The sequence below is a fragment of the Oryza sativa genome, chromosome 3, assembly GCF_034140825.1.
Source record: "Oryza sativa Japonica Group chromosome 3, ASM3414082v1".
Lineage (NCBI taxonomy): Eukaryota > Viridiplantae > Streptophyta > Magnoliopsida > Poales > Poaceae > Oryza > Oryza sativa.
Window position 1 is genome coordinate 12,796,360 of NC_089037.1, and position 136,690 is coordinate 12,933,049.

A 136,690-nucleotide genomic window follows, 5' to 3' on the forward strand; every position below is an offset into this window, starting at 1 on the left:
GCATTAGCCACACATGCTTTACGGTTTTTCTTGATCCGTGGTCGGTTTCTCTAAACACTTTGCTAGGCACGCATGCTGATTTGATAGATGGATCAAAGTAATGGTTGACATTTCATATTAATTTAGTTACGTACACAGTAATTATGTTGTATTTACACTATAATTATATATACTAATTACATGCGTAATTTTGATGACTTATAATATAAATACATGCTGACTATTTTTTATAAAAAATATGACGATATATATATATAGGTAGTCCCATAATTTTCACAGTTTTCTGTTCATTCAATTGTTTTACCAGATACTTCTATATCAAAAAAATGTTATCTGCAATGATACATGTACATCCAGCTAGCCTCACGGTGCGCGTGCTCCCGGTGTTGTATAGCGGCACACGCTGCTGTCCGCGTCGGATGTGTCATGTGTGCGTGCGGACAAACTCGGCCCATGAAGGGATTCATCTCCACGCAGCTGATCTCGCGGTGATCGTGTCTCCCGGTCCCGGTCGACTTGACGGCCACCGCGGGGTAAGCCAGCCTGCGCGCGGCAGCAACGGTAGATTCCAAGCTAGAGATTTTTCCGAGCTTTTGTCTGCGAAATGATGATGAATCTAGGCCGTTTAACTAAGTTTATTATAGAAAAAAATTAACAACATTTATAATACCAAACTAGTTTTATTAATTTTAAATTGAATATGTTTTGATAATATATTTGTTTTGTATGGAAAATGTTTTGTATATTTTTCTATAATCTTGACTTAAAAAAATGCCAAATAATTTGTAATATGAAGAGAAGGGGTAGCTGATTATCAAGAGGGGAAAGCCATGAATCGGCACTACTATGGCTAAGCTTAGTTAACTACATAGGGCGCATGGATTAGTTAGGGCGCGCGTGCGTTCATGTTGATGGCAACTCTCACGGCGTATACGTACGTGCTGATCCGATGGATTGAGGCCGGCCGTTGTCTCGGTTAATGTGCACGCCTAGCAGTGCCAAGAGATGGGAGAAGCCGAGAAGCTACAGTGCCTGTCTTTGTCGGATGTTGTTGTGCCTTTTCTTCCCCCCGTGACCTGTGACCATGCTGGCTTAATTGGTTTGTTCTTTCCCGGAAATGGATTTTTAGCTTTGTTTAGTTTGGGGGTCAAATTTTACCTCAACAAAATTAATTTTGGTAGCGGTACAATCTTGGTAAGTATTGGTGCCACCAAATTTGGTGGTGCAGAATTTGAACTAATGTGAGTAAAAATTAAGCGCAAACTAAATATTTAGATGATACTATTGGTGTTGTCAAACTGTTGGCAGCTAGGGTAAAAATCAACTTCAATTCCTAAGGGTGTATTTGAGGAGAAGGGGATTGAGGAGATTGGAAAGATACGCAAAACGAGGTGAGTCATTAGCACATAATTAATTGAGTATTAACTATTTTAAACTTCAAAAATGGATTAATATGATTTTTTAAAGCAACTTTTCTATAGAACTTTTTTTTGCAAAAAACACACCGTTTAGTAATTCGGAAAGCGTGCGCGCGAAAAACGAAACAATCTTTCTCTCTTTCTCCTGCACTCAACGCAGCCTAAGTGAACACATACTCCCTCCTGGGGATTTATCAAAACAAAAACATAAAACATACAAGCACCCATGTGTAGAGCAACCTAGACGAGCAGGTTCAAAACCCTAACCAACTAAGTTACGCTCATCTTACAAATAGAAAAACGTAGTATGATGTAAATCACTCCATATATATATATATATATATATATATATATATAAAATATTATTTTGATTTATAAAAGATCGACGAGCTTAATTTATTAGTTGTAAGGACTTTTTACATTAAAAATATATTAGTACCCGATGTAGGGACGTATTTTTTCCCTACATATCACTACTACACAAACTCTTTTTCTATACGAGACCTCATGATTTTACGAATGGACCATAACTTACCGCGTCTGAAAAAATCGAGCGACACTTTCGCATACGGTTTCTTAAGATGCCCGTATGGAAAAATCGATTTTTCCATGCGGGCCTCTTAAGAGGTCCGCACGAAAAAAAAAGAGCTCATTTTTGCATAAAAAAAATTAAAACTAGTTTATCTAACTCATATGAATTTCAAATTAGATAATTCTTTTTTTCTAAGTGTTTCTAAAATCATGTTCTATCATGTTATTGTGTTCTTACTCCTATTATTTTGGCCATTTTTTCTTGTGGCTTTGTTTTATCGACTAAAAATTTGAATTTCAAAACTTAAAATAATATTTTGAAGCAGTAAATAATTTCAGCTGAAAAAGTCATGAACATAATAGTTGTAGAACTCATCAAGACATAAAACTTTTATTTTGGTCATTTCTTCATCCGACAAAGTGATATTAACATTGTTCATAAAATTTACATATCTCTTTTATGGTTTATAAAACCATATGAGAGTGTCAGGGTTATGGTTACCACATATCTAACAGTAGTTGACTAAATCTCGGCAGGACCCACCACATACCATGTCTTGTACGGATACAACCTTCGGATATAGGAGGAGTTCCGCATAAGGAAGGATGAATGGAGTTCTACATGGAAACGACAAGGACTACTTAGATTGTATCCATATTGATTTCCCTAGTTCTACTTGGACAAGGGGATACCTATGAGTATAAATACAAGGCCTCCTAGGAGGAGAGGGGACACAAAACAATAGATCAAGACACAAGATCAACATACAAGCCAACATGCGCCAAGACAAGACGTCGGATATCGACTTCAGAGATAAGCATGGCTAGTCCCCTACGGTGTCTATGGATACTGTCAGGAGAGACATAGCGCTGTCTTCGATCTCGCCGGATGTGGATTCAAGGAGGAAGGCTACCCTGTTGTCGACTATGAGTCAGCACTTCAGACCGTCAAGTCGATAACAGTTAGATAGGCTGCCCCAAATATTGTACTGGTATGATTATGGTGAATAAGAGCAACGACCGACTTCGGTCAACAGGAGTAGGGTTATTACCTGATAATTCAGGGGCCCGAACCTGTATAAAAATACTATGCAAATACCGGAATCGCGACATCAAACGTCGACGGAGAGATATGTAAATTTTGTGAACAATATTACTATCACTTTGTCGGATGAATAAATGAACAAAATAAAAATTATAGATCTTGATGAGTTATACAACTTTGTTGTTGATGACTTTTTCAGTTGAAACCATTTAGTACTTGAAAATGTTGTTTGAAGTTGTCATATTTTGAAATTCAAATTCAAACTGTTGAAACAAAGTCATATAAAAAAATGACCAAAACAAAAGTTGTAGATCTTGATGTGTTATACAACTTTGTTTTAACAATTTTCCATTTAGATTCATTTACTACCCGAAAAATTACTTGAATTTATTGTATTCTAAAATTCAAATTTTATATAGTACAATCAAACTCGGATGGAGACATAGCCAAAAGAAAATTGTTAGATCTTAATAAGTTCTACAACTTTGTTTTTGACAACTTTTTCACATGAGTTCATTTAGTATCATAAAATTCAATTCGAAATTCTCATATTTCCAAATTAGTTTTTTCCCTCCTCATCCCCCTCATCCCTTCAAATTTTTTCATCTCCTCTTCTCTCTCTTCCATCTCCTGATATTTTCTCATCTCCTCAGTCTTCCTCTCTCTTTGTAAGTTTCTCTTCTCTCCTCTCCTCTCCTTACTCTCTTTCTCTCCTCTCCAGTCCTCTCCTCCGAGGGGCGACGGGCGACAGCTAAGAGCTGGAGTGGTGGGGGCGGCTCAGCCGCCTAGAGCGGCGCTGCCCCATGCGGATCCAGCGCCGAGGGCCCTCCCTCGCACGAATTCGGTGTTAGCAACGACGGCGGACGATGGATGGCGGCGCTGGCGACAACGATAGGTGGTGGGGCAACCGACGTGGGAGCGACGGATCCAACCCCGGCGATGACTGCGGACGGCAGGGACGATGGATCCGGTGCCGGCGACGACGGTGGGCGGCTGGGACGGCCGATCCGGCGCCGGCGATGACTGCGGACGGCTAGGGTGACGGATCCAGCCCCGACGATGAGTGCGGGCGGTGGGGGCGGACGATCCGACGTCGGCGACAACTACAGGCGATGGGGGTGTGGCAGATTTGACGCTCCGACGGCGTGAAGCGGGCTCGGGCAGCGGCGGCGGGCTAGGGTTTGGGGAGATTTTTTGGTTTTTATTTTTTTTGTTAGCTGAATTTGTTTTCGCATGCGGCTGGTATAAGCGACCGCATGCGAAAATCGTGATTTTTGCATACCTTTTGGCGCATGCGGTTGGCGCAACAATATGCAAAAATCCTTTTCATTAGTTTGCGAAAATGGTTTTCGTAGTAGTGTATCTAGCTACTACATATGTGTGTAATTGCTTTTTTTGAAGTATGACAAAACTAGACTAGTCATCTGCATTATAGGTGCTTTTTTCGTGTCTCTTAATTAGGATGGCCCTGTCGTGTTTTATATCATCTACATAGTAGTGATTTTTATTAGAGAAAGGTATTTTTACACGGCTTCCTCAAACAACCCAATCTAAAATTCTTTATATCATCAACATAGTTGTTATTTCTTTTTGCGAAAGGTATTTTTATCCGGCCTACTGAAATAACCCAATCTGAAATTCGTCTCTCTTAAGATGGCCTTGTCGTGTTTTATATCGTCTAAGTAGTTGCATTAGACGTGCTTTAATATGATTTCATGTTTCTTAATTAGTTCTTTTTTCTGTCTCTTAATTAGGATGGCCCTGTCTTTTATATCGTCTAAATAGTTGTGATTTTTTTTAGAGAAAGGTATTTTTTACCTGGATGGCCCTATCGTGTTTAGTTCTTTTTTCTGTCTCTTAATTAGGATGGCCCTGTCGTTTATATCGTCTAAATAGTTGTGATTTTTTTTAGAGAAAGGTATTTTTTTACCCGGATGGCCCTATTGTGTTTTATATCGTTTAAACATGATTTCATGTCTCTTAATTAGGATGGCCATGTCGTCTAAATATGATTTCATGTCTCTGAATTAGTGCTTTTTCTGTCTTTTAATTAGGATGGCCCTGTCTTTTATATCGTCTAAATAGTTGTGATTTTTTTTAGATAATGATATTTTTTATCCGACTTCCTCAAACAACCCAATCTAACCCAATCTGAAATAGTTGTGATTATTTTAGAGAAATGTATTTTTTTTACCTAGTGTCGAAACATGAATTCGGCAATAATAAAACGGGGTAGCGCACGAGACCTAAAAGTGGATGGATGCAGAGACAAAGGATTTAGACAGGTTCAGGCCCTCTCAATGAGAGGTAATACCCTACTCCTGTTTGGGGATTTGAATCCGCCGAGTGTGTATTGATCTGACGATCAGGTTGTCTCATATATGCCCCCTAGAGGGCCTCCTGCCCACCTTATATAGGATGGGGGGCAGGATTATAAGATAGAAACCTTAACCAATACGGTATCGGTTTCCTAAATCAGGACTTTAGGCCGTTCCGTAATATACAAGGAAACGTAACACCCAAGTCATGATCTGTTACATATTACATAGATATAAGTTATCCCCTATAACCAGTCGGATAACCATGCCGTGTGGGTATGGGGTACCCATAATCTCCACAGTAGCCCCTGAGACCTTCGCAGTCGAAAAGATAATCTTCTCTCGAACCAGATTACTCCAAAGCCGAGTGCTTCAATCATCTTTGTCATGGTCTCCCGAGTACTTTTACCAAATCTGAAGACTGTGGAGGGCTGGAAAATAAAGTCAGGTGCACCGACTAGATGCACCTAATAGGTGTAGCCCCCGACAATGTGGTTAATTGAACAAACCAAGCATATAGTCAAGGAATAAATAATCCAACCAACCGAGTGGTTTTGATAATCGTAATCAACCAAGTGACTTGATATCAATATATAGCATATGCGGTGTGAATCCTCCAAATAACATGATCCGAGTGATATACCAACTGCTTCGTAAAATATGATGAGTGATATAGAAAAATAGCTATAAAGAAGCTTGTATATTGTGAATAAAGAAATTTCCAAAGTATTGGGCATACGCCATGCGCACACTGCTTTAACAGATGTGCTTAAGTCCCTAGAAGACACATGGTTTCACCACACCTGGAAATATATGGCATATGTGGTGTAAAATCCGAGTGAATAAACTCATAAAGGATTTACCAACCGCCTAGAAAAATGACAACAATATATAATCAGCCTAAGCCATAATATTGGTCAATAAAAATGCACACTTACGTGGCAAAAAGCAACGATATTGTATCCAATCAATTGCTTAAAAACCCAAACAACACCATGACTATATTAAAAAGTCAGCGGGGCAGCTATATAAAGCTTTACTGTTTGACACCTTTTAAGATGCATTGTACCAACTCCTAAAAAGTTGAGTAACTGCGGTATAAAAGGATTTTAAGGTATTGGGCACTTGATCACGCGCACTTTGGCCTAAGCGAAAAGTGCCTAAGTCCCTAAAAGAACGTGACAGGCCACACCTGAAAATATGGGCTGCAGACATATTAGGCCTAGGCCAAAAAATATGCCTTCGACACCCTTTAAAGGATGACGCATGTAACATGCTCCCGAGTAATAAATCTTCCGGGTAATATAGACCAAGTGTAGCTCATATGAATAGCTTCTGATCTGAATGATTATCCCTTATGGGATACTCCAAAATAAATATAATAATTGAATCCCGACTGGCGCAAGTATTCGGTTGATAGCCCTTACGGGGAATAATAATTGGTCCAGTCTTTGAGCATAGAAAATAGACTCATGACTATGAATCCATGTGGAATGTATCCGGAACAAGTCCAAATTGGAGATATAATCCTCACGCTTGAGTTGATGAGCCCCTGAGCATATAGCTTGTCCTTCTGTCATAGTCAAAATTGTCTATTGGCAATAACTGACGCAGTCGGCATGGAGATGAAATGACCAACACGAAGACGAAATTGCTCATCAGAAGTAACGGAAGATGTCAGTGGTAGTAAAGATGCCACCAATCAAATGTAATGAAGTTGCATAACCATGGAGGCGAAGAAACCAGTCGGCAACAGTCAGGTCAGCTAGCAGTGAAGATGTAGGCGCCCAACAACAACGAAAGAACAGTCGGTGGTGACAAAAGCAAACCGACGATGAAGATGTAGACGCGCATCAACGGTGATGGCGAAATCCACCAATCATGAAGATGAAGAAAATAATCGGCGGCGACAAACGCATCCGACGGTAATGATGATTAGCGGCAACAGAGATAGCCGACTATGATGACGAAGTTTCCCATCAACGGCAGCAGAGTAGGCTATGTTGATGAGGCTTGACAAGATGTTGATGAAGATGACGATGTCGGTGATCCAGTCAATAGCGATGTAGCAGCCGATGATAACGATGAGATCCTCTATCGGCAGTTGCGTAGTAGGCCAACCGTGAAGACAAATAATTGGAGGAGAGTTGATGTTGTTGCCCAACTCGTCTAAACCGAAATATCTGAAGTTGTTGAAGTAGAATGTCTGTTCCGAAGCAAAGATGAAGATAATGACTCCTGGAGTTGACTCATTGGCTGATTAATTGATTTCTTCAGCTTGACATAAAATTTGTCAAATTTTGAGCCTTATATTTGTGTAGCCCCCGACTCTTTGGTTAGTTGGGAAACAACTGAACATAGAGTCGAGAATTATAGCTTCTTGTCGTCGAGTAGTCATTGCTTGATTGAAGATATGTGTTGAAGGTGTCCAAGTAGAAATCCTGAATATTGGAGAGTCACTTGTTGTAGTAAAATATCATGGCATTGCATGCCGAGATGTCGAGGTTCACAAAGACGTCGTGGTTGGTGAAGTAGTAAAACTTGCGAAGTAGCAGCAATAGAGTTTGCCAGTGCCGAAGATAATAAAGATGAAGTCGCTCCACCATGATGACAAAGTCGCATCGCCGTGATAAAGTGAACACGAGTCGGCGGCAACAGAAGCAAACTGGTAGCGAAGACGCGCAGTTGTGAAGATAAAAGCACTAGTCGGCGGCGGCATAACCAGTCGGCAACGGAAGACGATGATGTCCATCAGTAGTGATAGCTGTATAAACCAGACGTAGAGGTGAGGGCACTAGTCAGCAGCAGACGAGATGACCGGCGGTGAAGAAGATAAGGCCAATCAACACTGGCAGAATCATGCAGCCATGGAAGTGAAGAAACCAGTCGGCAGCCATGGCAAACGTAGGCAGCTTGTGTTGACGATACTGATGCCTATTAGTAGTGACAGCGATGTAGCCAGCCGTGAAGAAGGTAGCATCAGTTGGCGTTATAACAGGCCAGCCGTGCAGGCGGTGACACCAGTCAGCGGCGGATGCGGCGGCCGGTCGGTGAAGACGTAGACGCCCAACAACGGCAGCATAATAAGTCTGCCGTGCAGGCGGAAGCACCAATCGGTAGCGGCGAAGGCAAGCCGGTCGGTGAAGACGTAGACGCCCAACAACGGCGGCATAAAGGCTAGCCGTGCAGGCGGAAACACCAATTGGCGGCGGCGAAGGCAAGCCGGTCGGTGAAGACGTAGGCGCCCAACAGCGGCGGCATAATAGGCCAGCCGTGCAGGCGTGGACACCAGTCGGCGGCGACGAAGGCGAGCCGGTCGGTGAAGACGTAGGCGCCCAACAACGGCGGCATAATAGGCCAGCCGTGCAGGCGAGGACACCAGTCGGCGGCGGCGAAGGCAAGCCGGTCGGTGAAGACGTAGGCGCCCAACAACGGCGGCATAATAGGCCAGCCGTGCAGGCGAGGACACCAGTCGGCGGCGGCGAAGGCGAGCCGGTCGGTGAAGACGTAGGCGCCCAACAGCGGCGGCATAATAGGCCAGCCGTGCAGGCGTGGACACCAGTCGGCGGCGACGAAGGCGAGCCGGTCGGTGAAGACGTAGGCGCCCAACAACGGCGGCATAATAGGCCAGCCGTGCAGGCGAGGACACCAGTCGGCGGCGACGAAGGCGAGCCGGTCGGTGAAGACGTAGGCGCCCAACAACGGCGCCATAATAGGCCAGCCGTACAGGCGAGGACACCAGTCGGCGGCGACGAAGGCGAGCCGGTCGGTGAAGACGTAGGCGCCCAACAACGGCGGCATAATAGGCCAGCCGTGCAGGCGAGGACACCAGTCGGCGGCGGACGAGGCGGCCGGTCGGTGAAGACGTAGACGCCCAACAACGGCGGCATAAAGGCCAGCCGTGCAGGCGGAAACACCAGTCGGCAGCGGCGAAGGCAAGCCGGTCGGTGAAGACGTAGACGCCCAACAACGGCGGCATAAAGGCCAGCCGTGCAGGCGGAAACACCAGTCGGCGGCGGCGAAGGCAAGCCGGTCGGTGAAGACGTAGACGCCCAACAACGGCAGCATAATAGGCCAGCCGTGCAGGCGGAAACACCAGTCGGCGGCGGTCGAGGCGAGCCGGTGGTGATGTTCTGACTGATCCATTCCTGGAGCGTAAGAGATAAGCTTAAAGCCATGAATCCCTTTTATGCATATCTGGATCTGGATCCTGCAGAACAAACATATAGGATGAGTAGTATCTGATATAAATATAATACTCGAGAAAAGTTCAAGCAGTTTATAAATACGTATTTCTTCTCTTGTTAATTTTGATTTCCCCGAGCAGATGACTCATTACGTTTAAACACTCTGCCCGACTAGTCATAGCCACCAAGCACTGGGAGTCGGCCTAAGCACTTCCCAAACATGCATATGAGTGACATGAGTTCGTCATTAATGGAACAAAGTTTCACGGATCGGAGTTTACTACTCGGGTACTTTTGCAATTATTAAGAGCAGAAAATAAATTTATCTCATCTCTATGCTTTTGATTTATTCCGAATAATACTTAGCACCTTGCGTTACTCGGTCCATCCAACGAGCCCCCGGGTGCTAGGAATCGGCCCAAAGGCAACCATCCATTGGCAAACCAAACGGAAAGCATAGGAAGATAGAACTCCATAACTCGATAGGTACTTTTGTACTCAGATTATGTCGCAAGCAATCAAGATAAATATTATGAAAAATATGATATAACATCTGTAGCCCCCGACTCACTACTCAATGGAAGACCAATTGGTGTAGTGAGGCAGAGGAAAAGGAAAAATATCATATAAAGAATAAAATAAATGATGACTTAGCTTTGTAATATTCCCCTTGGTGATGGCAGAAGTGGCCAATGTGGGAACAAAGTCGTCCATCAATAACAATGAAGACACCAGTCGGCGGCGACGAAGGCGGTCGACGGTGAAAGCGAAGATGCCCACTAATGGCGGCATGATAGGTCAGCCGTGTAAGCGGAAACACCAGTCGACGGCAACGAAGGTGAGCCAACGGTGAGGATGTAGACATCCAACAACGGCGGCATAATAGGCCAGCCGTGTAGGCGGAGGCACCACTCGGCGGCGACGGAGGCAGGCCGGCGGTGAAGTCGTAGACGCCCAACAGCGGCGGCATAATAGGCCAGCCGTGTAGACGGAGGCACCAATCGGCGGCGACGGAGGCAGGCCGGTGGTGAAGACGTAGACGCCCAACAACGGTGGTGTGACCAACCAACCATATAGGCGAAGACACCAGTCGGCGGCGACGGAGGCAGGCCGGCGGTGAAGATGTAGACGCCCAACAACGGCGGCATAATAGGCCTGCCGTGTAGACGGAGGCACCAATCGGCGGCGACGGAGGCAGGCCGGCGGTGAAGATGTAGACGCCCAACAACGGTGGCATAATAGGCCAGCCGTGTAGGCGGAGGCACCAATCGGCGGCGACGGAGGCAGGCCGGCGGTGAAGATGTAGACGCCCAACAACGGTGGTGTGACCAACCAACCATATAGGCGAAGACACCAGTCGGCGGCGACGGAGGCAGGCCGGCGGTGAAGATGTAGACGCCCAACAACGGCGGCATAATAGGCCAGCCGTGTAGACGGAGGCACCAATCGGCGGCGACGGAGGCAGGCCGGCGGTGAAGATGTAGACGCCCAACAACGGTAGCATAATAGGCCAGCCGTGTAGGCGGAGGCACCAATCGGCGGCGACGGAGGCAGGCCGGCGGTGAAGATGTAGACGCCCAACAACGGTGGTGTGACCAACCAACCATATAGGCGAAGACACCAGTCGGCGGCGACGGAGGCAGGCCGGCGGTGAAGATGTAGACGCCCAACAACGGCGGCATAATAGGCCAGCCGTGTAGACGGAGGCACCAATCGGCGGCGACGGAGGCAGGCCGGCGGTGAAGATGTAGACGCCCAACAACGGTGGCATAATAGGCCAGCCGTGTAGGCGGAGGCACCAATCGGCGGCGACGGAGGCAGGCCGGCGGTGAAGATGTAGACGCCCAACAACGGTGGTGTGACCAACCAACCATATAGGCGAAGACACCAGTCGGCGGCGACGGAGGCAGGCCGGCGGTGAAGTCGTTGTTGTTATCAGCAGTGGCGGTGGCGAAGACAAGCCGGCAGAGTGGACTCGCGGCCGATTGACCGGAAAGCTGAGACGCCTCGAGTCCATGACCAGCATCAATCGCCTCAATAGTGCCGCGTAATTATATGCGAACAACAACAAAAAATAGCAAGAGATTAATCTGAGATTAAAAATCAATATGATAAATAATGATAAAAATCAGATTGAGTTTCCCCCTGACTGATTTGGATCAAGTCAGAGAAGAGGAGCTTGAAGAAGTGGTCGACGGAAAGGAAGTGAAAACTCCCAAAGCGAAAGCGAAGTCGGCGACTCATGAAATTGATTCCATCGCGCTCGTTGATAGGAAACTCGACGCAACCCCTACCTGGCGCGCCAACTGTCGAAACATGAATTCGGCAATAATAAAACGGGGTAGCGCACGAGACCTAAAAGTGGATGGATGCAGAGACAAAGGATTTAGACAGGTTCAGGCCCTCTCAATGAGAGGTAATACCCTACTCCTGTTTGGGGATTTGAATCCGCCGAGTGTGTATTGATCTGACGATCAGGTTGTCTCATATATGCCCCCTAGAGGGCCTCCTGCCCACCTTATATAGGATGGGGGGCAGGATTATAAGATAGAAACCTTAACCAATACGGTATCGGTTTCCTAAATCAGGACTTTAGGCCGTTCCGTAATATACAAGGAAACGTAACACCCAAGTCATGATCTGTTACATATTACATAGATATAAGTTATCCCCTATAACCAGTCGGATAACCATGCCGTGTGGGTATGGGGTACCCATAATCTCCACACCTAGTCTCATCAAACAACCCAATTTGAATTTTGCTCCTATGGATATTTGAACTCAGGACTTTGGGGTGCTACTCGGGTCACTGCAACCACTAGGCTATGCTCTTTCGCTTAATAGGCACGAGCAAAATTGAAAGTTTAAATCTAAATTTTGGAGTTAATTTTGATGTTTTCTTATCATTGTTTGTTATTTAACATTGTCTTTCAAATCGCTAAGAAATTAAACACAAAAATTTCACCTATAAATTATTTTTGTCGCTAATGTTATGACTCATAATCAGCTATAGGTAATACGATGGGTGCACACGATGCCAACGTACTAGCAATTTCGAAAGCCACTTAGTTTTGACAAACGAACAACATTAGCATAGTATTAGACAGTACATATATAGCATAATTTTAGAAGCCCACATGAACTGGTATACATAGAGAAACGACGCATGGCACGATATACAATCTAAAGCAGCAGGGTAATTAATTGACCACGCATTAGTTAGGCCGCCCCGTTGCTATATATAAACACGTATTAATTTAATTTATATGCTTAACTACATATTAATATCATCATAATCCATCGTCCATTTGACACGCCGCCGCCTGGCTGCAGGTTTGTGCGCAGGCGATCGATGATCGATCGATCTAGACGAGGGAGAATGGCAAGGGGATGATGTTGAGGATCTCGCCGAGGAGGCCACTGAGGATCTGCGTGATGAGGGTGATGAGGCCGCCGAGCCCTCCGAGGCCACCGGTGCCGCCGAGGAGCTGCACCGGCGCCGTGAGCGTCCCGGCGACGGCGGCCAGGGACGCGTCGCACGCCGCCAGCGGGGTGGTCACCACCACCTTGCACTGGTTCCCGGCCATGGCCATGAGCATCGTCGCGTTGAGCGCGCCCATGTTGATGGTGAACGCCCCCGTGCCGTCCGCCGTCGCGCCGCCCACCACCCTGCCGCCGCACACCATCTGCACGCCGGCGTCTGGGCGCCGTGGAGCGCGCAATGCAAAAGAAGTTAATTAACAAACAAGCAGCAATCATGTAACCGAAATTAAGGCAGGCATGGAGACACTGCTCTTACCGGGGAACGCGGGGACCGACGCGGCGTTGATGGAGCTCCCGGCGCTGCACGGGACTACGCCGGTGACGAGGCCCGTGACAGCCCTACCCGCCGCGGCCTCGGAGCCGTGCGGCGCGACGATGCCGACCGCGGTGGCGGCCACGACGAGGACGAGGAGAAGGTTCTTGGACGTCGGCGCTGCCATTGCTAGCTGTGATCGATCGAGATCGAACGAATGCCTATCTCTCTCTCACACACACACGCTCTAGATATCTCTTCTCTGTGAATATACTCTTATCTTGAGCTCACTGAGACTGTGTGTGCTGATGCTGCTGCATGAGCGAAAGCGCACCATTTATAGGCGCGCGCACGCGCGCAGGCTCCGATCTTATTTTTTTTCCAAAAAATAAACTCACAGTACCGCGCGTGGCGAAGCGAGCTATCACGCTAGTAGGGGACTAGCGGTGCAAGCAGGTAGACCCGTAAATTCACTTATAGGCCATGTTTAGTCTTTCTCCTATTCTTAACTTTCCATTATATTATATCACATCAAAAACTTTTTCTAAATACATACTTTTAACTTTTTTTCTAAACTCCCAACTTTCTTCGAACATCTAACTTTTTTCAGAAGCTAAACACACCCATAGTGCAAATAATCGTGTAAGCCCGCGATTATGCGATTCACGGGCCTGCACGCTTGCACCATTACGCGCTAGGCTTCGCGCGGCCGTGCCCCGTGCGCGCGCGCGTGCTCGCAGTGATCAAGCGGGACACGCCGCCGTCGTCCGCGTCGGACAATCTGGCCGGCCTTGCCATGCGAGAGCGAGAATGGTCCGGAATGCAGTAGCTAGCCCAGTACTGCATCCCCGCACGCAGCTAGCGAGAATCGCGATCAAGTTGACGGACCGACATGCAGAGCGCGGGCCTGGTAGTGGTGGCAGCTATCGTGCATCCTGTGCATCACGCAGTAGATGCCAAAGAAGAGTTTTTCGAGCGAGACGATCGAGAGATTATGATATCATCATTGCCAAATGATGATCGATGATGAACAGCAACCAAGTGATCAATTAGTGGATGGCGCCATCGATCGGGATCAAAGTGTTACGGTTTGATTTTACTTATTACTACTCTGATTCTTAACCTAAATATGATCACCTCTACTTATAACACGGAAATTATTTGTTCATTTGATTCAAACTCTATTATGTAGTACCTATCATACAAAAAAAAATCAATTATCGACCGTGAATCGATAAAAAATCAATTGTTGTTAGTTTTGCGTGTAGAGTGCTGTAGAGAGGCTAGTAGTACTTGGCTGGCTAGCTTGTGGAAGGTTGCGCGCGCGTGCGAAGAGGCGCTGGCAACTCGCGGCCGGCGTGCTCCGATCCATCGACGCCTAGCTAGCAGCGCAAGAGGATGGGAGAGAGCTACGGAGACGTGCGTCCTTGTCGAGTTATTCACCAACGCCATGCTCTCTTGTTAACCACCTTTTCAACTACGGAGATGCCGCTGAAAAAGAGGAGAGGGGACCGAAATCTCCAAAAGCGTTAGCAATGATGAGGGGAATAATGTGCATCGTCCGTTACCCCCCTTGATCACAAAACCCGCATAGAAACAGTAACTGCGTATACATGAATACAGTGTTGTCTTTTCTTTTTCAGCAAACAACATCATTAGCATGAAAATAAAGGGAACAATTGTGCAAATTCCTAACCTCTCCAACCTGCTTTCATGATTCATGTACTGGTGATTCGTGCAAATTCATTTTTCTCCATGTCCCCCGACAATGGCTCTATGAGTGGTTGAGTGTATAATTGAACTCTCCTTCTATTTATTGACGTGCAATCATTTTGAACGTTAGCAAAAAAAAAAAAAACAGTCATTAACATATGGGACCAGACTAGATCTACATGTCAAGAATAATAGGGAGATAACTAGTGAGGGAGCTTCATTACATGTGGGGCCCACATGTCATGGCCGAAGGGGAGAAGATGGGAGGAAGAAGAAAGCGGGAGAGAGGATGACATGTGGGCCCTACAATTTTTTATGTGTGTGAATGACAAACGGGACCCACATATATGTTTTTAATTGAAATGCCACCTAAGCGCCACGTCAACACCACAGACTAGGTCAACATCGCCACGTCAGTGAAACCGCCCTCCAAAATCGCTAAGGGAGTTAAATTGTACCAGTTTCAATAGTTTGGGGGTCGAGATATTCGGTTCTGTGGTTTAGGGTCATGGATTAGATTCGGGTCACTATTTAAAGGGAGTCAAAGTGAACTTATTCCGTGTCAAAAACAAGAACACTCGTGGGCCACAGTTCTGCGCACTTTCGAATGAAATTGCGTGCAAGTATGGGCTGAAACCACTCCCACTCATGGGCTGAATTTCCTCGCATGTATAGGCTGAAAGGAATAAGTTCACCAGAGGTCTCTCAACTTAACAGCGAGATTTTTTTAGTCCCTTAACCACAAAACCAGAAATGTCTACCCCTAAACTTACTCAAACCGTTCACCGGAGGTCCCTCGGCAGTATTTTTGCCCGGTTTTGCTAACGTGGCATCCTAGTCAGCAAAAAAAAATTAAAAAAGTACGTGGGGCCCACATGTCAGCTGCACATATTTTTTCTTCTCTTTTCTTCTCCCTCTCTTCTCTTTTCTCTTCTCTCCTCTCTCTTCTCCTTCAGGCTGGCGGCGGGCGCAGCCGCGATGGCCGAGCGCGGATGCGGGCGGCCGGCGAGCGCGGCAGCAGAGCGGTGGCGGGCTGTGGGCTGAGCGGACGGCGGGCGAGCCCGGCGGCGGAGCGAAGGCAGTGAAGCGCGGCGGCGGAGCGGAGGCTACGGGCGGAGCAGCTGCGCGCCGTGGCCGCCATCGTCGTCGCCATGGGCGAGGCTACACGGCGCGGCCGTTCGGCGGCATCGGCCAGGCGTCGCAGTGGCCGTGCATAGGTGGCTCGAAGTGCCGGCTGACGATGCACCCCAGTCGCTCGCGCTCCTCCTGTGCCGCGGCAGCGGCAGTGGTGGCAGCGGCAGCGTCGCCGGCCTGATCCCATGGTCCTCCCGGACGCCCAGCTTGCGCAGCTGCAGCAGGAGCGTGTCCACGCTCGGCGTGCCATCGGCGTCGTGGACGGTGGTCGGCGCAGGCGCGGTGACCCTCGTCATCTTCGCCGACGTCGCAGTAGCACTTGACGTCGTAGCTCATACGCATATACATCGGGTACAGACGGCCGCATGTACATGCGTCTTCGTACGAGCATATATATGCATGCATGGAGACGACCAGCTATCGGAAAGTCTTTTCAGCACCTAGGTGCTGCGGCACCTAGACTAGAAACCACACGATGGTTTAAAGATTTGTGCGTCAAATAGTATACATAGAAGTTAGGATTGTATTTTCTTTATTTTGGGCGCACGCTCGAAATACAGCGCTGGCCCACCTGAGGATTCGTATGTGGGTGTGGGCCTGTGGGGTGGGGGGAGGGGACCAATACGTGTGTACGACACCTCCTCTTCTCGTCCACATCCTTAGAGTCATCGGGACCGAATCGCCACCCGCCAGCCGCCGCCAGCCGGCCGCATCCCCGTTGCATCTTCCTTTGGCGGAAGCGGCACTCCATCCAGTCTCGCCGAGCCTTCGGCCGAGGACTTCCATCAGGTAGCTCTAGGAATCCCCTCTTCCCCAACCCCCCGCTGCCCCCATCCCCCGTCCCCTCCTCCATATCACCCTCCTTGAGTCATCGTACTGGACTCCGACGAGCTTCCATCGCCGCACATGGAGGCCCTGCTGCCTACGGCGGCTGCGCGAAGCCTCCCGTGGCAAGAGTTGCCTCCGCGCACAGACGCCGGCGAGCTATCGCGGGCCAGCAAACAAGTTATACCGCCCCGTTCGCCATTCTTGAGCTTCTTGAAGTGCAGTTCTTCATCCGTGCTGTGAGCGGACGCCGGCGAGACGACACGAGCTGAGCCGAGGCAACAATACGTTAAGGTCAGCAAAACAATCGATGTTTTCTTCTCCCCTGCCGCACAAGCACACATTCTTTCGTCGCCGCCGCCACGGATGAACTCCAGTGCTTTCAATTCTTCAGCAAACGGCGAACGATTTTGTCCATGGTTGTTTTTTTCCCTAAATTTTGCTGGAGGAAAGAAAGAAACCACACCAGATCTGTTTTTTTTTTTGCACATTTTTTTTAGATCAAAGGCTTCACGCCCGGCTTTACTGAGATAAAGGCTTCACATTTTTTTTTTTGCACATTCTGATCTACTGAAATGATTTTTCAATTTCTTTTGCATGTTTTATATTCTCATTACATGTTTTGGGGGGAGATTGGCAGGTCTTGAGAAGAGTGGTTTACACCAACGGATCCATGCAACAATGCTAGCAGAAGCTGAGTAGCCCATAGGCCATGGCGGCGACGAAGACTGTTTTTTTTTTTTTGTCATGGAAGAACTAACACCCCTTTTCTATTCTTTTTTATAAAAATTAATGATTATAATTAAGACCAAAAGAGCCAATTTTTGGGATGAGGAAAATTGGTTCAAACTTCAAACCAAATACCTCTTGCTTCTTTTTGTCTTTTTGGGATGTAACTTCATCTAAGATTTCCGATATTTTTCCTCTGTCGAATACTTTTAATAGCAAGAATGTATAGAAAAGCTGAATAAGATACAAAAATTTGGGGACACTATGGACACACTGCAGAAAGTTGCAAACTTTGTCATTTAACTAGCTTTTGTTCAGGTAGGAGGAACTAGGATGTACTGATGATTGAACAAGCAGCTGCAATAGCTACTCCAATGGTATGAGATGTTGCTTTGCGCCTACATCCATTAGTATGTTAAGCGCGGCCATTTGAGGTGTCAGCCTAGCATGTATTTTTGTAAAGTGTATTGGCACACTATGGCTGTTGTATAGTATGCACTTATCTGAAAAAGTAACATTTTTGGAGTACATTAGAACAACGATGTGGCTGCGCACAGTGATGTCGCTTGATACAATGCATACAATTTAAACTGTTCTTTTTTCAGTTTAGCTGTTGCGTTCCCTCCCCTATTTCTCTTCCCCTCTCGCTCTCTGATGTTTTTGTTATAGAAAAAAAGTAGAAAGCAAGAGATAGATGTGGTGATCACTGCTCACCACAAGATTTTCTGTTGGCCTGTTTTTTCCCTCTAAAAACAAGATCAGAGTACAGTCTTCTCCACGAATAAGGTGGACAAACATTCAAAATGAATTTGTTTCGTTTTGAAACAAAATCAGTGCAATGCTCCCCTTGCCTCTTTTTTCATCTTTCAATTGAATTTGTCCCCCCTCTTAGGTGAATGAAATTCATGTGTTGCAATGAAAATTTCACAAAATTGGAGTCACTATGAACACAATGCACAAAGTTGCTATTAGTTGAATTTCCTTTACAAGCATGATTGTTTTTTTATCCAAAAAGAGGGAACAAATCCAATTTTCCTCAGTGCTTCCTTCGGCTCCATGAATTCTGTTTTTAAGAAATGCAACAAAGTTCAAAGGGAGAAATCATCCTGGAGACATGGATTGTACCGAGAACATCGACACTTTTAAGTTGCAAATTGACAGTTACAAAGTTGAGCGAATTGTTTGTCCAGAAAAATCACTCGATATACAACAAAGTTCAAATCCAAGAGAAAAAAAAAATAACACTGAAATCCATGAGAATAATCTGTCTGCTCAAATTAGCAACAACGCAAGCCCAAAAACATCACCATGAAAAATCTTTGTCTTTCGTTCTCTGCGTCAGATAAACAACTGCATCTTAGGGAAAAAAACATGGATCCTTCTCTCTCCTCCATCTCTAAACTCTAAGCACAAGAAAAGAAGAAACTGTGCAGTGTGAGATCTGGCGATACAATGCATCCGAACTAGAATGAACTGTGCAGAGGGACAAATTAGAACATTGAACCGATCTGAAAGTTCTGAACACACACCCAACAGCCAACAAAGGAATACATACACACAGACAAAGAAAAAAATCAAACTTTAACACACAAGAGCACAGATTTACACAAATGCTGCAATATGCGCATGCATCTGTTGCTTGAGTGGATGAAAAAAGACAGCGCAGACAGAAGGGCGACAGGACACACAATTGCCTACCTCCCTGCAACGCCATTAAACAAGCACAACGTCGGGAAGGGAATAAACTGATGGAGAAAGCAAAGTTTTGCTGCACGAAGCTTTGTTCAGGAAACGGAGGAAACAAGAGCTCTGCTGCTGCTTCTTCTTCATTATTTTTCTTCTTCCATTTTTGTCTGTCCTCTCTCGTCTTCTTCTTGTGTCCTCTCTCTCCGTCCTCGAGCGCCTCCTCCGCCTCCTCGCCTCCCGCGGCGTCTTCTCCGAGCACACCTCCTCCCCGCGCCGCTTCTCGCTCACCACCGTCAGCCGCACCCTCGTCCCGGCCGGCGGGGGCCCCTCCGCCGCGTCCTACGCCGACTACGTGCTGCAGCACCACCAGGACGAGCTCGTCCACGCCTGGCCCCTCCTCCACGAGATCGTTCTCGACCCCGCCGGCTCCGAGCCCTTCGCCCGCGCCAACGCCGGCGCCCTCGCCTGCGAGCCGGTGGTGCCGGACACGACGGACGGCAGCACGAGGACGAGGGCGCTGCTGGAGAATGACATCTTCGTCATGGCCACCTACCGGACTCAGGGCAGGGAGCGCTCCGAGGAGGAGTTCCGGCCGTGTTCTCGAACACACCGACGAGGTGTGTGGTCGGTAACAATTGGGAGGGGCAATAATATAGGGGATGGATTCTAATAACTCGAGTGGACGTCCACCCGTTTATTGCATGTCAATTAAATGGCTACAAAAAATTTTTAAAAAATTTGGCAAGATAGATCAATATGTAATATATCACTCCACAAACATGCAAGTTAAAATTTAACTTCTACAAGTTGTAATAAAAATAACAAATTTAACTGTAAATATACATATAGTAATTTGAGTTTTGTTTGTTATTTTTGTTACAATCTATAGAAGTTGAATTTTAACTTGCATGTTTGTGGATTGATACATTACATATTGATCTATCTTATTCATATTTTTTTAATTTTTTTCATAATCATTTAGATGACATACAATAAACGGGTGAACATCCACTCGAGCTGTTAAAATAGTTTCCCAATAATATCTACTATCAAAAAGGCTGGGAGGCGGGACCATACGTTGTAAAAGTAGTTCTTCTGTACCCCCGTATAATGTCTGGTAGATACGGTCACCGCAATATACAGGGAAAACACTTTACATACAGCGCTAATCGTGGGATCCATCCGACGGCATGCAGCTCCCGGCCAGCTATAGCCTAGCTAGCTTCTTGTTGGTTTGCCGCCCGATAACATGCAGACGTATATATTAGCCAAGTATGTGTATATGGCTGAGCACACTGTGCTCACATGTATATATGCCATTACGTGCAGCGGAGGAGCGCGGATGCGGGGGTGCAGCGGAAGGCGAGCGCGGCGGAGGAGCGGCGGCGGGCGAGCGCGGCGGTGGGCAAAGCAGCGGAGGGCGAGCTAGGCGAAGCAGAAGACAGTGGATGGGACGAGGAGCTCCCCCGTGCTCGGCCGCCACCACTGCCGTGCCCCCGCGGGTGGCCGACGATGCTAGGAGAGGCACCACCGGCGGAAGAAGGGGAAGAGGCAGAGGAAGAGATTATTTCTTGGTCGCCGGCCGCCTCCCCCTCCCTCCCAAACTCGCTGGCCGCCGCGCTCGCTCGCCGCCGCTCCGCCGCCGCGCTCGCGCTCCGCTACTCTGTCCGCGGCCTGCTCGCGCTCCACTGCTCAGCCCGCTGCCGCGCTCGCGCCTTCCGCTGCTCTGTTGCCGCGCTCGCCCTCCGCTGCGCCGCCCGCATCCGTGCTCGTCACTTCGCCCGCTGCCTCCGCTCCGCCGCTGCGCTCCGCTGCCTCCGCTCCGCCGCCGGACGGCCGCGCCGCGTAGCCTTGCCCACGGCGATGACGACGGCGGCCACGGCGCGCGGCTGCTCCGCCCGCAGCCTGAAGGAGAAGAGAAGAGAGAGAAAATAAAAGAGAAGAGGAGAGAAGGAGAAAAAAAATGTGAAGCTGACATGTGGGCCCTATGTGTTTTTTAAATTTTTTTTGCTGACTAGGATGCCACGTCAGTAAAACCGGACAAAAATACTGCCGAGAGACCTCCGGTGAACGGTTTGAGTGAGTTTAGGGGTACACATTTTTGGTTTTATGGTTAAGGGACTTCAAAAAATCTCGCTGTTAAGTTGAGGGACCTCCGGTGAACTTATTCTTAGGCTGAAATTACACGCAATCAGATGGAATTTTCGCAGAATAAGTTCACTTTAGGTCCCTCAATTTGAAGATGCATATACGAATTACCATACAGTTTCCGTTCCGTTTCGTTCCAATTGATTCGTAATATTATTATTATCCATGTTATTTCCACGCACATACGTAGCTTGTGCATTTCTTGTACGTACACGTATGTATATACATGCTTGTAGGCATAATGGACTGATCGACCGGTCAGGTTAACTCGGTCAGGCCATGCGGAAGGAGCAGCCGGCGGGCGCGAGGCGGAGGGCGCCGTCGAGCAGCCCGCCGATCAGTGTGCCGCCCTGCTGCACGTCGGACACCAGCCTCCCCGCCGCCGGCAGCCTCGCGTCGCACCTGGCCAGCGGCGTGTCCACAACCAGCTCGCACGCTCCCGCCACCGCCGCCACCGCCGCCAACGCCACGTCCGCCTCCATCGCGAACGACCCGTTCTGGCTCGTCGTCGCGCGGGCCACCGCGCCGCCGCCGCACCGCAGCTCCACCTTCGCGTCTGCATGCACGCACTCCTACAAAAGTGAATTTTTTTAGAGCCCCCATAATTTTTGCAAACTGACCATAATGGTATCTGCAAAAATCGAGCGCTATTTTCATAGACGGCTGCTTAAGACGTCCGTATGGAAAAATCGATTTTCCCATACGGGCCTCTTAAAAGCTCCGCATGTTAAGCGCCCGTATGGAAAAATCGATTTTTCCATACGGGCGTCTTAAGTAACCGCTTGCGAAAATAAAATTAGAAAAATTTGAAACTAGTGTATCTCACTCTTATGAACTTCAAATTGGATGATTCTTTTCCTAAATGTTTCTAAAATCATGCTCTATCATGTTATTGTGTTTTTACTGGTATTGTTTTGGCTATTTTTTCTTTTCAAATTGTTTTATCAATTAAAAATTTGAATGTCAAAACTTCACATAATATTTTGAAGCAGTAAATAATTTCAGCTGAAAAAGTCATCAATAACAAAGTTGTATAACTCGTCAAGATCTATAACTTCTATTTTGGTCATTTCTTCATCCGACCAAGCGATTTGTAAGATGGTTCACAAAATATACATCTCTTATATTTTGTCAGATGAAGAAATGACCAAAATAGAAATTATAGATATTGATGAGTTATACAACTTTGTTATTGATGACTTTTTCAGTTCAAACATTTAGCACTTGTAAATGTTGTTTAAAATTATCATAATTTAAAATTCAAATTCAAACTGTTTAAGCAAAGTCATATAGAAAAATGACCAAAACAAAAGATAAAGATCTTGATAAGTTATACAACTTTGTTGTTGAAAACTTTTCCATTTGAAATCATTTACTACCCAAAAATTATTTGAATTTCTTATATTTTAAAATTCAAGTTTTATATAGTTTAATCAAATTCGGATGGAGAAATGACCAAAATAAAATCGGTAGATATTAATGAGTTCTACAACTTTGTTTTTGATAACTTTTTCACACGAGTTCATTTAGTATAATAAAATTCGATTCGAAGTTTTAATATTTTAAAATTAAATTTTCCCCTCCTCCTTTCAAATTTTTTCATCTCCTCTTCTCTCTCCCCTCCTATCCTGATGTTTTAGGCATAGTTCGTTTAGGGGTGATAGGGGAGATTGGCTCTCGTTTTCCGCGCGCACGCTTTTCAAACTACTAAACGGTGCGTTTTTTGCAAAAAAAATTCTATATGAAAGTTGCTTTAAAAAATCATATTAATCCATTTTTAAAATTTAAAATAGTTAATACTCAATTAATCATGAGCTAATGGCTCACCTCGTTTTGCGTATCTTCCCAATCTCCTCAATCCCTTTCTCCTCAAACACTCCCTTAGTTTTCCCCATCCATATCCTATTCCTATCTCTCCTCTCAGCCTCTCACTCTTTCCTCCTCTCCTCTTTCTCTCTCTCACCGACGGCGAGGCACGGAGCGGGAGCGGCGGCTGCTGCGCGGCGCGGCGGGCGGGAGCAGCACGGCAGTGGCGGGCTCGGCACAGGCGGTGGCGGCCTTCCTCGACCTTCCATCCGGCGTGGCAGCGGCAGGTCTCGGCAATGGCGCTAGCCTCCCTTCACCAACCTCCCATGCGGGCACGGCGACGACGACAGCGGCGGGCGGCGGCGGCAACGGGCACGGTGACGACGACGACAGCGTCTGGATGGCGGGCGCGCAGCGGGCTCGGCACCGGCGGCGGCGGCGGCCTCCCTTCCCCAACCTCCCATCCGGTGCGGCAACAGCGGGGTCGGCAATGGCGGCGGCATCCCTTCCTCGACGGCGGCAGGCACGGTGACGACGACGGCGGATCTGGACGGCGGGCGCCCAGCGATCACGAAGACGGCGGCGGATCTGGACGGCAGCGGTGCCTCCCCCCCCCCTCCTCAACACCGCGGCGGCGTGGGTGGCTCGGCTGCCTCGGGCGGCGCTGCCCTGGGCTGATTCGGTGCCGCCGCCGACGGCGTGCGGTGGGGGCGACGGATCCGGTGACGGCGTGCGGGGGGGGGGGGGGGGGGTGGTGGCGATGGATCTGGCGGCAGGGGTTTTTTTGAATTTTATTATTTTTGTTTGCCAAATTTATTTTTTGCATGCGGCCAGTATAAGGGACGATTTTCGCAAGCGGTTGCACCGGCCGTCATGCAAAAAGAGCGATTTTTGCAGACCTTCTCCGCCATGCCATTTTTGCAAAAAGAGCGCAAGATCAGTATGATCGATCCTATACTGTACTTGGGAATGGCGGCGAGGTGGCGACGTCGATCAGGGTGCCGGTGTTGCACGGCACGACGCCAGCGACGACGAGCCTGCCGAGCTTCCCCTGCGCCGAGGCGGCCTTAAACGCCATTGGTCGTCGTGGTGTTGTCACGTCGACCTGAAGCTCTCTGAACGTAGAAGAGCGAAGCGAATGCGATGCGGTGCGCGAGCTAGCTTCAGCTCCAGCTCCAGCTCGCTCGTTCGTTGGACTCGCTGTCGCTGGCAGTCTGAGACGGGAAGAGGCGCCACGGCCGGCTATTTATAGGCTCCGTTTCAGTTGAGCTTCGGTTATAGTGCTCCACTGTTTTTTCTTTGCTGTAGTAGTGCTCTACTGTGAGTCTGTGATGTACTGATACTAATTGCCAGGTGTGATTTTGTGATGGTGAATTCGCCCTGCCTTTTGGAATTGGAATCGGTCAAGCTAGCTCTGCGCCACACGTATATTTGTCCCTATATAAAATTTTTGAACGAAATTGCACGAGATTGTGCCTGTTTCATTACAAGCTCTGCACCACACATGATCAGGAACTGGTGCGCTTTTAGTTCGGTACATTGTGAGTGAGCATGGAAGGAATTGGAATTGATGTCGGCTAGTGTATGTTCCACCGAGACAACGGCCATTGCTGCCGCCCCGTTATTTCTCTTTCCAGCGCCACTTCTGCACTGGAGCACCTCAACATAATGATTGCATATTTGCATTGCTGGCCTTGAAAAAAAAAGCAACTTCTAGCTAGTAATATGGACATAGCATTCATAGCCAGAAGTTAGTTTAGATTCTTTATCTCAGACAAAGGGAGTAATTCACAGCTACGCATACATAGTTCTACTTCACCGAAGGATGGTTTGCTCGGTTCCGAAGATGCAAACTCTGCACGTTTGAATGAGTTATGTATGATCTCTTTGTTTTGACAGGGTGGGAACAGATAGGTTACTTGGCTCTTGCAATCACTAAGTCACAGTAAGATTCCAACTGGCGATCTAATAGCTTGCATTTGCCTTGCGATCTGGTTTAGTGTTAACACTTTTCAGACCTCTTACGAATCCCAATTATCAAAGCATCCAGACCAGACAGCGAACATGCACAAAAGACAGGCCAGTTAGCTTATTGGAACATTCCAAATATACAGGGTTCAAGCAAAACATCTTCTAGCCAAGAAGCCTCGAGCATTGCAAATATACAAGGTTCAAGCAAAGCATCTACTACTTGAGAATTCAGATAATACATCAAGCAAAATCACACACCAGCCATCAGTGCTTCCATCTTTAGCATCACAGCCTGAAAGCTCATTCCACCATCCTCCACATGCCCATCCATTTGACATAGTTGCAGAGGGCTTAAAAGGACGCGAAAACACGACGCAGCGATGAACTGCGGGCTTGGCTGCAGACTGCAGCAAGCTCCATCGCAGCCCAGAGCAAACATATGTACATATATGACACAGCAGACGACAACCTTACTACACAAACCATACACGACTCAACATAGTAGACGGCGAGCAGCAGCAGGCGTACTTAATTACTAGTAGCATCTACGTTATATCACAGTAGTAGAGGTAAGATAGGTAGACAACACTCGACTTCCATCCGCTTCGGTCTCTGATATGTCTCTCCTCCTCCTCTGCCTTGTGTGTGCAGTAGACGCTGGCCTAGGAGCAAAAACGAGCGTGAGCACGCTGGGGGCTCACACTTCAAAGGGAGGAGGGTGACTGGTTGTCCCAGGTGTTGCCCTCTCATATGCGTCGGACGATGATTTCCTTCTGAAGCGACCACCTGGAGAATTCAGTTTCTCAAGATTAAGCAAGGTACCAGTAGTATCTGGAAAAAGAAGATAAATAGGAGCTGGAACACTTGGAACCAATGAGCAATTAATAGAGTGCTGGATGTTTGCCTTATGTACTTACGAAATCAACAATATTAATCTAACAAGTGATACATACGAACTCTGCCACTCACCCTGGTCCCAAAGAGTGAATGGAAATTCATCATGTACCGAAGAGATCAAAGAAACAAGAAACTATGTATCACTTGTTTCAGTTATGGACTTGGAAACTGAAACATTTATATACTTGGATTTAGAAGCAGTATCTCTTGAACTTTTAATTAAAACATCTTGATAAATTATGATAAAAGTACTATAATACTACAGAAGATGACTCTATTTTCTAAATCCATACAGTTATTCCTACCTCTTTGGACACATAAATGAAAAGAAAGCATACTATATGCATGCAAGTTGGCATAAAACGGATTCATTTTGGCTATCAGGTTTTAATTATAGTACGTTTCTTAAAGCACGAGCTCTTTTCAGTAACTGGGTAGTCTGGTGGACGACTTGGTATTGTTATTATCATGTCTATCTATGGATCTTGATTTGTCAAGCATCCCCATCCAAATTATCTACACACAGAGGTTACAATTAGGCCAACTGGCCAATAATAACCAAAGACTTCTTCTCAGACATACAACGAATTAACACGCCTGCACTATATATAAAATATTAGAATACTAGAAAAGGCAGGTCAATACCTATCTTCCGTTTATCCATTTTAATTCTTAAATTAAGAAAAAAATGCGTCATCATTTTCCACTTGAAGGCTACCGCTTACCGCAAAGCCACCATCCAGAGGTGAAGCATGATAGCTACGTTTATCCGATTGTTGCTGCATTTCAAGTCACGCATGATAACTTGTATCCAATAATAAATCAGTAGTAGGGTTAATATCCAGCCATGAATCCATGATGGAGACCAGAGAGCTAGAGCACCCACTCACCGAGGATGCAGAAATGTCCAAAATGCCCATGAGCTCATCTAGACGCTTCCTAACTCCCGGACAAAACCCCGCGCAGCTGACAGCTGCCTACCCATCACGGCATTCCCCATCACGCAAGGGGCGGGTGAAATTACCAAACTACCCCCTACCGTTACCGTACCGAAAAGTTGGGAGAGAGAGAGAGCGTGTGGAATCCCGGGAACTCACCGGCGCCGGCGAACGGCGAGATGGGAGGGGTGGATCCGGCGGGGGAGGCCGGCGGCGTGCTGGCCGCGCTCCTCGGCGACGCCGGGTACCCCGCGGGGCGCTTGATCATGATGCTGCGCGTCACCTTCACCGGCGCCTCCTCCGCCCCGGCCGGCGTCGTCGGCGGGACGGCCACCATCGCCGCGTCCCCTGTCGGGTCTGCACCGAAAAAAACACAACGGAGGAGTCAGATCGAAGGTAAATTCCAAAGGCGGCGGCGGCGTCGGTGGGTGGTGGTGGTGTGTTCACCGTTGATCTTGACGGCGGCGGGGCGGGCGGCGGCGTGCTTGCGGAGGCGGCCGAGGCCGGTGTCGGGGCGGGGCCCCGCGACGGTGTCGTCCCACAGCTTGTCGAGGAGACCCATCACGTCGTCGTCGTCGTCGTCCTCCTCCTCCTCTCCGCCAAAATTACCGAACTGCCACGGTGACCCGAATGGATAGATCCAAAAGAGGCTTCTCGCTTCGGATCTGGGGAGAAGAAGAAGTGAAGTGGCGGGGGAGCCTATTTATAGGAGCGGGCCACGGCCACGGGGAGCGAGGCCCACGTGAGCCCGGTCCATGGACCGCCGTGTGGATGCCAGTGGGGCCCACGGGAGAGGCGAGGTAGGCCAGGTGGCCGCGGGGTGGTGCACCGTGGGTGTCGCGTTGCGGGGCGCGGAAGCGACGCGGCGTGGGGCGAGGTGGGCCAGGGTATGGATAAGATCGGTGGGCGAGGCTGCGCACGTGGGGTGGCCCACCTCACGCGCCTCTCGCAGCGCGCCAGCTGGCGGTCTCGCCGGGTCGGGGCCGTACCGGGCTTCACGTGACACGGCCGGATACACAGCATCGATAATAATACTCACTCCGTATAAAAAAACAAACCCTCATTTCCATGTACAACGTTTGATCGTATTATTTAAAAAAATTATGAAAAAAATTAAAAAAATAAGTTATGTATAAAGTATTAATCATGTTTTATCATCTAACAGCAATGAAAATACTAATTATAAAAAAATTTCATATAAGACAGACGGTCAAACGTTGGCACGGAAATCCAGAGTTTTTCTTTTTTTTTTTGGACGGAGGGAGTAGCTTAGACTACTCCCTCAGTTGGAAAATATAACAATCTAGGTTGGAGGGAAAATATAACAATCTAGGTTGAGATAAGATCATCCTAGAATATCACACTCCTAGAATGAATCTCATATGCAAGAACTAAAAATATGTTGGTTTTACACGAGAGTTAGCTTTACACGTGCTTCAAAACAAATACTAACATATAAATTAAATTCGAGAAGAAGAAAACTTATAGGTAATTTTATATAACAAGTATTTATTGTGCGTCGATAATAGAGGAAGTAGTGAGGGTGTGTTTAGTTCCACGCTAAAATTAAAAGTTTGAAGAAAAATGTTGAAAGTTTACGTGTGTAGAAAAGTTTTGATGTGATGAAAAATTGAAAGTTTGAAGAAAAAGTTAGAAACTAAGGCCCTGTTTCTTTCAGCTTAGGATTATTATAATCCAGATTATTGGGAGTAAGCTGAAAGAAACATACAACTTATTAAAGTAGCTTATTATAATCTGGAGCCTAGCTTATTATAATCTGATAAGCTCATTTAGGTAAGCTTTTTTCCAGATTATTGTGTGAAAAATTACCCACCATGCCACCCTACTCCCTCTTTAGACTTGCAAACCCAATAATTTAAGCTCTAATAATCTAGAAAAGAAACAACTAACCGCTTATTCTATTACATATTATAACAATCTAGCTTAACAACTAACCGCTTATTCTATTACATATTATAACAATCTAGCTTATAGTAATCTTGACTCTTAATCTAGATTATAATAATTCTAAGATGAAAGAAATAGGGCCTAAGCCGATCCTAAACTTGCTCTTAAGCAACCGGCGGTGGCGTACGCGAGCGGCAACGACGGGCAAGGCTGCCATGTGGGTTCCCAGATTATTGGGGCCCGAGGCTTCAGTGTGGCTGCCTGTAGCTTTGCGGTATAAAAACTTGTCTCCGTTCTCTTGGCTGCTCTGCGGATGACGACGACGACGTGGACTGTTGGCACTGGGAGGGCTAAGGGGGTGTTTGGGAAACATAAGTATCTAGTTTAGCCCCTCTCTCCCAAACACCCTCTAAAATAACTTTGCCATACAAATCTTGAACGGTAGTACTCCATCCATTCCATCCATTTCATAATATAGGACACAACCAATTTTTTAATATTTTATAATATAAGGCATGCATATATGTAGGCAATTAACTATGACCCCTTCTTCGTTAAATTATTACTTTTTTAAATCCTCCACTCACATGTTCTCTAATTCTATTGAATGTATGTATTGTATTTATTAGAATGATCCAAACTACAAGACGATAATAATTATTTTCTTTGTATTTGGGTTAGGGGTGGTTATGCCTTATATTTTGGAATGGAGAGAGTAATAAAAATCTTGAACTGGGAGTGTATAGCTACATTTTTCACTGTGTGGATGTGGAATAGTACACGATACCGATAAAAGATTATTTATTATATAATTTAAAATCTATTTTAATTTAAAACTACAATGTGTCCAACTAAATTACTGTAACTTTAAATATTATTTTGGCTGGTGTTATGTTTGCTACTAAATTGTGCCAGCAACATATATATATATATATATATATATATATATATATATATATATATATATATATATATATATATATATAAGTAGTAAAAGAATTGGTGTGGTCAAAGCTTAACATTTTGGTATTGATGATATTTTAACTAGGTGATTCACTGTGCTTTACTGCGAAAATACTAAGTATTTTTTAATATGTTTTTTCAATAATCGAGCAAAGAGTAAAAATCATATTAGTTGTTAACGACAAATGAAATTGATTTATGAAACTATGTTCAAAGAGAAATAAATTTAGTAGACTTTACGGGAGATTATGGATGAAATATGATATCCCACTCTTTGATTATATGGAACAAATAAATTATGTTAAGTATTATAAAAATCATTCGTATTTATGTTGAAAATATTATGAAAATAATATGAAGGGTGATTATTTGATATGTTTACATATTGATTTGTAAAATTCAATGAATTGCATATGATGTTGCATGCATGAGCTTTGTTTGTAATTTTTGTTGGAGGATGATGAGGTGACATATTTGCATGTTGAGTTTTTTTTCAAGACTTAGTGGGTTACAACTATATACAAAGTATTTTATGTTGAAAATATTGTAAAAATAATATAAATGGTGATTATTTGATATGCTAACATATTGATTTGTAGAACTCAATTAATTGTAGATGATGCTGCATGCATGAGTTTTGTGTAATTAGTGCTAGTGGATGATGAAGTGACATGCTTGTATGTTGAGTTTTAGACTTGGTGGATTACAACTATATAGAAAGTATATTTATGTTGAAAATATTGTGAAAATAATATGAAGGGTGATTATTTTATATTCTTCCGTGTTGATTTATATAATTCAATGAATTGTAGATGATGTTCTATGCATGAGCTTTGTTTATAATTATTGTTAGTGGATGATAAAGTGACATGTTTGCATGTTGAGCTTTCGACTTACTGGGTTACAACTTTATGTAGAAAGTACTATATGATACCCCCACGCTTTGCAGCGGAATTGATGGATGGATATATTTGAAATTATTGTACAAATGATGAATGTTAAAAATGTTATGAAAATAATATGGGAGAAGATAATGAGTCATACTTGTATGACACTTAAGATGCTAATTAGTAGTGGGTGATGAAATGACATACTTGTATGTTGAGTTTTAGTTTCTAATAGGTGTTAGTGGGTGCCAACTACTCCCATCCGTTTCTAAATATTTGACGCCGTTGAATTTTTTAAATATGTTTGACCATTTGTCTTATTCAAAAAATTTAAATAATTATTAATTCTTTTCCTATCATATGATTTATTGCTAAATATACTTCTACGTATACATATAGTTTTACATATTTCACAAAAGTTTTTAATAAGACGAACGGTCAAACATGTGTTAAAAAGTTAACACGGTGTCAAATATTTAGAAATGGAGGGAGTATATATAAAGAATAGAAGATTGGGTATTAAAGTAAATAAACTTTAAACTTTGTCACATCCTAAATTTTAAGTATTTCAGAGAAATGTAAATAGAGAGCGATAGTTATGGAAATTTCTAACCTAAAACAAACTGCGTCACGTGGGAAATTGTGGTTGCGAATCAAACAAATATTCAATGCCATGTTGGAATAGTGACTAGCAGCGGTACTAGATTTTTCTTCGTCGGGAGTAATCCAAATGATTGATACAGGCAAGAGGATGTGTGTCCTTTCATGTTTCCGAGAGAAAAAAGAAAAGGAAAAACTCCTTTTCTTCAAGCACAAGGATTTTAGAATTTCGAAACCACCGAAGGAACCAAAACCACCTTAGGAAACCAGGAATGCTTTATGTCACAAAGAGACAAAACAGGCCTCAGCCAGAGCACCATTATACCCTACTTCCTCCATATTAAGTCCCTGTTTATCCAACTCAAAACATTACTATCTCCGTACCAAAATAAGTGCAGCCATAGATATCCGTGTTTAGCGTTTTGACCGTTCGTCTTATTTGAAAAATTTATGAAAAAATTAAAAAAAATAGTCACACATAAAGTACTACCCATGTTTTATCATGTAATAACAATAAAAATACTAATTATACATTTTTTTTAAATAAGATGAACGGTCAAACAGACATAAACAGTGCTAAAACTGCACTTATTTTGGGACGGAGGGAGTACATCCTATCACATCGAATGTTTTACATCCTGTCACATTGAATATTTGAATACATGTATGAAGTATTAAATACAGGTTAAAAAATAACTAATTGCACATATTACGACTAATTTGCAAGACAAATCTTTTAGTAAGCCTAATTACTTCATGATTTGACAATATGTGCTACAGTAAACATTTGCTAATGATAGATTATTAGGCTTAATAAATTTGTCTCGTGGTTTACTGACGGATTATGTAATTAGTTTTTTATTAGTGCCCGAATACTCCATGTGACACCCTATATAATAACCGATGTGACACACCAAAATTTTACACCCATGGATCTAAACACCCCCTAAAAATATAAATCTAAAACTGAATGTACACATCCTAGTACAACGAATCTGAACAGAGACATGTCCAGATTCATTATGTTGAAAATATAGTCATATATCAGCATATTTTAATCCAAATTATTAAGACAATAATTATGGCATAAACAATGTGAGGTGATCTAGTGATAAAATTAAACATAACCAGGAGCATACTTAAGATAGAATAAGCATCATCATCATGTAGAGAACGCAATAGTATTGCGACTAACAGAAGTAACAAAAACAAAGATAGCGGTAGAAAGTTATACCCTGTGAAAGTCCCTCCGCTGGATTGTAAGGCAGAACTGCCTCCGTTGGTGTTGTCGATCGGTGCGCCAGCTTCAGCTCCCGGTGCGCCATCTCCAGCTCCGGGTGCGCCATCTCCAGCTCCGGGTGCTGTAGCTCCAGACATGGTGATGCAGATGAACGAACGACGAACAAGAGAAGAAGAGTAGTCGTGAGGAAGCACTCCCCCAAAACCTGATCACCCACCTACCCGATGCAGATCTCAGGCGAAGGTGTGGTTCTGAAGGCTCTGCTCGTTCCGATCTCTAGTGCGCGCAAGCGATCAGAACAGGGGAAACAGAAATAGCACATGCATAAGGAGGAAGAACCCGCGATTGGAAACTAAGCGTGGAGATCTGATCGGGGTCTCTGTTTCCTAATAGCGCATGAGAGGAATCCGCCCGTTGCCGCAGTAACGACACGATCAATGCGTATTGAATTGCTTGCCCGTCAGAGAGGCAATCTCGTCTCTAGTGCGTGCAAGCGATCAGAACCGGGAAAACAGAAACAGCACAGGTGCAAGGAGGAAGAACCAGCGATTGAAATAGAAACAACACAAGCGCAAGGAGGAAGAACCAGCGATTGGAAACTAAGCGTAGAGATCTGATCGGGGTCTCTGTTTCCTAATAGCGCATGAGAGGAATCCGCCCGTTGCCACAGTAACGACACGATCAATGCGTATTGAATCGCCTGCCCGTTAGAGAGGCAATCTCGCGGGGTTGGATTCCGGTCCGTTGCAAAAGGATCTCGAGAGAGACGCACGCCACGGCTCGCCCACGCCCTCGGCCCGGCCGGCTCAGCTCGCGCGTGTGGCTTTCCGATTCCCACCTCAACCGGTCAACAGGGAGCCTCCAATAACTCCCTATTTAAGTTGAGATACTCCACTTTTAATTCCTAGGGTGGTATTATTATCCTTAACATTTATTATGGGCCCTTGAGATTTTAATAGAAAAATCGGGCCTAGCCCATTTATTCTAACACATTATATTAGATGTGTTACATCCAATACATATTTTTTCATGGGATGGATGGAGTACTTCTGTAGGCCTCATTTTCTATTTCATACTTCCTCCGTCCCAAATAATTCAACTTAGGTAGGGATACGATACTAGCTAGGTATAATATAGTACCTGCAGCCAAGCAAGCAAATCATCAGAAAAATGCTGATTAAAATCATCTGAACTAGATGAATCAACATGATATTAAAAGATATTCATAGACTTTAACTCTCAAAAATGGATGCATACCTAGCAGGTAGACATTTTTTTTCTCATTCTCAATACACATATACCCTTAAGGGTTAATTTGATCCATGCCATTGCAAATTTGGCTATTCAGAAAAATGCCATTATAATTCGTCTATTCGTAACTATACCACTAGAAATTTACAAAATTAGAACCGTGCCACTGCCGTCAGGTTTTCATCCATCTCCATTCCTTCTCCGTCTTTCTTCCTTCTCTCTTCCATCTTCCTTCCAGCTTGGCCTGACCAGGGGCGGTCTGACCGGCGTGCCCTGGCCGGTCTGACCGGCCTCACAACGGCGGTCTGACCGGCCCATAAGGCCGGTCTGACCAGCAGCACATGCGCGGTCAGACCGGCCCCCTGGAGGTCGGGATGGTGCTACTCAGGGTGGCCGATACAAAGCCAACGGAGCCGTATTCGGTCAGACCGAGCCGAGGCCGGTTTGACCGACCGGGCCGATGGGGCCCTCTGACAGCACTACAACGGCTAGTTTTCTAGCCGTTGCAGAGTAGCACGGTCTGACCGGCCACATACCTCCGGTCAGACCGGCAGAGCACAATGATTGGGGGATTTCGACCCCAACGGCTAGTTTTGGTGGGTGGGAGTATAAATACTCCCCCACCAGCATCAAGGGGACTCTATTGGCACCCAATTCAATTGCATACACCCCTTGCACCTCTCTCACACCCACTTGAGCTTTGTGTTCATCCATCTAGTGTGTTAGAGGGTTAATTAGCCAAGAGTCAAGTGCAAAACATAACTTAGTTGCTTAGTTAGAGTTCACCCTCACCAAGCCTAGCAACTTAGGTTAGTTTTGATTAGGTGTCATTTAGTTTTAATTCGCCTATTCACCCCCCCTCTAGTCGACATCTCGATCCTACAAGTGGTATCAGAGCTTGGTCTCTCTTGATTAGGCTTCACCGCCTAGAGAGAAGATGTCGAACGAGGTGAACCATGTAGGGAAGGCTCCCATGTTTTATGGCACAAACTACTCCACTTGGAAAATTAAAATGTCTACTCACCTCAAAGCTATGAGCTTCCATATTTGGATTATTGTGGATGTAGGCTTTGCTATCACCGGCACGCCCTTGACGGAGATTGATCACCGCAACCTCCAACTCAATGCCCAAGCTATGAATGCTTTGTTCAACTCTTTGAGCCAAGAGGAGTTCGATAGAGTGAGCAACCTTGAGACCGCATATGAGATTTGGAACAAGTTGGCGGAGATCAATGAGGGCGCAAGCGAGTACAAGGATGCCAAGCTTCATTTCCTCAAGATCCAATATGAGACATTCTCCATGTTGCCTCATGAGAGTGTGAATGACATATATGGGAGGCTCAATGTCATTGTGAATGATCTCAAGGGGCTTGGGGCAAACTACACCGATCTTGAGGTTGCCCAAAAGATGCTTATGGCTCTACCGGAGAAGTATGAGACCCTTGTCACCATGCTCGTCAACTCCGACATGTCAAGGATGACACCCGCAAGCCTCTTGGGGAAGATCAACACCAATGACATGTACAAGTTGAAGAAGAAGGAGATGGAGGAAGCCTCACCTTCCAAGAAGTGCATTGCTCTCCTAGCCGAAGTTGAAGATAAGGGCAAGGGCAAGGTGAATGAAGTCAATGAGGACTTGGAGGAAGTGATTGCCCTTCTTGCTAGAAGGTTCAATGATCTCTTGGGAAGGAGAAAGGAGAGATGAATGGGCTCCAACTCAAACAGGAGAAGAAATAGAAGACCCAACAAGACTCTCTCCAACTTGAGGTGCTTTGAGTGTGGTGAGAAGGGACACTTTGCTTCCAAGTGCCCTTCCAAGGATGATGATGGAGACAAGTCATCCAAGAAGAAGAGTGGAGGCTAAAGGCTCATGAAGAAGCTCAAGAAGGAAGGCAAGAAGATTGAGGCATTCATCGGGGAATGGGACTCAAATGAGGAGAGCTCCGCCTCATCCGGGTCTGAGGAAGAAGGTGGTGAAGATGCAAGCTCCAAGAAGAAGAAGATGGCCGTTGTTGCCATGAAGGATGCTCCATCACTCTTCGCTCCACTTTGTCTCATGGCAAAGGGCTCCTCTAAGGTAACATCTCTTAGTGATAGTGACAGTGATGATGATTGTGATGATGTTTCCTATGATGAGCTTGTGAGTATGTTTGAGGAGCTCCATGCTTATAATAAGAAGGAGATTGTCAAGTTTAAGGCCCTAAAGAAGGATCATCCTTCTTTGGAGGTCTTGTATGAGGAGCTAAAGACCTCTCATGAGAGACTTACCATTTCTCATGAGAAGCTTAAGGAAGCTCATGACAACCTCCTTTCCACTACTCAACATGGAGCTCTCATTGATGTTGGCATATCTTGTGATTTGCTTGATAATAGTGCTACTTGCCATATTGCTCATGTTGCATCATCTAGCATTTCTACCTCTTGTGATGATTTTGTGGATATGCTTAGCTCTAGCTCTAGCTCTTGTATTTCCATTTGTGATGCCTCACTTGTTGTTGAGAACAATGAGCTTAAGGAGCAAGTGGCCAAGCTCAACAAGAGTTTGGAGAGGTGCTTCAAGGGTAAGAACACTCTTGACAAGATTTTGAGTGAGCAACGGTGCATCCTTAACAAGGAGGGACTTGGATTCATTCCAAAGAAGGGTAAGAAACCTTCTCACCGTGCCACTCATTTTGTCAAGAACAATGGTAAGTATTGCTCCAAGTGCCGTAAGGTTGGACATTTGGTGAATGATTGCCCCGGTGGTAAGCCTCCTAAGACATGTATGTTTGATTCTCATTATATGCTTAGGAAGGCTCATGATGGTAGCATTGTTGCTAGATATGTGGGTTCCCCTATACTCGGTGGTAAAAAGAATGCCATTTGGGTGCCCAAAGCTTTGGTCTCTAACCTCGAAGGACCCAAACAAGTTTGGATACCTAAAAGAGCTTGATCTTCTTTTGTAGGTGAACTACCGCACCGGTGTGAGCCATTGGGTGCTTGATAGTGGATGCACTCAACACATGACCGGTGATAGGGCTATGTTCACCACATTTGAAGTAGGAGGGAAAGAACAAGAGAAAGTGACATTTGGAGACAATAGCAAAGGAAAGGTAATTGGGTTAGGTAAAATTGCTGTCTCCAATGATTTGTCAATTGATAATGTCTCTCTTGTTAAATCTCTAAATTTCAATTTGCTTTCGGTTGCTCAAATTTGTGATCTTCGCTTGTCATGTGCTTTCTTCCCGCAAGAAGTTATTGTTTCTAGCCTTCTTGACAAGTCTTGTGTGTTCAAAGGTTTTAGATATGGAAATCTTTATTTGGTTGATTTCAATTCTAGTGAAGCAAATTTGAAAACTTGTTTAGTTGCAAAACTTCATTGGGTTGGCTTTGGCATAGGAGGCTAGCCCATGTTGGCATGAATCAATTGAGCAAACTTTCAAAACGTGATCTAGTTGTGGGCTTGAAAGATGTGGAGTTTTAGAAAGATAAGCTTTGTAGTGCTTTTCAAGCCGGCAAGCAAGTTGCATGTTCTCATCCTACTAAGAGTATCATGTCCACATCTAGACCATTGGAGCTCTTGCATATGGATTTGTTTGGCCCAACAACCTATAAGGGCATTGGTGGTAATAGTCATTGTCTTGTGATTGTTGATGATTATTCTCGCTATACTTGGGTGTTCTTTTTGCATGATAAGTCTATTGTTGCCGAGCTTTTCAAAAAGTTTGCAAAAAGGGCCCAAAATGAATTTAATTGCACTCTTGTGAAAATTAGAAGTGACAATGGTTCCGAGTTTAAGAATACCAATATCGAGGACTATTGTGATGATCTTGGTATCAAACATGAACTTTCCGCTACCTACTCACCTCAACAAAATGGTGTAGTGGAGAGGAAAAATCGTACATTGATTGAGATGGCAAGGACTATGCTTGATGAATATGGTGTTTCCGATTCCTTTTGGGCGGAAGCCATAAACACCGCTTGCCATGCAACCAATAGGCTTTATTTGCATCGTCTCTTGAAAAAGACTTCCTATGAGCTAATTGTTGGGAGGAAGCCAAATGTTGCATATTTTCGTGTTTTTGGTTGCAAGTGTTATATTTATCGAAAGGGTGTTAGACTAACCAAATTTGAAAGTCGGTGTGATGAAGGGTTTCTTCTAGGTTATGCCTCAAATAGCAAGGCATACCGGGTCTACAACAAGAACAAAGGTATTGTGGAAGAAACCGCCGATGTTCAATTTGATGAGACTAATGGCTCCCAAGAGGGGCGCGAGAATTTGGATGATGTAGGTGATGAAGGCTTGATGAGATCTATGAAGAACATGTCAATTGGAGATGTCAAGCCTATTGAAGTGGAAGACATGTCATCCACCTCCACTCAAGATGAGCCATCTACTTCCGCTATGCCAAGTCAAGCTCAAGTTGAAGTGGAGGAGGAGAAGGCACAAGATCCACCTATGCCACCAAGGATACACACCGCTGTTTCCAAGGATCACCCAATTGACCAAGTGTTGGGTGACATTAGTAAGATTGTTCAAACTCGATCTCGTATCGCTTCGATTTGTGAACATTACTCGTTTGTTTCTTGTCTTGAGCCAAAACATGTAGATGAAGCTCTTTGTGATCTGGATTGGATAAATGCTATGCATGAAGAGCTCAACAACTTTGCAAGAAACAAGGTGTGGACTTTGGTTGAAAGATCATAGGGACAAAGTGGGTCTTTAGGAACAAGATGAGAACAGGTTGGTGGTGAGAAACAAGGCAAGGTTGGTGGTGAGAAGGTTTCACACAAGTTGAAGGTTTGGACTTTTGTGAAACTTTTGCCCCCGTGGCAAGACTTGAGGCTATTCGCATCCTTCTTGCATTTGCATCATGCTTTGATATAAAACTATTTCAAATGGATGTGAAAAGTGCTTTTCTAAATGGTGAAATTGCCGAACTTGTCTTTGTTGAACAACCTCCCGGTTTTGAAGATCCTAAAAATCCTAACCATGTTTATAAACTCTCAAAAGCTCTTTATGGTTTAAAACAAGCTCCTAGGGCTTGGTATGAAAGATTGAGAGATTTTCTTTTGTCAAAGGATTTCAAAATTGGAAAAGTTGACACCACCCTTTTCACAAAAATCATTGGTGATGATTTCTTTGTGTGTCAAATTTATGTTGATGACATCATATTCGGTTCTACTAGTGAGGTATTTTGCAAGGAATTTGGTGATATGATGTATAGGGAATTTGAGATGCCCATGATTGGAGAGTTGAGCTTCTTCCCTAGACTTCAAATCAAGCAACTCAAGGATGGGACGTTCATGAGCCAAACCAAGTACATCAACGATCTACTCAAGAGGTTTGGCTTGGAGGATGCGAAGCCCATCAAGACACCTATGGCAACCAACGGGCATCTCGACCTTGATGAGGGAGGTAAACCGGTAGATTTAAAGCTTTATCGTTCTATGATTGGTAGCTTGCTTTACCTTACCACATCTAGGCCGGATATCATGTTTAGTGTTTGCATGTGTGCACGGTTTCAAGCCGCTCCAAAGGAGTGTCACTTAGTGGCCATGAAAAGGATTCTAAGATATTTAAAGCATTCCTCTACTATTGGCTTGTGGTACCCAAAAGGTGCTAAGTTTAAGCTTGTTGGCTATTCCGATTCGGATTATGCCGGTTGCAAAGTGGATAGAAAGAGCACATCCGGTAGTTGCCAAATGCTTGGTAGATCCCTTGTGTCATGGTCATCCAAGAAACAAAACTCCGTAGCTCTCTCTACTGCTGAGGCGGAATATGTTTTGGCAGGTAGTTGTTGTGCCCAATTGCTTTGGATGAAACAAACATTGTTGGACAATGGCATGTCCTTCACCAAAACCCCACTCCTATATGACAATGATAGTGCCATAAAGATAGCCAATAACCCGATCCAACATTCTAGAACCAAGCATATTGACATACGGCATCACTTCCTAAGAGACCATGTTGTCAAGTGTGACATAGTCATTAGCCACATAAGAACCGACGATCAACTAGCCGACATTTTTACCAAGCCTCTTGATGAAACCCACTTTTGCAAGTTGATGATGAGTGAACTGTCATAGACTTCTCTAATGTGGCTTGAGATGGTGCATCATGGTTGCTTCTTTTTGCATTATGTATATTTGCTCTCATTTGCTCTTATGCTTTGGATTTATGCCATTTGGTTCTTCATTGCGAAAATGGAGCATGTCACATTAAGGGGGAGTTTTGCACTCTTGCATGTGCTCTACTTCCCTTTATATGTGAGCAAATCAACTAGTGGTGCTAGTAGTATTTTCAAAATGCCCAAGTCAACATAAGTCAAAACTTTTGCAAAATCAATGTAATTTGAAAACTATCTCTTGGAAAATGTTTCAAAAGGTTTCCTATATGTTTTCCAAGCCTCACATTGCAAGAAAAATGATTTTTGAATAAAAATGCCATTTTGGCCCTCTTTTGAAGAAATTAGATTCTTAGTTTTGGCCAAAATAAGATTGAGAAGGAATTTGAGAGAAGTTTCAAAACAAAGTTGGTAGAGAAGAAGATTTGAAATGTTTTTGGTATTCAAACCTATTTCAAAAACCAAATCATTCAAAAGTTATTTGAAAATCAAATTCACCCAAAAACCCCTATAGACCATAAAAGGTCACCTCCTAACACTTAAGTGAGTTTTGTTGCAAATCATCATAATCTTCAAATATTATGGGTGGTTAGCAATATTTAAACTCACACATTTCAAAAATTGCTCCAAAAATCATTTTTTTTATTGAATTTTATTGTGTGGGGGTTGCTGGCTTGTGCAAGGGCTGTGCACAGCTGGCAGGGGGCCTGGCGGTCTGACTAGCGCTATACGCGTGGTCTGACCGGACAGGTGCGGCGGTCTGACCGGCCACATAGGGCCGGTCTGACCGGTCGGCAGGTGGGCCCAGGTCTTTTGTCTTTTTTCTTCTCCCCTCTTCCCCTACCCGACCCAATCTCCTCCCATTCAGCCATCTTCTTCCCCAACTCGAAAAAAACTCCTCCTCTCTCCTCTCCCAAACCCTAGCCACCTCCCTCCATCAAATCCATTCGGTTTGACCGCGGATTTCTCTCCGGTTACACCGTAAGTGATTCTCCTCCGCTTCCTCTCTCTATTCCATGGATTAGTTTGTGTTTTTGTTGAGTTTTTTATCCATGGCATGGAATCCTAGGTGAAGCACGAGGTGTTCTTCGATTTGCACCAATAGAGACTAGTTTCTTGGTGTGATTCAACTCCTCCAATCGGTAAATCACTCTCCCTCTTATGCATTCTCTCCAATCGATCTATTTCACCCTAGGGCTATGGGTAGTTGTTCCAATCTTGATGAAATAGGTCCAACCCTTTGATGTTCTAGTTCCACTCTTGTGCAATATTGTTCTAGCAATTTTTAGACTCAAATGAGTAGATGTGAAAATTTTTGGATGCTTGAACTTGTGGGAGGAGGTCTGCTCGGAGCCACAGGCGGTCTGACCGTGGGTCAGCCGCCGGTCCGACCGGCGTGTGCGCCCAGTCTAACTGGCCGGCAGCCGTCGGTCTGACCGGCCACCGGCGGGCGGTCTGACCGGCCACCACGTGCGGTCTGACCGGCCTGATGCCGTCGGTCTGACCGCCCTACTGACTGTGGTCTGACCACCCCTCCACAGGATATAGACAATTTTTCACCTCTCCAAATTGTTTCTAGAATTATTGCTAATATCTATCATCCTTTGCTCTTTGACAGTGATGCCTCCCCGCACTCGCCATGGTCGTCGTGCACCCACTCCGGATCCCGTGAGTGAGCCTGAGGAATTGAGCGGAGATGAGTACACTCAAAGTGATGAAGAGGTTGAGGCCAATGTTGAAGGGGCTAGTGAGGAGGCAAGTGGAGATGATGTTAGTGGAAGTGGAGAGGATGAGGACGAAGGAAGTGATGATATGCACATTGATCCCTCCATCCAGTTTGTTGTGAACATGAGGAATCCATCGCAGTATACCATCTTGAGGCACCATGGTCAGTTTTTGAGGCCTCGGGACACCCCGGATCCCCGCTTTCACACCGCTTTCCAGAAGTATGTGTATGAGCAAGTTTATGCAGGGAAAGCTTTTGCAAAGCATAAGTGGATTTTTTGGAGAGACATCAATGAGACTCTAGAGTTTGAGGGCCTGCAGGATCTCTTCAAGACTGTTGGCGTTGACCGGATTCTAACTCTCAAGCAAGACTACAATGAATATTTGATCCGGCGGTTTTATGCTACTGTGTGGGTGGCTGGAGACTATAGTGAGATGAAGTGGATGTCCGAGACTCTTCAGTGTTCTATCTCTAGGAGGCAATTCCGGCGGCTCCTCAATATTCGCTTGGACTTTGGAGATGACTTGCATGAGGAGCACACTCACAATCCGCTCTCCATAGACTACCTCTCTCAGTTTTATGAAGATGGAGTGCGGTACACACATGGGAAGGTTGCCGGCTTGAGGACCATCCCTAGTGTGGTTAATAGGATTGTGAGAGCTACCATCCTCCCTCGCCTTGGCAACAATGATGACATTAGCGGGGTGGCTTGGCACGTCATCGATGAAATCATTCAGGGCCGTCAGTTCGACATTGTGTCTCTTATGATGCAAGAGACTGCCATCTCCAAGGGGACCTTCACTCAGGGAATCTATTATGCCCCTTACGTCATGAGGTTGATTCAAGACAAGCTTGGGGCTGCTGGGCAAAATTTGAAGAAGCTCAAGCAGTACAAGCCCCGCCTTCAGCTTGGAGCTCCCCGTGCTCCTAGGGCGGCACCCTCCTCTCATCCTGGAGCTAGCTCAAGCTCAGCACCTCCTCCTCCTCCTGGGTATGATCCAAATGCTTTCTTCCATCCACAGTATGCTTATTTTGGAATGCAACCCAACGAATAGTTCAACCCGGTACTTGGGGCTATTAACACCCTAAGTGAAAGCATTCAACGCTTGTCTACCGGGCATGAAGCATTACATGAGGATTTTCGTGGCTTGCGCACTGATGTTGGAGACTTGAATGCTTCCGTGGGGAGATTGCACACTAGAGTGGGTACATTGGATTCTCGAGTCCAAATGTTGGAGAGCTCCCAAGCATTTGCGTATCATCGTCGTCGTGATGCTTCTCATCCTTCCACTTCGGTGCGTCTTCCTTCTCCTCCACAAGAGTGAAGACCTTTTTGGTGCTTGATGCCAAAAGGGGGAGAAAAGTGTGCTCTATCTTTTGTGGGTTGGGACTAGTAGTAGTGAGGATAGTGCCCTCATATCTAATAGGTTAAGGTGGTTTGGGCTATATTTTGTATGGGTATGGGCTATTACTCTATATTGTGTGTTCTTTGTCGTTTTGTTAAACTCTATGTCATTTGGACCCCTCGTGGTCTTGTAATAGCCTATGTTTATTTGTGAGCCCTTTTAGGATGATTTGTGACTTATGTGTTTTGGATGGTTAAGATGTGAACTTGTGCGATGATGGATGGTGTATGTGATATTGATATATGTGACCATCTTATGCCTATGGATTGAAGTTCACATTGATATATTGCTAATGTGTTTTGTGCTTGTTGGAATGTGATATTGAAATGTGCATTGGCTCCATATTTATTGTCTATGATTGATATGCACATGTTTAGGGGGAGCTTTTGATTGCCATTGCAATATATGTCCATGTGTTCTATGTTTGATTATATATATATTTGTGGTGTTTGTCATCAATTACCAAAAAAGGAGAGATTGAAGCATCTAGGCCCCCGTTGTTAATTTTGGTAATTAATAACAAGCGCTAATTGTGGACTAACCGTTGCTATTAAGATAATATTTTAAGTTAGGTCCACGTCATGTGTGCGCATGGATGACTATCGATGGATTAAAATTGACGGCACAAAGCAAAGAGAAAGAAGACGGTAAAACTAATGCTTTAATTTAGAATTGATCGAGGTGTAGGGCGATCAAATTTGCTAGTTTATTTTCTAGTTTTGTCGTACTATTAAAAGGGGTAATGACCTAGCAAAGAGATGATTAAATTGCCACATTAGGTCATTGCATTTTCACTTGTGCTCACATTTTCATCACACACACACACTCACCTTTGTTTTCACTGAGCTCGGCCTGACCAGGGGCGGTCTGACCGGCGTGCCCTGGCCGGTCTAACCGGCCTCACAACGGTGGTCTGACCGGCCCATAAGGCCGGTCTGACAAGCAGCACATGCGCGGTCAGACCGGCCCCCTGGAGGCCGGGATGGTGCTACTCGGGGTGGCCGATACAGAGCCGACGAAGCCGTATTCGGTCAGACCGAGCCGAGGCCAGTCTGACCGCCCACTCAACGCCGGTCTGTCCGGCCGGGCCGATGGGGCCCTCTGACAGCACTACAACGGCTAGTTTTCTAGCCGTTGCAGAGTAGCACGGTCTGACCGGCCACATACCTCCGGTCAGACCAGCAGAGCACAATGATTGGGGGATTTTGCCCCCAACGGCTAGTTTTGGTGGGTGGGATTATAAATACTCCCCCACCAGCAGCAAGGGGACTCTCTTGGCACCCAATTCAATTGCATACACCCCTTGCACCTCTCTCACACCTGCTTGAGCTTTGTGTTCATCCGTCTAGTGTGTTAGAGGGTTAATTAGCCAAGAGTCAAGTGCATTGCTTCCATTTGTAGAGCTAGTGTGGCACTTGATTGATCATCTCCACGCCGGGTCATTGCTTGTTACTCTTGTAGGTTGCTGCCTTCTAGACGGCTTGTGGAGGAGTTGCCCGGTGACCTCTCCAAGAAGATTGTGGAGGAGGCCCGGCGCCGGTTTGTGAGTGGTTTGGAGTTCACCACCTTCGGAGTGAAGGAAGAACTACCCTAGTGATCGAGGCTTGGGTAGTCCTCTCCGTGGGCCGGCTCCCGCCTTGCCCACCCCTTGACGAAGGGGGCGTGCGGTGGCTTCGTAGTTGAGCGGTGGAGTTGGGCTCGCCTCAACGGGGAGTAGGAAACCGACGAGTTTCCGAACTTCGGTGAAAAATCTCTTGTCTCCTTGTCTCATTTGATTGTTGCATTTACATTTGTGCAATTTACATTTCTAGAGACATACTTGAGATCATATCACCCTAGGATTGCTAAACATTGATATAGGAGTGCGATTTACTTTCCTAGAGATATAATTGAGCCACTATCACCCTAGGTTTGCAAAATATAACTTAGTTGCTTAGTTAGAGTTCACCCTCACCAAGCCTAGCAACTTAGGTTAGTTTTGATTAGGTGTCATTTAGTTTTAAATCGCCTATACACCCCCCTCTAGTCGACATCTCGATCCTACAGGGTTTGGCCATGGCTGCTGTGGTGGCGGCGTGGGTCGAAGCGGTTTCACGTGCAGGATCGGCAGGTCGATTTGGCGTGGGACCTCATGCGCGCGCGGTTCGCATGCGCCAGCTCGCCGGAGCCGTCGTCGGGGTACTTCGTCGCGGTCGTGGTCGACGGTGAGATGGTGCTCAATGCGAACAACATGGCGGAGGAGGCGTACAGGAAGACGAAGCGCGCGGCGCGGCCCCAGCCTCGATACTGTCCTTATCTCCTGGCCCCGATGTCGGTCACCGTCGACGGCAAGCGCGTGCTCCACATCCGTCGCCTGCGTTGGAAGTTCCGCGGTACTGAGAAGATCGACCTCGGCGGTGGCGACGGCGTCTAGGTCTCCTAGGTCCTCCACCTCGTCCTCTCGCTGATCGCCGGCGCCGGCGCTAGCTTGCCTTCTCCCTGCGCGTGCGCGTAACAGACTGACGATAATAGTGATGACGTGAGGAAGGAGGACCGAACAGTGACGGGAGTGGCATGTTTCCAATTTTAAAAATTTTCAGTGGCATCCAACCAATAACGTGAATTATAATGACATTTTTCTAATATGCCATATTTGCAATGGCATGAATCAAATTAACCCTATCCTTAAACATTGCATGGTCCTATGATGTTTTAGAGAGAATTTGTATGCTCTGTTATCCTCTAATATGCTGATTCAGTGTGTTTGCACGTTACTCAACATATCTTTAGCATCCTGCAAGCTAACGAATATGTTATTCAAAGGTACGCGATTGTGGGTTTTGTTTTTTTGCTAATGGCAGGCATGATGGTTTCTTATTTTCCCGCAGCTGACAGAAAATATCAACAAATATATTGGTGGTCCAAAAATTAAAGTGCTATAGTCGAGACAGATAGGCCTTGAAAGACACATAATATCCAAAGCCAATACCGTTTTTCACAGTGCAAAAGTAGTTGGAAATAAGTCTATTTCTCATCCCTCATATTCTAAAGTTTGATCTAATCGTCTCCCTCTACCATAAAACCAGGTATAACACATCCTCTATTTTTGAAAAAGGTGCAAATCGACTACTTCGGTAGTTTGGGAAGCGTTTTTGCAGGTGGGCCCACATGTCAGTGAGATATGGCCAAACATATGCGGCGGGTACCACGTGACAATTCCTTTTATCGTTCCCCCAATTAACATTATTTCTTCAGATAGGTGCAGCGTAGCTCAAAGGTCACTATTACTTGCAAAACCTAAAACCAGCGTGCAAAATCACATCCGACCAAACACTACTCTCTTGCATCAATTCGAACAGCTCGAAGGCCCTCATCCAACTCCTCAACGTTGGCATATGCGCTGATGAGAGCAGTCCACGCCACTACATCGCGTTTGGGGATGGATGTGAACGCCATACGTACGATAGAAATGGCGATGACATGGCTAACCCTAACCCGACCCTTCCATGGCTGCCTATGCCTCATCCGCCGCTCCCAACTTCCCTGAAGCAGCAACAACAAGCAACGACGTGGGAGGAGAGGAGGTTGCAGCGGCGTCTTCGAAGCAGTAGCAACAACAACAATTGCATCGACAAGGGAGAGGCTGCGGCGGATGTCCCGAAGCAGCAGCAGCAGGCGACGACAAGGGAAAGGAGGCCGCAGAGACGACTGCGGTGGCTGAAAGGTGAGATGGGGGGAAGAAGGGAGAGAGGAAAGATTGGGAGGAGAGTGGTAGATAAGATGATGAGATGAGGTGGAAGTCACTAATATATGGGTCCTACTTAGTACTTACCTCGTTAGTAGAAAACCGCTTCCCAAACCAGCGAAGTAGGTGATTTACATCGGTATTCAAATATGAGGGAGACGCTATATCTAGTTTTGTGGTTGTGGTTGAGGGAGGCGATTCAATCAGGAGCTAAGAGAATGAGGTAGGTTAAATAGACTTATTTCCGAAACATTTCGAAATCACAAATGGGCCGTACCCAGGGTTCCGGGCCCTTCCGTCCTTAGCCTGAAGCCCAGCCCAATTAATCTCGCTTAACCTGAACCCGGCGTCGACGCTGCGGCTGAGCGACTTCCCACCCCCAAAACCCTCTTCGCGCCGCCGCCGCCGACGTGCTCGACCGATCCACCGCCGAGGGAGAGAGAGAGCAGCTTCGCCGTCGCCATGGCTGGGACGAAGCCCAGAGGGAAGCCGAAATCCAGGGCTCTGGTTGCCGGGGCAGCTCACGGGGGGAAGGAGAAGAAGGGCGTGACGGGCGGGGCGGGGAAGCGCGGGGACAGGCGCGGCGGCCGCCATGGCCCGCGCCTCCCCACGGCGCTGCGCCGGCAGCTCGACGCGCTGGGGCCCGGCACCTCGAGGGGTTCCGACGAGGACGAGGAGGCCGGGTCCGACGACGAGGGGGCACACGACGTGTACGAGTACGAGGAAGGGGTCCCCGAGGAGGAGGCCGGGAAGAACGGCCGCTACGACGCCGTCGAGAAGTACGAGTACGAGTTCGACAGCGACGCCTCCAATGCGGTAACGCGCCACTCCCTCTCCTCTCCTCTCCTCTCCTCTCGGCATGGCGGTTTCGATGTAGGATGCGGCATAAACCGCGAGCTTCGAGAGTAATTTGGTTTGAGAGAAGCTTGTTGCGAGTCGATTGATGGGAGAGGTATTCTTGGGTTGAAGGTGGCGTGAAATTACATCCACACTAGGAATCATGGCGCTGCCAAGCTGCAAGTCTTTGCAGTAACTTGTTTTGTTTGCATTTTTAGGATGAAGACGTGCCATCAGATGAAGGTGAGGATATGGAGGAAGATGATGCCGGCGAGGATGAAGATGAGGAGAAGCAGATAAGAATACTTCAGGAGACGACTGGCATGCCTAGGGAAGCGTTTGATGGTAACATTTCTTTTTGTCTTTGGCGCCTATCAAACAGTTGGATGTGAGATTTTTTAAACTCATAGCAGAAAAGTTCAGTCTTTGGTAAGGAATGTTGAATTGCCTAACAAGGTTGCTTCTGTGTATAATTAATAGTTCAACATCCTGAACATTGATTGCCTAGTCCTGGTTGGTCTTTTGAAAATAAACTGCGAGAAATGCCGATTATTTGTAAATGTCAGAAATTTAAAAGTTAACAACAAATCCAGTTGACCCGTGTCATTCTTAGTTCAAATACCTCTTTTCTAAATTCTTGTAGGGGGTAAGAGGAAGAAACAGCCATTGGAGCTGCCGTTTCAGCCTGGAGTTGGAGATGGTCCAGTCACAATTCATGATCTCTTGAATAATATTCAGGGTAAGCCTGGGTATAGCAAGCTCCGAAAGAGGCTGCAACAGCAGGAGAAAAAGCCAATAGTCGTGCAGGCCCCACTTGCAAAAGTGGAGAGAGAGAAGCTCGAGCGTGGTGTGGTATACCAGCAATCCAAGAAGGAGGTCACCAAGTGGGAGCCATTAGTTAAGAGGAACCGTGAGGCACCCACACTCTACTTTGAAAATGATCTCAACTTAGGGGTTAACACAGTTGGGGCAATAGCTAGTGAATTTAAACCAAGAAATGAATTTGAGAAGCAGATGGCTGAGATTATGCGTAGCACAGAAATGATGGAAGCACACAAGAACGATGGTGTTAAAATACTGGAACTTAACAAGGTGACTTTCTTATATTCTTTCGATCCGTTAGTTCAATTGAATTTAGCATGCAGTTTTAGTTGGTTTCGCTGACCGTGCATGTTGACTGATTGTAGTGTGTAATTCAAGCTTGAGGGCATTGCTCTTGCTAAGCAAGTGATTATATTGTAATTTTCAGACTTCTGTGAACGATTTGCTTAATAGGTTCATAATCTCATGTAGATTGACATGGAAGATGTGAGAGAACGTCAAAATCGACTTGCTAAAATGCGCAGCCTTCTGTTCCGTCATGAGATGAAAGCAAAACGGATAAAGAAGATCAAGTCCAGGACTTATCACCGGATGTTGAAAAAGGATAAACTGAAGGCAGCATCAGCAGACTTTGAGGCAGATCCGGAAGCTGCCAAAGAGCATGCTATGAAACAGGAATTTAAACGTGCAGAGGTTAGTTATTTTCTAGTTTATTTCTCATTTTTCAAGCTTGTTTCATATGTGTTCCTATTAGACTGACCAACTTATTTGCAGGAACGAATGAGATTAAAGCACAAGAATACTTCCAAATGGGCTAAGCGAATCTTGAAGCGTGGATTGGATGTTCAAGATGAAGGCACTCGTGCTGCTATTGCAGCACAACTCCAACAAAATGCTCTTCTTACTAGAAAAATGAATTCCACAAAAGACGATTCTAGTAGTAGTGAGGAAAGTTCTGATGATGAGGAAGATGACGATGAATCAGAAGCAAACATTCTGAACAAAGGAAAAGAAAAGATTCTTAAAATTCTTGGGGATGATAATGAGATACCAACATCTGGAGTCTTTTCGTTGCCTTTCATGGTGCGCTTTTGTTGCCATTCTCTTCGTGCATTTGTTTAGTAAAATTATTTGCTAACATTGCTGAAATCACTGCATTTTTAATTGATACTGACATTAGCTGCTTGTCTACAGGAGCGCGCTATGAAGAAGCATGAGGAAGCAACTTATGAGGAAGCACGGCTAGCTCTAGAAGAGTGTGATGAATCATTGAGGAAATTGGAGGATGGTAACACTGAAGAGAATGGAGATTCAGTGAAGGTTACTGGTAAAAGAACTTTTGGACCTGCCGAAGATACAAACAAAGTGACAAATAAGAAGCAAAAATTAGATGACGGCGACAAGAACAGTGATAGCGAATATGAGTCTGACTCTGCTCAACATCTGGATGACAATGAAGTACATAAGATAGATGATGTGCAAATTGGGACTGCACTCCTGGATGATGATGAACCACAGGATGATCTGTTCAAAGTAAGAATTCTAAGCAACTTGTTATTGTATCATATAATTTTTGCAGAACCTGAATGCGATCTACTTTCTGTAGAGCTTCGATGATATTATAAAAAATCCTGGCCGCAAAACAACTGTTGAAGTTGGAATGTTAGCTGATAATTCATGGAAGAAGGTAACTCGTGCTGGCAGTTCTTTGATTAGTTGCTATATTTTATTTTTCATCTGTTTAATCTCTCGTTCTCCATCAGTTCAAGAGTAGCAAAGGAAATGATGGGAGCAATACCAATGGTGATATAGATAAATCCACAGTGAAGGTTTCTTATATGGCAGACCAAAAGCTTAAGGTCTGCTCTAACTGGTTTGTATTCTTATTTGTACATTCAGTCTATAAATCTTACTCATTTATCTTTTTTTTCTGTTTTTCTTCTTGTAGCAATTGGATCACAATTCTGATTCAGATTCGGAGGATGAGATGGTTGAGGGTTTATTGACCATCTCCGATGCAAAGGAAAATTATAAAATTCCGTCGCAAGCTGATCTTATACGCCAGGCTTTTGCTGGTGATGATGTTGAGGCTGAATTTGAGAAGGACAAACTGGATGTTTTAAATGAAGAGAATCCTGAACCTGAAAAACCTGCTCTTGTTCCTGGTTGGGGACAGTGGACTGACATTCAACAGAAAAAAGGACTTCCTTCTTGGATGGTGAAAGAACATGAAAATGCGAAAAGGAAGAGGGAAGAAGCCTTGAAGAGGAGGAAGGATGCTAAGCTCAAGCATGTTATCATTTCTGAACATGTTGACAAGAAGGTAAAGTGTTTGAATTATTATAGAGCTGCAGTAAACAACACCGTTTTCCTGTTCAATTCTGTAGCAATTTAGCAAACTTCTCTCTGGTGTGATGTTCCATTGTGCTGCACGCCTGTTTTACTGATGTCACTTGCACTATTAATGTGAGCAGTAAATCTGACCACCCCCTCTCTTTGCAGGCTGAAAAGCTTTTAGTGAGGAATCTGCCTTTTCCTTACACTTCAAAGGATGTATATGAGCAGAGTATCCGTATGCCTATTGGACCTGATTTCAATCCAGCGATATCAGTTGCTGCTCTCAATCGACCTGCGGTGAGTACCGTATAACTAGCTGATGCATTGAACTTGTAGTTGAAATCAAATTGGTGATTCATCAAAAAAAAAACCTAGATTTGAAGTTATTATTCTTGCTTTGCGACTTTGCGTTGGCCAGTTGGACCATTCTATAAATTTGACAGCGAGTACAGTGAGATTCCATTTTATGTATGTCATACTGCAGCTCATTTAGGTGTTTTTTTACTTGTCAGACACTTGAACATTATGAATAGCAATGATAAATGCTGGTAAAACTTTTACTTCGGGATCTTAAACATTATATCTTACAAAAAAAACCTGCTGGACATCTCCTGCCCTCCAGGCCTGATTATTTAGTCAAACGGTGGCTTTAGTCGTCGTAAACCTATACAATGCCCCTCGATCTATATATATACTTCTTCTTACTGCTATATATTACATCTTTCAGATTGTTAAGAAGCCTGGAGTTGTTATCAAGCCAATACAATATGAAGAGGTTGATCCCCATGAGAAGCCTGATGAACCGAAAAGGGTCATCCAGAGAGCTGTTCCAAACCCCAAAGCAAAGAGAACCTCTGCGAAGCAAGCAAAGGCGATAGCTTCAAATAAGAGGAAGTGATGGGACCTGGCAATACTTCCAACGTATAATCGTTCATTAGTTTGATGATGTAAAAGGTGAGAACATAGCACCTAAAAGAAGAGGGAGGAGACACAAACATAACCGAGCTGATTTTCGTCGCGGCGAGTTTGAAACAAACACCTGGAAGTGTATAGGTATTCTCATCAAAATGAGAGGTTTGTATGGCTCATGGAAAGTATGCGATTTGTGGCGCGTGGAAAGTATGTATGTTGCTGTAGTGCAGCAGTGAAATTTTGCTACACGGAGAGTCACTCTAACTCTAATTTGTTCTGTTTTGGCGCAGATATGAAGTAGAGTACTCTGTACTCATAAATTTTGTAACTCCCGGCAAGTGTTGTCCGGGCTGCATTTTTCTGCTCCTAGGAAAGCAACTATCGCGTCTCTGAATTGAAATGATGGCATGATGTCCGACCAAGTGCTAATTAGGGATGAACCTTACATGAAAAAAAATGTTTCCAGTTTTCTTTTAGTAAGAGAAATGTTTCCAAATTGTATTGGAAGATTTGGCACGAGTGTTGAATTGGAAACGAAGCATTTTACTCGGTATTAATAGGAAAAATAAAAATGAAAGAAGACGACGCTCGGAAACAACAAAAAAAAAATGAAAGAAGACGACGCTCGGAAACAACAAAAAAAAAATGAAAGAAAACGACGCTCAGAAACCACCGTGAATAAAGGAGAAATAGTATCATTTGGACAATGATTCATTGTAAATAAGAATGATTAAGTATGTCCATGATATGATGATACATCACCGTTTATTACCTCGGAGTAGGGGACAAAATCTCTGCGCAGGGACGCAGGGTAGTGAAAGGAAATGGTTGATTATATATGTCATTGAGATTTTTTCATATTGCTGAATTTGCAGTGATGCGCTTTTAATTCCGCTTAAATTATGCTTCCATTTTACAATCCTTCTGTCCATAAAAGCAATATACTTAAAATGATAACTAAATTACACTCTGTGATGTAGAGTATAAGCATAAGGAACTTGGTTGCATTCATGTTCTGAAAAGAACATGATAATTCACAGTAGCATGTCAGATTGAAGTTTCAACCAATGAAACAAAAATATTCATGTCATGACGTCATCTGCCATCTCCCTCCTCTTCCCAAAAATATTTTTTTTAAAAAAAAACACTGGATTCAAAATCCTACTACCACAAAACCACAAAATCAAGGGCCACCATCGTTTGGCCAAATACAAATAATATGTCATATGACGTATTAGCAAAATAATAATAATTTATAGGTAAAACATATATGTATATATGTTTCTAGCAACTTAAACGTCAATGCTAAACAAAACTTCAAAATCAAGATTTAAAATTTAAATTTTCGCATTGTTTGATAATGAAGAGGAAACGATAGGGCTCCAGGTGATTTTTGTGAAGTACAATACTATTTGGAGAAAAAATATATATATATTTTACAAACCACAAATCACCAAAATGGTTGGTGACAATTGACAAAAACAGGAGAAATCTCTACTGAATGGTAGGTGGTCCAAAAATTTTCCAATTTTCCACCACCTTCCCCTCTCTCTCCACCCCACCCACTCCCCTCCCCCTCTCACACTCCTCATCCCCAACCAAATCTCATCACCATCACTCCCACCAACCGCCACCCATGGCCGCCGCCGCCTCCGACTCCGACTCCCCCGCCGCCGCCGCCGCTCGCCACCACGACGACCCCACCCTCCCCGCATTCGCCTCCTTCTCGCTCTCCCTCTCCCTCCGCACCCCCGCCTCCCCCTCCCCGGCGGCGCTCGCCTCCGTCCCTTCCACCATCCACCTCCCCACCCAAATCTCCACGCTCGCCGTCTGCCTCCACCCCTCCGCCTCCGCCTCCGCGTCACCCTCCTCCCGCCGCCGCCTCAACGCCGCCGCCGCCGCGTCGTCGCTCCTCGCCCCGCTCCCGGCCTCCACGCCGGGCCTCTCCCGCTCCTTCCCTTCGGGCGCGCCCGCGGCGGCCGGGCGGCGCCGCACGCTCGTGTGGTTCCGCGCCGACCTCCGCCTCCACGACCACGAGCCCCTCCACGCCGCCGTCGGGGCGTCGTCGTCGCTGCTCCCGGTCTTCGTCTTCGACCCGCGCGACTTCGGCAAGTCCCCCTCGGGCTTCGACCGCACGGGGCCCTACCGCGCAGGCTTCCTGCTGGACTCCGTCGCCGACCTGCGCCGGGGCCTCCGCGCGCGCGGCGGCGACCTGGTGGTGCGCGTGGGGAGGCCCGAGGTGGTGATCCCCGAGCTCGCGCGCGCCGCCGGTGCGGAGGCCGTGTTCGCGCACGGCGAGGTGTCGCGCGACGAGTGCCGCGCCGAGGAGAAGGTGAGCAAGGCCGTTGAGAAGGAGGGAATCGAGGTCAAGTACTTCTGGGGCAGCACGCTGTACCACCTGGATGACCTGCCCTTCCGCCTCGAGGACATGCCGTCCAACTACGGTGGATTCAGGGAGGCTGTGAAGGGGTTGGATGTCAGGAAGGTTCTCGACGCGCCGGAGGAGGTCAAGTGTGTTCCCATGAAGAATGTGCTTGAGCCCGGTGAGATCCCCACGCTTGCCGAGCTCGGCCTCACCGCGCCACCGGCCATGGCACATGTGAGTCTCTCAAGGGATATAATTTTTCTACTCGTTCTAGTGTTTAATATTTCAGTGATTAGCCAAATTTAGCAAGCTGTTAGTACTCCATGACATTTAACTCAGCACTTACTCTTTCAGCAAATTTTACAAGTTGAAGCAAATGAGAGTAGCCAAATATAGATAGTCCATTGTTTTGATGGATACCATTCTTAACCCCGTTTGGTTTATGCTAGGTTGTGAATTCTCGTGAATATAGGTGTTAATTTGGTTTAACTTCACGCTAGGTAGGTATTATACCTCTATTCGTGAATATAGAGTGTGATTACAGCAGTGCTTGTGCTGATTGGCTTACCTACACACTCACTTCTTTGTGCATTTGTGAAATGATATGATATGAGCAGTAGGGTACAAAACGGATATGGAAACCTTTAATTCGTAGTAGCGTAATAGTTAAAAATAAACCGCCCGATTGTACTAAACGACAATATGTAGTCAGCAAATATGTAGTGTCGACTTGTTCTGCAATCCGAATGTCCGATTGGTTATTATTATCAATATGCGCTAGATGGTTTTGTCTCACCTTCTTGGCATGTCTAAACATTTTGGAACATTTGAAACTAGTCACATAATCCAATTACTTACGCCTTGTCCATGTGATGTCAAACTGAGTTATGGACATCTTAAACCTGTAACTTAGCCCCTTGTGAGTTGTTTGCATGGGATCTTGACAGTGACATGTGGCTGATTTTTTAAAAAAGTTTTGTAGATGTGGACTACTATATCAAATGATTGGATCATTTAATTTGAATAATCAGATGCTTTAAGTTGATTTTCTAATTTCTACATATTAGACCTTTGTATGGTGTATTCTTAATCAGCAGGATTATATTTTTTGGGCCTTGTTTTAGCATATCACTTTTACAAAAGTCTACAAACCTTAAAGAAGAGTGGGGGTTGGAATGCAGAAAAGTCTGTATTAGTATTAAAAATAGATGATCATATACTTGAAAATTATATGGGAGAGAATCTTTTGTTTCATTTACTATTTTTTAGGCTAGTCAATATCTGCATCTACCTAATACGAACTACTTTGATCTAAGATTCATGACCTGTCAAAGAAAATCATCAAGACACATTATTTTTCTCATTTTCATTAATGGCATGTGGATTGATTTCGTAACTTTCTATTCCCTTTTGATACAGCATTGTGTTCCATTATACACTATCTAATGTATTATGCATGCTAACTTAGAAAAGCAATCTGTTAATTTAGGGCTCAAAAGCTGCTGTTGGTTCTACTCTCATTGGTGGTGAAGCTGAAGCTCTGGAGAGGTTGAAGAAGTTTGCTTCAGAATGTTGTATGCAGCCAAACAAAGGGGACAAGGACAGCACTCGAGATAGCATATATGGTGCTAATTTCTCCTGCAAAATTTCACCATGGCTTGCTACAGGTTGCCTCTCACCGCGCTTCATGTATGAGGAGTTGAAGAAGCATGCTTCAAGGTACAGGATATTTCTGAACAGCATAGGGAGGGAAGACAATATACTACAATACATGACTGCGTTACTCTTTCCGCTTTTGTACGTAATTGGCAATTTCTCCCTCATTACAGAGCAATTCCATCGGGATCAACACCCAAGAATGGTGATGGCACATCTGATGCTGGTACAAATTGGTTAATGTTCGAATTGCTATGGAGAGATTTCTTCAGGTATGTATTGCTTATGAGATTCCCATAGTCCCATGTAATCCAATGAATTGTGTCTTGTATAATATGAAGTTCTGTTCCTTTTACCAAGTAGAAAAATCTGAAATACAGTACACAATTCATAGAATTTATGTTTGCCCTGTAAAATTTTACTGAATGGACTATCAAGATTCTAGGCATTATAACCACTGCATTATATGAAGGAAATAATAACTGCTGAATTCTAACTAACGAATGTAAATATCTTTAGGTTCATCACAAAGAAGTACAGTTCTGCACAGAAGACCTCTGAAGTTGCTCCTGCCACTGGTTGCACCCCTACCCCAGCGCTTGCATAAACTAGATAGTCAATCTGAGAGGCGTCTGCCATTTTCCCCCCACCTTCTGTTTTGGCCAAATTATGCAGATATCTGATGGTGTGTTTTTTCCGCAATAAATGTAACTAGTGAAGATGTCCTGAGTAAGCTGTTCCTGCATTTTGGACTAATTTGATCTCAGAAGAGATCCTTTTGTATCTGTCGACATTCCTGCAAAGACAATTCAAGGGCACTGTGACCCAATCAAGTGCTTGGTTCAGTTTTGTTCATGAGTGTCGATATTCTCTGCCATCATTTTAGTTGTAACATTGCATTGAGGAGACGAGGCACTGATGTTACCACAATTCAATCAGCTTTCTGTTGAGCTGAGTAACTGTCACGTCTAGCTTCATTGATGAACGGCTGTCGTGCGTTCAAATTATTGACAAGCTTCCATCACTCGCGTACCCGCATGAACCCTATCGAAGGCATGCTAATGGCAATGCCCCCGTTTTTGGCTATTTTTAAATGCTGTTTTTTCACAATTCTTTATACGTCGTATTAATGCACATACTGAGTAGTTTAAATAATAAATATGATCAATTACCAGCCGATCGAGCATCGTTTCCAAAGAGATACTATGCAACAAGGCTAATGTCCGACTCAACATAACACAATAATGAATCGGATTTATTCCGAGTGATATTGGCCATAGTAAAAGCTGATGTGCTCGATTCAGTATCAGCTGATGAACCAACAGCACTAACAGCTCCATCAGGTTCCAGTTAAAACTTTAAAAATGCACACTGCTCAACTGCAAAGGTGAGAACCAATAATTCTTCAACTTGCTTACCTAAGCATAGGTTTTAAGCACACAGGGAAACATTGATAAATGAAACATCAAAATTCTTCTCTTCAGTGACTACAGCATAGTGTTCCAGCAAGTTCAAAAGTTCACAAGACATAGAAAAAGGCAGTGCATCTAATCCTCCTCCTCGCCCTCGTTCTCGGCGATGTTGAAGTACCGGAGCTCGTACACGTTGCGGTCCTTGTTGGATGCAATCACCCGTAGCCAGTCACGCACATTGTGCTTCTTCAGGTACTTCTTGGTCAAGTACTTCAGGTACCTGAGGAAACAATAAACGATATATGGGTCAAACAAAATAATCAAATAAATATTTTGATTCAAGTATAGAAGCATTTCACAGGGGATAGAGCATCAGATCCTCAAGTATAAGTAGAACATTGCGAAACACTCTAGTCTAGTGTTCAATACAAACAGAGGTAGTTAAGCAGACATGACAAGAATTGAACAAGGCATAGCAAAATGAGCAAACAAAAATGTCGGCCAAAATGATATGGTAAGTACACAATATACATCAGAAAACATTTTAGTGGCACACAATCTGCATTGCAGGATTATCCTGTACAGAAAAGGTAACAAATGCACAGGAGACGAAGGTACCATTAGTTTTATGGTAGTTAAGTAGCCTAATTCCATTAGGCATAAACTATAGAGAAGTAGAAAACAACCAATATGGCACAAAGATCTTTTATATGCTCTAGCAGTGTGTATCATTCAGACACTACACTACTCTGCAACACAAACCAGTATTCATTTCAGCATATCCACTAAATGATTTGCTCACTGCAGCCTACAGAGAACTCGATGCTTATATAAGACTAAGTGGGACAAAATGCCTAATTGCACAGCCAAAAACATTACCAGTTGACATCGAATCTCGCTAAAATTCGTATCAAACGCAACGGACCAATATGCTTTCATCTGCTCTAGACACGTCAATGATATAACAGATTAACTACAAACTACATGAAGCAACAAGCATAGATCTGGGCATCGGGGGGGGGGGGGGGGGCAAGGAGGAGTTTGGGGAGGTGGTTATACCTCTTGGAGAAGGGCCCGTCGGAGGTGACGGTGACCTTGGTCTTGTCGCGGGAGACGGTGACGGACTCGCCGAGGTTGCCGGCCTTGCCTCCGGCGACCTTGATGCGCTCCTGCAGGAACTTCTCGAGCGACGCGATCTCCATGATCTTGTCGTCGACGGGCTTGGCGCAGTCGATGACGAAGGTGACGGAGCCCTTCTTCTTCCCGGCGCCGCCCTTGCCCCCCGCCGCCGCCGCCACGCCGCGCGCCATCTCCCCTCGAGCTTCGCTTGCTTCGCTTCCCTCTTCCGCTGCGGCTGCTGCGTCCGGGTTGAGGCGGTGGAGGCGATAGGGTTTTGAGGGAGGCGAAGGCGAGGTGGGTATAAATATTATTAGGGTTGGGTTGATCCGACGGTCGAGACTGCTCGATGGCTGTAGATTTGCATTTGTTTTTTTTTGCTCTCGTTGGGCCGTGGACATGTGATGCATCTCTGGTTTTGTACTGTAATGGGCCGAGTTATTGGGCCTCCTGTGTGGACTTGGGTCCTCTCTCTTTTTTTCCTTTTCCCGATAAAAGATGGAGATTTTAGCTATAGCTCGGTTTCTGTTAGAACGCTTTTCGAAACATTTCGTGTCAAGACATTCTTATATAGAATTGCTTTAAAATATGTGATGTTTTTTTAGTTTGAAATATTTAAAACTTAATTAACCACGCGCTCGTACTTAATGTTCATCTTACTCAAACGGCGCATAATACACTAAAATTTTATCAGATCTCCAAAAAATTTTCATTCAGTCCACGTGGACAGTTCTCATGATACTGCAGCCACGTTTGGGGAGATTTTACTAATATCTCTCCAAACAAGTTTTACTTTTTCGAGGGAAAAACGCTCTAGATACTCGCAGTTTTAATACACATGATTCAGAAAATGAAACAATAGTCACCCTGGCTTCTACAAATTCTTGAGATTAAGGCAAGCTTAGTGTTTGTGTTAATTACCGACGCTAGTTAGGTGACAGGGTGCTGACTAACTTCTAGCTCACCGGGGTGGTAAGATTGAAGGAGACGAGGAGGGAAAAGGGATGAGTTGAGATTGGAAGTTTATAATAGATAGAAGAGAGAGAACCGTGGAAAAATGTCAAGAGGGGGAGGAAGTACTCGTTCAGAAGCGGAAACTGAGTCATCAGTCATCACCAGTTGTTTGTTTTCAATTGCGCGCACATCTCTTAGAGCAAGTTTAATAGTATAACCAACTACTAGCTCCAATTCATCTATAGATATTCTAATAGCTCATTCATACAATAGTTACATACTACACAATTAATATCTGGTCCCATCTGTCATACACACACTGCGTTTTGGAGTCTGTGCTACAGCTAGCTATAAATTTGTAGCCCGCTGCTATTCTCTCTCCTTATTTATCTCCTTAAAATATATTTGCAGCTTGCTTATAGCCTGTTACTGTACCTGCCCTAAACCTATTATACCCTCTTTATGCTTGAGAATGACGACAAGGCCCATGATTGGGGTTCTAGTAAAACTCCAATCCTAGCATCTCCCTTGATAGGCTGTCTATATTTTACTGTGCCCCTTGTTTTTACAACTATTGGATCTCCTAGGTTTAACTTCCATCACTGCCATGTAAGGATGATCTGGTTAAAAGCAGCAGCGGCACAGCGAGGCCTAAGGCCATTCACAGTGGGTTTATGTGGCATTCAACCTCAACCTAAAAAACCGAATATTCCTTGCCACATCATCCAACCGGGCGGCTTCCTCAGCTCCACATAGCTAACTTTGGCTACGCGTTCTTTGTCTTAGCGGGACCCACACTCATGCTAGAGGAGAGAGGAGAGAGGGGCGAAGCAGCCGACGGGGAGAGAGGAGCGGCGGCGTCGACTCGGGGATCGCCGTTGCTTCGAGGAAGGAGCTCGACGGCACTAGGCCACCCGCTCCCCTGCTCCTGCGCCACCGACGCCAGCGCTGGTTCAGGAGAGGAGAGGAGGGGTCGACGACGGGGAGAGGAGGGCGCCACCGCGGAGCTCGTTGCAGCCCCTGCCTGTGTGACGGCCTCCGCTTGATGCCGGCCGCGCCGCCAGAGCTCGCCGGCCACGCCGCCCCCCGATCCGTGACGACCTCCACTCGCTGCCAGCTGCGCCACCGCCGAAAGAGGAGGAGGGGAGGGGAGGGCCGACGGGGAGAGAGGAGCAGCTGCGCCGCCCCCCGATCTACGCCGGTCGGGCCTCGTCGGCCGCGCCGCCCCTTAATCTGCTCGTCGGAGAGGGGGGAGATGAGGTTGAGGCCGGCGAGAGGGGAGAGGCGGTGATGGTTGTGAGGTCGCTAGCCGCTGCTCAACCTGGTGCCGGTCGCCGCTGCTCAGCCCGTTGCTGCTGCCGCTCGGCCCGGTCACCGCTCCCTGCAGCGTTTGCTTTGCGATGGCCCGGTGGGGAAAGGAGTAGAAGAGAGAGAGAGTGGGTGGGGAGATGAAAAGTGAAAAGTTAGTATCGGTGGGACCCACACTACAAGTAACTGCACTGTGGAGCATATAGTTTATACCGTTCTTGTCTACATGGTATGCGAAGAACGCTAAAATTTAGTGACGCACTCTGAATGGCCTCACACGAACAAAGACCAAGCTCATATAAACAGCAACGAACATGGGCCAGAATCTGGCCCGAAACGTTGAATCCTTCAGCGACTGAGCCCGTAAGCCAGCCCATTAATCACCATCCCCAAAACCCTAACCCTCCAACCAGAATTCTCCAGAGCTTCGCTCAGCTCCTCTCCCCTTCTCCCTCTCCCTCTCCAGGCGCTGCTGCTCCGCGAACCCTAGCCATGGCGCGAGTCCACCACGTGAGCGCTCCTCCCCTCTCGATCCCATCCCCCAAATCTCCGTGCATCGTTTGCTTGAATCGTTGTTCGGTTTCACTCACCCGTGTTCTTTTTTCCTCGCGCGGGAGCAGAAGAACGGTCGCGGCGGCGGCGGTGGCGGCGGCGGTGGCAAGGGCAAGGGCAAAGGCAAGTGGAAGATGCCGGCGTCGGTGGCGCGGAAGCAGCAGGCAGCGATGGCGAACGTGGACCAGGTCACTGGCGACAAGATCCCCAAGAGCTTCGTCTTCTCCCGCGGCAAGCTGCCCTCCACGCTCCGCCATCTCCAGCAGGATCTCCGCAAGGTCATGCTCCCCTACACCGCCCTGAATCTCAAGGTCCCCCATCCTCACACTTCGCATCTATTGTTTGTTTGAGATATCTTCTTTGGGCGTGGTCACGAGCCGCAATTTTTTTTTGGTGTTTTCCCCCATTTGAAACAATCTAACAGGAGAAGAAACGGAACAACCTCAAGGATTTCGTCAACGTCTCCGGCCCGTTGGGCGTGACGCATTTCTTCATCCTCACGAACCCCAAGAGCTCGCCGCACTTGCGCATGGCGAAGACGCCGCAGGGTCCTACCTACACATTTCAGATAAAGGAGTATGCTCTCGCCGCCGACATTGCGAACTCACAGAAGCGACCGAGGTGTCCCCCAGAGATATTCAAGAATTCACCTCTGGTATATATATGCCGTGGCTTTGTTTTTTCCCCCCCTTGTTTGGGAGGTGTTATGATTGTTATTGTTAGGATGCTTCTTGGGGGCATTGTGATAGCATTTGTGTGGAATCATGGTTTGGCAGACTGTACTCAGTGGCTTTGGCGGTCTTGGCGAGCCTTTCAAGAGTTTGGTCGAATATTTTCGGCATATGACCCCTGCTATTGATCCAGTCACTGTAAGTAGCGGATGTCATCTTCGTGCTAGAACTTAATTGTCTTCTTTCTAGCATAGTAAAATGATTTTATATTTTACATGACAGGTTAAGCTGTCAACCTGTCAAAGGATTCTGTTGATACATTTCGACAGAGAAAAGGAAATGATCAATTTCAGGCATTACTCCATCAAGCTCCAGCCTGTTGGGGTCACCCGCAAGATTAGAAAGCTCATGCAGAACAACCAAGTGCCAGACCTAAGGGACCTGAACGACGTTAGCGATTATGTGACAAAGTAAGAAACAACTTCTCTTTTAAATTAACTGTAATGGGATATTGTGAAACATGTGGTAAATATGTCAACATTATGCTGCTGTGATCAGTTGTTAATAAAACACTGTTAAGGATAAATGCAAATAGAGACTCAAATTTAACAGGAAACCTTCAATGGTTAAGTAGGTTAAATGCTCTGTGTGTAGCATCCAGGACCTACATATAGAATATGAGAATTCCAATTTGTCCTTTGAGCAATGAAGGATTGGTTACTGTGATATTACCAGACCAAGATATTTTTTATAAGTTGCTTTTTCAGCTGAATTCTTCTGCACTCTTGGACCCGTAATATTTTCCCTCCCAAATATTCAGTGTAGAAACAGTGGAACATGGAAGCATACTTATTAGCCATCATTGAACCCATCCCCCCTCCCTAGGTCTCCTCCTCGCAGTTAGATTTAAACGCACTTAAGAGATTTAAAGCACATCTATCCACTGTTCTATTACCACAATTCTCTGATAATGGAAATGAATATATTCTAGGTGTTTGTTATCTGGCTTTCTGGGTACTTTTATTAATGGAAATCAACAAAATGGAATTAGTTATACTTGCACCTGTTTATTACTACTTCCTCCGTTTCATAATGTAAGTCATTCTAGCATTTCTCATATTCATATTGATATTAATGAATCTAGACATATATATCGATTTAGATTCATTGACATTAATATGATTGTGGGAAATGCTAGAATGACTTACATTGTGAAACGGAGGAAGTATATTGTAGCCATACTCCATAATCATTTGCCTTGTTAATTTGTATGTTTACCTTCATGTAGATAATGGATACTGTTCAAATATATAGTATGGTGTGTTGTGTCTTTTACTGAAAATCAACACTTCAAATTCCTGTAGTCCCTCATGTTTAATTTGTATAATGTTCCTCGTTTGTGTACTTCTCTGTTTGCCAGAGCTGGATACGGATCAGAAAGTGAAGTGGATGATGAAGCAGCAACTGTAAGTCTAGCCAGTGATGTTGACAAATTAAACCGAGCATCCAGAAAAAGCGCCATCAGACTCCAGGAGATCGGACCAAGGATGAAACTGCACTTGGTTAAAGTTGAAGCCGGGCTATGTTCAGGAGATGTGCTATACCCTCAACCTGGTTAGTTTACTACCTGCCGTGGTGCTTCGCAGAGATTCATGTGAAATATGTCTTCTCTGTTTTTTCTCTTTAGCTAATTTTTGCTCTCATAATACAGTAGGCAAAGAAGGGTTGGGGAAGAAGGGAAAAGAAGTCGAGGAAGAGACAGAAGGACAAGAAGATGAGGACTTAATGGAGTCGGATGATGACCCCGAGGATGAATCAGAGGAGTAATCTGGAAGGAATTAAGGAAGCAATGAAGCACTAGGCGACCAACCTACGGGGATCTCCAACAATGTGAAGCCTCCACTGTCTTGCAACACTATTAAGCGCTTGGTTTATCCTTGTGGCAACACAGCTGAAGGAGAGGATGCAAAAGATAACCCTGTGTATGTTTTCTTCGGGTAAAACAATAGGCCTTTAGAGATGTAACATGCTTTCGTTCATCCCAATTTTGTGATATGGTCTGCAGATTAAGCATAGCGTACAGATCACAAGAGTTACTAACTACTGTTGTGAGAATGAACATAATTTGGCCGTGATGTGTTTCAGGGTCCCAGTAAGATGACCAAAGTTCTTTTTTGCCAACTGTGCTGTATTACATATTCAGACGTACTCTCAGCCTTTTCAGCCAATGCCTGCTACTTGCTCGAATCGGGAAAACGAATAGCATATGATTATTGACCTACAGCTGAAAAACAGCTTATCTAAGCAATCAAAAAATAATTTGTAGATAAGATTATATCCGTGTGATGTTATTCACGGTAAACTAATATTGAAAAATAAACAATAATTGAAAAGAAAATCCAAAATCATCTTTAAAATTAAGTTTTGAAATTTCAATTTTGGTAGTGGTTTCCTAAAAGGCAAACGATAGGGAAGTTAAGTAATCTGATACAAAGTGCATATGGCTTTGCAGCAACATTGCAATTACCCAATCTGCAGCTAGTGTTATTAGCAAGAACGTACAGTCAGACTGGCTGCTTGATGCCTGGTCACCTGCTCCGAGGTTATTAGTGACGTGGTGCAGCCTGAACTTGCAGGAGCGCCGGCGATTAGGCGAGCCCTGTGCCTGGTAGAGGAAGAGGGCCTATAAAATGTTGTCATGGCATCTGATTGCCTTATTGTAATCCGGCGCATCCAGTCTTTAGGGAGGGATCGCTCTGGCGTTGGCTGCCTAATTGAAGATATCAAGAGGATTGCGACCACCTTTGCTTTGTGTCTTTTACGCATGTTAACCGTTTGTCTAATTTGGCGGCTCATCCTCTAGCTCGACATGCTGAGCTTTCTACCTGTACTTTTTACCATTTGTAACACCGGATTACATCTGGGACATTTTTTTTGATGTTGTTGTTTGATGCATGCCGCCTTTCTTAAAAGAAGAAGAAGAAGAAGAAGACTGGCTGGTTGATACAGATGAACGTGTTAACGTGCACCACGCAGCACGGGAGGGGAGACAGTGAAGCGCAATAGCGCATAGACAAAACAGAGCACTACAGTAAGCAATAAACAAGCCCTCGCGTGTTTAGATCTGAAGCTGGATGGATCATGGATGCACACGCCTATAGTACTGCTGTGTATAGATCTAAAGTTTGGATCCAAACTTCAGACCTTTTCCATTACATCAATCTGTCATACACACAACTTTTCAGTCATATCATCTCTAATTTTAACCAAAATTTAAACTTTGACGCTGCATGCACTGAACACAGCCTACACTCGTTTCTCCGCCATGTTAAGGTGTCGGCTCTGACAGCCTTACTCCTTGTGCAGGCAATGAGTAGGTATCTGAAGAAGATTCTGGACTGACCGATTTCCTGCCAGGATCCATCAAAATAAAACCCAGTGGAACTTTCGTCTCCGTTGCGCCTGCGCGTGATGTGTGCTGCCGGTGATCGGATTCCCGGCGGCCCCAGTCAGTCCCTCGGGATCGCTCCACCCAGTCAAATCATAAGATCCAAGAAACTGAACTGAAGTTGCCGAGCAGAGCAGAACCAGATCTGTCTGAATGCGTCTTGTTTACAATATGGAGTACCGTTATTCGTAGCAAAGGGCCTGTTTGGTTTCCAGGGACATACACTAATTACAAAACCCATTCCATAACTTTGGACTAATTCGTGAGACGAATCTTTTGAGTCTAATTACGCCATGATTTTGACAATGTGATGCTACAGTAAACTTTTGATAATTATGGATTAATTAGGCTTAAAAAATTCGTCTCGCGGATTAGCTCTTATTTATAAAATTAGTTTTTTTACTAGTCTATGTTTAATACTCCAAATTAGCGTCCAAACATCCGATGTGACATGGGCTAAAAAGTTTTAGCCCCATCTAAACACCCCCTAAATATGTGGAAGTAGTAATCCTTCGATCCCAGAATATAAGGGATTTTGATTGGATTATCATTATTCTAGCTTGTTATGATAACACGTAAGTGCATCCGTCGATCCCACGGTGTACCGTAGATAGTACTGTACAGACCAAGAAACTCTCTCATGTGATCCAGAAAACACTAATCAAATGGTTAAGGGTGTGCTCTTTTCTCCACCTTCTCTTATTTCCGCACACACGCTTTCTAAACTGATATTAGGTGTGGTTTTTTTTAAAAAAAATCTATATGAAAGCTGTTTTAAAAAACATATTAATCCATTTTAAGTTTTTAGTTGATACTTTAATTAATCATGTATTAATGAGCTATCCCTTTTTAGTGTTGGAGTGAAAAAAATTCGAACATCCTGGTTCGAACGTAGAGTACTCCCAATTTCGCTTTAATCATTGCATAAATTATTTAACAGACGCTATTTTCACTTTCTTGACTACAAGCATGGGCTCTAATGCTGGGTTGCCATAGCTAGTCGTTGAAAAGCCTTGTTCACAACTAGTAATAGCTCTTCCCAATAGCAATATTGGTTTTAATTGCAACAGCAGCCATGATGTTAAAAAAAGAGAGAGTAGTGGTGCACTCACAAATGAGGGAATAACAAACTATGGAAGTTCATAAGACCCATAGAATGTTGAATGAGTGATTCCAAACTTCCAATCAAACGAAAAAACTAAAATATGGTGCATGCTTCTTGAGTTACTTTCTCTGTTTCACAATGCAAGTCATTCTACCATTTCCCACATTCACATTGATGGTAATGAATCTAGATAGATATATATGTCTAGATTTATTAACATCGGTATGAACGTGGGAAATGCTAAAATGATTTACATTGTGAAACGAATGGAGTACTGTTTTCCATATTGATGGTTTGATACTTTATCGGTTGCCACTTCGATTAATTAGCACTCATGAGAACGATATATTGTATCATTCGAGTAAATAATAATCCGGATCAAGATGTCAAATAATCAAAATCCACTTTGTGGAGTATCAAAATATCAAACATTTGGATGAAAGAGTTACAGTTACCATATATCTTTTTGTTTTTGTGCATAGTTGGAGTCTTTAGATATATAAAGACTCAGTTGGTTGCCTTTTCTTATTTCGGTCCATGACACCACATATCAAGATTTTGAATGGATGTCTTCATCTGCATTACTTCGATTTGTCGGCCTCGACATCATCCTTGGTAGCTATGGCCAATTTTAGTGTGTGGCACGCTCATCATTCTCTGTCTCCATTTACGTCACTACATTATGTTTTTATGAATTTGGCATCATATCAATTTGTCGCCGACCCTAGCCTCAATGAAACGAACCATCAACTCTACAATTGCACTTCCATGGCTATACTATTTTTTTAAAGTCGACAAAATACTAAACGATAAAATAATCAACAAACACAAATAGATCGAAATATCAAAACAATACGTAGTTACTTTATTAATAACAAATATGACAATACAGATCCACGCAAAACACCATTGGCATGCCAACAAGTTAGAGAGAGAAAAAGAAGAAGAATAACTTTTTCTTGTTCCTTGCAAGAAATGTGATCCTAGCTAAACCCTCTACCGAAATGCCCAAAATTAGGGGGGGGGGGGGGGGGCTAATGGGCGATCGACCGCCCAGCGATCGGATCCGGCCCCCCTCCCCCTATACTCCTCCCTCTTCTCCCCTTCCTCCTCCTCCCATTCTCCTCTTTCTACTACAGTAGACCACACAAAATTTTTTTGAAAAACAAAAATTAGAAAAATTTATGTATAGAAATACTATATATAAAAAAATTGAACTCAAATTTAAATTTGAATTAGGTATGTAAACTTTTGACTTATAAACTTTAGGTGTATAAACTTTAGATGTATAGAAATACTATATATATAGAAAATATCGGAAAACTGATCGCTCTGGGCGAAGCATTTCCGTGAAATTAGCTCATGCTTGACATCAAAGCAATCCGTAAAAAAAAAAAGAAAGAAAAGAAAGAAAGAAAAAACCAGCCCTTGGTCCTACACGCGTACTACTCTCGTGATCTCGTCCAAGACTACGCTTGGGCACAAGTTCCGTCAAGCGGCGACGGCGATATCTCCCCCTCTCTTCATTGAAGATCGACGAAGGACTGACCCCACCACCAACCCTACAGGCAAAGCACACACCTAGCCCGAGTCACTGCCCGTGGGCCCCACCCAAAAACCAGCCCGAGTCACTGCCAGTGGGCCCCACCCAGGAAAAAAACCCATCGTGAGGCACTGCTCATGGGGCCCGCACCGCTCATGTGATCTACCCCTCTCCACGCATCATTCACACATATACCCCTCGCCGCTCCGCTTCATCATCACTCCCACCCCTCCTCTCCTCTCCTCTTCACACGCAGCGCGCGGCAATGGCGGGGATGGCGGACGAGTACAACCAGTACGGCGGCGGCGGGGGAGGGCCGCGCGGGGGGGCGGCGCCGCACGGGCTGCTGCTGGCGGTGGTGGTGGGGCTGGTGGTGGCGGGCCCGCTCTTCCTCGGCGACGGCGGGGAGGCCGTGACGGAGGCCGTCGCGGAGCTGCTCAGCCCCGTGGGGCTCCTCCTCCTCCCCGTGTGCCTCCTCCTCCTCATCCGCCTCCTCTCCTCCGACCGCGGCGCCGCCGCGCTCGCCGACGCGTTCGCCTTCGGGGGCTCCCCCGACGCCGTCCACCGCGTCGGCGGCTCGCCCGTCGGCGTCGCGCTCATGCTGCTCCTCATCCTCGCCCTCCTCTACTACCGCACCGCCCTCTTCGGCGGCGACGGCGGCGACGACGAGTAGAGCTCCGCCGTGGTGGTCGATCTCGGTAGGAGGCTGGGCTGGTTGGTGGTGGTCGGTTGTTTGCTAGGGTTTGCTCCTGCAATATGAGGATCTTGAGGGGGTCTCTTGTAAAATTGCATGTGTAAATTATTTTACCAGGAGTACCCCGTTTCGTCGGGTTGCTCTGCACAAGGCTGAAGCTTCTGTGCCCGCATCGGTCCATGTGCTTCGTACTCTTCTTCTTCTCTTTTTTTTTATTTCTCATTTTCTCTTTTTTTAAGTACTAGTAGTACTTAATTTTTCTGCTCAATCTACAGCACCGACACGAAAATTTTTAAAAAACATTAACATATGATTAATTAAATTTGAATTATTATAAACTTCAGAAAATATTTAATTAATATTTTAAAGCGATTTTATATATAAAGTTTTCACACTAAATGCTATGTTTGCCGGTTTTAAAACAAGTACTCCCTTCTCCCTTCTTTCCTAAATATTTGACGCCATTGACTTTTTTAAACAGACTGTTCGTCTTATTCAAAAGCTTTTATGAAATGTGTAAAACTATATGTATACATAAAAATATATTTAACAATAAATCAAATGATAGAAAAAGAATTAATAGTTACTTAAATTTTTTTTTTAATAAGACGAACGGTCAAACATTTTTTAAAAAGTCAACGGCGTCAAATATTTTAGGATGGAGGGAGTAGTAAACATCTTTCCAAAAGAAAACAGTAGTCCAACAAGTGTGACCAAGAGGTGTACGATGTACCTACAAATTGGAAGTACAAGATGAATCCGTGCTTTGCATGATCGCATCTAGGAGTATCTTTCATCTCATCCCGGGCTTTGCGAAATGCAAAGGTAAAAAATAAAAAAAAAGAAATAGAAAAGGGACGCGGCTAAAGTCGTTCCTGGTCGGTGTGATCTTTGTTGAGCTGCCTTTTTTTTGCACCGATTGTGCCACTGACTGCAGCACAGTACTGTACCGTAGTAGTAGCAGCTGTGCAAATGAGCAAAATGGTGCGATGCAGGCTTTGCCTTCTTCCATTGGCTATTGCTGTCCGGCCGTTTGCTCCGCAATTTTCCCGGCTCTTCTCCTTTCGTCCACGCCTTTCTGCCTCGCGCCTTACAGTACATGCATCGAGTACACTTCTCCGCTCCAAAATGTTGCTACCTAATACACGATGGGACACATCCTATTCAAATTTGTTTTGCTAGAAAGTCTCATCGTGTATTAGGTAGTGATATTTTGGATTTACTATACTTTCTCTTTTTCCAAAATGTAGAATATTTTTAGGTTGGCATGACTATTAAGAAAGTATGTGAGAATTATTGGAGAAAATGTATAATTGTTTGAAAAGATAAAGTAGATAAAGGAGAATGACTGTGACGCTCTTTCAGCTCGCGAACGAAAATTTTTGATATATCACATCGGTTATACGGACACACATTTGAAGTATTAAACGTGGACTAATAACAAAATAAATTACAGATTCCGTCTGTAAACTGCGAGACGAATTTATTAAGCCTAATTAATCCGTCATTAGTAAATGTTTACTATGGCACTATATTGTTAAATCATGGCGCAAATTAGGCTTAAAAGATTCGTCTCGCAATTTACACGCAATTTGTGTAATTAGTTTTTTTTTATATTTAATGTTCCATACATATGTCCAAACATTTGGTAAGACAAGGTGAACCATTTTTGTTTGGGAACTAAGCAGACCCTAATTGGTTGAGATGATGAGGTAGGTAGAGAAATAGCTTCATTTTGAAACAAGTTATTGTGCTAGAAATAACTTACATTTTAGAACGGAGGTAGTATGTAGCAGTATAGTAGACTAACAAAACTAGAGGGTTGGATTGATGTGAAGAGCAGGGATAACCATTCCGTTTTCAAGTTGAAAACCGCTCCTTACTAGTTTACGATAAACTGATTGAAAACCAATAAAAAACGATGACTTTTGGTTAAGGTCTTACAAAATTAACTAAAAGCGACCGGTTTTCAAAAATCGATACCCAACGGTTTCACGAAAATCAATAAGCCTGGTGACGAGTAATGTGCATAGCTGAAATTGAGGCTTTGCTTGAACTTCATGGGAACTTTATGTGCAATTCATGTAGAATCCCTGCGTTTCAAACGGGCACGGATGCATTTTGGAAACTTGCATGGGCCTACCTACGGTGACTAACCATTTCGGCCCACATCTTCTCATCGTTCAGCCTTCAGCACTTCAGCCCATATTCCAGCAAACTCCGGCCCAATAATCCAACAACAGCCCAAGGCCCAAGAGACCTCACGCTCACGTACACTGTACAACCGCATACAAAACCCGCCACCTCAGCCATCAGCTCGGACTCGCAGGGATAAAAGCCTTATCCGTCCACGCCACGTGGCACGACCAGGAACCCTCCACGTCAGACCGAGGTGCTGACCTGGCAACCACGACCTCTCCTCCTCGCCTATTCAATCTACATATCCATCTCCCTAGCTACGCCGACACCCGCTTAGCTCTTGTCCATCCATCGATCTCCTCCTCTTCACAAGCAAGCGCGAGAGGAGACACCTCCATCGATCCATGGCCGCCACCGCGACCGCCGTTGCGGCGTCTCTGTCCGTGGCCGGGGGGCTCGGGAGGCCGCTGGCTCGCGTCTCGTCGCCGGCGGCGCCGATGAAAGCCGCCTCCCCGGCGGCGGCACGGCGGGCCGTCGTCGTCCGGGCGTCGTCGTCGGGGGAGCCGGTGAGGAGGGAGAAGGCCTCAGCTGCTGCCGCGGCGGCGGGGATAGCCGCGGTGGCGGCCGTGGCGGCGGCGCTGGCGGTGCCCGAGGTGGCGGAGGCGGCGCCGGCGCTGTCGCCGTCGCTCAAGAACTTCCTGCTCAGCATCGCGTCCGGCGGCGTCGTGCTCGTCGCCATCGTCGGCGCCGTCGTCGCCGTCTCCAACTTCGACCCCGTCAAGCGGACCTGATCGATATAGCTGCTTCTTTGCGTAGCTGTGACGTATGACATGAGATCCATGGCTTCAAATTCTGTATGCTACAAGAGAACGGTAGTGCAGCTGCATGAAACTTTTGCTGCACGTGTACGTACGTGTTTGTGTTGGCTTAATTAATTCGATTTCATGATGCGTATGTGCAATTGTAAACTTGTAATTGAGTTTTTCCATTAGTAGTAAAGCGCCCCTATCTTCTTTGTTCAGATCGATGAGTAAATGCATCGGTGACATATATTGGACAAGTACATCATTCATTCATTCAGACCTAATTAAGGTATACTACATCGGCAAAAATATCTTTAAAAATTGTTGGAAGATGGTGATCAGGTTGTCCAAACGGGACGGACCGTGGCTACATCGATCGACAGCCCGTTCATTTCCAAGCAACCGAGTATCCTGGGTTGGATCTGAACCAACGTTTTTCTTCCACCTGCTCTGAAACAATGCTAAGAGTATTTGTTATGCTGTTCTAACTTCTAAGGCTCAACTCGCTGCTATATGTGATGTACTTATTTATAGAAGGGGGAAAAACTTATCATTATCTCTAAATTCATTAACATCTATATAAATATGAGTAATCTTAAAAAGTCTTACATTATGAAACGGAGGAAGTAGATTTTACCTCGATTAAGTTTCATCAGCTAAACGGTGCGTTTTATACGGAAACTTTCTATATACTATATAGTTGTTTTAAAATACTTTCACCATCCCAAAATACACATATTTTTAAGGTTGACATGTGTATTTAAGAAAGCGTACGTGGACGATTGGAGAAATGTTGTGATAAGTTGTGAAGAGAAAGTATGTGAAGGACAATGGTTGTGATTGATGAGAAGAGGATGTAGATAGAGAAATGGAGGTGACTAGGGATCGGTCGCCCAATCCAAAACTCTAAAAACCGGGCGCTGACGTCAGCGCCACCCATATATGCAAAACCACTTTAAACTAATTTTTCTCTTAAATTATTTATCCAAATCATGATCCGATTGCACCATTAAATTCGTTGCAATTAAATCTTCAAAACAAGACCACACATGGATATATTCCGACAAAATTTTTTTAGTTTATTATTGAATTTTTTAAAAATATACGATGTTCCACCAGGTATATCGGAATTGTTTCACTAAGTAGATCGAAAATGTTTCAATCATTTAAATCAGGCGTTGTTTCACCTTATATAAAAACAATGTTTTAGCAAATAGCGAAAGAGTGTTTCAGTTTACTGCAATATTTGATCCATACATAGTGAAACATTGTGAGTACACTAGGTGAAACATTTTTTGTGGAACGAAAAATGAAACGAATTCCCTTAATAGAGGGTTTCCAAAATATGTGGGTGATTTGTTGCAATGAAGTATTTTAATTCACTACAACATTAGATCTATACATAGTGAAGCATTGTGAGTGCACTAGATGAAATATTTTTGGTGGAACAAAAAATGAACCGAATTCTCTTAATAGAGGGTTTCCAAAATATGTGAGTGATTTGTTGCAATGGAGTATAAGGTGGAGACACGTGGAGGAGTCGCATGTGGACATCACAGGCGTGGGCTCCTTGCACGACAGGAGCGTCCGATGCATGCACGGGGCATCGGACGCCTGACGCCTGGTAATCTCCTAGAGAAATAGTTTTATTTTAAGACATGTTACTGTACAATAAATAACTACATGCTAGGACGGAGGTATTAACAAGTATAAATCTATTTTTCAAATATAGATATTTCCTTGTATTACGTGTAATATTCATGATTGAGCAGGTTCCAACGGGCCTACGTGGGCCTTAGTGCGCTCTATGGGCCCGAGTATAACCGTATGAACTTGGGCCGTGCACGCTCCCAACCAAAACAGTACAGGCCTCCCCCGATCCGAACCGGAGTCGTCGCCGCCGTGTGCTCTCCCATCTTTTCCCAGTCTCCGCGACCTCGAGCGGTCATAAACCCTCCTCTCCTCCCCCTCTCCCCTCCTCTTCCCCGTGCGACCCGCCCAACCCAAACCCTAGGTCACCCAGCGCCGCGGCGCCCCCGGTACGAATCCCTCCTCCTCCTCCTCCCTCTCTCGATTCGCGCCTCGCGTCGTCGTGCTACCGCGCCCCGGTTCCCCGCCCCACCTCCGAACCTAGCTGCGGGCGGTGGTGCGGGGAGTTTTTTTTTTTTTTTTTTTTGGGGGGGGTCGATTTGCTATTTCTTTTTCTTTTTTTTTTGGTTTTTTGCGGCGCGCTGCTTGCAGGGTCTGATCAGTGGTGGTTGGTTCTTGGTTGTTTATAGGTTGCTGACTTGCCGCGGGAAGGAGGATGAGCAGGCGGTGGAGCCGGACGATCTACGTGGGGAATCTCCCTGGTGACATCAGGGAGAGGGAGGTGGAGGATCTCTTCTACAAGGTCGGTGATTTGTTTTTTTCTCTCTTTTGTGTAGATAGTGTTAGCAGAAATTGTCAAGCTATTTTTTATGCCACATGTTACTCCGTATATGCTTAGATTCAGTTTTCCATAATTTAGCTAACTGGATTCGATCGACTTATATATATTACTATAAAAGAGAACTGATAAGTCCTGTACATAAGTTAATGGGAAATAAGTAAGGCATGGCTGTGCCGAAAGAAAACGGAAAAAAAATGATAATCTTGTTTGAGAAAGCTGATGGGTAAATTTACTTATTTGGAAAAGTTGGTTTACCGCTGATATCCGGCATCTCGAGTCAACATATGTGCTTGAGGGTGTGTTTACAATTGATTTGTCGGGCATGATTCAATGTCCCGGGGTCTAATACTTTTTTACATTGTTTCATATAGTATGGCCGAATTGTTGATATTGACTTGAAGATCCCTCCGAGGCCACCAGGCTATGCTTTTGTAGAGGTAACATACTCCCAGATGTTTCACATAATGTTTATTTGGTCTTGGAATGAGACCTTCCTGTTGTTACATACTTAAGGTGCCGCATGCTAATATAATTTGTGCCCTAACTTTTTAGTTTGAAGATCCTCGTGATGCTGAAGAAGCATGTGCTGGCAGGGATGGTTATAACTTTGATGGACATCGTCTAAGGGTAATGACACTAGAATAAATAAGTTACTTCTTGATGTCCTTTGTTTTTGATTTATCTGTATAATGGCCGCAACCATCTGCAGGTTGAACCTGCTCACGGTGGGAGAGGTAATGGTGGTTCCTCCTTTGACCGCCCCAGCAACTTTGGTGGTGGAGGACGCCGTGGTGTGTCCAGGCACTCAGAATACCGTGGTATGACTCTCATCTATGTCCAAATTGATGTTTAATGCTCAATTCTATTCTACTCCGTGATGTTTTTAATGATTTATGCACTTCACACAGTTCTGGTTACTGGTTTGCCTTCTTCTGCATCATGGCAAGATTTAAAGGTTTGTTGCAAGCACATTTCCTTTTCAATGTAAAATTAAAACGACTTATTCCCTTGGACAACCAGTAACATTTTCTTATGAACATTTGCTTCTCAGGACCATATGCGCAAGGCTGGTGATGTTTGTTTCTCAGAAGTGTATCGCGAGGGCGGCGGTAATACACATATTTTGTGCCCACAGCTATAAGTTTTTATTTAGCTTCTGTAGTATCCATCGTACATAATAGACACTCCTACTCACCCCCTCCTCTCCTTGTCCTGATTCATAGCTCAAGGGAGCTATACCTTGGGACAGAGGGTGTATTTGTTGAACATATTGTTCAGGTTTATACCATAAGTAAATACACTCAGTTGGTCATTTCTATGACGAAATTAACAGCTCCAACTCTCCCAACCCATAACATACACGTGGTCATACCAATATTCTCAAGATTATCTCCGAAGCAGGATAATTTAGGTCCATTCTGAAAGAATTTTTATATACAGGAAAACACATTTGAAATTCATTTTTCTTTTGTTTCCTATGTCATCATGGTTATTCTTTATCAAGTATTACAAACTACTCTCTTTCCATAGTTTTCCTATCTACCTCAAATATTCTACCAAAAAAACATACCTGGTTGTTATCTCTTTGTAATGCCCCCCCCTCTAATAGTGGTCAATTGCCCTCTTTGTTTGTGCTTAAGGTGGGGGCCTACCGGCCCAGCAATCCCTGCTGTGCTGGGTCTCTCTTTGCTCTGTTTATCACAGTTGTAGTTCTAGGGTTTTAGCTGTTGGTTGGTATGCCAATATGCCATTGTAGTCCTCTGAATATATGCATTGTACAACTATCTGAAGCAATAATTCTTCTATATGGTTATTGAGGTAGAGACTTATGTTTTCATTTTGTTGCAGGTACTGTAGGGATTGTGGACTACACAAACTATGATGACATGAAATATGCTGTAAGCTTATATGTTAATACCTTTTATTACATTCTTTAGCTTGTGTGAAATATTTCATCTGAGAACTTTCTTTCTCTGTAATCTGTATGGTTTATGACACTCTATTTTGTATTTTTATGGCAGTCGGTTACTTTTGTATCTAGCATTCTAGTTCAGTCCTAGCATTGTGATCCTGATAGTTTAAATGTTCTCTTGGTTGCTGATCATTATTTGCAGATAAAGAAACTTGATGACAGTGAATTCAGGAATGCCTTTTCTAAAGGTCACATAAGGGTAAACTGTTCTTTCCTCTCTCTTTTTTTATGGTTGAGCCCTGGAATCAGTTTCTCTGGCTAACCATGTACTTCTTATCATAGGTGAAGGAATATGATGGCAAGCGCGCCCGCTCCTATTCACGTAGCCGAAGCCCAAGTCGTAGCCGAAGCAAAAGCAGGAGTCTAAGGTCTTTTTATCATATTTTGATCTCCGTGGGTAAAACTGTTGATGACTTAACTCATATTGAATATGCTGTGCAGTAAATCTCCTAGAACTCGCCGTTCAGCATCCCGATCTCGATCTCGATCAAGGTCTGTTTCTTCCCGTTCACGGTCAGCATCAAAAGGGCGCTCTCCATCAAGGTAACACGCATCTGTCGTCTATCTAATTATATTTTTAATTCTTAAGTCAAACTCTTTATAGTATCCTCTTCTGGGGCACATCATGTCCTCCAAAGAAGGGAAAAAAGGGCAGATCACAGCATGATCTGATATGCGCACATACCATAACCATTTCCTATCATGCTCCCATATTACCAAATAAGTCTTGTGCATTAATTTGTTAATTTGAAAACAGTGACCAGCATTTGTTCCCCTAACAATATCTCTGTGCTCTGCATTATCTATGCCTGAGGCATTGGTTGTTGACCGTTCCATACTGCATGTGGCATCTGATTAGTGTCTGGCTCTTTTTTGGTATATGATAAGTAATCACTTGGCATCATTAGTTAAATTCACTAACTTATCTGTGTTTCCAAACTTACCTAATAATAATTGTCGATTTGCTATACTAGTATTTATTTCCTTGGGAATTTCCTTCTCAAGTACAGCTTCTATTATAAACTATATGAACTGCTTAGCCTCATTTGTTTTGTGAAGACCCGATTATCTCTTCATTTATCTGGGATTGTGCGGCGATCTGGGGATTGCGCATTAGGATATTGAGGATGGGATTTCCTCAATTTGCTCTTGGTTGTATGAGGTATGCCCATTTATTGAGAGCTTCTATGGAAAGCTAAAATGATCCAATTATTTGACCTAATGCACTGTAACTGATTGCCATCAGAGATTGGGCATAGCGCATTGTTTGGAATTCTGGACATAGGAGCATTAAGGATTGACGATATTTGGATAATGATGGTACAATGACTAGGAATGTGCTTGGCGTTCAATGCTTGAGGAATGAGTTCTCTCCCTACCTTTGGCATGCTATATATGGTGGTTGCGTCTTGCATGCATTATTTGCATTCAATACTACATATTTTTGGACTTAATTATGTGCTCTTAATCTCTTGTTTTCATTGGGCTATTTTCACTTTCATTTGGTCGGTGCAATGCTGGACAAAGCATCAAGGTTTTTGGAATAAGCTGTTAGACCCGCATTTTGGATATTGAATATGGTTGCTTCTCGACTTCTTTTTTGCAGATCACCAGCAAGATCCAAATCTCCAAATGCTTCTGTAAGTTCCCTTCATACTATTAAAAATTTCCTTTTTCTTTCACTTCCGTTTGTTTTACTTAACGTGTTGTTTCCTAAATATACTTCCCCCAGCCTGCAAATGGTGAAGCATCAAGCCCCAAGAAACGGAGCCCAAGCAGGAGCCCATCTCGTTCACGGTCTCCTGATGTATGCATTCGTCACCCATGTTTCCTTGACTTCCAAACATTGCATGGTTGATTGTTGTGCTTACACTAATTTAATTATGTTTCCAGGCGAAATCTGAATAGAAGTGATATGCTGATGTGAGCAGTGACACGGACTTCTCATGTACGGCTATTTGCTGTCCTTGATGTCCGATTACATCCGAATCTTAGCTGTGGTGCAATGAAGCTCCATTAAATTTGATACTATGAATTTGTAGTAATGAAAACATCAAACTATGCACTTCATGTGGCCTTCTGTGGCTGGTCTTGTTCCCTTGGGTTTTTGGTAGTTCGCCGAATGCTACTATCTGGATTATTTTTACTCAAAACATATGTCGGATGCTTATTGATTTCCATGTCAGTTATTTCTTGGCACCCCCATGTTGTGTTGCTCATCAATTCATGGAAAGCTTCTGCTGCTTGTTGAGCAGCACTATGGTGCTTGTTACCCTAGCTTGCAATATGCTTACCACCAGCATTTTTTGTTTTCCTGAAGTCTGACCTATTATAACTTGATGTGGTTGCCCAAGTAATATGGCAATGATTTCCGACAGCAAGAAGGTAGGCAGATGAGGTGAATACTTCGATGTCGAGCCGGTGGTTTTATGTTTGAACGGTTTGTGACATTCTAGTTTGCAATGCTGGTTCAGTGGTTCTAGCGTGTTTGGGCTCGGATGCATAACTTGTGGAGGATTTCCATCATCATTTTTTAATTAGAGGCAGCAACTCTACGGTTCAACCGTCGGAGCATTGGAATGGTTCTTTTTCCTCATCTTGACGGTTGTAGCTCATTAGCAGGTTTTATGCCTTAGCAATGTTTGCTGAACGCGTTTAGATGATATTGCTGATGTCTGCTTACTCGAGAGGTTTGGCAGGTCGTCCCATGTTTGAAAACCATGATTTCACTGAAAAAAAAATTGAAAGGTAAAATGATATGCAAGTCTGTCTCTCAATCAATCAATCTGTAGCTTCTCAATCAAACACAAGATACATTTTCTTCCTACGTACAAAAGTTGATTTAGTTAAAAGTATCAGACATATACATATGGGCGAGGAGGATATATGCAAAGTTGTCAAGGCCTGGGGCGCTATGGCATCTTGACCACCATGACGGGGCAGCTCGCGTGGCGGCAGCAGTGGTCGCTGACGCTCCCCAGCAGCGCCCTCAGCACCGGGCCGTAGCCATGGCTGCCCACCACCAGCAAGCCGGCGCCGTGCTCGCCGACGGCGTCGCACAGCACGCGCTTCGCCTCGCCGTCCTTCACCTCCACCTTCACCTCGACCTGCAGCAGCAACGAACCACCCATGGACGAATGGATTCATCATCTACGTACATATACAAATCAATTCTCATGAAGAACGAATTCTAAACTGTGTCCAGTTCAACGAGCTTGGGAACCTTTTCCTCCCACACAGGAAAAGGTACCATTAACACATACTTAAATTAAATATTAAACACTTTTAAAATAGGTTAACATGATTTTTTAACAACTTTTTAATAGAACCTTTTTTTTTTAAAAAATACCGTTTAACACTTTCGAAAATGTACGTGTAAAAATTGAGGAACTGAGAGTAAAAGCTAGAAAATAGATAGAAAAGGACACCGTATAAGTATTACTCCATTCGTCTCAATATAAATACAATCTGAATTATCTAAACTAGCTTAATAAAAAAAAAAACGTACTCCTACCTTGTATTGGGCTGAGAGTTGGCCTGCCTTCTCCCCGATCAGCTTCTCCACCGCACGCTGCTCCGCCGCCTCCACGCTCATCACCGCCGCCACCGCGCCTGCTAAATCCAAAGTTTTATCCATCATCAAAGGGACGCGTCGATTCGTTGATTGCTGCTGCTGTGCAGTGCGGCTCGATCAGCGTACGCACCGATGGCGACGAACGCCGGGGCGAGCGGCCGCCGGGCGTGGACGGCGACGACCTCGGCGGAGCCGGGAGGGAACCTCGCCGCGGCGAGCCGCGCCGCCTCCTCCAGCGCGTGGTAGCTGTGCTCGCTGTAGTCCACCCCGACGAGCACCGTCGTCGTCGCCGTCGTCGCGTCCCCGGTTGCAGCATCAGTCGCCGCCGCCATTGCAGGTTCGCAACTCGAATCGATGGCTCGAATGATTGATCTCCGTAACTGCAGTGTCCGTGATGAGTATTGTGATGAGCCCGTACAGTATATATACCAAGGGACAATTGATTTGACCAAGTTATCTTTTCTCATAAGAATGTTGTTTGTTTGTTGCATAAGTTCCATTTCATCGTTATCTAAAAAAATAAATTCTGTTCTTTTTTTTTGGTATATATGCGTATATATTCCACAGTTTTCAAAACAGAGGAGCATAAAACTGTGGGTATTAGCTTAAGGTGTTGCTTTTGTATGAAAAATGAAACTATTTAACATCTCTTCATAGATTGTCATTATGTAAAATTTATATGGAGAGCAGTTCAGTTTTCTTTTGGTTTTAATCTTCCAACTAGTATATCTCATATATTTGATGGGTGGCTTTTGGGGGTTGACAAGAAAAAGAGTAAACTGATACTGGTTGGAGCTTCTGCTATTTGTTGGGCTCTATGGTTGAGTAGAAATGATTTGTTTTTTAATAAATCACCATCTATTTTATATATGCAGGTAATTTTCAGGGCAACGCACTGGCTCCGGTTTTGGGCACAACTACAAAGGTGTGAGATGATGGGGAGTTCCTAAAAGTTGCATGTCACAAGTTGGAGTCGATGGTTATGTAATTATCTGCCAATTATGGATGGAGGTTCACAAATAGACTTTAATAAATATGTTCTCCTTATTTTGGCTTGGTTTTCTCTGTTTTTGTTTGGTGTGTCCTATTTAGCTGAACTACGCTCTTTTCTGGATTGCTACAATGTAATAATTGGCTGTAGCTCTTTTTGAGCAAAGGCTGAGATGTTAAATTCCATTATCTTAAAAAAATAAAACTGTGGGTATTTCCTGCTGATATTTAGGACGCTGTTTTTGTTCTCTTCTCTGTCTGCAGTCTGCACTGCTCCTTAATTTGCCTATTAGTAATATAATTATTCGTAAGAGATGCCATTCTGCAATAATTGGAAGGGAGCCATTCGGTGATTAAGATGGTGGCTTTCACGCAACAAGCAGAAGCCCAGTTGCGGCTTGCGCGAGAGAAGCGTACCAAGAAAAAGTCAAAAAACGCGTCCAAAGTGAGGGTATAAGGAAGCTCTGAAACAAAACACAGAAACAACAGCTGTGGTCTATGCAATTTCTGAAAAAATTAAAAAATGAAACAATCACAAAATTAGTAGGGGATGTAGCTCAGATGGTAGAGCGCTCGCTTAGCATGCGAGAAGTACGGGGATCGATACCCCGCATCTCCAAATGACACGAGACTTATCTTTTTAATTTGACAGAAATTTCGATCTGGGGTTTGGTTAATTGGTTCAGATAGTGGTTAGCGTACTGTTTTTTTAAAACCTTTTCAAAGACACCAAGAGGCTTTTCTTCCAAAATGTCAGTCGTGGTTTATGGCGAAAGCTTTTATAAATCTTCTCTTTTAGATGGTCTCAAAGACACCAAGAGGCTCTTCTTCCAAAATGTCAGTCCTGGTTTATGCCGAAAGCTTTTATAAATCTTCTCTTTTAGATGGTCAATCTAGCGAGGATGATAAATGCACTGTAGAAGCCTCAAGAGAAAACAAAAGGTCAATTCTGGATAATTCAATAAGCTTTTCTAAACATTTTCCTTTAGAAGATCAATTCTAGTGAGCACGATAAAAGGCACCGCACAGAGAAGCAGAAGAACAAAACGTGACACCTTTTTTTTAAAAAAATAGTACATTTCACAACACCCAAGTATTGAGGCATCTGTTACACAAAATCTCAGGTTTTGCTTTTTGTTCAAAGAATGCTATGTTTTGTGGCAAAATATTTTAAGAAACTCCAAATTTACGTAAAACATTCATATTATATATATATATATATATATATATATATATATATATATATATATATATATATATATATATATATATATATATATATATATATATATATATATATATATATATATATATATATATATATATATATATGACACTCATATGGGGCACCATGGTGCCCGGGCACCATGGTTTCAAATGCACAAAATTACTCAAATTTTTCAAAATTTTTAAATTGTGAGTATATACCTAGTTATAAGAATTCGATTCATACATATATCTATCAACAAAACAACTCAAATTTAACTTTATTTCACAATTCATGATTACATACCTAACTAATTATATGTATGGATGCTATATACCTAGAATCAAAATCTAACAAAAACAAGTTCAAATTCAGTTCAAACTTGCTTTGAACTAGTTAGTAAAGTAGTTAATGTTAATACTTAAATAATTGAAAAAGTTTCATACTCATTTGAATTGGTTATATACTCAATTTCAACAATGGTGCCCGGGCACCATGGAGCACCAAACAAATTTACTATATATATATATATATATATATATATATATATATATATATATATATATATATATATATATATATATATATATATATATATATATATATATATATATATATATATATATATATATATATATATATATATATATATATATATATATATATATATATATATATATATATGTATATATGTATGTGACTATTTTCATATATCAGTTGACTAAAAAACTCGACATAATCCAAACTAATGACATGATAACCGAATGCATATGCACACACGAATAATCAAACTATCGATAACCAATGCTTATTAAAAAAAACAGCTAGCATGTACAAATACTAAAAAAAACCTCAATACTTTTCTTTTACAATTATTATGGATAAATATATCAACCAAATGGAAAACAGAAGCTTGTACCTAACATGAGGTTTCATGAAACAAATCACATGTTTTGTACCTGGGGTTTTAAGTAACATTTTGCCCCAGAACATAAGGTTTCATTAAACAAATCACAAAACATGATGTTTTACGTTTCGGATGTCCCGAGTAAATTTGACAACACAAACACATGGTTTACAAATGAAGAACCATTATACGCATTTGTTTAACTTGTGGATGCCGGGTACAACCTTTCCTCTTTTCTGGCATGCACCAGAGCATGCCAATCCCCACCAGCTACCAAAGCACTACAAGAACAATCAAATGAGCAGCAAATGGTAAGTATCAGTAGCACTACGGCTAGGCTCCTAAAAGTTAAACTCTTCAGATACAGATTGTTCAACCGAGCGCAAAGATTCTCTTCCCCCTCTTGTTCTTTCTGCCAACTGAATCACCAAAAACAACGGAACTTTACAGAAATCTGGTGTTATCAACATACAGGTTTACATACTGACAAAACTCCAGCTTCTCACTGGAAAAATATATTTCCTATCTTTGCCGGCAACTTCCAACAATGTATACACGATTGACAATTTAGTCTACGAATATCAACCTAAGTTAATCAGCTGTTCACCAAAAGGAAAAGGATCCATATTTGATTAGTCAGCTCTTAATCTTAAGATTTCCATCACTGTTCTCTTTCTGAAATATTCCATGTTTTCCTGCAGTTCCAAAACAAACCACACTGATAAGCATGATTATGTAAAATCACCTCGAGAAATTGTGAAACAAGCTTATGTACTCACACGAGAAATTTACATAATGAAGTCTACAACACATGCTAAGTCCAAATTGTTAAGGCACTAGCCCAGAGGCAGAGGATATTCTGCTCAAATTTCTTAAATGAATCCAACTCACCTGACTAAAAGACATGCTCAATCCTCTGCTGTGGAAATCAATGTACTTGAGCATAAACATACCACAGTCCCACCTGTTCAAATATACGATGCTTGTGTCAACTAAAACTATATTGTTGTCCATCGTAACATGTTCATGAATGTGCCAATGCTTATGTTACAAAATGAATTCTTCATATGGCCATCCAACCAAACATGGATTAAAAAAACATACAGAAAACCGCTGAAGGTTTAACACATGATAATACCTAACAAATCATGGTTCAAGCTATTGAAAGTGATTGTGTTCCATAATACTGAATTTATGCAGGAAATAATCATTAGCACATGCAATACATACCCATTTTGCTGCAAAGGAATATCATCAACTAACTCTTCGTGCCAAGTGTTTGTGTCGATCTCTTTATTACTCTTGTCCTTCACTTCCTCTGCAATATATCTAGCCTGTGAGTGGCATGCACAATAAAATACAGGTAAGCCCACTCAAATCTGTAACTGCAAGTATTTGATGGATTAAACAAGCTTAGCAACACATTAATGAAACACCGAAATAACTACGAACATGCAAATTCCCCTAGAGCATAACACATTTAACAACCTTTTTTTTAAAAAAAATAAAATGCCATGCAGGAAATAGCAATAGAAGGGGGTACTACTTTTTGAGTGCCCCAGTTGTATTTTTTCTCTACAGCTATAAGTTTACCAGCACTCTTGGTACATGATGATCCACACAACCAAGAGAATCAAGGTATTGGAATGTCCTTTCTTTCATGTTTATAACTGCTAAGCACCAATGGACATCTTTATGTACAGGGACAAAGATCTGCAAAGTAAATTCTGAGGATAAGTTTATAATTACAAATAAGCATGTTCCAACATCCGTGACAACAGAAGGACTAAGAATGCAACAGATACTTTACTTTATCACACTCAATAAGCTCATAACCCAACCTCCTGCGGGTAGTCCATCTTTTAACAGATTTGTAGTCATAGCCATTTTTTCCGCAAGCAAGCTGAACCAAACGACCAACAATTCAGGGAGTCAATGAAGATTAGCATTTACTTGGTGATCAGCAATTCAGCATTCACAAATGAAAATGAAATGGTAAAATTCATAATAAAAGGATATCAAATGAGTGGATGAAGGCAAATGAAGAACTTCCTAGAATTTCCCATCCCTAACCAAACAGGCCAACACAATACTGCCCCCCAAAGAGAAGAAGTAATGGTATTTTGCGAAGCTAACACTTGGGTGGCATTTCTCCAAACATCATCCTTTGGAATGGAGTGATATTTTAGAAATCTTCAATGAACAATGAAGCAAGGATAAACTGAAAACATAAAACTGTCTACCATTTCCACAACAAATGTCTCGAATAAGTGATAACAAAACTTAAGAAAACCAAAAAAGCAAATGGAGAACTAAGCCCTCCGTTTAGAACTGTATCCTGTTGTCGTATGACTGAAGTCAAACATATGCTGCTATTGACTGTTCCTAGAGTAAATATAGGGCATATCATATTTTAAAAAAAAAATCTTTAGGAAAAGAGCTTAACCATTGATTGCTCATAAATTACATTCGTAATATCTGCGCAACCAACATTTTATGAAAAGCTCTCAGAAATATGAATCTATCAGTATAATTCTGATACACCAAATATATTTATGATTTGAGTAATTGTTGGTCAGAATCTATAAAGTTTGACTTTTCAATATATAATATGCCCTATAATTTTCTATGGATGAATTAATATATACCTAAATGAGCCAAATGAATAGCATATTAGTTAATATGCCATAAACACAAGCTAATTGAGTATTTGTGTCCAATTAAGGCTCCAAAGCCAGTAATGATGTTAACCTGAGAAACCCATGAAGATATCTGGACAGTTATTACCTATATACCTCCTGAGGGAAAAACTCTAAAAATGTCCATAAATTAATAACACAACTGAAATATAATATAAATGTTCCTACAGTGATATCATATTTGAACACTCATAAGTTCATTGCACCAAATCCTTATAAACCAATAATACACCAGAAATGCTAAAAAAAGTTATAAAGTACAGAGACGATAAGAACATTTAATATGAATACGAAGATAGAATACGTGAAAGCAAAAGAAGCTTATGATCTAACCTTCTTATAAAAAAATGTATTAAAGAAATGGCATTTCAAAAACCTTTTTGGTTCTCTTGCCTCTCTCTCCTTCAATAATTCAAGGTACAAATTAATGACCTGCATGTAAGAGGAATACATGCCCTCATTACGTAAGATAATATGGGCAGGGTCATCGCCGGTCCATGTAAACCATCAATCTTTTTTTTAAAAAAAGGAAGTAAACCATAGATACTAGTGGAGTTTGTTTCATATATAAGTATATTCAAGATAGATAGTTACCTCATCATTTAACCAGGCAGTCAGTCTCAAGCACCGGAACTTCTCTCTGCTAACTTCAATGTTGGAGGGCTCATGCAGTGCTAGGATTTCAGTACTGTAAGGACAAAAGAGTGATGATCAATTGTTATAGCAACAAACATAGAAGCTACAAACAACATGCAGCAGGGTCATCAAAGGTACCTTGAACCCCTACCAAACAAACAATTATGAACTTCATTTTCCTCTTCAGCAGTTAGAGGTGTAAAGAGTTCAGACAGGTCCTGGAGTAGTGAAAGATCAACATGCAGAAACCGACAGTGAGCAAAAGCATAAAAGGTTGATATAGAGCAACAACTAAGAAAGGTTAATCAACAAAGGAATATACTTTCCCCCAATTAAACTCTACATTCAAATGCATATCTTGTGAATTCGCAAGCACTCAAAAGGAGAATCGACTCTAGAATCCACATTGTGTCAAGACATCCTTGCTTGCCCCTCTCTCTCTTTTTTTGACAATTCAAAACATCTATTTAGGGCGAGCGATACTAGGAAGCCTAAAATTGTCCAAACTTTAAACTTGAAAAAGTTCAAGAACTCAATTATGTAGCTATGCCCCGAAGCTCTCATTACAATGAACCTCCATTAATTCACTTCAACGCAATACGCACACTTTACCACTAGTGAGTTGTGATCTTCACATTCACCAACTATGAAAATAATATAACATAAAAACAAAGGAATGGTAAACGTAACGATATCGATACCTCCTTGGGTGGCTCAGCCGCCTTCCGCAGCTCGGCGAGTTTCTCCTCTTCTAGATTCACCAGTGAAGCGAGCTCGCCCAGCCTCTTGTCGTGGCTCCTCATCCTCTCGAGCGCCTCCTTGTAGTACGGCTCCCTCTTCACCCGCGGACGCGGCGCCGCGGCCTCCAGGGCGGCCTTCCTCGGGTCCCCGACCCTCCGCCTCACCACCAACCGGGGGCCAAACCCCGCGTCGTCGTCTTCCATGGCGGTGGCCACCGAGAGATCCCGCGACCGGACGTCGACCCAGCCCCTGTACACCCCGAGGCCGGCATCGTCGTGCCTAGGTTTACCCCGGAGGAAGGAGAGGAAGCCCCCCATGTCGAACGCGGGGGACGACGCCGCCTCGGGCGGGATCGGCGGGGAGGGGAAGGCCGCCGGGCAGAGGCAGAGGCGGCGGCGGCGGTGGCGCTGCGGGCCGTGGAAGTGGGAATCGTCGAGGGGGCGCTTCCGGCGGCGGTGGGGGAGGAGGAAGGGGGAGGCGAGGGCGGTCATGGCGAGGAGGAGGAGGGGGATAGGGCTAGGGCTAGGGCTAGGGCCATGGGGGTTGGGAGCATGCCCTAGGTTGGCGCGGCGGGGGTTTGAGCAGCGGAAAGCTCCAAGCGGGAGGGGAGGAGAGAAGACGAGGAGACTGGTTTAACTGTAATCCCTCCAAATATTCAGAAATTAATTGAGATACTACGAGCATACTATGCTCTTTTGCTCTGATTTCTTTTGAAATTAAAAGGGATTGTAGGTTGAAATTAGTTTTTTTTGTTTTTTTACAGGAAGAAGAGGATATTTTATCATTGGAGTCCGCGATGGCGGGGCATTGGGCTAACCATCTGTCCATAAAAAATAAACCTAGGGCTGAATATGACTGGAGTACTCGATAAGACCAACTCAACATAAACCTAGGGCTGAATATGACTGGAGTACTCGATAAGACCAACTCAACATGCTAGGTATAATTTATTTTGAGCAAATTTGGCCAATGCCATGATAAAGAACGTGGAATATGATATTACCATTTTATACGAACAAGTACAGATGTATATGGATATAGATCAAGTAGTCTATACAGATAGGACCCACATGACATTGATCTTTTGTTGTTCTCATTTTTCACAATGTATATAGATAGTAATTAATATTAAGATAAGACCCACACTCCAAAAAGATTTACATCCAAATGCCATAGTTCTCTTACGGAGAATAAGCAAGAGGAGAGAGATAGTATATTTTAATCTAGAATTAATTGAATCATACCATTACAAATTTGCTAGTTTTGAAAAATACCATTACTATTTATCTATTTGTAAGCATACCACTACACCTCTCTCAAAATTGGGTGCATACCATCCTATACACTTAAATACATGTTTTGGATCGTTTTACATGTGTTGTATTTTAGTATGGACCAAAATACCCCTGCTTACTACAGCTCAAGCACTGTGTGATTCCCCATCCTGGATTAGCTCAAGCACTAAGGTTTTATAAAATTTACTTATTTTTTTATGATCGTGCTTTACCACTCATATTTTTCTTTCAATAGTATCGAACAAATTATCTCTCTCACCTAACAGTAACATTCACATGCTGAACTAGCGCAAAACATCAGTTAACACTTGCAATACATGTACTTCTGTAAGACTAATAAAATATCTCGCTTAAATACTAGTATGCAAATAAAGTATATTACGAAGGACACAGCTAACATACAAAAAGTATGGTTTGTTAATTGTGACTACCTGTTGCGAAGGAACATATTGAGGTAGCCACATGTAACTAAAAGTGTATTAAGTTTCGTCTACTCTTACACAGTTTTGAAATCTAAACTTTTAATTGGTTATTTGAGAAAGAAATTTTAATTCATTTCAATGGATTCACACACCAGCTAGCCCAGCAACTCTCTTTGGGCCACAAGGCCACACCAGTTTGTACTACCTGCAAGTTCTGGCCATTAGAGTACACTCCTGACTCCTGTGATTTTCTTTAATCTTCCTTACTCTGTGATTAAAAGTACTACTAACATTTTTCTTTCAGAATTCAGAACAACATTTTTTTGCTGCTGACCTAGCAAGAACTGGGTAAAATATTTTTTTGCTTCACTCGTACCGTGCGCTAGACTCCCAGAATTAATATTACCAGTGCTGTGACTTTGTGTTGAACTGGAAATATCCCGGGCCTGGGCCACAGTAATTATGTCTGAATCTAACGTACGTACTTAGACAGAGACGCCACTTGTTTTTATGGATAGAGTATTGCCGCCATGAAGTATCTTTTTTTTCCGAACGGTCAGACCATTGCCGACGTTTTATATTAAGAAGAAGATATCCCATTTTGAGGAGAAAACGGGATCAAACCTTACAGTGCTCAGTTAATTAGGGAAAACTGAGCGAAAACCACAACTACAACACCACACTAACAGCTAACCTATCCTAATCTACCACGACGGAGCCCGATACAAGGCATCGGCCAAGCTTGCCATTTGAGACGACACGGCAGCCTACACATGTTATCGTTGCCAAGCTTGCCACACAAGTGACATAGCAGCTTCGACTTCAATGCGATGCTACCCCAACGCCAAAATGAACAAACAAGAACGACACCCACGAAGGACATCAGCCTAAGCTACCAAGGAACCACTCCTACACACAGCTAGCATCAACAATCCTATAAAGAGATTGCAGTGTGTCATCGTTGCCAAGCTTCATCGCCCCAGCAAAGCAGCTCCGACTCTACCCCCCAGTAAACAGATAAGAGTGATGAACACCCGCTGTAGCAAGGAACGAAGCCAAGGAAGTGAGGCCTCGTCAAACACCCTAGACCTGAAGAGCTTCGGGGACATTGCAGGAGTCCACCAAGGCTACCATTGCGCGCAGAGGGTTCTTGGTGTTATGAGGGGTCAACGCCAGGACGACACCTCCAAGGAGGAGAACGGCGCCAAATGGCGTCGCCGTCATCATGCCGGCCCATGGCCTGGCAAGGCTTTCGCCAGTGGTTTCCCATCAAAACCCCACACAACCATCCTGCACAACGACCATCGCTAGACCACCACGCCATCCCTTTAACACCCAAGCTCAGTCTACCACCCCGCAGGTCAAGCTGGCAATACAGAGGATGAACTCTTCACTGCCAAACCGCTTCCTGCGTGCTGCCGTAAGCCACTGAGGTCACCAATGGCAGCCAGCCACCTGATGACCCGGTCACCACCACCGGCTTCCTCCTCGCGCAGCACCTCCACAGCCTCACGCCACCGGCCATCGGGCCATGGCCGCGTGTCCGGCCAACACCACCTCGCACACCACCGGCCGCCGCCTCGCCCTGGCCGCCGGCCTCGCCTTCCTCCTACACGCCATCCGACAACGACACCGGGCGGGGGCACGAGGCAGAGCAGGAGCAGGCGCCGTCGCCGCAGCCCCAACCCGCGCCGCCACCGCGCCAGGCTGCCTCGCTGGCCGGGGCCCGTGTTGCGCCGCCCGCCGCCCACTCCACGTTCGTCGCGCTGCCCGTCTCGCCGCCCGCCGCGCCGGCAAGGCACGCCTGCGCCACTCGCCGCGCCGGCAGGGCATGCACGAGCCGCTCGCCGCCCGCTCTGCCTCCGTCGCGCCGCTCACCGCGCCGACCGGATCCGCGGGTGGAGAGGCCAGATCCGGCCACAGGGCGCCGGATCCGCCGCCCCAAGCCGAACCGCCGTCTCCACCTCTGGCCTCGCCATCGTCGGTGTTCTCCATTCTCCTCGCGCAGGGGCCGGTTCCGCCGAGCCGTTTGGGCCTCGCCGCCGCCTTCCCGGCACGCCGCCGGCGAGCTCCGGCGGCGGCGAGGTGGAGGAGGGGGATGAGGGTGTGGCGGCGCGGGCGGCTAGGGTTTCGCCCCCGAGCCGCCCGCACGAGAGCAACGCGGGGGTCACTACAAGCCGATTAAACTTTTTGCCATGAAGTATCTTTGATTAATAAGTTTCTCTCCCTGCTTGGTGCAATCGGTTCTGTTCAGAAATTTGTTCTGATTGGTTGGTAAGAAAAGTAAATTTTGTAGCTCACCTTTCTGTGCTAATTGGTGTAGCAGCTGGCTGATAGAACCAACTGATAGCACTTAAGTAAATAATCACCTGTCACTGGAGTCATTTATCTCTATGTGAAGCTTTGAAGTCAACAACTCACCGTTATTTTTTCATGTCTCTGTTCTCTGAAGTCTGAACAGCCTATTTCCTGTCAGTTCAAGGTTTGAGCTCTTGGCCTCTCAACAGTCTTGTCACATTTCTTCCATTGTCGATTAGACGATATTGGATTGTTTGCTGCCTCATAATCCGCACTTAAATCTAAGCTAAAACCATGCTTAAGTTGTGTCTTAATTTGTGCTATAAACTGTGCATTTGCACCATGTCAATTTATTCGCAGGGCTCATTGTACGGAGGTAGAGAAAAAAAAAGACACAAAATGACATTGAACGAACTGAAAATTGTATTCATTAATTAGACGTAAGCATGTGAATACAAAAGGAGCAATGCGTCAGCCAACAAAAGGAAAATTGAGTTTAATTGTGATTAGGTTCTTCTTCTGCACATCAGATTGCACATTACTCAATTGCATGAGTATGTATGTGATGACGGCATGGATCACAATAGGACCTAATTAAATTACCATCTTAATTAGGTCACAGTACGGTTTGATTGCATGCTTAATTATTGTCATTATCCTGTGTTCCGGATCGAAAGTGAGCTTCACTTTTTCATGGTATTTAATGGTGCAAAAGTGCAGAGATCCCCTCCAGGATGTACTTTTTCATGGTAAGCTTCACTTTTTCAGGATGTACTTTTTCATGGTCTTATCTCACCAAAGTACTAATAGTTTGTTAAGATGTGACATAAGCACACACCGTCCTAGCTACTTAAACTGAATGTGTTTGTCTAAGTTAAAACTTTTGTTTTTGACCATTGGTTTTAACTCTTTGTCGCATTCTGCTTGCATTTAGGGAATGTTAAGTAAGCTGCATGAAGAGCTAAAGTTGAGTGTTTGTATTCAAGGATCACAATGACACCCAAAGTTTTTTTTTAGAGTTGTCAGGCCATGGTGACGATGATTGGCATATTAGTAGTCACAACTCACAATCAGTATTCCACTCCACGATCGTATCACAATTTTTATGATATCCAAGCCACATCCAAAATACCAGCAAACAAAATGCATCGAGGACTAAGCAAACCAAATGCATATGGTAGTAAAGAGAATACTCGCATTTACTGATATTTTTCTTTCAGTGGTAAGCGACATTCACACTGAGATATTTATGATAACTTCGTTAATCTCAAAATATACCGACTTAGTATTCAAAGGTGCTTGTAAGAATAAGAAGTACGTGAATACGCTTGATGAGTGTACATCATATATATAAGAGCACATACGTCTGTTCTATGTTTCGAAAAAATAAACATCATTGTATATCCTGATCATCACCCACCTAAATTTTCAAGGTGATACTGAACCACATATTACCACAGCACTTTTGGTTGGGCCAACACCACACTACAGGCTACAAAATTGCTAGCTGGCGTTATAAATGATTTTTCATCAAACTAATAATACCTCTTTTTTTAATAGATAATACTTTTATCATAAATCATTCGTCTTATTAAAAAAATACGTAATTATAATTTAGTTTGTTCTATCACTCGAAGTATTTTAAGCATAATTTATATCTTATACATTTGCATAAAATTTTTAAATAAAATGAATGGTAAAACATGTGTTAAAACGTCAACACTGTCATCTATCTATTAAAAAGCGGAGGAGCATGAGGAGAAACATATCTTTCTTACAGGAGCAAATCATCCTATACGTGTGCATGCATCGCATTATTTAGTGGGGCCGGCGAGCACAATTTGGTGCCTGTCGATCGATCGGACAATGAAATGCAAAAACCAAATCAGAATTGCGTGCAATGCTAGCTAATACTACTACATAATCATGGAGCTAATATTCTCTGTAGATGACTCGAAGTTGTACTTGTTGAATGTAAAACAAATAATAACTGTATAACAATCAATTAATTAGCAGCATATTTCCCTGACCGGACTCGATCCGGAGCTTTCTTCATCGCTCACATCAAATCACCCAAATAAGAAACCACAGCACAAATAACGATTGCATTTGGAAGCTCATGCATGCATGCAGACAACCCCAAATAAAACATTGACTAATTCCTACTTGATAAGCATGGCTTAATTGAATAAAGTTTAACTCAGCTGATGGGTTCAATTAAATACTAGTAATATACAAATAAAGTTCCCTCTGTTCACAAATACATGTTAGGTTTTAACTAGAAGTGAATCAAGTTTTTAAGCAACGTCAAATCAAATACTTTTCAATGTAAGGTTGCAAATCTAATATATAATACAACTTTGATATTAAATAATTAGGCTATTTTATAAAAATATGGTTTCAAAACAGGCATTCATTTTTGAACGAATGAGGTAGCTCTCAAAATGGACACATCGGTATTTGTCAACATGGCTGGCCCTCATTCCTTGAAAAAAAGAAAGAAAGAAACTTGTGACCTCTTCAGCTCTTCTTCACTGTGCATCCATATATGTAAGCTTCCCAGTACTAACCATGCAATTAGCATGTAATAATCTCCTACTAGCTATAGCTAATTAATTAGCTACTAGCTAATCCCTTCTTCCTTTGTAAGCTAGCTAGCACAACGATGGTGATGCTGCGGCTGCCTAGCGTTAAACTCTGGAGAGCAATGGTGAGGGTGCACTCCTCCTGTTCGTCGCCGCCGTCGCCGGCGCCGGCGGAGCAGCTGGAAGAGGCCGCCGGTGCTCCTCCGGCGGCGGCGGCGAGTACGACAGCTAGACGGCACTGGAGCGAGCAGCGGGAGGTGTTCACCATCTGGATGAAGTCGCTGGTGCTCAACGGCAGCGGGTGCACCGTGTACGACTCCGGCGGCCGCATCGTCTACCGCGTCGACAACTACGGCTCCCGCCGCGCCGCCGACGTCTGCCTCATGGACCTCGCCGGCAACGTCGTCGTCCAGATCCTCAGCAAGGCGAGGCTGGGGCACCTGGTCGGGAGGTGGGACGGCTACCGCCCGTGCCGCGGCGGCGGCGCCGGCGGCGAGCAGCGGCCGTGGTTCAAGGCGGCGAGCGAGGCGTGGCGCGGCGGCGGGGGCCCCCGGTGCGAGTTCAGGAGCGACGACGGGCGGGCCGTGCAGCGGTACAGGATGGAGGGGAGGCTGCGGGAGGCGGCGCGCGCGGCGAGGATCGTGGACGGGGCGACGGGCGCGGCGGTGGCGGAGGTGAGGAGGAAGACGACGGCGGGCGGCGTGGCGCTCGGCGACGACGTGCTGACGCTGCTGGTGGAGCCCAACGTAGACCGCTCCCTCATCCTGTCCCTCCTGCTCCTGCATCATGATTGGTAGCTAGCTTTAGGAGAATTTACCAACCAACCAACTTTCGAGGGCTAGGAAATTCAGTTTCTGGCTTCTATTTAATTTTCTCGATTATATAGCTATGTATTTATAGAATCTAGAGCCGAAATTTACGAGAGAAGCGCGCTACAGCAGAAGTTCTCAAACACTACCTGTACATATTGCATATGCTAGAAGGATTATTTGTTTTTCCTGTTTTACTAATTTGCTCATAATGTACATGATTAGTGGTAGTTTTTGAGCGGGGATTTTGCTTCTTGATGATGTATCAGGGATAGTTTTGGTGTGTAATTAGCCATCTATGATCTTGCTTTTCTCCCCCTTTTGGCAATTTTTAGAGGATTGGAGATTTCGATCGCTCAGGTGTTCTTGCTCAAGATCGAACGAGAGCTTGAGATTTGGATGCTTAATTACTGCAAACATTTTGCTCTAAAAACTTGCACATATGGTAATTGGATTGGAGATATTAAGACATCTATATATATGGAGATAATATATATACCGATCATTTTTCACACCTCCCATATAATTCTACTTGTACATGCAAAAGGAAAAGAAAATAGTTGTACATGATATCACAGCTTCGTAGTTGCACGAATGGCTCACTAGTTGAAAAGCAAGGGATTTTTTTTTGGTGAATTGTTGGAAGGCAAGTCGAAGAACAGTAACAACAGAGCATAGAAGAGGATTCTCTGACTTACTTCTCTGACTTACTTTCCTCTGACTTTGAGTCACTAATATGTGAACCCGGACACAAGTTAGAGAGGCCTATATGTCAGTGACACGAGTTAGAGAAAAGTAAGTTAGAGGATCTCTGTGGATCCAAAGAGGACACGCAGTACAGCCGAACACATCTGAAAACACAGCCCGGATAACAGTACCCATCCATTTCCCATGGTAAAACATAACACAACTCATAGATCACGCCGCATGAATTAGCTCAAATAACTCGTACTCGGTTTAGAGGATTTTCACGAGAATTTAGAGAAACTAAACTGTTCCTCGCGAAAATCCTAAAAAATTCCTGCGTTCCAAAGAACAACTCGTGCAATTTTCCCATACATCCATGAGGGCAAGCAGGAGGCCAGGCTCTATTCAACAGGAGGTGAATCGATAATGGTAACCCGCATCTCCATATATAATATTATGATCAGTAAAGGGGCAGTACCAAAACCTGGTAGACAGTCGACAAATGGAGTAACAACGGACATGTTTAAAATGAATTTTGCGGTGACCGCAATAACAAGTTAATTGGCCTGGATGCTCATACTGTACAATTGCACAGGCACAACTTTAACCTAAAAAAATTTGAATCGCTGTCACGAAATGAGAAAAATGACGGTGAACCAACCGGCCCGGTAAGAGATGTCATTCTCGGAACTGGCTGCCTGACCTGACTATGGGGACTAGAAATGTAATCTATTTTTGCGGATGGTGATATGTTGCCGTCACTACCCCCAGGTCCACCACAGCAGGCAATTTGTAAGCCACATCCCGAATCCCATCTTCCTCTTTCGCCAAAATCGACAGCCCACACCATGGCGACGATTGAATGTCTTATCCCATCCGCCTCGATATGAACTGTTGTTAATTCTTCTGATGTCTAGCAGATAGTACAGTTCTTTTTTTACTGTAGTGAATCTGCAAAACTTTTGCCTCCAATCACCATTGTTTGTCCTAATGCTTCTGATATATATGTACATTGGAATGAACTTCAGCTACATGAAGTAGCTTAGAGTAGTCTTTTTCCTTGATCCACCTTCTCCATAAAGATCATTCCATTGAATAAGTTCATTCATGTTAGTTGAATCCGAAGACACACTTGCACAGACCTATAACAAACATACAAAGTTAGCAACATAATGTATTTCAATGATCATGGATAACAACTGCTGGTTATAAATTGCATAATTTACAACTAGTTTTCGTACTCCTTTTTTTTTCGGAGTTAAGAATGGTTGCTGATTATTCTGAATTCTTACAACCCAGTACTAGAGATGGCAACAGGGTATTCCCCACCGGGGAATACATCCCATTCCAACCCCCCGCAGAGAAGTTTCCCCATCCCCGCCTCTGTGCGGGGAATTAATCCCCGTGGCCCCCCGTCCCCACTTAAAAAAACCACTCACACCTCTAATCATATACGTAATTAATAAATAACCTCCACACTTTATATTAATATATGCTATATATCTACTAATCTATGGAGTACATGACAAGGACACTATTGTTATTCATCCACTAAACATGGCACAATTGGACTTTTAGACATGCATAAGTTGCATTACATCTGGCCCCCTATGCCCGTTAATTGGGTCTCCGCAGGAAACAGGGACAGGGGATGGAGGATCATCGCTGCCCCTGCCATACCTGAAAGATACTTGTTTCCCCCGTTTGGTTGCCCGTGAAGGGTTTCAACTTAAGACAGCAGCCAGGATGCTTTGCACATGTTATAATATTCATGGTGTCATAAAACCTCTGCTCTAGAAAGTCAAGAAATACAGATTCCCGTGGTTCGTCTATCTCTTACTTTTTGCAAACCATTAAATAATTAAAAAAAACTGAGGTTTACTCTTTTTTCTTGAAATTCTTGATTCAGGCATTTAACAAGAAAAATCATGGTAGTATGTATGTACATCACAGCACGAGTACTTGAAAGCAAGTTCTTATTTATTATGGATCATACCTGTTCATGAGCATGTTTGAAATCACTTAGTCGTAAGGCACGGACATCGTTACTTGAAAATGATTGGGGCAGCGGCCTATTTTCTGCCTCTGCTAAAGCTTTCTCCTGCATGTGGACAGCACATGTGAAGTTAAATTGCGGTTCATATTAAATATTTAATTTATGTGATCATCCCTCAGTATATTAAATCCACTGATTTCATCACTAATCCAATAAATATTTATTGAAACCCCAAGGTATACATATACTAGGAAAAACAAATATAAAAGTGGAGGTTAAAAACTAACCTTCTTCTCCTTTTCAAGGATATCTTTAATAGGGAGATGAGCAGCAGTAATACATAGATTCTGAAAAATGATTACGGCCAGGAGTCAACTCAACAAGCAACATTCAATTTGAGGAATCAATATCACAGCAGTGGAACTACTTCTATGAATGCAACAGTAGTACCTTGAGATCACTGCCAGAATACCCTTCAGTCAAGCTAGCTACAGCTTCAAGATCGACATCATCTGCCAAATCTTCTTTAGCTAGTATCACGCTAAGAATTTTTCTTCTATTTGATGCATCCGGCAAATTCACCATCAACCTAAGCAATACATATACCAAAACACATGCATAGTCAAGTCAATTATCTAAAAATCATAAAATTAGCACCACAGTTCAAATCTTAAAATGAATGAAAAATATGATACTCACCGCCTAGGAAGCCTCCTAACAACAGCCTCATCAAGGTCAAATGGCCTATTAGTTGCAGCAAGTACTAATACACGCTCTTTATCTTTTGTTCTTAGACCATCCCAGTTCACCATAAACTCATTTTTCATTTTACGCATTGCTTCATGTTCTCCAGGGTTTTCACGCCTACCCAACATGCCATCAACCTATACAACACAAGATGAAGAAGATAAACTAGAAAGCAAACATCACAGGGAATTCAGAAAGGCGTTGTGATTGATCAATTACAATTTACTTACCTCATCCACGAAAATAACACTTGGAGCAATTTTGCTTGCCAGTGAAAATACAGCTTTCACAAACTTCTCTCCTTCACCAAACCACTGTGGTAATGGTACACAATGTTTCAGATGCCCAAAATGCAAAAACAAAACCATGGACTAATAGCAATCATTTAGTAAAATACCTTTGAAGAGATGCTCGACATTGATATATTTATGAAATTCGCACCAGCCTCTGTAGCCACAGCTTTGGCAAGCATTGTCTTTCCTGTACCAGGCGGGCCAAAAAGTAATATTCCTTTACATGGCTGGCACAACATAAGCAATAACAAAAGTCAGTTCACTATCAAATAAAATGGAAATAAAAAATTCCACTATCCAAAAGTAGTACCCCCATCCATTCATAACCAACTTGCAACAATAAATCATATCTTATCCTTGTTCCAATCCAATTTGGCATGAATTGCCATTAGGTTTATAAAATGGATAGGTCCCAATAAAGAAAAGGTAGGAAATTGTCATGACCAACTCCAAATTGATCAAAAGCTATGTGACTATATCAAGATTTCAGCATCTGCTACTGACTAACTGAAGTTTATCTGAGTCCAACAGGGGACAAGTTCATACTGGAGCAGAATATAAATGAATACACAATACCTCCTAAAGAATATTATGGTGAAAACTATGCAATATGGAGGATACTATCTACCTTCATAAGTTGACCTCTGGAAAACAATTCAGGCCTTTGCAAAGGTAGCATCACTAACTCCTTAAGAGTTTCCTTGACACTTTCCAATGCCCCAATGTCCTCAAAGGTGACACCTATTTCGTCCGGGGGTATAACATCAGCAAGAAGTCGCTTTTCAAATTCATTCTCAGTAGCAATATCCTGAAATTGTTATAGCAAGATTCATAAGCTCCATGCATTTTAAAAGATATAATGCTGCAACACTACACGTTCAGGCATGCATTGACCAGAGAAGGTGAAGAAGACTGGTCTCAGGCTCTCAGTGCTACAGTTGCAATAGCCATTTCGGAGCTATAACACTATTCCCAAGGTGTAGAATAAACTAGTGTCAAAATAGATACACTAATACAAAGTATATCACCTTGAGCGACTTCCTTATGTTGCTGCTCTTAGGGTTAGATTCCACACTTTCCAACATGTCAACACCATGCTTAAGACTGCAGTGGACAATATACACATTGATGCACTGGATAAAGAGAACTTTGTTGGCATTGTGGAGAAGAAATAAAGATTAGAGTGAACCTTTCACTAGATAGAGTGAAACGAACATCACTCGAAGGGTCTGGAATTGTAGAGTGCTTAAGTTGATGACTCAAAGCAAAACCAACTATTTTATCAATACCTGAAAAATAACAGTGCACCCATCATGTTTATTGAAATTTGCAATATAGAAGAAAGATGAATAGGAATGCTACTCACATTCGTTTGTTAGGAGACGATCCTTAACACATACTGTTTCAAGATCACTGCTTTCCAAGCCCATCTTTAATAGAAACTGAAAAGGAAATTGCAAAATTCATTCATACATAAGATGCAATTCTGATTGAAGAATAAGAAACTAAGCCCGAGGGAATGACAAGCCAATGAAGAAACCGTGGTCAACCAGGTAGCATGCTATAGAAATAAATCATGACGATACACTTCAAAATACCAATTTCCTCAACTCAGGATAGTGTAATCTAATTAAAAGTTCAATTTTTTCCTCAAACACAAAGTTCACATTTTTCTCTAATTATTCATGGAGTATCCATGTGTTTATACTTGGCATAAATGTAGAGGTGAAATAAGATAGCAAAGCATTTAGTTAACAACAATGTTGACTTTTTCTTCAAAGCCAAAGCCATTTTTTTTAAATTTGAAATTTATTTAAGAATAATTTCACGAAGATTTTTTACTTGTCTTCTTAGCAATCATGAAAAGAGAGCCAGGAAATGAAAATGGTGAAGCAAACCCGTAAAATTAATCCTAAAATCAAATTGTAAAATTCAAAATCAGCTGTTGCTTTTGTGCCTTTAAGCTGCAGTTCCCCCATGCACATACAAGCTTCTGAATATGCAACATAAATAATAGCCAACTGCTAAGGCATGCACTGTATGTTTACATTTATCCTAGAGCACAAAGACATTAAATTAAAAAAAAATGCAGCAAACAGGACAGCTATGCCAACCACAGGGTTACAAATGCAAATAATTGTATCGAAAATGAGAATTAGAACTTACAGAGCGAATTTTTGAAATGTTAGCATTTCCTTTAAGAATTTCAACATCTCGATCTAGCATCTGGTTCCACTTCGAGCGCTCAATTTCATCCTGTAACATTTTTTCCAGATTTAAAAAATAGAAAAAAAAAGTCAGAGAAACTGCTGCAAGTTAACTGTCCTTTTTTACTAGTATGAATAGAACATACTTTTGGTGGCTGGATCGTCACTTTATTTGGGAAAAGCTTAGTTAGATGCTTCGTCGCCTTTGAAGTTTCTTTATTCTTATCAGTTCCACGATCAAAGTCCTGCATTCCCTTGTGTTAATTCATGGTAGCAAAATAAATCACGTCACATGTTCCAAATCAAAATATATGCATGCTAAGAAGATATCACAATTGTAATGGTCAAAACTTTATCAAATCAGATTTTTTTTTTTTGGGGGGGGGGGAAGAAATATTGAACTAGAAATATATCAGCATGATGGATGATACCGGGTCAAATAGCTATTGTGAAAATACAACACTTTCTCATGAATAACCATGGGATCCATAACGAATAACCACTGGCTGGTAGCAATATACAGGTGCCTGCTGATTGGTCATGCACAACCTGATTTGATTGAATGCATGCTCAGATTCAAACATTACGGGACAAAACCTAGATAGTATAGCACCTTTAATAGATGTACGCATGCATGCATTCAGGAGAAGGCAACTGAAAGACTATAGTAACTAGATGTTTTCATGCACCGGAGCACATGCAAGTTCAGGTGCTAACTTTTATGATTCGGGCATTATACACATAAAATCATGTAATATTCTGCGAAATAAAAAATAATGAGTGTCACGAACTTCTAGAAATGTACATTCCTACATGGGTGTCCAAAGTGCTTAAAAAAATCGCTCGGCCAAGAAGCCAAGAGCCTATCACCAAGAGACATATTCCATCACTGCAGGAATAGGGACATGACTAATATGATTACTTGAGTTCAACAGCTATGTACAATGAAACCACAGAGAAACAAAATTTCTCATGGTTCACATAATAGTAGGAAGCAGATACCCCTAAGATCATGCATGAAGTTCATTAAGGTACCTAAACTACTGATAAATAGTGTTCAGTCAATGAAGTGATCATTCGTCATGAATCTCCTGCAATACTTTGCAGTAATTGGAACAAATCAACAATCAGAAAGACCCACAAGTTTGCCTAAAACATAAGCTTATTACAAAAATGTATCAAAAAGTCTATTCTCTGACAACTGAAAGCAGATTTGATGCACGTAACAATATGAAGAGGACATGAACAATACCCAAGGAAGATGCATGTTGAACCCGAGGCATTAATTAAAATGATAAAAAACCGAGTTATTATTTCTAATATTTTAATAATTATCACGTACGATATAACTACAACAAGGACGCAACAGCAGTATAATTAAAACTACCTGAAATGCAAAGTCAAGTATTGCTTGGCTGTATGGGAACTTTGAAAGAAGTAGAGAACTGGCATTTGCCTGCATGTAGAAGTATGCCCATTAGCCATAAATGATAAATCAACCACATAATACAGTTAGGAGCATTTGTAGACTATACCATAAAATTACAAACAGTACCTTCTCTTTGTGATCATCAGGATGTACATGAGAACCAATAATAAAAGCACCTGCTGGGAAATATTGAAGCTTGCTCTTGAGAGCACGATAGGAATCATTATTCCCACAAATTCTTTCTGTGTCCTTCAAAAATAAGACTAGAGGACCATGCTCGATTTCTTCAGAGATAAACTATGGAGCAAACAAAGTTAGTAAAAGGAAGCAAAATATCATTTACATAAATCATGACTAAAATATACAGATGCACGAACCTGAATAATGACATCAAATGGGTGTTTCGATCTAATTTCCCATCCTGGAGCATCGAGGCATAAAGAATCAACTGAAAGAATAGTAGGTAAGAAAGTCATATCAAGCATGAATCAATTGAAGGGTAGCAGTAAACATAATAGTTAAAAAGAAGGAGAACAATGTAATTTACTGGCAGTTCTTCAAAACTTATCAACAGAGCGAGGAATCACCTGAACAAAATAAACCATGATCAACTTCACAATTGCCTCCTAGATCAATACCTCCCGGAATTTGTTCATCAAATCTTACTCCAACCTTTGATGATCTATTCTCTTCGAAAGGAAGACATATTTCACCTTGTGAACCAAAATCTGGAGGACTACAGAGTAAACAATTAAACATCAGCCAGCAGCAATATGTAAGAGCACATTATAACAACCATAAGAAGTTTATTTCCTTAGAGCAGACTAACTGCCACACATCTTTGCAAAACTAATGAAGCTTTTTTTAGACAATAGGCCACATCTCAGGAAGCTTCACAAGGATAAATCATGCAAAAGTGAGAACCCATTTATTTTGTGTTGTTTTACAAAGAAACAGGCAGCTAAGACAAGCTTATGACTACAAATATTATGAAGTACATAGAGAATAAATAAATATTAAAAAAATTATCATACCTTTCTCCATCAAGGATAATACCTGTTGACTGTAACGAACCAATGTACCGCACTCTATCACCTGAAAAAAAAAGAACATCTGAAGATCAACAAATGACCCACACTCGCTTGACCAGTTTGACAAGAATAATAAGTTCATTATACTCGCATTACTACTAACGCTCAGCCATAAACTTGCAATACAACAATGTCGATGGCCTATCTTTGGAAAGAACATAACTAGGGTTGTGAGTTGAAACTCAGTACAAGGCAACAATGTATTATGTATGTCCTTACCCTTTTTGTATGAATCTGATTCCTTGGTAGTCTTCCCCTGAAATAAGAAAAATAATGCTCAGAGTCTTTATTACTTAAATTCATACCATACCAAAACAAGTGTTTACAATTTTTTTGCTCAAAAAGGCCAGCAAGTAAGAACACCAACATTGGTTGAATGGCACAGGTACAACAAAAAGAAATAACAACAATAATTCCAATAAGAATACAGATAAAAAGTTCATAAAAAAAATTCTTGGCTAACATAAATGAAAAAAAAGGTATAATTGCTAAGAAGCTTACACCAAATAGCATGGAAGAGTCTATGGTGAGCAACCTAGCACCAAAGTGTTTTGCAAGTGCCTTAACCAGATATTGTTGGTAGATATCGGTTCCTGTAAAAACATATGTTACCACACTTTACACATAGTAAAATTAAATTAATCATTGGAAAAAAATAGTAGCATTATACAATACAATAACACCAAGCCTACAGAATGCATACAGTATGTACCTGCCGGACCAGACAGCAGTACTCGCTGACTAAGAGAAGAAATATCTTTTGTGAACTTGATATAGTCCTTGCAGTGCAAATTTACATATGCTGATGACTGGAGAGCAGATTTGGTGTTCTCACTACATAAACAAAAGAGTTATTAGAATATAGTTCATGACAACTATGCGTTCACCGTTTAGAAAAGAAATGGCTTGAGGAACTAGAAGGAAAGTATTTTTTTAAAAAAAAAATAGAAGGAACATAAAATAGTTGATATAGCCCAACGTCCCCAAGGCCTATGTGTGTCTACTACTCTACTGTAGCCCATAGTGCTGCAAGGGCAGCGAGGAGTCAACTCAATAGTATAGATTTATTCATACTGGGAGACCATTTGGAATAAAGAAGTGATTCTATGGAAGCATAGATAACATAAATCTAATGATTTTATTCAGTCACTAAATCCATATATTGCTGGACTAATTGTATGTCAGAATTTACAAAAAGAAATTACAAAAGAAACATTTGAGAATAAATTGGAAGGAACAAGGAAAAAAACTAATATCAAGCATTTACATCTGCTGCAAATTACAGATAGAAGAATAAGACTTCCTAGAAGAAATAACAGCACCATATGTCTGCAAACTAATATCATTTAGATGAGTGTGGAATACAATGATGAAGCTTATCAAGAGTTCCAAACTAAGATGCACAGAGACCACAGAACTTACCAACCATGGCATTTCAAGGCCAAAGAACAAATACTCAATCTCATAAGTATTAACAAAATTTATTACAACAGTTTACAGAGATATCCTAAGAACAAAAATAGCAGAATTATAAGCCATGAGACAGGCAGCTAAGTACAGTTTACCTTAGATAATATGGACAGCTATCAAATGTCTCGGAGATTTCACTAGGATCAATAGTTGCATTTTTCAAATCCTCCTCCAATAATTGACACCAAGCAAATGGTGTGTTTTCTTCAGAGTTAAACTGGTCCTCCATTGTTTTACATAGACTACTGACCAGATCTGGATCCGATGATGATCCTGCAATAATGCTTACATTAGCATCTTTTTCTATCAGGTAAAGTGCAATTTCAAATGAAATACATTACCAACAGGCATCAAAGGAGGTCGACTCTTTCCAAAGTAAAAGGATGTTACTTTGGCCTCCTTAGATGAAAAAATATCCTTAAAATCTTTGATAAGCGAATGCTGCCCCGGCTGAACACTACACCAAGTAGAGGAAAATGGCGATGTGCTTGATTTCTCCTCTGGAAGTTGCTCAAATATCTAACATCGCATTAAGGACTTTCAAAGGCAAAATATTTAATTGTCTAATCATTGCTTATCACTTAATTGAAAATCTTATTATGCACAAGTGTCCAGTAAAAATCAAATCCTGTTGGTGCTAGCCTCAAACAGAGCCAGTAAGGAACCCACTGGATAAGGCGTAGGCAATAAAAAGGATACATAAGCATGCCTCACAGGTGTATTGAAAACAACTTCATCCCCTCCACATAACGTAACTTTATTAGTCTTGTCAAAAGACTTTCCATTTACACGAACAACTTTGGACTCGTAGATTTCAAGAAGAGCACCTCGCTGATACATGAAATAAAGATAAGACAGGGTACATAAGACGTGAAATGTGTATAACACAGGAACTTCTAAAACACCACGTTACCTTAGCATGCTTCAATCTACAAACAAGTGAGTTGGTATATGACCCTTCCAGTCTCAAGTTATGGTGAGCTCCATAACCAACAGTAAAATGCGAGGCATTAATAGGAATGGAAGGATTCTGCACATTAAGAAAGAAATGCAGTAAATCAAATGAAGAGCAGAGAGTGTATTATGAATTTGCTAGAAGTATTACGTAGCTACTAACTAATGTTGGCAAAATATATGCAATAGCAAAAATAACAATAGCGCTGTTTCATAATTATACATGCTTGCGATAGAATTGTTATGTAATTCGTTGTGTAGTAATACAATTCCTGCACATTGCAATACCTATTGATGGCCCAACTGAAATAGCAGTGAAGGTTTAGTTAGAGGAAAAGGATTTATGACTGCAAGATACATAACACATTTAACACTTAGTGGATTCATAACATATTTAACAGTTAGTAACTTAGTGGATACAAGCATATTTAACAATGTGTCTTTAATTTAGGCATTCCTGGAGAACACTACCAGGTTCTTAATGGCATAATATACGAATTTTAGTTGTTTGTGAACATTATGTTATAGAATAAATTGTATTTATATATGAAATTAAACTGTTCGCTGATAAGCTCCAAAAACATAGTACAATTTCTTATTAAAGATTGGAGGAGCAGGACTATTCTGAACTAAGAAGTTTTACGAAAATGTAGTATGCAGTAAGCTGATGAGTAGAAATGATGTTGTTGACAAGTAACAAAAGTGTTCATGAGTCTAATTTATCATCTAAGCATAAAAAATAAAAAATATATTAACAATGAGCAAATCGAGTTCACGGTTTTATTGACCCAAACAACATCAAGAACAAACCGCGCAGCCAGACCTTAGCATGTTGAGATATTAATCTGCACCAGGGCTCCTGGCGCCTGTTGGCCACCGGGGGCAGCCGCTTTTTGGCCACGCCATCCGCCAAATCCTTCACTTCCTTCAACTTTGCTTGTAAATCCTTAGCAAGAGCACTGCGCTTATGGCCTGCAGCGACGATTCATCAGACCCCGAGGGCCAATCCAAAACCCCCGTAGTCTTACCCACCAGAGAGGAAGAAACCGTACCGGCCGAATTCGATACCGCCTCGCCGGGCCTCAGGATGGCCTCCAGCCTATCCACCGCGCCGGTCAGAGCCTGCAGCCCAGCCGTGTCAAGCGGCGGCACCGCCGCGCCCCCGCCTCCGACGACCACAGGCGTAGCATCCGCCGCCGACGCCACCCCCGACGCCGACGCCGCCTCCTCATCCTCCTTCCCGCTATCCACCTCCACCGCCACGGCCTACAACACAACACAATCCAACAGCCACCACAGATCAGAACCCCCCGAAACAGACGCCCGCCACCGCCGCGCACGGAAGGGTTGAGATCCCGCCCGCACCTTGCCGCGCTTCGCCGGCCTTCGCCCCGCCGACGCGGGCGCCCCCGCCCCCTCCCCCGCCGCAGCCGCAGCCGGCGCCGGCGCCGCCGCCGCCTTCTCCTCCTCCTGGTCCTCCTCCGCCGCCGGGCGCTTCGCCGCCGCGCTCCTCCTCGTATCCACCATCTCCGCCCCCCCTCGATCCGCGAGGGGAAGAGAGAGAGAGGAAGACGAGATAAGGGCGGCGGAAGAGAGAAGAGAGAGAGAGAGACGCGACGAAGCAAGGAACTCGCGACGCGAGAGAAGGGAACAAAATCGAAGAGAAAGAAGGTAAGAGAGAGGTGGTGGGATTGATTAGTGGGGAAGCGAAGAGGAGAGGAGGAGGAGAGAAAGGGGCAAGCAAATGGGCAAATATAATAGGCGGCCACCAATGATACGGGCGAGCGGCGCGCGCGACAGGTTAGGCTGCGCTGTCTCGATGAGGGTCGAGGGCCGAGGCGATTTGGGGAAGTTTTTTTAATTTCCTTTCTTTCTTTTCAGGGGATTTTGCTGCTTCTGCTGCCCTCTTGCGGATGAGGATTATTCGGGTGTTTGAGTGGCGTGGGGCTGGGGATTGGGTACTGTCGTGCTGACTGTGGTGTGGGAGTAGCAGAGAGTTTGGGCCGTCGTCGTTTGGCGGTTCGGCCGTCCGTCAGTCCGGACTCCGGAGGCGGAGGAACTTTATTCAAAAACGGGGAGAGGATTTTTAACGGTGGATTTTGTGCGTGTTTTGCGAATGTATGAACTTTAACCGTATAAGGATTAATATGTTATCGTACCAACATTAATCTGGATGCCTAGTTTAGTTTGTGTACTAATCAGTTCTCTATGTTTTGATGGTAGATACTCCCTCTGTACCAAAATAAATCAACTTCTAACATCACTAAACCTATGTTCTAACTTCGAAAACAGGTCTTCTCGGCCTTTTTTTCTCAATACACGTATCCTCATATACGTAACTCCGATGGCAACATCGCTAACTGTTCCTAATAACGGGACTAACCTCTTTACAACCGTAACCGCCGTGCTTTCCTTTACTCCGATAAGTACTCCCTCCCCAAGGAAGTACTTATCTCACTTCCACAAAAATAGCAAACACTAATATTTCTTTGCTCCGAGGAATCCTACCTTCCCCAAAGGTAGAATCCCTCTCACTTAAAAACACTAGACATTAGGGTACTAAAAAAACGCATGGTTTCCGGGCTCGCCTCTTTGAGGGGCCTTCGCTCGGGGACAACCTCGCTCTGGGTCTTACCCACCCTCGAGTTTAATCTCGGGTGGGCGCTTAGGCATACCCTATTCACTGGACCGGATCCGCATCCTAATCCAAACAAAATACATACTAGATCCTAGACTTCACAAACCTGGTGATCGGCATACTGCATACCTACACGTCCAGTCATTGGGATCGAGTGAAAAGCACAAGTGTATGACACACTCAAATGTCATATTTCACTGTGTTCAGAAACTCATTCATTCACTTCCAAGAAACTTTTCATCTAGTTTACTTGAACCCCTTTCAACTAAAATAAACCAATTTCTACCTTCTTACCTATCATCGGTCCACAAATCGAAAAGTTTTATCTCTTCAATACCCCTCGCCTACCCACCCATCAGTATATTAATTAGCGGTATTTTGGTCATTTGTCTCTCCCCTTGAGAGTAAGTTTAATAGTATAACCTATCGTTGGCTCCAAAAATCTCCACATCAGCAATAGAGCTAGAGGGTGTTTAGATCTAGGGGTGTAAAGTTTTGGCGTGTCACATCGGGTATTATACAGTGTGTCGCATGGGGTGTTTGGCGCTAATAAAAAAATAATTACAATATCTGTCAGTAAACCACGAGACAAATTTATTAAGCATAATTAATCAGTCATTAGCACATGTTTATTGTTGCGCCACATTGTTAAACCATGAAGCAAATAGGCTTAAAAGATTCGTCTCACAAAGTAGTCGCAATATGTGCAATTAGTTATTTTTTACCCTATATTTAATACTTCATGCAAGTGTTCGAACGTTCGATGTAACAGGGTGTAAAATTTTGGGGTGTGATCTAAACAGGCCCCTAGTGAATAAGAGCAGTATGTGTACAAATAAGTATCCCCTCCGTCTAAAAAAAAGTCCAATCCTGAGGATGTATTTGAACATACATGTTGTCTAGATACATCCTTAGAATTTATTTTTTTTTGACAGGGTAGCAGTAGATGTTAAATCATCTACACCCAAATAGAATACATCTATTCTTAATTTCTTAATCTAACCTTTTCACGTCTGCCAATATCCTTTTGCTCTCTATCCAATCATTCTCTCCGTGAGAAAAGAACTACTCCTTTGTAAAAAAACAATCTATGAGAGGATATAACCCTCCTAGTACAACGAATATAGACAATGTCTATATTCACCTTGGAACTAATAGGAGATATGGTAGCATAGATAGTTTTCACCTTGGAGCGTGTGAGCAGTTGACGCTTATTTATTCGCTCGCTTTCACTCTCTGTCCACTCATTTAGTCATTCACACTCTAACTCATCAATTTTTCTGACATGGATGCAGTATAGCCAACAAAAAATGATCTATTGTACCTGCTCTAAATCCACCATGTGAAATCAGGATTGGAGTTCTTGTGGGATAGAAAGAGTAGTCTATTATGTTTTGATGGTAGATATAGGACTATGTTTTCATGGTAGATAGAGGATTTAGCATTGCGGAAGTTTAGTGGCGTTAGCGTTAAACTGAATAGTATAGCATTAAGATTTTGATGATGTATCGGATTTTGGTTAGAATTTATTAATACCAAGTGTTGGTAAACTCTTTAGCCAAAAAAATTAAAATATGCCTTTACGGTTTTTACGCGTCTGTGTCCATCATTAACTCCTCCGTTTCTATCCAAAAAAAATATATTCTTTATGGTTGACATGGTTTCTTTTCCTCCCATGCTTATATCTATATCTATTTATATCTCTACTCATTCTAATCGGGTATTCCTAAACAATTCTGAAGTTAGTCTCTACTATTATAAAAATTGATGTTTTTACCGGTATTTAGATACATCATTTGTATATGAGTCGGTTTTTAAATTCGTTTGCTTTTGAAAATACATATCCGTCATCCGGTGTAAAAAAAGTGAGAAAAAAGAACTTCTATCGTTAAATAAAAAAAAGTCCGACCCCAACTCCTCCGGTGGAAAAAAAAAAGGAGAGACGACGGAAAAAAATTGAGAGAAAAAATAAAAAAGGAGAAAAAAATTTTGTCGTAAAAAAACGTCCGACTCCTCCGGTGGAAAAAAAGAGAGAGACGACGAAAAAAATAGAGAAAAAACAAAAAAAAAGAGAAAAAAAACATCTATCGTAAAAAAACGACCGACTCGAAGTCCGACTCCTCCAGTGGAAAAAAAAAGGAGAAAAATAACTTCTATCATAAAAAACAAAAATGCTGTACTCCGGGCGACCGGCGTGGGGGGAACTGGATCGGACGCTCCCCCGCGCACCCCTCCCCCACCTGTATATCTGCTATCTGCTAGACCCATCTACTTCTCCCTCCATTTTTTACACAAAAGATATTTCATCTAGTATATTTACAATGTTTCACTATTTATAGATCTAATGTTGCAGTGAATTAAAATATTCTTTTGCAACAAAAAACCCACATATTTTGGAAACTCTCTATTAAGGAATTTGGTTTATTTTTTGTTCCACAGAAAATGTTTCACCTAATGTACTCACAATGTTTCACTATATATAGATCTAATGTTGCAACGAACGAAACATTCCATTAAAAAAAACCAACATATTTTGGAAACCCCCTATTAAGGGAGTTTAGTTTATTTTTTGTTCCACCGAAAAATGTTTCACATAATGTACTCACAATGTTTCACTATATATAGATCTAATGTTGCAATGAACTGAAACATTCTTTCACTATTTACTAAAACATTGTTTTTATATAGGGTGAAACAACACCTGATTTAAACGAGTGAAACATTTTCGATCTACTTAGTAAAACAATTCCGATATACCTGGTGGAACATAGTGCAATATTTAAAAATAATTCAATAATAAGTTAATTTTTTTTCATCGAAATATATCCATGTGTGGTCTTGTTTTGAAGATTTAATTGCAACGAATTTAATCGTGCAATCGGATCATGATTTGGATAAGTTTGGATAAGTAATTTAAGAGATAAATCAGTTTAAAGTAATTTTGCACATAAATCAAGCGCTGACGTCATGCTGACGTCAGCGCCCGATTTTACCCCCTCCCGACCGGGCGCCCGACCGGGAGTCATCTCCGTAAAAAAAAACGTCCGACTCCTTTTAAGAAAAGTCCGAGTCTGCTGTGGAGAAAAAAAAAGGCGAGAAAAATAAAAAAATGAAAAAAAAACTTCTACAGTATAAAAAAGAAATAAAAACGTCGTCTCCTTTAAAAAAAAGTCCGACTCCAAAAAAGGACTTCTTGCCCGTAATCTTCTCTGAAAAATATATAAAACTTGAAGATGTTTTTACTGATACTTTGGTACGTCATACGTGTATGGGTCGGTTTTTAAATTCGTTTGCTTTTAGAAATACAAATTCGTATTTGAGTTGGTTTTTAAGTTCGTTCGCTTTTGGAAATACAGAAGAAATCGTATAAAAAAATCTTTGTTAAAAAACTCGTATGCTAATTTGAGACGGTCGGACTCCTAATTACAGCTCTTGATTTTCTAACAAAACATATATCCAAGCAAATTTAACACAGTGAATTTTATTTTAACTAAACCATATAACAAATAATATTAAAATAGCCTTCACCCGTTGCAACACACGGGCATTTTTTCTAGTCAAAGAAAATATCACATGTTGATGGTATGCTAACTCCAATATTGATTAAGGAAACTAAATGTATAACTATCCGTTTACTAACACTACTTACACATTTAACCTATTACTAGGTAGAGCTGAGTAATGTTGGGTGTAAACAGTAAGTTAAGTTATATACGACTCATATACATTACATGACGAGTAACAATAAAGATTTAGTCAGTGTGCCACGTAAGCAAAATCAAGTTAGATTGTTATTTATACTTGGTTTAGGAGTCAAAGGGTTGAATACCTTAATTTAGGATTTTTTTTTCTTGTGCAAAACATGTTAAAATAGGTTGGATATCTTAAATTGTTGTAGAAGATGCGAGTAAACAATTGCAACTATAATATTGATCATTTTTTATAGGTGCAAGAGCGAATAAACGAGTACCAATGTAATAGCCAAATAGGTCAGTAACTTAGACCATATAAATCCGGCACCATCGATTCGATCATTGATAACCTGATAGAGAAGCTACCGATAGATAAGCTTCTTAAATTAGGATGTTGAATATACCAGCGATATAGACAAATAAAGCAACAGCAAATATGTTGTACATCCCACATGCCAAAAAAAAAAGTTGAGGAATATGCGTCTAGATTTCAACTGAAACAATAATGGTCATATACAAGTACTATGCAGAATTGAAGATTGACTTTAAATTAAGACATACAGTTAGACCATACTCCATTAGTTGGGAGAGTGTCTGACGTCGCCAGGTGAGCCGTTCGTATAGGCTGCAACCACCAGACCTGGAGAGCAAAGAGATCTGGTCAACCGTTCATCAGTTGAAGGCGCACGCTCACAGTTAGCACCACCGTTATTGCGACAAACAAAAACACTCCGAAAGAAACCCCTGCAGCGTCAAGCGCTTCAGCCGGCAACATAGGCCTTGTTTAGTTCGCGAAAATTTTTTTTTCTTTTGTCACATCGAACGTTTGACCGAATGTCGAAAGAGGTTTTCGGACACGAATGAAAAACTAATTTCATAACTCGCCTGGAAACCGCGAGACGAATTTATTAAACATAATTAATCCGTCATTAACACATATGGGTTACTGTAGCACTTATATCTAATCATGGATTAATTAGGCTCAAAAGATTCGTCTCGTGATTTTCATACAAAGTATCATGATTTTTATACAAACTGTGCAATTAGTTTTTTATTTTATCTATATTTAATGCTCTATACATATATCCAAAGATTTGATATGACATTTTTTAGGAAAAATATTTTGGAACCTAAACAAGACCATAGCCATTATAGTGGAGTAGTATACGTATAGTTTAAGCTAAGCGCCGTCCGCTGACGGCGCGCGCAGCCGCAGGCGCCGCGGAAAAAAAAAGGCAGAGCAGCAGCAAAGCATAACATCGTCGCGTTGCCTGAGCCACAAGCCATCAATCACGGTCCACATCCAAGCATCCGACGCAGCTGCAGCTACAGAGGCTAAACGAGACCCAACATGCAGCGATGCCACCACCACCACTAAACAAATACTCCACGGAATATTTCACCGCGTCATGTGCCGGTGCGTGCCCGGGTGGTGGCCGCACTCTCAAGCCAGGTCTCTGCGAAAACTCGTACTACACATGCAAGTATCCAACCTGCAGGTTCAGCTCAACTCCAAGCAGCTCGGCGCTTTCGGCCGGCCTGCACAGAGAAAGGCAGCCGCCGACGACGAGCCGCCTGCGTCAAAAAACGCTTGCCGACAGCAGCAAGAAAGGTCTGACGCTGCACCCGCCGTGACATGTCTCTTTTGCCGAGAGAAGAGCACTCACCCAACTACATATACATCCTCCTACCAAAAATAGGTTCATTTTCATATGTAAATCTAGACATAGATTCATCAATTCCTGTTACTACTACGTACACCCTCCGTCTAAAAATAAAAAAAAATCCATTTTATACTGATTCACATGTATAAAAGTGAACTTATTGTTTTAAGATGGAGTGTATACCGAGCACGAAAATACAATGATGGCATGAATACCTGGATATAGGCATCCCCTTCATTCTAAAATAAACAAATTTTGTGTATGGAGGGAGTAGAGCCTCGTCAGATTGCAACTGTTATTATTATAAGCCGAAGCTGTAGGTGCACTGGGTGATGGGTCAACACCAGAGAATCAAGCATAAAGAAACTGAACATGTGGATGATCGAGAATTACAGCAGCCACAGTATCCCAGAAGTCCATAACATCAGGATATAACGACCAATGTTATCTCTCGGACACCATCCTGTTCGTGCTGATAATGTTTGGACCTCAGTTGATACCGCGTCAAGGTTTACTAACAAATGTGTAAACTACCAAACTATATACCAGCAATGTCTACCAAAATCTGACGTGGAAATGATGCGAGGAATATCAATTGCTCCAGAAAATGCATAACCTTGCTAGCTCTGATTCAGACATCATGCAGAGTACCTTGATGGTTCCTGCTTTAATCTAGCTTATCAGTAAATAAGAACTTCGCTGAGCTTTTACCACCTATAATGAACAGCGGAGGGGTATTCTTGTTGGATGACAGCTGCTTTCACATCCCACAACTTAACCGCCTAATCTGCACATCATAAAAGTATCAAACCAAATATATGAATAAATGTTCATAATTCCAAACATCAATCTACAGAACAACGGAGGATATCTTACCTAATTTAAAATTTCAATGTACAACATCACATAATATCAGGGCGTCTGACTCCAGCAACTTTGTCCCATTCCTCTGGGGAGAGCATGTCAGCCATGTACTTCTCTTGACCACGCCAAAGGATCTGTAACTCACACAAGTTAACAAATTCAACATCTTGCAGAGTGAAATGTGTTCAAATACACAGGCAATACAATTTAGCAAGCTACCATTGGAGTACAACAAAAAAGATCATGAGTTTCATGACTGCATTGTGCAACGAACAGATTTATATGGCTGACTAAACAATAGAAAACTAGTACGGCTTGAACTTCAGATATGCCGAAAACAGCAAAACAATAGAGGTTTGATGAACGGAGAAACAACAATACCTTGTCAATGACACCAAACTCCTTTGCCTTCAAGGAATCCATATAAAATGGTCCTCTCATCACCTTGTCTATTTTCTCTGGTGGCTGATAAAAGATAAATTTATGTTCTAATGACAACAAGGCACCAAGTAGTTCAAGAAATATATTAAAAATATACACATACATTCCCCGTGTGCCTTGCTAAAAGTCTCACTAAGGTGTTCCTGTTGTGCACAACCTACAAGAAGCAAAAGAAGGTAACTGTGACTGATTATGCAACATAAAAACGGGAAGATGAACAAAGGAGAACTAAGATCTCCTGCATGCCCTGATAAAACTCTCACCATAGCAGAAAATACTAAGAACTAAAATCACAGATCATACCTCTTTCGCCCGAATAACAACATCAGATGCTTGCATCATTCCATATGAAGGGATACGAGGTTGCTGAATCATAGCTGGCATGATAGAATCTTTTCATCATAAAAAGGAAACAATCAAGGAAAGAAAGTACTCCTGGCATATTAATACCTTTGGCATGAGGGAACATATAGCGTTTTCCTTTCTTTCCTGCTGCAAGTACAAGACAGGCATGACCTGCCGCAGCTCCTATACAAAGTGTATGGATCTGCAAATCAAAAGGTAACTTCATTATCAGAAAATGAAAACCAGTAAACCACATGAACAAACTCATGTTCAACAACACACCCTAATTTTCTGAAAAGATAAACAACAGGTTTTGACAGTTCAAAGCATCAGTGCTCAAACACATGGCAAGTTTGAAGTTACAGTCATTTTTTTATTGAATAAATCCATAAAGAAACTAGGGCAAGACTATTATCTTTGAAAGATTTCATCCAGCAAACAAGCAAATAGCATCCACCAATAACTCCTAACAAACATAGGAATAAGGGCACCTCTGTTCAGGGTGCTAAATGTTAGAAAACAAACTCTTAATCTTTAGTAGAAAACGGTATTCTGCAACATAGTTAGTGCACAAAATAATAATAATAATAATAATAACTGAAATACTGAAGGACACATTGATGTAATATATGCACCTCAGTTTTCATCCGCATCATGGCATCATAGATAGCAAAACCTTCACTCTCCATTCCAACCTGACAATTTTCAAAATAAAACGATGATTAGGGGGTGGGTAAAGGGCTTAATATCTCAAACATTGGTAGTTTGACAGGCTAAGTAAATAATTTAACCTTGTCAAAGCCTTTAAACCACCCTAACCCAAGAGGTTAAGATTATGTTAACCCCCCCCCCCCCCCCCCCAAAAAAAAAAGGTGGAATAAGCTAACTGACCACAATTGATCCTCAAGAGTCTGTTGTACTGCTAAGTGCTACTACTACCCCACCTTTAAACCACCCTAACCCAAGAGGTTAAGATTATGTTAGCCCATAGAAAGGTGGCATAAGCTAACTGACCACAATTAGTCCTCAAGAGTTCTATCTGTTGTACTGCTAAGTGCTACTGCTACCCCATCTAATCTAGCCAAAACGGTAATTCAGGTTATCCATGTTAATTGACAAACGTAATTTTTGGAATTAAGCTTAGCTAACTTGGTTATCTTATCCCCTAAATCAAAGTCAGTCTAAGAACAATTCGGCAATTATGATGATAATTAATGACAAAAGGCTACTTAATACTATCAAAACGGTAGAGAATAGTTGACTGCGAGCCATGAACCGAACAAGATAAGCATGCTTACTGGTTCACCATCATCACGAGCTGTTCCTGTGGAGTTGATGTATATGTAAACAGGTTCTTTACTATTCATCCACTCAAGGTACATCAACTGCGCAACGACAAGCTCTGTAACTGCTGGCACCAACTACATAGCAAGAAAAAACAATCTTATGAGGCTATAACAGCTGCATGAATAACCGATTTAATAGATATTTACAAAAAAAAAAAGAGGAGAAAAGACATTGGTAGTCCAAGACATCTTAAATAATGCAGAGTATATAAGAAAGAATTTGTTATGACAGGCGTATACCGGGAATAGAAGTCATCCAACCTTGTATTCAAGAATTAGGTCAACAACAATTATATTTTGTTGCTAATATAAACAATTTTTAACACCACTGAAATGCAAAATGTCAGTAGCCAGTCCCTAGTAGTTTCAACTTTTGATAGCTCAGGATCTAACATTCTCATGAAATTGCTTATCCACGTTGGTTGACCTCACCAACATTCTTGTCATCATGTTTTACATCCACATATGTAAATAGTAAGACTTGAAGAAAATATTTCACATAGAGAACATGGTGCAATTCATACCGGCATGCCAATGTAAACAATTCGGCCATGAAGAAGCAATGATGGCAAGTCAGGGGGAGGCCTTCTAGGCCTGTGCTGGCTGTAAGAACTGCTAGATCGTTCCACCTGCCACAGATTATAGGTAATGAAGTATTAAGTGAAGCAACGTTCAGTATGAAAATAAAGGTGTTCTCTGCACATACAGATGATTAAGCTGGGTGCATTACAGTTCAAATCAGCAGTTCATTGATCGAAATCTTAACACAATAGGTATCACCATGTATAAGCGTGTAACATTCCAATCCCAGGTAATCTTAATGTATTGCTTGAGGAGCGATTGAGGTTGTATTTTACATGTTACTAGTTGAGAATCTTTTAGAATTAGTAATAAATGCTCCCTCTGTTTCATATTACTAGTATAATGCCCATGCGTTGCAATGATTTTTTTCTAATTGTCTAATATATTATCATTGTGCTAATTTTACTGCCATTTCACAGAGATGGAAAATTTCACAATATTCTATCGTTACATTTTCCTTTCGACGGGGTCTATGGTATGTAGGGCTGTCAAAAAAGCTCTAGGCTCGCGAGCTGCTCGAGCTCGGCTCGAGCTCCAGACGAGCCGAGCCCGAGCCTCTCCCTAAGCTCGCGAGCTTTGTCGAGCCGAGCTCGAGCTTCCAACGAGCCTAGTTATATATGATTTTTGTTGTTATTTAATAAATTAGGAGATCAAATATGTTTTGTATGTCTTATATTGACATCATATATTTATTTTATTCTTTTTTACTCTTCTACTAATATGATGAACTAGAAATTGATTATTTTTTTAAAGATTATCTTTGAAATATATATTGTCTTACTTAAAAATCAAGCTCGGTAGTCGAGCTCGAGCCGAGCCTGTCAGAAAGCTCGAACATTTTATAGGCTCGGCTCGAGCTTGTATCGAGCTCGAGCCTAGGCAGACGAGCTCGCTCGAGCTCGGCTCGTTGACAGCCCTAATGGTATGTGGGAGCTAGGAAACAAGAAAAGTTTTTATCTCACGGTTCATGAGTCCCGCATGGTAGTTGGGTGATGGTAATGACAAAGTCACCACTACCACCACTACCATCTTTTATATTAGTACAGATAAATCGCTTTGATTTTTTTTAGTCAAATTTCTTGAAAGTTTGACCAAGTTTATAGAAAAATAGAGCAACACTTATAGTACCAAATTAGTTTCATTACATCTAACATTGAACATATTTTGATAGTTTATTTGTTTTGTGTTGAAAATATTATTATATTTTTCTATCAACTTGATCAAATATAAAGAAGTTTGACTTAAAAAAAGTCAAAACGACTTATAATATGAAACGGAGGTAGTACCAACCTATGATAGGTGATGTTGAGCGCTATGCACTACTTTGATTTGTGCTGGACTATGGATGATTATAGTCATTCTCAACCTCTCATGTTTCGGCTAACTCGCGGAACGCTATGTTGCTATTGCTATGGACTACGGCATCAGCATCTCATGTTTCGGCTAACTCTTTCGCAGGAAAATCACGGGAAACCCCTCCCCCCCAATCACCTGCGCGGGCGAGGCCATGAGCTTGGCGTTCTGGAAGATCTCGAGGAACGGCAGGTGGTCGTCGCCGCGGCGCCCGCCACCTGCCGCCGCAGCCTGGAGCTCCTCCGGCGAGGCGGCGGCGAGGGTGGACAGGAACGGGTCGGCCCTCGGGTTGAAGAGCGGGTTCGGGCTCCCCCCCGACGCCGCCCGCGCCACCAGCGCGGAGGACGCCGCCGCGCCACCCCGCGCCTGGCGGAGCAAGGTCGGAGGCAGGGAGAGGAACGAGGAGGAGGCCCCGGAGGAAGGTGCAGTGGAGGGCGTGGGGAGGCGGAGCGACAGGGAGGCGGACGCCATGGCGGCGGGCGGAGCTCGGCGGCGGCAGCCGTGCGAGCTCGAGCTCGGGGTGTGGGAGGTGAAGATTGGATAATTTTGGTCGGGGATTTGGGAGAGGAGTGATTTGAGTGGTGCAGTTTGTTCGTCGTGGGCTTTGGATGTGGGCTCACTGCGTAATGGGCCGTAGGAAACGGAGATGGGTTATTTTGGGCCTTACGGGATACTGACATGTGGGTCCCAATCGTCAATGGGATGGGGACAGCTTTTCTCGCGAACGTGCAAAAGAATTGCACGTCAATATATTAGAAGAAAAGAGTTATAGTTGCACGATGCAATCAGCCAAACCGGCTTATGCAAAGGGAAGGGGGAAAAAAGCAAAAAAGAAACTGGAGCTTAAAAAACTACGGCGGCTAAAAACAAACTCCAAATAGCGGGAAGGGGCCGAGCCACTCTATACTCCCAACAAGTCTCCAAAAGCGGCAATGCCAGCTAAAGACCACAGATGGCCCTCTGAGTGGATGGACTCCAGAACCACTGAGATCGAAGAGAGTGCATAGTCGAAAACCCTAGAGTTTTGTTCCTTCCACAGCTGCCAAGAGACCAAGAGCACCAGGGATGGGGACAACTTGCAACGGGAGATGGAGGGCTTTCTCAAACGGAACTAGTTTCTCTCCGAATCAGAAGGCTTTCTTAATCAATTTAGTTTTTCGTCTAGATACTAAGAAATTGTAGTCGTAGAATCCAGAAAATGGACAAAAAAATCACAAGTTGGGAAACCTAACTTTTTTAGATTCTCATAATTTGACTTGATACCAACAGCTTCTTATAATTTCAAGTTTCCCAAACAAGCCCGAGTCTCTTGCGCTTTCGGGCATAAGCAATGTGCCAATGTATATTGCTCAACTAGTCATTATAGGTGGAACCATGAGAAGTGATCATTAGCTATTTTCATTTCTCACAATGGTTAAGTTTAGAAGTGAGTTGTAAGGTGGGCCCAGATAAATAATAAAGGAGTATATTAAACAAGATTCCTATTTTGTAGGTGCGCGCTATGAAATAAAATCGTGAACAGTTTTGGCCCAGCTTCACTACGGCGAAGGCTTTAGGTCTAGTAGATCCATGTGGATAACCCATTCCTCATTTTCTTTTCTTTTTTTCCAGTACACATTATCCTCTTAAATAGATCTATTCCACACCTATCGCTCTGCTTCACCTCCTCCTAATGCTCCCACTTCTAGTTCGCCATTACTTCTCCCAACCTCTATCCAACCTCGACGTGCCACTTTTCCTTGCCTTCATCTAACATCAACAGCATTGGCAAAGTCCGCTGCTCCTAATTAACTCCCTCTTCCTCTTCCTCTCCCCCCAAGACACCAACGAGGTTAGGATCACCTTCTCGCCTCCTCGATGTGCTACTCCATCAATCGATGCTCTGCTCGAATGAGAAGCCGGCGAACTCAAGACATCAGCTTACCCTTCTTCATCCTCCACGTCCTCAACAAGACATCGACCTCCTCTTCTTCCCCTTCCTTTGGCGAGTCTCTTGCTACTGACAAGTTTCCAGGTTTTGCGATTTTTGGTTGAAAGTTTTAGGTCTTGAATTGAAAGTTTTCCCATTTGAGTTGAAAGTTTTTCAATTCAAGTTGAAAGTTTCTAATTCGAGTTGAAAGTTTTTCAATTCAAGTTAAAAGTTTCGTGTTTTGAGTTGAAAGTTTTCTAATTTGAGTCAGAAGTTTCAATCCATAAATAGAAAGATTAAATATTCTAAATTTTTTATTGTTCTTAGTTGAAAGTTTCTTTTTTTTTAATTTGAAAGTTTTACAATCTGATTTGAAGTTTTAACCATGAACCATGGATAGAAAACGCTACTCCAATCCACTCGTCACGGTAGGGGGCTTAATATCTAAGTCGAAATTGAGGGGAGCACGACTTTGATTCCTGACGTGTGCGCGCGTATTAATAACCCCTATATTAAATATCTCATATGCATAGAAAAAGAGAGTGTGAGGAGAGAAGAGAAAGATTGTATTGTTGTTTTGTTATATTGTTGTTTTGTTCCTTATGGCTACCCAAATGCATATGGATAGCTCAAGCCATGTACCACTGTAAAGATAATACACGATGTATAAGTAGACTATACTAGGCTTATGACCTCTCCCATTCTATTGGACACATATGCGTTACAAATGATTTTTTATTCAGTTTAATGGAAGGATTTAGACCAATGGATTATTCGTTTTTCCTAGTATGGCCTTTTTCTTTTTTAGAAATCGGTATTTCAGGGTTGACGGTTTGTACGGAAGGAAAGATGTTTTTACATGGAGGTGGAGTAGTAGAGAAAATACGGTATAAATACATGCGCTCACACTCATTTTTATGAGTGCTCACACGCTCTCCTCCCCTATAAACATCTTTAAAAGAATGTACCAACATATCTTGACGTCTTGAGGTTGACGAAGTTATCACAAATATCTCGCTGTCGACTAATACATAGCCTAAAAAAAGCTATAATTTGGAGGGATAAATTCCACCGCAAGTTGTGCTCGGGGAAAAAAAAATTGCGTTCGCAAATTCCTGCCACATCCTGATTCCTGCCAATCAACTTGCTGGGTTTCCATTGGAGGGGTGAGAAGCTTCGTGTGGTTTTTGGTTTGGTTGCGACGTTGGGTCAATCCTATTACAGTTTGTACCTCCCCAGGAGATTGAATTGTCGGCGCGATTACTCCTCTCAATACTTCTCTCTCTTTTTTATTTTTCCCCGCGAAGCAAGCTCCTTCCGCGTTCCAGTTCAACAATGTTTTCATCAGCACAGAATCGAGCTATGCATGCAGCAGGAAATGCTTGTCTCCGATCAATCGAAGCATCCATTACTTTGGTAGCTAGCTAGATTACCCTCGTCAACATGACGATGCAAGATGAGTATTGCAAGTGCAATGTGCAACCACATGTCATGGGAAAATGACAATAACAGCATAGTAGTAGTAATTGAACGCGCTGTAAATTAAATCAAGCAGGATAAAAAAAACCCTCTCAAGATCATGGACATCGAGACAGGCAGAGTGACCAGATGGTCCAGATTAGAACAAGAGCTCAGGTGGCTACAGGAGATCAGGTTTTATATCATCTATCATAATAGCACCACCATTATAAACACTAACAGATAGAGTAATAAAATGGTGAGGTCCACATACGAATAACTGTATAGTGACATTGTGGTAGAGGATCCCCTCGGAGATCGGCGACAACTAACAAGGGCAAAGAAGGAGTGGAGGAGTGGCACACGAGCTGCATGCGCGTGCAGTGCACCGGCGAGCTGGCTAGCTAGTCGCGGCACTGGGTGATGGCGGAGCAGCCGCGGGTGTAGGGGTTGGCGTCGGCGCCCGGCCGGCAGTTGTAGTAGGACGCGCCGGGGATGGAACACGGCACCGAGTTCCTCATCAGCGCCGCGTAGCTGATGTACTGCGCCGCCGCCGCCGCCCCGGCCCAGCCGCCGCCGTAGTCGTCCATCAGCTGGAACAGCCGCCGCCGCCGCTGCCACCGCCTCAGCCCGACGACGCCGACCTCCCCGTCGGCCACGCATTCCTCCTCCACCGTGCCCTCCAGGCACGGCGCCGCCCGCATCCCCCAGTGGGCGACGAGCGCCTCGGCGGTGGCGGCCGTCGCAGGGACGACGACGAGCGCCGCCGCGGCGGCGGCTACGAGGAGGACGAACGGCGGCGCGCGCCGTGCCATGGCGGACGTCGGCAACGGAGGCCCTCTGTGCCTTGCGATGCGCGCGGTGGTCGCCGGCAGGTGTGGAGACTGGAGAGTGGCCGTAGCAGCTGACCAGGGGCATTATATACAGGCAGCACAGAGATTCTGGAGACTACTAGGCTTCGAATTCTGTGCAAATTACGTGATAATGACACGAAAAGTTGACCTTGTTTAAATTTGACAAGCGACGACTGTTTGAATTTGGCTGAATGCTTTACTTGTGATGTTAAAAAAAAACTCAACTTGCAGGGAAAGATCACACCTGCTGACCTGAATGGCTTGCCATTAAGAAGAAGTCTCAACCAAATTAATCGCGAAAGGCCACAAAATACTGACCTATAGCCTACGTTATTTTCTTTCAAGTAAATTTCACTTTGGACCATCTTTATTGACTAAAATTTCACATTAAGCTATGGCTAGACTCATGTTTCCACTTAACACCACGTATAATTACCATTGTTTGCACTTTAGACCTGGTTTTATAGTTACCATCACACGAGTTGTTGTCTAGGTGCTTAGCATTTTACAAGAAACAATGATATAGAAATCTCTGCCATGCAAATATGCTTAGCGCAAGAACAATAATTGTAACATGTTATATGATATCCTATCAAATTAATGGGACTTCATTACTACTACATATGAATATTCACAACCCTTATACTAGGGACAAAATTGGAGAAATATTGAGTTTAAGAACTATTTTTCTAGAAAAGATATTACATGTTTTACAATACCCAACTGTAGTGTTAGTACAAATTGTTGAATTCTAAGTTTTCTAACACAAAAGAAATAAGATCAGATCTACAATCATTATACTATGTGTAATTTGTGAAACCCGGTACGAAGTGCAAATAATGGTAACTATATATGGTGTTAAGTGAAAATATAAGTCTAACTCTAGTCCAATGTGAAAATTTGGTAAATAAAGGTTGACCAAAGTGAAATTTACTCTTTTCTTTTAACTCCAAACTGCAATTTCTTTGTTTTACGTTAGCATATTTTTCAAGATGTTAGATGATATTTTTTTTTTCAAAAAATATGCATATAAAGGTTTTATAAATAAAAAAAAATCTGATTTTTTAAATTTATAATAATTAATACTTAATTAATTATACGATAATAAGCCATCATGTTTTTTCGTGTTGTTAAACTACAACTCCAAAATAGAGTTTAGAACAGGGCAGTAATAGTGTTTTTACATGAGGGTAATGAGTGAACTTAACTATGCCTAAAATTTACTCCTATAAACAGACTGTTAATGTTAATCCATCCTTGAACAGTAATATTTTACCTTGCTAACTACTACATCTGTCCAAACATATAAAGAGTTTTAGAGTTAAACATGATTATTAAAAAAATATGTTGAATTAAATGGTGGAATATTGTGATTGGTTGAGAATTGAAGATACTATCAGTTAGGAAATTTGAATGATGGAGGGTTATGATTGATTGAGAATGTAATGTTGGGGGATAAGTTGTTATATTTTAGAGTAAATTCTAAAGGTTAACTCTTTTTCCCTACCGATAGTCTTTCTGAGTTCTTGCTAACCAATACTCCAGGGAAAGACCAATGTATCAGATCAATCAAAGCATTAAAAATAAGGTGATAGGATTGAGACATCAGGCTCCATCAAAGCAGAACGCGCATGGCAGGATGCCGATGCAAGATGCTCGGAAGAAGCAAAACTACCATTAGAAAAAGGAAGCAGTTTCCATGCCAGATCTCAAATTACATTTTTTTTAACCATCTTCTATGGTCAGGTAAAGTAAAAGCATCATGTTAGTTTAACCACATTGCTACATGCACAGTAGTAAACAAACCAAAAGACCATACAAAGCAGATCATCACAAGCCATACAACGCATGAGTGGTTCACAGAGATTGAGAAATATTGGAATATGGAAACATATCACTAAAGAATTCATGATTCCTCCTAAACTTTGCAGTAATGCAATGATGCACCCTGCAGCACATGCGTCCGCATACACAAAGGTTTATGAAGAGATCACATAAACAAGCTGATACCTGGTTGCACCCCCCAAAACACCGGGAGTGTAGAAATGTTGTTTATGAACAAGGGACTATGCAGCTCGTATAGATTCAAACACAATTATTTTCCTTACAAACAAAACAAGGACAAACAGGCCACTTGTGCACCATAGAACAATTCACATTCAATATGTCATAAAAAAAATCTCTGCACTATGAGAAATGCCATAGCCACATCGGATACAAACAAGTCACATTGTTAAAAAGATTAACATATTCTGTGTTAACTTCAGGCCTGAAAGAACTAAGAGCAAAGAGAAAGGTACTTAACTAGTTTCTAGTCCATTCTCTTTGCATCGGGCTGATAGCCTGATATGTACCTAAAGTATAAGGATCAGCATCGATCCCTAGTCCATGTAGTGCGGTGTTGTTTGGACGAAAAGCTCCTCATCTTCGTCATCATCGTCATCTTCATCAGCACCTACCCAATTGCTTGGGTGATGCTGTGATCGAGGATTATCACTGACAACATCTACAACAAAATAAAGCAAGTTATTTAGATATATTGTAATATAAATGCATCAGTAACAGACGACTTCAAAATATGATGTGTTTTATGTTGTGATATTAACCAGGAGGCTCTTCCAAGTGATCCATTTGCATAGGCTGCATTCTGTAGTACAAACTAGTCAAGGAAATACATTCTGGAAGTAGGAAAGCAGAAATAACTCGAAACTCAGACCTCGTGGATCCTCTTTCATTATTAACAACATATGGAAAACTCTACATGAACATCAACTATCTTGACATAATACATCAGTTCTGTGCAGTAACAAATGCTCAATACTAGGACCTAATTGCCATATTATTCCCTATAGGATTGTAATGCTCTGTTCTCTCCATTGATGTAATGTTTTCCTTAGTAACTATTCCCTATAGAATTGTATGCAAGATTTTCTATGGACCTCAGGGCCTGGCATTGTGTCTAAGAAAACCACAATCTATCTCCCTCTGACACTGTATATATCTATATTCATGCAGATTAGTCAGATCAAATACAGTATGACTGATTGACTGTAAGTTGACTCCTAACACTAACCTTAACATTATCACTGAAAGTGTCTTATGGTTTTAACTAGATGAATTGCAATAAATACATACTCCCTCCGTTTCACATTGTAAGTCATTCTAGCATTTCCCACATTCATATTGATGTTAATGAGTCTAGATAGATATATGTCTAGATTCATTAACATCAATATGAATGTGAAAAATGCTAGAATGACTTACATTGTGAAACGGAGGAAGTATTTACCATGGGGAATATAGGCAAGTGGACACAGGTTCTGTTCTGTCTATTGATATAATGTTGGAAGGAAGCATTTTGTGTTGAGGGATGCTGATCTCACAATCCCAACTAAAGAAAAATTCTCGCATGCAGCCTTAATTTCTTTGGATTGAGAGAAAGACATAAGTATATAATACCATAATGATATCATAATCCATAATGATATCATAATCCCGATTAAAGAAATTTATTTTTTAAGTCCAGACTTAATTTACTTGGACAGAGAGAACAGAGTTAAGGACTGCTGTTAATATGTCTGATGTCTGATGAACACATTGGAAGGTCACAGTCGTAAGAAATATACAAGATATAAAGCTGCAACTGCAGAATAGGATGCAGTAGCAAATAATACAAGAGGATAAATTAGAAAGAATGAATTGAAGTGATCTATAGGATACGTATCGTTTGCATTATCAGCGACTGGTGGCTTGTAGCGAGCATTTACACTATGCAGCATTGATGTGTCATTCAGTGCATTAGAATTGGCATTTCTCTCCTTCTGGGTGTATTTTTCTCTGTTAACTTCAAAACTTTTGGGAGCACTACCTGTTTAACAAAAGCTTTCTTATGTTTGACTAGCATGATGATATATCAACAGGATAATTCTATAATCAGAGAGAAATGAAGTTCTCCAGCCACCAGTTAGTTTGATCACACACAGTCATATGGCGTACAGTCCAATTATGGCCTTCCGAAAGTAGCCAATATGCACTGTACAGGCCCTTTGGTCCTGCGTTGAGTACCACACAGAAAGCCCTGCCTGGTGTGTGATCATACCAATAGTTGACAGGATCCATTTATCAGAAATACACACCTGATAGCTCCGACCATATTTTAGTATGGTTTGAGACATTTTCAGGGACTGGTGGTGGTGTAGCAGCAACCCTTGGTTCTTCTGCTCGCTGTGCAGAAGTAGTTGGCTGTTGGGCAACACTGCTGTCAGTAAGTTGTGATACAAGCATAGTGGCAAGAACTAGTGTTGCATCAAAATCAGAACTTGATCCATCGTCAAGCCCAAATTTGGGAACCAAAAGGACAGGCCTGCAATTCAAATGAAGACTTGTAAGGTCCAATCCAAATGGATAATAAAACTAAACCAGTATGGCTACTTACTCGCCAGCCTTCTGAAAGAATAGGAGGATATCAACTTCACATCCTTCACAAAATGTTAAGAAAGCCTGGGTTGGAAGAGATAGAAAAGTAAATACAATATATGTAGTCTCATGCCATAAAAATACCTGAGCAGGGAACTAAGTTGTTTCCTTAAAGTTTCAGCAGTAAAGTTTAAAAAACAATGAATATTCTATACCAATTACTCAGAATACAACTAGCCATAAAGCCACATCCTTCTAGTCCAGCAAGGAGACGGAAGAATTAACAAAACTACATCAAGGAAGCAACCTACATGTATTCGATGGAAAAGCAAGAGTATTGACTTGCAACTTGTAAGCTCTACATACATTCAGTACTGTGCATGCTGACACACGGATACATATTATTTACGTTATTCTTTCTATAATGATCTTAAAGAAATATTCTCTGATTCAATTAGGTGAATGCTAAATACCAAATTATTTCCCATTTAAAGGAGCCATTCTATAATTATCAGAAGTTTTTTGTCCTACATCTATTGAATGTAGGTTTTCGAAGAAACAAAATACTGATAGGGCTGATCATAGATCACCTTGAGTTCTTTCACCCCGAATGTGACATCCACTGAATCACCGGAATGTACATACTCCACGAACTCCTCTGTTGGGTCAATCCACAGCTGCGTGTGCAGCCTCGTATCGCAGTCATCTGCATAACCGCAAAGTGCAAAGAAAATTCACATTCACAATACCACAACCCAATCATCACCTCATAATACAAAAAAGGACAGTTTACAAACACCATGAGATGCCACCTTTCGTCGGGTCAATGTAGCTTCTGAGCTCGACAGCCTTCCCCTCAATCTCACCATCCACGCCGACGTTGGAGAGCCCAGCAGCAGGATCGGTGGCAATAACCGTGAGCTCCTGCAGCGAGGACTGGAAATTGGAGAGCAGGCGCGCCAGGTCCCGCGGCCGGATGGCGAGGCGGCTGGAGAAGTTGCTGCGGTCGAGCGCCAGCGTCTGCACCTCGGACTCCGCGCTGCACGCGATCCAGTACGTCTTCTTCACCCCTGAACAGCTCGAAATTTTGATGAGAAATTCAGGAGCACTCGCCAAAAACAGCAAAAATGGCGGCAAAACTAAGAAAAGCGCGCCAACGGCAAGAAAAATGTTGCGCGCAAAAATCCCCCACAAAATTGCAAAACCCTAGAGGACGGAGGGGGATCGGCGAGTACCGTTGAGGCAGTGGAGGGTGAGCTGGAGCTTGGGCGCGTCGGGGTTGGGGAGGGAGGCGGCGATGCGGTCGAGCGCGGCGGTCGGCGTGCGGAGCACGGAGAGGACGGACTTGAGGAGGACGCTGCACTGGAGCGGCGTCGACGACGGCGCCGAGTCGGCGGCGGCGGCGGCGGAGAGGCTGAACTCGTCGAAGAAGTCCCGCGCCAGCGAGATGGACGCGTACGCCGACCGCGAGCTGTTGAGCGTGTGCAGCTCAAGCTGAAAAAGGAGAAACCAAATCACCCCCAAAGAAAATGTCAGAACAGCTCGCCGCCGGCGAATGGAGGAGGAAACCGCGGCGGAGAGGCAGGCAGGCGGCGGCGGCGACCACCTTGGCGGGGTGGGCCTGGAGGACGAGGTCGGAGCCGACGCGCGCGAGGCAGGTGACGCACCGCGTGAACGTCCGCAGCGCGCCGCCGCTCATAGACAGCTCCATCGCCGCCCGCCCGCCCGCCCGCCGCCGGTCGCCGCCGCAACCGCTTCCCCGCGCCGCCGCGCTTCGTCTCAGCTCGCCTCGACTCGGGGGGAGGGAAACCGGTCGGGGGAAGCGTGGGCTTTCTCGGCCGAGTCGTTTTGGGCCTCCCCACGAACGTGGCCCAATAACGGTGGGCCCATGGACGCCGAAGCTAGGGTTTTTCTCTCCCGAAGCCATAATATATATCGCCCTCGCTCCTCGTGTTCTTCTTCCCCCTTCAAACGCCGCCGCCGCCGCCGCTCTCTTCGGTCTCGCTTCCCTTCTCCGGGAGATTCAGGTGCGCCCCCCGATTCCCGATCTGCTTCCTGTTCTCCCATTCGCATGCGCGGTTGCTTAGCAGGACGATTCTTCTACGATCTTCTGATTGCGATTCGCGAGGAATCGGTGTGTGTTAGCATTATCATGTCGAGTAGCATTTTTTTGTTTTTGTTGGTCAAGTTCCATGTCTAGCAGATGAAATTTAGTACACGCTTTGCAACTGTACGGTTAAATTCGTGGCTAGTTTGTCGAATTGGATAGAAGGAAGTGCTTTTATTTTTCTCAGATCCGGTTACTTCTCGTTGTCGAGGTCTAGTGTAAGGTTAACATCCTAATTCTTGGGTACACATAGATGATATGTCGCTTATATCGTCCCGTTTGATTGATATGGAGCTAGATAAACTAAAACTGTATGCCTAGTTCTATTGAGTATTTTAGTTGAGGGGGGATAAGTTTTGGTGTTCCATGTATCTTCTCCTAATCTTTGTGTGTATTGTTGCTTTGCTTTGCAGTCGCTGTTGTGGTGTTTGCTTCATCCACCGCCACCATGCAGAACGAGGAGGGTCAGATGGTGGACCTCTACGTCCCCAGGAAGTGGTATGTTTCTGTCATTCCTGATGAGTTGTTTGTCTAATTCGATTGATTGTTGAGATGTACTTAATGCTTGTCGTGTTGGTTTACCGCAGCTCGGCCACGAACAGGATCATCACCGCCAAGGACCACGCCTCGGTCCAGATCAACATTGGGCATGTGGATGAGAATGGGCTGTACGATGGCCGCTTCACCACCTTTGCTCTCTCTGGGTTCATCCGTGCTCAGGTAATCATTGCAATCCTTTGTTTATTGTAATGTGCCTGTATTTTTCTTTGTGAACTGTCAGCTGTATTGCTCACAGCCTATCAGAATTCAGAATGTGTTATTTCCTTCATGGTCATGAATTTTGCGTGACTTCTTGTTGCCGGCAGCTGATCATGTCACTGAACTTTAGTGCTGTAAATACACAAGCAGAAAGTTTGATATGGCTAACAATTTTGTGGATTGTTTTTATGAATTCACTTCTCGTTTTTGTTAGCCTGAGCATTTTACATAATTATGTGATGCTTCTGGTTTATTTCATTTGATACCTAGTTGGTCCACATCTTTGTTTATAAGTTTGCGTAGTCATTGATATTGTGGCAAATTTACCTGAATGACAGCAATGTAAAAATCATACTTGTACATTGACTCTTTTACTATCATGATGTCCAAAACCAGATAGCTAGCATTTATCTTTTTCTAATGCGAGTCCCATCAGTTATTTCTTGGTGCCATCCTGGTAGCTAGGACCTAGCTGTTTTTCTTGCTCATATGCTATGTACATGACTTTTGTTGCAATGTTGCCTCCTCCGGTCGGTTCTCATCTCTTTTTATTGACAGGGAGATGCTGACAGTGCTCTGGATAGGCTGTGGCAGAAGAGGAAGGCTGAGGTCAAGCAGCAGTAGATCTTGCTACTAGTTTTACCTGGAAGAACTCGTTTCAATTTCATGTCTCTCTAGCTACTTCATGCAATGCCTGTGTTATCAGTTCGTACTCCGAAAAAATTCGTGTGACTTGATCGGTTTATCCTGATAATGTTTTATCCATGTTGAAGCTTTATTACATCTGTTTCTTGATGCATCGTGTGGCTGACATCATTGCACTTGTTTCAAAAGAATCCATGTCGCTATGCTTATCAGAAGTTCTTTTCTAGGCTGACATATTTATCGTGGATTCTTCCTCTCGAGTCCTATATGTCGCCATCTAGGATCACAGATTCATCTGCTAATGTTTGGATCTCATTCATCTGCTAATGTTTCATAGTTCATATCTGGGTACCGCCTGATCAATAAAATAATCAGGACTTCTGGTACTGATCCTGCTCGATAAATTCTTCGAATTAAATTTGAAAATATACTATCATTTGTTTTTTTCTTAAAAATAATTAGGGTTTAATTTTTTTTTTCACAAATATACCATCGGTATCGCATAATTGATACGCGAGAATGACGTCTCAACAGGGAGAGACCGCTTGCTCTCGCGGTGCCGGTGCAAGACCGAGCACAACCAAAGAGCGAGATCGAGATCGTTTTTGAAAATTAATTAGTGGTTATTGATTGGTAATAATTAGTGATTAATCATTCTAATGACACTATCATTATATATTGATGTGTGAGGTAATAGGAGGATAGGACCCATTTACCAATTGTAGGCATAGCTAATTAGACACCGTGGTTAATGCGAGGTGGCTTTTTGAGGAACATTCGGGCAATCCTCCCATTAGCGCCCTCCGGGTAGAACCCGCCGGGTACGTGCTCATCGCCAGTTAGATAGAGTATCCTAAGCAACTCTGCCGGCGTTCGGCTGTAGGAGAGCGAGTCGACGTTGGCGGAGAGGATGTTGGTGCATATCTTCCCCTCAGCGCCGAGCTGCTCTGGCACGATGAGCCCCTCGTCCTTCACTCCGCACTGCCCTAGCTTGTTTCGCAGCGCCGACACACGGTCGGTGAGCTCTGCCACCGTGGCACCGTAGGGGGACACTGTCTCGCGGCGGTGCTCGAAGAGGAGGCCGCGCACGACGGCGTCCTGGCCAGACTCGACGGCGAGCAGGCCGGCGACGAGGCGCTTGGTGGCGTAGCCGTCGATCAGCGGGTTGGTGCCCGTGTAGCCGTTGATGCCCAGGTAAGGGATGACGTAGACGGCCAGGAGGAAGTTGAGGCTGTTGGCGTCGGGGTCGAAGGGCGGGTCTAGGTGGTAGCCGACCGCCTCGTCCATTACCCTGGCGAAGTTGTGTGCGCTCAGGTCTATCAGCGGCCTTGGGATCCCACCCACTGTCCTCTGGATTGCCCTGCATCGTCAATTAGTTTTAAGTGCGATCATATATATATATCACCGCCATTTTAGAATCCATATTCTTGGTAACAACTCATGAATTTTGATCTATGAACTGTGATCTTTCCAATTTTGCATAACTACGTAGAGCCTCATCGATTGGTCTGGCTTATTAAAGAATAAAAATTAATTTAGGTCGTATTTAGTTACACATTTTTTTTTCAAACTTCCAACTTTTCCATCACATCAAAACTTTTCTACACATATAAATTTTCAACTTTTCCGTCACATCGTTCCAATTTCAACCAAATTTCTAATTTTGGTGTGAACTAAACATAGCCTTATAGGTAAAACTTTTATATATTTGTTCATAACGACTTAAAAGCCAATGCTAAAAATAAATTATGTCAAAAATATCTTAAAATCAACTTTAAATTCAAGTTTGAAAAATCGTATGTCAACACAGGGAATATAGGCAAACCAATGAGGCTCGTACACACATACGAGACATGCCCGTTTTAGTAGAACTCTACGAGGTTATTAGATTCATATGTCAAACAGGTTTTACTCGCAGGTGTGTAATTACTTTTCTAAGTTGAAATATGATCACACTTAAAATATGTTTCCTGGAAGAAGCGTCCAGATCAAGAAAAGTTAAATCTTAGTTTTAAACTTGTTTTTCCTATTGCAATGCACGGACACTTTCCTAGCCAAAAACAACTATAGTTGAAATGTGAATTTGAATTTCAATCATATTCTTTGTTGTAACCTCAGGTGGCCGATCTCCTGGTAGGCGAACTCGGCGCAGACGCGCCACGTGAGCTCGTCGAGGCCGGCCTTCCTGGCGCCCACCGGCGGCGGGCCGCCCAGCGTCAGGTTGGGGGCGAGGTGGTCCAGCCCCACGCCGAACGCCGCGTGCAGGAAGAACTCCGCCTCGGCGAACTCCAGGTTCAGCGCGAACCGCACCGGGTCCACGTCGTGCGCGAACACGGCCACCGGCGTGTGCGGCGCCGCCGCGCTGCACTGCGCCTCCCCGCCGCCGCCGCCGCCGACGCCGCCGTGGAACAGCTCCGCCCCCACCGCCGCCGACCACGCCGCCGGGCAGGCCGGGTGGTCACCTGCATTGCACGAGGAAACCAGGAGCAGCACGAGCAGCGCCGAACAGCAGATTCGCGGCGACGCCATCTCTGACTGCAGGTTGTTCATCAGTTCATGGGTAGTGTTCTTCTGCACATCAGCTTCCTGTGAATTTATAGTGAAACAGCAGCAGCACATGGCACTGAATTATCTTTTCAGAGACGCAAGCGATTTAGCTAACGTTCTTGGGCGGCTCTGATTGATCTTTCGCGAAGTTTTAATTGATCGGCCTGCGACTGCAAGAGATAGGATTGTGACATGGCAAGATGAGCTGTTTGGTTGTATAGATGAAGGTGGATTGTTACTTGTTGGAGCTGGAACGCAAGCCATTTCAAGTCAAGGGTAGTTTGCAGATGAATCATTTTCAGCACAGATGCTGGGGGACTGAAAAATGGAAATTGGTAGCCAGGGATTGCACCACAAAATCTTCCTTCAGTCTATTTTTGGCTCATCCTTGTGCAGGCTGCAAAGTGTGCTAGCACTTGATTAGGTGAGCTGGTGAGGTGTAATAGTGCCTTAGATGAGGTTGTCAAATTTACATATTAGTACTGATTGCTACATATATCACTTTTATTATCTTTCAACTTTAAAATGGTTGTTAATTACTACTCCTACTTGTTAGCAAGATGTCCAAAAGATTAGATTAATGCAATGTTTACTCATTTGCAGTTCTCCGATGGGATTATATGCTTTCCTTTGTGGGATTTCTTCAGGTAGCAGGCAACCACTTCTGCACTTGAGGTTGAGGCCACATGCATCACATCACCCATCCTTCTGAGATCAGATTACACACAATTCAATACTATTGGATCATAATATTGGTTTAGTAAATCAACGTGCCCTTGTGCAACTTCTTTCTACTGCTTATTGAATTGCTTCAGTCTGAAAACGTGCTGAAAGTATGAAAAATAATTGGTCTACAAATGCAGGGTGAAGAACAATGCATCTATGGTAATGGGAACAAAAACTTAACCATATCGTGATGCTAATTCACTCACATAATTGATTTAGCATTTATATTAACATTATTGATTTAGTATTTATATTAGTAGAAATACATGGTAGAAGCAAACAATATTTTTATAAATTAAGGGAAAGGATAATTAGGAAGATTATTGAACAAATCATAAACAAAAGTTGGGAATCAATTTATAAATTCTTTAAAATTAATTCTTTAAAATTAAAGAAAAGGAGAGGTAGGAGGATCATCAAACAAATTATTTAAAAAAAACAAGTTGAAAACCAATTTATAAACTCTTTAAACTTTGATATACATATATATATTTTAAAACTGATGAATTGGTGTCCTATCAAATTAAGGAAAAGAAAAAGTAAGAAGATCATCGAACAATTTATAAAGAAAAACATGGACATGTTGGGGGAAGCCATGTATAAACTCTTTAAACTTTGATATGCATTTGTTTTGATAATGATAAAAAAAAGAATATGTGTATAGGACACTCAATTTGAAGTGAACTGGAACTGGAAACTGAACACATGTGTTGTGATATGCGCTCACAACACTAAAGAAGAATATGATTTAAAGAGTTGACAAGACACTAAAATGATATTAGAAATGAATGGAGCTAGAACAAATCTCATTTCATTATCATTCCTCCATGTTATGAATGTACATAGATCAAATCTCATTTCGTTGCATTCCTCCATGTTTCAGTTTGATCCGAAATATTATCTCATCGGTATTTCAGCCCATTTCAGTTTACTCCAAAATCTCATCTCATCTCACTGTCTAAAATATATTGTAAGGAGTTGGTGCATTAGACAATATGATGCACAATTAGGGGCTAAGAACATATATAGTGTGGCGAGAGGAGGAATAGAAAAAAAAAAACTTTTGGTGAACACGTGCTAAGTATGAATCAATCATGCTGGATGCCTCAAGGCCTCGAGGGTGTATAAATCATGAGAGGTACTAATAACTAAATCGACTGACTGTAAGGAAGGCATCAAGAATCTCGCATGATATGCCTGCTGTTTAGCTGCTATAGATATAGGAAAGCAGTCATGCAAGCAGTATGCCAACAACAACTGCAGTGTTCATATTGAGCCGCAGAGAAATATTTAGCTTCTGTTGATAAGTGAAATAAGCAAACTCAAGGTGGCACACTCAAAATGACGTTGGGTAACAGATGCATGACTGATGATTTTGGCTAAATGTCATGTTGTTTGCAGGTTCTGAATTATATATTTTTTTTTAATTTACAATGCATGGTTTAGCGTTTGAAGTTTCAATAGATACTCCTTTTGTTCTTATAAAATCATTTTTGGCATAGATGTTGGACCTGAAAATTGAAATCAGTAGACGTACAGGCCGGGATTGCACCATAAAATCTTCCTTCAGCTTATTTTTGGATCATCCTTACTAGTAATACTTCGTTAGGTGGAGGTGTAATCGCGCCTTTATCATTAGATGCCGTTTGCTAAGACGAAGTTGTCAAACTTACGTACTACTACTGATGATGATGGCTATACATGGCTTTATCATCTTTCAACTTCGATGATTACGTTGTTGTCAAGATGCCCAGAAGAAATGCCATCTCTGCAGTTGTCCAATTAGATCACACTTTCCTCTGTTGGATTGATTTCTTCAGGTGTTTGGCACTGGCCACATGCATCAGGATAACTGAGATTACACGCAAATATCCAACAACCCTCAGATCATTACGGCGTGCCCGTCATGTAAACCTCTTCGTACTGACGCCTTTTTGCCTTTTGGAAAAATTGAGTTGCCTACTGAAACTGTATGCCACAAACTATTTCAAGTTGTCAGCAAAGTGAGCAAAACTATCGTAATTAATGTACCTTGTGCAATTGGGTTCTTCTTACAAAGTGAAAAGTTCTTGCACGTTTTGCAGATAATACATATAACTAGCAAGAACATTTATCTAAAAATAAAAGATGACCACTGCACATAGCACACTCGAAATGCTTTGTTGAAAGCTTGAAATTGTAAGGATGCTTGTCAACTCAGATACCTGCTTAATTTGTTGGGGGAAATTAGTAAGCTCATATGTGTGGGCTGCAGCTAGTTCAGGAATTTGGAGTTCTCCAGGAGATCCATCCACAGATTGATCTTTCAAGTGACGGCCCAAGTAACCATTTTCTTTCTTTAATTCCTCCAAAAATATCTGCCCCTTTTTTTTTCATCTTCAGATGTTCCCAGCTCAACAAGCACCAGAAGTTCAATAGTACTACATGTTAGAACTTAGTTGAACATCATTTTCTGACACTATTGGAAAAACAGTAGAACCCATGATTAACACAAAAATATGAACTTTGAAGTTACTTTGCCAGCTTATACAAAATGTGTATGTGGCACTGTAAGCGCCAGACATTTCTCTCATCTAATATTTTCTTTTTCATAGTAAGCATGTTGTTAGCAGTGTACGTGTCAGGCACTTCTCTCATCTAATAATATTTCTATTTTCAAATTAAGCATGTTTTTTTTATCAAATTCAGACCATTGATCTTGGTATCACATCCTTCAGCTCAAAGGGAAGGAAATCCCTATCATCCCTAATACTCCTTCATATTGTATTTTTATTTGCCGCCTTATGTCTATCGAGAAACTAATGCAAAGATAATTACTACCTCCGTCCTAAAATAAAATAAATTTTGGTTGGATGTAATATATTCTAATATTATAAATCTGGATAGGATATATCCAGATTCATGGTATCAGGATATATATCCTGTCTAACAAAAAATTAATATATTTTAGGATGGAGGATTATTTAATAGTCTTTAGCAGAAGCACATGCAACAACAATAACATGCTCGCCATCACACGTCAACTGTTCTAATTTGGAAACGTGCTGAAGGTCTGGAAAATTTCAAGTGGAAATTCGGCATGAATGCTACTCCCTCTGTTTCAGATTATAAGTCATTTTGACTCTGATCAAAATCAAACTACTCCAAATTTAACCAAGTTTGTAGACAAACTTGGTTAAATTTATAATTGAATATATTTTCATAATATATTTGTCTTGGGTTGAAAATGTTATTTTTTTACAAATTTAATCAAACTTAAAGCAGTTTGACTTTGAT

General features: G+C 43.1%; 19 protein-coding genes, 3 long non-coding RNA genes and 1 other non-coding gene across 29 annotated transcripts; 12 read left to right on the plus strand and 11 right to left on the minus strand.

The window, feature by feature from the left end:
* Nucleotides 1-12,593: 12,593 nt before the first annotated feature.
* On the minus strand, nt 12,594-13,605 carry LOC4332797 (phylloplanin). Its single transcript, XM_015774494.3, has 2 exons — nt 13,299-13,605; nt 12,594-13,199 (listed from the first exon to the last, which is right to left on the minus strand). Exons 1-2 carry the CDS (start codon nt 13,480-13,482, stop codon nt 12,865-12,867), a joined length of 519 nt encoding a protein of 172 aa, XP_015629980.1. The 5' UTR covers nt 13,483-13,605; the 3' UTR covers nt 12,594-12,864.
* A 3,176-nt stretch (nt 13,606-16,781) lies between these two features.
* LOC107280370 (uncharacterized) lies at nt 16,782-18,235 on the plus strand. Its single transcript, XR_001544389.3, has 2 exons — nt 16,782-17,261; nt 17,608-18,235. It is a non-coding gene; the product is annotated as an uncharacterized lncRNA (long non-coding RNA).
* A 3,567-nt stretch (nt 18,236-21,802) lies between these two features.
* Nucleotides 21,803-24,414, minus strand: LOC107280287 (phylloplanin-like). The gene is made up of 2 exons (XM_015774020.2): nt 24,300-24,414; nt 21,803-22,086 (listed from the first exon to the last, which is right to left on the minus strand). Exons 1-2 carry the CDS (start codon nt 24,412-24,414, stop codon nt 21,803-21,805), a joined length of 399 nt encoding a protein of 132 aa, XP_015629506.1.
* A 987-nt stretch (nt 24,415-25,401) lies between these two features.
* LOC4332799 (dormancy-associated protein homolog 3) lies at nt 25,402-27,815 on the minus strand. Of its 2 annotated transcripts, none has more exons than XR_001544707.3 (3): nt 27,590-27,815; nt 26,930-27,499; nt 25,402-26,093 (listed from the first exon to the last, which is right to left on the minus strand). XR_001544707.3 is itself a non-coding variant. In XM_015776573.3 (3 exons), exons 1-3 carry the CDS (start codon nt 27,702-27,704, stop codon nt 26,005-26,007), a joined length of 402 nt encoding a protein of 133 aa, XP_015632059.1. In that variant the 5' UTR covers nt 27,705-27,815; the 3' UTR covers nt 25,402-26,004. The 2 variants fall into 2 exon arrangements, 1 of the variants encoding a protein (XP_015632059.1); XM_015776573.3 differs by having other exon boundaries at nt 27,302-27,499.
* Nucleotides 27,816-47,317: 19,502 nt separating this feature from the next.
* LOC4332800 (U3 small nucleolar RNA-associated protein 14) lies at nt 47,318-52,265 on the plus strand. The gene is made up of 11 exons (XM_015775437.3): nt 47,318-47,770; nt 48,010-48,136; nt 48,435-48,883; nt 49,085-49,306; nt 49,388-49,696; nt 49,808-50,146; nt 50,220-50,300; nt 50,377-50,472; nt 50,562-50,936; nt 51,116-51,247; nt 51,678-52,265. The coding sequence occupies exons 1-11, from the start codon at nt 47,417-47,419 to the stop codon at nt 51,846-51,848; spliced, it is 2,655 nt and encodes an 884-aa protein (XP_015630923.1). The 5' UTR covers nt 47,318-47,416; the 3' UTR covers nt 51,849-52,265.
* A 1,178-nt stretch (nt 52,266-53,443) lies between these two features.
* LOC4332801 (blue-light photoreceptor PHR2) lies at nt 53,444-56,738 on the plus strand. Its single transcript, XM_015775438.3, has 4 exons — nt 53,444-54,461; nt 55,717-55,946; nt 56,057-56,155; nt 56,403-56,738. Exons 1-4 carry the CDS (start codon nt 53,499-53,501, stop codon nt 56,488-56,490), a joined length of 1,380 nt encoding a protein of 459 aa, XP_015630924.1. The 5' UTR covers nt 53,444-53,498; the 3' UTR covers nt 56,491-56,738.
* Nucleotides 56,739-57,263: 525 nt separating this feature from the next.
* Nucleotides 57,264-58,660, minus strand: LOC4332802 (large ribosomal subunit protein eL22z). The gene is made up of 2 exons (XM_015775439.3): nt 58,355-58,660; nt 57,264-57,575 (listed from the first exon to the last, which is right to left on the minus strand). The coding sequence occupies exons 1-2, from the start codon at nt 58,603-58,605 to the stop codon at nt 57,431-57,433; spliced, it is 396 nt and encodes a 131-aa protein (XP_015630925.1). The 5' UTR covers nt 58,606-58,660; the 3' UTR covers nt 57,264-57,430.
* Nucleotides 58,661-61,094: 2,434 nt separating this feature from the next.
* On the plus strand, nt 61,095-64,077 carry LOC4332803 (peter Pan-like protein). 2 transcript variants are annotated; one of them, XM_015772491.3, is made up of 7 exons: nt 61,095-61,183; nt 61,294-61,536; nt 61,650-61,880; nt 62,002-62,094; nt 62,179-62,366; nt 63,317-63,510; nt 63,608-64,077. In XM_015772491.3, the coding sequence occupies exons 1-7, from the start codon at nt 61,166-61,168 to the stop codon at nt 63,721-63,723; spliced, it is 1,083 nt and encodes a 360-aa protein (XP_015627977.2). In that variant the 5' UTR covers nt 61,095-61,165; the 3' UTR covers nt 63,724-64,077. The 2 variants fall into 2 exon arrangements, with proteins under 2 accessions (XP_015627977.2, XP_015627978.2); XM_015772492.3 differs by having other exon boundaries at nt 63,611-64,077.
* A 4,131-nt stretch (nt 64,078-68,208) lies between these two features.
* On the plus strand, nt 68,209-68,858 carry LOC4332804 (uncharacterized). The gene has a single exon (XM_015774534.3). It carries the CDS (start codon nt 68,258-68,260, stop codon nt 68,663-68,665), a length of 408 nt encoding a protein of 135 aa, XP_015630020.1. The 5' UTR covers nt 68,209-68,257; the 3' UTR covers nt 68,666-68,858.
* Nucleotides 68,859-70,920: 2,062 nt separating this feature from the next.
* LOC4332805 (uncharacterized) lies at nt 70,921-71,846 on the plus strand. The gene has a single exon (XM_015773424.2). It carries the CDS (start codon nt 71,230-71,232, stop codon nt 71,614-71,616), a length of 387 nt encoding a protein of 128 aa, XP_015628910.1. The 5' UTR covers nt 70,921-71,229; the 3' UTR covers nt 71,617-71,846.
* Nucleotides 71,847-73,515: 1,669 nt separating this feature from the next.
* On the plus strand, nt 73,516-78,236 carry LOC4332806 (serine/arginine-rich-splicing factor SR34). Of its 2 annotated transcripts, XR_001544829.3 has the most exons (15): nt 73,516-73,667; nt 73,908-74,020; nt 74,431-74,496; nt 74,612-74,686; nt 74,769-74,877; nt 74,968-75,014; nt 75,111-75,168; nt 75,908-75,957; nt 76,174-76,230; nt 76,314-76,399; nt 76,473-76,574; nt 77,091-77,193; nt 77,278-77,671; nt 77,764-77,838; nt 77,925-78,236. XR_001544829.3 is itself a non-coding variant. In XM_015777553.3 (14 exons), exons 2-14 carry the CDS (start codon nt 73,934-73,936, stop codon nt 77,937-77,939), a joined length of 861 nt encoding a protein of 286 aa, XP_015633039.1. In that variant the 5' UTR covers nt 73,516-73,667; nt 73,908-73,933; the 3' UTR covers nt 77,940-78,236. The 2 variants fall into 2 exon arrangements, 1 of the variants encoding a protein (XP_015633039.1); XM_015777553.3 differs by lacking the exon at nt 77,091-77,193 and having other exon boundaries at nt 77,638-77,671.
* A 519-nt stretch (nt 78,237-78,755) lies between these two features.
* On the minus strand, nt 78,756-80,216 carry LOC107276957 (uncharacterized). 2 transcript variants are annotated; one of them, XM_015774609.3, is made up of 3 exons: nt 79,736-80,205; nt 79,546-79,643; nt 78,756-79,138 (listed from the first exon to the last, which is right to left on the minus strand). In XM_015774609.3, the coding sequence occupies exons 1-3, from the start codon at nt 80,190-80,192 to the stop codon at nt 78,944-78,946; spliced, it is 750 nt and encodes a 249-aa protein (XP_015630095.2). In that variant the 5' UTR covers nt 80,193-80,205; the 3' UTR covers nt 78,756-78,943. The 2 variants fall into 2 exon arrangements, with proteins under 2 accessions (XP_015630095.2, XP_025880005.1); XM_026024220.2 differs by having other exon boundaries at nt 78,792-79,138; nt 79,546-79,646; nt 79,736-80,216.
* On the plus strand, nt 79,797-80,829 carry LOC112938294 (uncharacterized). Its single transcript, XR_003241418.2, has 2 exons — nt 79,797-79,942; nt 80,481-80,829. It is a non-coding gene; the product is annotated as an uncharacterized lncRNA (long non-coding RNA).
* Nucleotides 80,830-81,141: 312 nt separating this feature from the next.
* On the plus strand, nt 81,142-81,214 carry TRNAA-AGC (transfer RNA alanine (anticodon AGC)). Its single transcript has one exon. It is a non-coding gene; the product is annotated as a tRNA-Ala (tRNA).
* Nucleotides 81,215-82,855: 1,641 nt separating this feature from the next.
* LOC4332808 (putative ubiquitin-like-specific protease 1B) lies at nt 82,856-87,423 on the minus strand. The gene is made up of 9 exons (XM_015777735.3): nt 86,746-87,423; nt 86,183-86,262; nt 86,003-86,096; nt 85,742-85,840; nt 84,520-84,612; nt 84,303-84,422; nt 83,940-84,043; nt 83,601-83,673; nt 82,856-83,404 (listed from the first exon to the last, which is right to left on the minus strand). The coding sequence occupies exons 1-9, from the start codon at nt 87,274-87,276 to the stop codon at nt 83,342-83,344; spliced, it is 1,257 nt and encodes a 418-aa protein (XP_015633221.1). The 5' UTR covers nt 87,277-87,423; the 3' UTR covers nt 82,856-83,341.
* Nucleotides 87,424-93,172: 5,749 nt separating this feature from the next.
* LOC107277801 (protein LURP-one-related 11) lies at nt 93,173-94,512 on the plus strand. The gene has a single exon (XM_015775880.3). It carries the CDS (start codon nt 93,466-93,468, stop codon nt 94,180-94,182), a length of 717 nt encoding a protein of 238 aa, XP_015631366.1. The 5' UTR covers nt 93,173-93,465; the 3' UTR covers nt 94,183-94,512.
* A 785-nt stretch (nt 94,513-95,297) lies between these two features.
* Nucleotides 95,298-106,726, minus strand: LOC4332809 (uncharacterized). Its single transcript, XM_015775879.3, has 28 exons — nt 106,434-106,726; nt 106,121-106,334; nt 105,892-106,040; nt 105,028-105,144; nt 104,814-104,945; nt 104,456-104,633; nt 104,210-104,387; nt 103,357-103,478; nt 103,146-103,237; nt 102,864-102,900; nt 102,588-102,648; nt 102,141-102,289; nt 101,931-102,001; nt 101,680-101,850; nt 101,512-101,580; nt 100,271-100,369; nt 100,084-100,173; nt 99,284-99,359; nt 99,107-99,206; nt 98,946-99,021; nt 98,546-98,725; nt 98,022-98,144; nt 97,855-97,938; nt 97,577-97,761; nt 97,328-97,466; nt 97,165-97,224; nt 96,878-96,982; nt 95,298-96,023 (listed from the first exon to the last, which is right to left on the minus strand). The coding sequence occupies exons 1-28, from the start codon at nt 106,593-106,595 to the stop codon at nt 95,910-95,912; spliced, it is 3,333 nt and encodes a 1,110-aa protein (XP_015631365.1). The 5' UTR covers nt 106,596-106,726; the 3' UTR covers nt 95,298-95,909.
* Nucleotides 106,727-113,346: 6,620 nt separating this feature from the next.
* Nucleotides 113,347-118,541, minus strand: LOC4332811 (ATP-dependent Clp protease proteolytic subunit-related protein 3, chloroplastic). 2 transcript variants are annotated; one of them, XM_015772703.3, is made up of 10 exons: nt 118,132-118,541; nt 116,583-116,687; nt 116,011-116,133; nt 115,348-115,407; nt 114,818-114,914; nt 114,671-114,744; nt 114,471-114,524; nt 114,308-114,391; nt 113,939-114,060; nt 113,347-113,844 (listed from the first exon to the last, which is right to left on the minus strand). In XM_015772703.3, the coding sequence occupies exons 1-9, from the start codon at nt 118,462-118,464 to the stop codon at nt 113,965-113,967; spliced, it is 1,026 nt and encodes a 341-aa protein (XP_015628189.1). In that variant the 5' UTR covers nt 118,465-118,541; the 3' UTR covers nt 113,347-113,844; nt 113,939-113,964. The 2 variants fall into 2 exon arrangements, with proteins under 2 accessions (XP_015628189.1, XP_015628188.1); XM_015772702.3 differs by having other exon boundaries at nt 113,347-113,849.
* Nucleotides 118,542-121,764: 3,223 nt separating this feature from the next.
* On the minus strand, nt 121,765-122,175 carry LOC107278442 (protein RALF-like 33). Its single transcript, XM_015776552.3, has one exon. It carries the CDS (start codon nt 122,173-122,175, stop codon nt 121,765-121,767), a length of 411 nt encoding a protein of 136 aa, XP_015632038.2.
* Nucleotides 122,176-124,348: 2,173 nt separating this feature from the next.
* LOC4332812 (uncharacterized) lies at nt 124,349-128,445 on the minus strand. Of its 2 annotated transcripts, XM_015776549.3 has the most exons (9): nt 128,237-128,445; nt 127,866-128,124; nt 127,443-127,700; nt 127,221-127,336; nt 126,650-126,714; nt 126,351-126,577; nt 125,935-126,082; nt 124,821-124,861; nt 124,349-124,720 (listed from the first exon to the last, which is right to left on the minus strand). In XM_015776549.3, the coding sequence occupies exons 1-9, from the start codon at nt 128,339-128,341 to the stop codon at nt 124,596-124,598; spliced, it is 1,344 nt and encodes a 447-aa protein (XP_015632035.3). In that variant the 5' UTR covers nt 128,342-128,445; the 3' UTR covers nt 124,349-124,595. The 2 variants fall into 2 exon arrangements, with proteins under 2 accessions (XP_015632035.3, XP_015632036.1); XM_015776550.3 differs by lacking the exons at nt 124,821-124,861; nt 125,935-126,082.
* A 143-nt stretch (nt 128,446-128,588) lies between these two features.
* On the plus strand, nt 128,589-130,293 carry LOC4332813 (40S ribosomal protein S21-like). Its single transcript, NM_001378308.1, has 4 exons — nt 128,589-128,657; nt 129,151-129,235; nt 129,325-129,457; nt 130,055-130,293. Exons 2-4 carry the CDS (start codon nt 129,186-129,188, stop codon nt 130,118-130,120), a joined length of 249 nt encoding a protein of 82 aa, NP_001365237.1. The 5' UTR covers nt 128,589-128,657; nt 129,151-129,185; the 3' UTR covers nt 130,121-130,293.
* Nucleotides 130,294-130,788: 495 nt separating this feature from the next.
* Nucleotides 130,789-132,850, minus strand: LOC4332814 (ferritin-like catalase Nec2). Its single transcript, XM_015776551.3, has 2 exons — nt 132,255-132,850; nt 130,789-131,501 (listed from the first exon to the last, which is right to left on the minus strand). Exons 1-2 carry the CDS (start codon nt 132,758-132,760, stop codon nt 130,877-130,879), a joined length of 1,131 nt encoding a protein of 376 aa, XP_015632037.1. The 5' UTR covers nt 132,761-132,850; the 3' UTR covers nt 130,789-130,876.
* Nucleotides 132,851-132,975: 125 nt separating this feature from the next.
* On the plus strand, nt 132,976-133,472 carry LOC112938278 (uncharacterized). Its single transcript, XR_003241352.2, has 2 exons — nt 132,976-133,112; nt 133,292-133,472. It is a non-coding gene; the product is annotated as an uncharacterized lncRNA (long non-coding RNA).
* Nucleotides 133,473-136,690: the final 3,218 nt, after the last annotated feature.

What these genes read in the sequence shown, in the direction of transcription:
- LOC4332803 (XM_015772491.3), top strand. An exon ending in TATTCAAGAATTCACCTCTG is followed by an intron (nt 61,881 to 62,001) that starts GTATATATATGC and finishes ATGGTTTGGCAG; the next exon opens with ACTGTACTCAGTGGCTTTGG. An exon ending in TGTGCTATACCCTCAACCTG is followed by an intron (nt 63,511 to 63,607) that starts GTTAGTTTACTA and finishes CTCATAATACAG; the next exon opens with TAGGCAAAGAAGGGTTGGGG.
- LOC107278442 (XM_015776552.3), bottom strand. Translation starts at nt 122,175, where the DNA reads ATGGCACGGCGCGCGCCGCCGTTCGTCCTCCTCGTAGCCGCCGCCGCG.
- LOC107276957 (XM_026024220.2), bottom strand. Translation starts at nt 80,192, where the DNA reads ATGCTCCTCTGTTTTGAAAACTGTGGAATATATACGCATATATACCAA. An exon ending in CCCGGCGTTCGTCGCCATCG is followed by an intron (nt 79,647 to 79,735) that starts GTGCGTACGCTG and finishes CTTTGGATTTAG; the next exon opens with CAGGCGCGGTGGCGGCGGTG. An exon ending in AACTCTCAGCCCAATACAAG is followed by an intron (nt 79,139 to 79,545) that starts GTAGGAGTACGT and finishes TTGCTGCTGCAG; the next exon opens with GTCGAGGTGAAGGTGGAGGT.
- LOC4332814 (XM_015776551.3), bottom strand. Translation starts at nt 132,760, where the DNA reads ATGTGCTGCTGCTGTTTCACTATAAATTCACAGGAAGCTGATGTGCAG. An exon ending in CAGGAGATCGGCCACCTGAG is followed by an intron (nt 131,502 to 132,254) that starts GTTACAACAAAG and finishes TTGACGATGCAG; the next exon opens with GGCAATCCAGAGGACAGTGG.
- LOC107280287 (XM_015774020.2), bottom strand. Translation starts at nt 24,414, where the DNA reads ATGGCGTTTAAGGCCGCCTCGGCGCAGGGGAAGCTCGGCAGGCTCGTC. An exon ending in CACCTCGCCGCCATTCCCAA is followed by an intron (nt 22,087 to 24,299) that starts GTACAGTATAGG and finishes GCGTGCATGCAG; the next exon opens with ACGCGAAGGTGGAGCTGCGG.
- LOC4332804 (XM_015774534.3), top strand. Translation starts at nt 68,258, where the DNA reads ATGGCGGGGATGGCGGACGAGTACAACCAGTACGGCGGCGGCGGGGGA.
- LOC4332800 (XM_015775437.3), top strand. Translation starts at nt 47,417, where the DNA reads ATGGCTGGGACGAAGCCCAGAGGGAAGCCGAAATCCAGGGCTCTGGTT. An exon ending in AGGAATTTAAACGTGCAGAG is followed by an intron (nt 49,307 to 49,387) that starts GTTAGTTATTTT and finishes ACTTATTTGCAG; the next exon opens with GAACGAATGAGATTAAAGCA. An exon ending in CTGAACATGTTGACAAGAAG is followed by an intron (nt 50,937 to 51,115) that starts GTAAAGTGTTTG and finishes CTCTCTTTGCAG; the next exon opens with GCTGAAAAGCTTTTAGTGAG.
- LOC107277801 (XM_015775880.3), top strand. Translation starts at nt 93,466, where the DNA reads ATGGTGATGCTGCGGCTGCCTAGCGTTAAACTCTGGAGAGCAATGGTG.
- LOC4332805 (XM_015773424.2), top strand. Translation starts at nt 71,230, where the DNA reads ATGGCCGCCACCGCGACCGCCGTTGCGGCGTCTCTGTCCGTGGCCGGG.
- LOC4332812 (XM_015776549.3), bottom strand. Translation starts at nt 128,341, where the DNA reads ATGGAGCTGTCTATGAGCGGCGGCGCGCTGCGGACGTTCACGCGGTGC. An exon ending in AATATGGTCGGAGCTATCAG is followed by an intron (nt 126,083 to 126,350) that starts GTGTGTATTTCT and finishes TTTGTTAAACAG; the next exon opens with GTAGTGCTCCCAAAAGTTTT. An exon ending in GCTGATAATGCAAACGATAC is followed by an intron (nt 124,862 to 125,934) that starts GTATCCTATAGA and finishes TTTGTACTACAG; the next exon opens with AATGCAGCCTATGCAAATGG.
- LOC4332808 (XM_015777735.3), bottom strand. Translation starts at nt 87,276, where the DNA reads ATGACCGCCCTCGCCTCCCCCTTCCTCCTCCCCCACCGCCGCCGGAAG. An exon ending in CGGCTGAGCCACCCAAGGAG is followed by an intron (nt 86,263 to 86,745) that starts GTATCGATATCG and finishes TCACTACTCCAG; the next exon opens with GACCTGTCTGAACTCTTTAC. An exon ending in ATCATGTACCAAGAGTGCTG is followed by an intron (nt 84,044 to 84,302) that starts GTAAACTTATAG and finishes TGCCACTCACAG; the next exon opens with GCTAGATATATTGCAGAGGA.
- LOC4332811 (XM_015772703.3), bottom strand. Translation starts at nt 118,464, where the DNA reads ATGGCGTCCGCCTCCCTGTCGCTCCGCCTCCCCACGCCCTCCACTGCA. An exon ending in TTGTTTACATTGGCATGCCG is followed by an intron (nt 116,134 to 116,582) that starts GTATGAATTGCA and finishes CTTGCTATGTAG; the next exon opens with TTGGTGCCAGCAGTTACAGA. An exon ending in TGATGCGGATGAAAACTGAG is followed by an intron (nt 114,915 to 115,347) that starts GTGCATATATTA and finishes TTTGATTTGCAG; the next exon opens with ATCCATACACTTTGTATAGG.
- LOC4332797 (XM_015774494.3), bottom strand. Translation starts at nt 13,482, where the DNA reads ATGGCAGCGCCGACGTCCAAGAACCTTCTCCTCGTCCTCGTCGTGGCC. An exon ending in GTCGGTCCCCGCGTTCCCCG is followed by an intron (nt 13,200 to 13,298) that starts GTAAGAGCAGTG and finishes CACGGCGCCCAG; the next exon opens with ACGCCGGCGTGCAGATGGTG.
- LOC4332806 (XM_015777553.3), top strand. Translation starts at nt 73,934, where the DNA reads ATGAGCAGGCGGTGGAGCCGGACGATCTACGTGGGGAATCTCCCTGGT. An exon ending in AGTGTATCGCGAGGGCGGCG is followed by an intron (nt 75,169 to 75,907) that starts GTAATACACATA and finishes ATTTTGTTGCAG; the next exon opens with GTACTGTAGGGATTGTGGAC. An exon ending in AAAGGGCGCTCTCCATCAAG is followed by an intron (nt 76,575 to 77,637) that starts GTAACACGCATC and finishes TCTTTTTTGCAG; the next exon opens with ATCACCAGCAAGATCCAAAT.
- LOC4332801 (XM_015775438.3), top strand. Translation starts at nt 53,499, where the DNA reads ATGGCCGCCGCCGCCTCCGACTCCGACTCCCCCGCCGCCGCCGCCGCT. An exon ending in TTGAAGAAGCATGCTTCAAG is followed by an intron (nt 55,947 to 56,056) that starts GTACAGGATATT and finishes CCCTCATTACAG; the next exon opens with AGCAATTCCATCGGGATCAA. An exon ending in CTATGGAGAGATTTCTTCAG is followed by an intron (nt 56,156 to 56,402) that starts GTATGTATTGCT and finishes AAATATCTTTAG; the next exon opens with GTTCATCACAAAGAAGTACA.
- LOC4332799 (XM_015776573.3), bottom strand. Translation starts at nt 27,704, where the DNA reads ATGGGTCTCCTCGACAAGCTGTGGGACGACACCGTCGCGGGGCCCCGC. An exon ending in CGCCGCCGTCAAGATCAACG is followed by an intron (nt 27,500 to 27,589) that starts GTGAACACACCA and finishes TTTTCGGTGCAG; the next exon opens with ACCCGACAGGGGACGCGGCG. An exon ending in CTCGCCGTTCGCCGGCGCCG is followed by an intron (nt 26,094 to 27,301) that starts GTGAGTTCCCGG and finishes TGAATTCTCCAG; the next exon opens with GTGGTCGCTTCAGAAGGAAA.
- LOC4332802 (XM_015775439.3), bottom strand. Translation starts at nt 58,605, where the DNA reads ATGGCGCGCGGCGTGGCGGCGGCGGCGGGGGGCAAGGGCGGCGCCGGG. An exon ending in GACGGGCCCTTCTCCAAGAG is followed by an intron (nt 57,576 to 58,354) that starts GTATAACCACCT and finishes TTGTTTCCTCAG; the next exon opens with GTACCTGAAGTACTTGACCA.
- LOC4332813 (NM_001378308.1), top strand. Translation starts at nt 129,186, where the DNA reads ATGCAGAACGAGGAGGGTCAGATGGTGGACCTCTACGTCCCCAGGAAG. An exon ending in CTCTACGTCCCCAGGAAGTG is followed by an intron (nt 129,236 to 129,324) that starts GTATGTTTCTGT and finishes GGTTTACCGCAG; the next exon opens with CTCGGCCACGAACAGGATCA. An exon ending in CTGGGTTCATCCGTGCTCAG is followed by an intron (nt 129,458 to 130,054) that starts GTAATCATTGCA and finishes TTTTATTGACAG; the next exon opens with GGAGATGCTGACAGTGCTCT.
- LOC4332809 (XM_015775879.3), bottom strand. Translation starts at nt 106,595, where the DNA reads ATGGTGGATACGAGGAGGAGCGCGGCGGCGAAGCGCCCGGCGGCGGAG. An exon ending in TCGTCTCCTAACAAACGAAT is followed by an intron (nt 99,207 to 99,283) that starts GTGAGTAGCATT and finishes GTTATTTTTCAG; the next exon opens with GTATTGATAAAATAGTTGGT. An exon ending in TCCTTGAAAAGGAGAAGAAG is followed by an intron (nt 96,983 to 97,164) that starts GTTAGTTTTTAA and finishes GTCCACATGCAG; the next exon opens with GAGAAAGCTTTAGCAGAGGC.